Source organism: Phascolarctos cinereus, unplaced genomic scaffold, assembly GCF_003287225.1.
Source record: "Phascolarctos cinereus isolate Bilbo 61053 unplaced genomic scaffold, phaCin_HiC Scaffold_7;HRSCAF=346, whole genome shotgun sequence".
Lineage (NCBI taxonomy): Eukaryota > Metazoa > Chordata > Mammalia > Diprotodontia > Phascolarctidae > Phascolarctos > Phascolarctos cinereus.
The window spans coordinates 178,608,590-178,752,768 of NW_027556180.1; positions in this window are offsets into that span (position 1 = coordinate 178,608,590).

Sequence of the window (144,179 nt, forward strand, 5' to 3'; positions counted from 1 at the left end):
GCAGCTGGGTGGCACAGTGTGTAGAGCACCGGACCTGGAGTCAGGAGGACCTGAGTTCAAATCTGGCCTCAGACCAAACACTTGACACATAACTAGCTGTGTGAACTTGGGCAAGTCACTTAACCTTGATTGCCTCACCAAAAAAGCCCAAAACCAAACCCAAAAAAAAAAAAAGAATGGTTGTTGATTGATAGATTGAATAATTCTTACTGTTCCTCAAATATGACATAAAATTTCCTGTTTCTTTGCTTTGCACAGGCCTGCATATCTGTATGATTGCATATCTGCATATTTGTATATCTGTGCCTGCAGTAAGCTTCCTCCTTGACTCCCTATTTTCCTTCAACATTTAACATATGTGTGACATTGAGGCCACTCCTTACTTCCTTGATGATTCTCTACTGCTAGCACTTTCTCCATTAATTTTTTTGTATATATTTTGTATTGCACATATACACACACCTGTACATATGTATATACATATATGAGTGTGTATATATGTATACACACACATGCTTTTTACCCCATAGGATATAAACTGTTGGACTGGGGCTATTTTATTTGTATCTTTGACTCCATAGTACCTAGCCTTGTGTCTCACACATTGTGAGTGCTTATAAATGTTTGTTGATTTATTGACTGACCAAAAAATATATATACTATTTTTTGAAAGTCAGATTGGGATTAATTTAAAAACCAAGCTTTTATGAAAGAGCTTTTAAAAATATTGATGTATTATACATTATATATAATCATTTTTCATGTTTCCCTTTAACTTAGATCTAATTAGTAAAATTTTTAAAAAATCACTGAATCTCAGAATTGGAAGGAACCTCAGAGGTAATTTACAATTCAACACCAGTGGCACTCCATAAGGCTTAACAATATATTATCCTTTCGCGCGCACACACACACACACACACACACACACACACACACACACACTCACACAGAACCTTTAGGTAGCTAGGAGGAAATAGTTTACAACCTACTAGAGCTCTTCAAAATAGAACAAAGTACTCAAAAGAGTGGTTCAAGATATAGTCACCTAAGAACTGCTAAGAGTAGGGAATATAGCCCAATACACTAAGATCAATATATTTTGGAGGGCTTTCCTGGTCTCCTCAGCTACTAATGACTTTCCCTCTGAGAATACTTTCTATGTATTCTGTGTATGGTATATTTTGTTATGTACCTAGTTTTTCAATCTTTGTCTCCCTCCTTATTATATGAATTCCTTGGGGGCAGGGACTGTTGTTTTTTTATATCACTAGCAAAGGGTCTAGCATATAGGAAAGGGTCTGGCATGTAGTAAAGCACCTAATAGATCCTTGAGTGACAGGCTGATATTTATAGGATTTGGGGCTTAGAAGCAGAAGAGGAATAATGAGCAAAGAAATGGACAGACAAAACTTATAATTCTGGAAAGGGGAAGCCAGGAAATGATCGGATGGGTAGAAGTAACAAGTTGATCATTGAACAATCACTCACCCCCAAAATAGACTCACTCTAGATAATGTCTTGAAAAACTGAGCGATCTGAAGGGGCAGCTAGGTGGCGCAGTGCAGCCCCAGCCCTGAAATCAGGGGGACTTGAATTTAAATGTGACCTCAAACCAAACACTTGACACTTACTAGCTGTGTGACCCTGGGCAAGTCACTTAACCCCAACTGCCTAAAAATAAAAAATTTTAAAAAAGAAAGCAGTGATTACAAAGAGTTGGCATGACTTCATCAAGAAAAGGTCACACCAGATTAACCTCATTTCCATTTTCAGGGGCAGCTAGGTGGTGCAGTGGATAGAGCACCAGCCCTGGATTCAGGAGGACCTGAGTTCAAATCTGGCCTCAGACACATAACACTTGCTGGCTGTGTGACCCTGGGCAAGTCACTTAACTCCCGTTGCCCAAACAAAAAACAAAAACAAACAAAACAGACAAAAAACAAAAAACTGAGAGATCTGTAGATGTTGAGCACTAGAGAAAAATGATAGCTCACTGTTTCCCTTTAGATACGTTGCCCTGAATCCACCTCAACCTGTATTCTTGAGTTGCCAGATAATATGTACTAATGCGAGAAATTTTAGGAGTAGGTCATAATCAAAGATATGATGATAGGTAATCTTATATGATGGCTTATAAAGTTGCAGTCAGGATTCTGAAAAACTGGGCTTTTTTTTCTTTAGGTTGTGGGTCTGGACTTGAGATTGTATAGGTAGAGGGAACTTCCTCCATGACTATCGATCGGCAACTTTTCTGTAATTTATGCAGTTACCCAGGGTATTGAGAAATTAGATAACTTACCTCAGGTCTCATAGATAGTTTGAAATGAGGTCATTGTGAAGTCTGACTTTTTAACAAATATACCAAATACACAAATTTTAACAAATTTTAACAAATATACCAAATATATTAACACATATACATTGCTTTCCTGAAAGAAAGAGAGAATTTGAGAATGATAGTGTCAAAGCTGTAAAAATTAATATTTTTCTCATTGGAGCAATTAGGATCTCAACCAGAGAGTTGATAAGGATGTTGATTGGATTCTGCTTCTGTCAATTCTTTGGACAAACAGGCCTCTATTCTAGTTAAAAGTTCATTAGCTTTTCACATTATACTTAATCCATATAGGAGACAGGGTCAAGTTCTATTCTAGATTTCACCTAAACAGAGTGAATGAGTAACAACTTCAACAGTAAAAAGACAGTATAGATAAATGAGAAACCTTGGTATAAAATAGAGTGAATAGATGCTGAATAAATTAGCAATATAGTAAAAAAAACCAAAAGAGTTTTTCAAAGTCAAATCCTTTGTCGTCTTTAGAGCCAGAAGGTGTTGGCTATTCTCCCCATTCTGCTTAATGCAACATAGCTATTTGCTGTTTAGTGTCCATCAACGACCAGTAAATGAATAGAGTATGCCTGTGCTAGTATGTCTGGTCTCTGTTTAATGATCTAACTGATGGCTGCTGTCTTAATTAGGGTTTGTTTGCATTTCGAAGTGGTATTTATTGACCAAAGCAAGGTGGTAACTTATATTTATGGATTGTTTTTTTCTTTTGCTTCAAAATTTGTTAATATTTTTTAGGCTTGTATTAATTTTTCTTGGTAAAACATTTAAAAAAAACCACAAAAATAGCTTGAGAATAGAAGTACCAATATCGCTACTTTGTTTGGTTGATATTGTGTGGAAAAAAAAGTGATAATGGGTCTCCCACCTTCCATACTAAAAATAAAAGACTTAATGATTTCACCAGATACAGACAATACTCTATTGATAATCATAAACTAGATTAATATAATGATGCAGTGTCTGGATGGAAGGATGAAAGTTTTAGCTCAAGAATAGCTAATGACTAAAGACTTCCATGAAACTATTGGCTTTACGGAACTAGACATTGTTAAGTGTATGGGATTATTATAAATAACCCTATACTAAAGAGCTCTTGACCTGACCTGTAAAACAAATTTACCATGTAATTAAGGCTATGCAATATGGTGGAAAGAACAGTGTCCTGGGCATCAGGATATCTAGGTTCTAATCCTGAATAACTACATATGTAAATTTTTGGAGGAAATAACCTAATTATAGTAGTATAACATAGCAACCAATAAAGGTTAAGAGATTTCAGGTTGTATTAATAAAAGCGATAGATTATCAAGAACAAAAGATGTGATAGTTTCAGTGCACTATGTTGGCAAACTGGAAGTAGTCATAAGGGAGGAAGGAAAAAAATGTGTTAGTTCTGAGTAAAAAAAAACAAAAGAGGGTTTATGGGCTACACAGAAGTATATACATACATACATATGTACATGCATACACATAAATAGAGATATTGGAGCAGAACCAGAACATTGTACACAGTAACAGCAACATCATGTGATGACCAATTTCAATAGACTTAGTTTTGCTCAGGAATACAAGGATCAAAGACAATTCCAAAAGACTCATGATGGTAAATGCTATGCATATCGAGAGAAAGAATTATGGAGTCTGAATGCAGCTCAAATCATACTATTCTCTCTCTCTCTCTCTCTCTCTCTCTCTCTCTCTCTCTCTCTCTCTCTCTGTCTCTCTCTCTCTGTCTCTCTGTCTCTGTCACTGTCTGTCTGTCTGTCTCTCTCTCTCTCTCTGTCTCTGTCTCTCTCTCTCTCTCTGTCTCTCTCTCTCTCTGTCTCTCTCTCTCTCTCTCTCTCTCTCTCTCTCTCTCTCTCTCTCTCCTGCTTCTTCTTTCTCATGGTTTTCCCCTTTGGTTCTAATTCTTCTTTATAACATGACGAATGTGGAACTATGTTTTAAAAATAGAAGAATTGTTGTTGCTTGTCTTTCATTTTTTTTTTAATTAGGCAGTGGGGTTAAGTGACTTGCCCAGGGTCACATAGCTAGTAAGTATCAAGTGTCTGAGGCCAGATTTGAACTCAGGTTCTCCTGACTCCAAGGCCAGTGCTCTATCCACTGCACCACCTAGCTGCCCCTGGTTGTCTTTCATTTTTGAAGATGATCCTTGGTATCATGGGGTGATGTCTTGACTTGTATGTGAATTGCATTTAAGTGAGGCAGAATTGCGCAAAATCATCATCCTTACACTCTTCCAGAGTCATAAATGTCCAGTGGCAAGACAAAAGTCAGGACAATCAGCAGTAGTTCAAGATGCAGTGGATGAGCTTGGCATCTTCAGTGTCTGACCAAATTCTTAGCACTCCACTGTGCCTCCTTCAGCTGCCTTTATGGTTGTTGTTCTGATCACCCCTTTCACAGGGGAAGTCTTCACATGTTTGGGTAGGATATCCCCCTAATTCATTGACAGGTTTGAGGCTTCTTAGTTATCCTCAATCTGGTTTATCCTGTCTGCCAATACTGCTTACAGGAGTGTGGCCACTGCACATGCTACAATTCCTACAAGCCACAGGTGAGAGTTGGGTGGCAGGATACCAAAGGTGGATGAGCAGTCCTGAAAAGCTTGGCAAGCTATCACATCAAAGGTACTAGTCCTTATGGAACATTCCACATACCCCAAATAGATATAGATATAGATAAATAGGTAGATGGATTAGCTTTAGATGTAGATTACAAATGAGGCAAAACCAACTCGATTTTTTAAACTAATTGATATCAAGAAAAATAAGAAATAGTAAAATAGAAATTTTCTTAATTTGTAAAATGAACTGGTTGGAATAAATGGCTTCTGAGGTCACTTCCAGCTCTAGATCTGTGATGCTATGAGTTAGAAATTTAAAAAAAAAAAAGACTACTACCAATTCCCAAGGAGTTTTAAGTGATGTAAATCAGTCACTAAAAAGAGCAAATGAATAGAGAACCTAAAAACCATTCAGCCAGTTAATTCATGATCCCCTTGCCAAGCAGAGAAATATGGCAGCTAAGGGCAGCACCAGTTTATAGCATAAACTCATTTGTAAAATATTATGGAGGAAGAGTGTGGAAGATTATGAGCAGTATCACCTCATAAAACAGTAAGAAGCAGTGGAAGGGAAAAAACAAATTTATAGAAAGCTTGGCAAAAGACCCAGCTAAGCCAGATCATCCCAAAGGGATTTAATGATGAAAATGGAAGGAGTCCAAAGAACAGTCAAAAAGTGGAAAAGATCTGTCAAGATATTTGTAACAAATTCTTTTCTCTCTATCAGTCACAGTGCAGCCACTACATTTGAACTCCAACATCACAGTTTTCAGTGTGCTGTATGAAGAAGAAATAATACTAAATAAAAGAAAGATGGGAAGAACAATTGGACTAGACTAAGGATACGCAGAAGAGGTCCATGCTCGAGGTATGGCACAGTTTTAATGGTGTTGAGGGCTTGCTTCTCCAAGAATTTGTGAGAGGGTAAGGATATATGTATATCTATATGCAAGCTATCCAGGTACACACAGCAATATAGTAGAATAGGAACTATTGCTGCTGTCTCCCGAGTCCCTACCTTTTGTATCATGCTACTTTTCTCCTGCAATGTTTGCCATCTATTAATGTTCAATGATGAGATGTCAACATTTTTTATTTATTTGTCTGTGATGCTGCCTTTCATTTTGGAAACAAGACATTTTAAATTATAACATCCCCGAAGAAAAGGATTGTATCTTATTCATCCTTGCACCCCTCACAGTACCTAATACAGGGACTTGACCCTATTAAACACTTAATACATGTTTATTGAATTGATTTCTATTATAAGTGCCTCAAAGGCATGGAGTTCATTTTTCAGATTGATGAACATGATATGCTACCCGGCCCCAGGTATACACATGTGTGTATGTGCATGCACACACACACAGAGGGACTAGTTTGATTATCATAAAAAAGGAGCAGCATATGTGAATCACAACATATTAGACCTGGGCAGGTTTTTCTGGAGATAATTTAGTCTAGCCTCTCACTTATTTTCAAAATGAGGAAACTAAAGTCCATACAGGTCAAGTGACTAAGAGCTCAGTTCTCTTAATTCTCCTTCTTCTACACCATACTGCTTCTTGTGTATCTTATTTTCACAATTAATGAATGGTAATGCAATTATATACACAATACAAGTGGAAGAGCTGAATGTAATAAAGAAGGAGCATCTGGAGTTTTACCTGGTTGGCTTCACTTCATTCCTTGAGGGTGTGCATGCTCTCTTTGCTGGTGAGAAGACATACATATACACTTCTCAATTGCTGATTAGAATTCTAATTCCTTAAAGAAACTAACCAGATATTCCCTTTTCCTTCCTTTCCTTTCCTTTTTTAATTTTATTCCTTTCCCTTTTCCTACTTTCCTTTTTTTCTTCTTTCCCTTTCCTTTTCCCTTAAGATCTTTCTAGAAAACAATAGTATTATTCATTTTAAGTTGCATTTATTTTTTCACTGGATTTAGCAAACAGTAAAAATTTCTAGAAATAAAATGATGGCAAATTATGCTAACAAAGCAAATTATGCAAAATTATGTTGATGAATGGTGTCAACTACAGCTTTCCCCACCCCTATCTTTACCTCTAGTGGGGTGGCCAAAACTTAACTCCCATAATCATTTGAAATTACTTTACTGCCAAAATTCTGAATTTTGGAATTTCTCTCACCTAGTAAAATAATTGCTTCATTCCTCCCTCCCTCTCTCCCACCCTCTTTTCCTTTACTTCTTTCTTTCCTTCCCTCCTTCCTTCTTTCACACAGGCACCCCTGCTAGGTGGTGCTATGACAGTGTCTCCCATGTCTCACAATTCCAAACTTCTTCAGAGAGACCTTGATAGTGTCCTTATATCACTTCTTCTGACCTTCATTGTGAGACATGTGAATTCTACATATTTGCTTTTAAAAATAGAATAGATATTTTTTGCTTTGTAAAATCATTTTATTTCTGTATAGTCAAACCCATAACTTTTGTTTTCAATAATTTCTTTTATTTTTTGTGGCCCTTTTGTGGTAGATGGGAGAATCATAAGCTTAGATGTGGTAATTAAATCCATAGGAGCTGATGAGAGCACTAAGTGAAGTAGTATAGAGAGAGAAGAGGGCCCAAGACAGAACAATGTGGGACACCTATGTATTAGAGGGTGTGATCTGGAAAAGGATCCATCAAAAAAGACAGAGAAAAAGCAGTCAGATAGATAGGAGGAGGACCAGGATAGAGTGATGTGTCAAAAACCTAGACAGAAGAGAAAAGAGTAGCACTATATGGTCTTGTGCTCCCCAAAATCTATACTCTTTTCCAACTAGCATCTGAACCTTGGGAGTGAGTCATTAAAGATAAATGAATTTTTTTCTCAAAAGCCTGACTTGTGCTCATGGCATTATGGGAAACTTAGTAATTTCCTATTGTCTTTCTTTATTGTTCATGTCTACTAGATATTTTCTGTGTATTTGCTACTTCCCCACTACTAGATTGTAGATAATTTAAGGTAGAACCTTTTTCTTTTATCTTTGTGTCCCTTACATCTAGCACCTTTTTTTTGTTTGGTATGGGCCTGCAGTTTCATTGATATAGTAACCTGTGGGGGAGAAAACTGTTTGCACCAATGTAGAGCCAGTTGACAGTTTAAGTAACTTGTCCATGGTTACGCAACTGGTTGGTGTCAGAGATAGGATGTGAAATCAGGCCTTACTGTCTCTGTGGCCAGTCCTCTCTTGCTTGACTTTTACCTTGCACATAGTAGGTACTTAATAAATTTTTGTTGAATTGAATTGCTGTGAATCTACAGTGTCTTCCAGTGATAGGTGAGTCTTCTCTGAGAGCATCTCTTTACGTTGCTTCATTTAGTCACATTAATAGATCATTGCTTAACCAGATGAAATACCTGACACATTAATCCTTGCAGTGCAGCAATAGGCTCTTAAAACATTTTTGGCAGACTATTGTTCTTAAAAACTTTACCACCTCTTGTCAAAATAAATCAAACCATGCTAATCTCCACAAGCACTTAAAAAGGAGCAAAATTATGTGGAATCATTTTTATATACCAGATTACTTTGTGTATTATTGCCTTTCTCTTGAATGAGAGGGGGGGAAATGAATCGAATATCAAAAGAGGGAATTACTCCCTTTTATTACAATCATTTTCTCTTCCACAGAGATAATTAAATAGAGCTTAAAAGGCAAGAGTGAAAAGGCAAAGAGAGAAAGAGATTTTAAAGGCCAGAAGTTAATGTTTGCATTGGAGATTCATCAGTTAAAGGAACATTATCAATAAAACTTCAACTTGCATTTTATATTATTATGGCTAGTAAGATGACCTATAAATGATACTAAATGTGCAAAGAGACTTTCGTCAGGCAGGACTGAGTCTTCAACAATGATATTTTTCAATAAATGAAAACTTCTTTTGGTGGCATTGTTATTAACACAATGAGGTTTTTTTTTGTCTTTAAAAAAAATCAGCAGGATTTTTTTATTTTTTCGGAGGTGGACAAGAGGTAGACAAGGTACACCTAGAAATGAGCAAAAAATATTGGAGGTTTGAGGAACCAGATTCATTAAATAAGATTAAAGGGGGAAAAAATTTTTTGAAAAATGCCCATGAGAATATATAGGCATCATAAATATGAGGGTGTGCCCAGACAGGTTTTTGTAATTCTCACCAACAAACAAGTAAGGTGGCTTTTGCACCCAAGATCTTAAATAAAAACACACAAATGTGCAGTGCAAATACACACACACACACACACACACACACACAGAGGAAAAATAAGCAAGGAAATTCTTTCCGATAGCCAGTTTCATGAATACAACTGCTCCCCTGTACTAGAAGCTATTGCCAGCCAAATAAAATATCACTGTTCCACTAGGAAATGAATGGCTAGGCAAACAGAAAGTGCAATGAATCTGAGGCTGATGAATATAAGGACTTCTCCATGAAGTCCCCTGTGTCAAAACTTATTATAGAGGCTTTTTTGTAGTTTAGGACATTCCCAAGACCAGTTGTTCAGTGTTATGTAAATGACAAATGACTAGAAAAAAAATTGGCACAGGTAAGTAAGGCAATTGGTTCATAATGAAAGGCTCCAAATAGGTTTCATTAATATATGAAAAGTAGCTTCTTCTTGGGAAAAATAACATGTTTGTAGCTTCTACTGAATTTGGATATTATTTTATTAAGTAGCATAAATTCTAATAGACAGAGCCTTTAAAAATAACAGCATATTGATTTAAAACATCTTTTTTTTTTTTTTTGCTTCTCCATTGGATTGGATTGAGTTTCATGTCCAGTTACAGATAAATGGCTGAGAACTCTTTGGGCCAGGTGAATCAACATTACATCAAGTTGGTATATTTATCTCTTTCCATTTCTATGGCATGTTACAATTGACTCTGCAAAGTTTGGGCCCCTGGGATATGAATTTAGGAATAGTCTTTTTTCCCACCTCTTTAGCCTCCCAAAGTCTTAATCCATGCATCTTTCAGAGGACTAGGTAAGATAAAGAATAGGTTAGACTTGAAATAAAAACATGTATTACAAAATTGGCAGGAAAATACTATTTTTTGTAACTTCAACAAAATTTACATTGTTTTCCATTCTTCAGTAACAGCTCCAGGAAAGTGAAATTAAAAACATAGACACCCTTCAAGAAGTGTGATATTTAACCACTCCATTTTTTCCCTTCTCTCCATCTGTCCTTCATAAAGCTGCCAGACTGATATTCCTTAAGCACAGGTGACTTCTCTGCTCCAGAAGCTTCAGCGTCTCCCTATTGCCTGTAGAAATAAAATACAAATTCCACTGTTTAGCACTTTAAAACTTCCAACTGACCTTTTCCAGCTGATATCACGTGATTCCTCCTCATGTACTCTACTTGGTCTTCCTTATCTGTATCATTCCGTCTTCCACCAGTGCCTTGGAATCTTGGAATCTCTTCCTCCTTCAAGGCTTAGCTTAGGTGCTACTTCCTACCCCAACTCCATTATAGTTTATAAACCTCAGATTTACTTCTCTCTATTTCTTTCCCCTTAATCGAAATAAGGTTTCATACCCTTACTTACCCAAGCTCTGCCTAAAGGAAATGTCAATTTTGATCTCTGAAACTTTTTTTAGCCAATGATAGGTACTAGGCTAAGCTCTAGTGGGTCCTTGTTTGGGCCCAGATTGCCTCACAATGAATGTAAATACCAATTGTTTCTGTTTTGGCCAGAATCCCTGAGGGTCTTCCCCTCCCAGATTGATTTTTTTTTTCCGACTATGTAAAAGAGGCCATTCTCTGCCAGGTTTCTTACCTAACCTTAATCACTGAATGGGTATTGCCTCAGTCAAACTGAGACCTGTTGAAGACCTTAGCTTAAAAAGGTCCAGGTATCCCACTGCATCCAGGGCTGTCTCAGGTCATCCTGATCTATATTTTGCCATCCTGATCTATATTTTACCCCTGGACTCAGATGGCTCTGGAGGAGAAGGTGACTTTGCACAGCCCTTTCTCACTTAAATCCAATTCATTTTCATGTCATATCATCACCTCCCTGATGTCATGATCCTCTTCAAGAACAAAGGACAAACAACAATAATATTTAACCACACACACAAAAAAAATGAGTTACTTCTATGAGTAAAAGAAGAAATTTCACTAGAAATTTTTGTAGTATAAATGGTGTGTGTTTGTGTATGTGTGTGTATATGTGCGTGTGTGTGTGTGTGTGTATATACAACAGCACTCTTCAAATGACAGACTTGTGCACCTGCAGTGCCAAGATGGTGGAGTGAGGAAGGAACCCTTTGAATTCCCCTAATTCCCTTCCAAACAACTAGAAAAACACCTCAGAATTGGTCCAGGAGCAGGGAAGCAGCTGCCCAGCCCAGCAGGAAAGGTCCATCTCACTGAGGTGGGAGAGGAACAAGGTCCAAGGACGGCAGCAGCAGCCTGCCCTACATGAGGGGGCCTGCAACAAGGCTCCAAGCCTGGGGCAATCCACTACTGAGGTACCTCCTGAAAACCAGCAGATCACTAGGCAAGTGAACAGTCTGTACAGCATGTCAAGGTGCCATCCAGCACCCCTACTTCCAGCACAAGCCACCAGTAAGGCCTTGACCCCATTACTGACCAGTAGTAAAGCCACTGTGCCTGGCCAACAGCAAGATTCTACTCCTGGGGCCTACCAGCAAAGAGACTTTGTTTCCATAGCAGAGCCCCACCCCTCAGCAGATAAGCTGCAAAATTACTCATCCTGGGCCTGCTAAAGAGGAGCCCTGTTTCCATAGCAATGCAGCAGGAAGGCCCCAACCCTGGAGCAGGCCAGCAGCTAAACCCCACACTCAGGGGAGACAAACAGGGAAGCAGGACCCTCAGTTACACAGGGGTGGGGAACCTGAGGCCACATGTGGCCTTCTATGTCCTTGGGTGGGGCCTTTTAACAAAGTCTATGTTTTGCAGAATAAATCCTTTTATTAAGGAGATTTGTTTTGTGAAGTTTGGATTCAATCAATGGGTTCCCTACCCTTGTCCCAGTACAAACCAAAAGGGAAGCCTACCTTCCAGAGAAAGCAAGCAGCTAAGCCCTGAAGCCAAGTGAAAGCCAGCAGTAAGACACAAAGTTCCAGCACAAAACCCTTGGGACAGTGCAGGATCAGAGCCCAACTCTCACATAAAAGCATCAAGTCACAAAAAATGCAGAAATAAATGATAAAAAATACCAAAAAGAACTTGACTATAGAAAGTTACTATGGTGATAGAGGATTAAGGCATAAATGTAGAAGAGGACAACAGTGTAAAAATCGTTATATGTGGGAGCAGCTAGGTGGTACAGTGGATAGAGCACCAGCCCTGAATTCGGGAGGACCTGAGTTCAAATTCAACCTCAGACACACATAACACTTAACTAGCTGTGTGACCCTGGGCAAGTTACTTAACCCCATTGCCCAGTCAAAAAAAAAAAAAAAGAAAAGAAAAGAAAAAGAAAAAAAGAAAAAGAAAAAGAAAGAAAGAAAGGAAAATGATTATATGTGAATTCTCAAAGAAAAATGTAATTTGGTCTCAGGCCCAAAAAGAATTCCTGGAAAAGCTTAACAAGGATTTTAAAAAGTAAATTAGATAAGTAGAAGAAAAATTGGGAAAAGAAATGAGAGTAATGCAAGAGAATCATGAAAAAGAATTAATAGTGTGGGAAAACCTTTATAAAAATTTACCAAGGAAAATAACTCCCGAACAAATAGAATTGGCCAAATGGAAAAGGAAGTACAAAAGGCCACTAAAGAAAATAATTGCTTAAAAGTTAGAATTGAACAAGTGGAAACTAATGAATCCATGAGACATAAAAAATACAATAAAACAAAATCAAAAAAGTAAAAAAAATATCAAATTTATCATTGAAAAACAACTGAACTAGAAAATAGATCCAGGAGAGATAAAAATTATTGAACTACCTAAATCATGTTAAAAATATATGACAAAAAAAAAGTCTGGACAACATCTTTCAAGAAATTACCTTAAAAAACTAATATATTAGAACCAGAGGGCAAAATAGAAATGGAAAGAATCCACTGATCACTGCCTGACATAAATCTTAAAATGAAAACTCTCAGGAATATCATAGCAAAATTCCAGACTTCACAAATCAGGGAAAAATATTGCAAATAGCCAAAAAGAAACAATTCAAATATTGTGGAAGTACAGTCAGGATTACACAGGATTTGGCAGCTTCCACATTAAAGAACTAGAAGACTTGGAATATGATATACCTAAATTAACAGAAAAAGAGAGAAAATACTTAAATGACCCAATCTTGGCAAAAGTAATAGAACAAGCCATTAATGAATTTCCTAAGAAAAAAATCCCCAGGACCAGATGGATTCACAAGTGAATTCTACCAAACATTTAAAGAATAATTAATCTTAATACTATGGAAACTGCTTGGAAAAATAGGTGGAATACTACCAAATTTCTTTTATGACAAAAATATGGTGCTGATACCCAAAACAAGAAGAGCCAAGACAGAGAAAGAAAATTATACACCAATTTCCCTAATGAATATTGATGCAAAAATGTTAAATAAAATACTAGCAAGAAATTGCAGCAATATATTACAAGGATTGTATACTATGACCAGGTGGGCTTTATACCAGGAAGGTAGGGCTGATTCAGTATTAGGAAAACTATTAGCATAATTGACCATATCATTAACAAAACCAATAGAAATCATATCTCAATGAATAAGGAAAAAATCTTTGACAAAATATAGCATGTATTCTTATTAGAAAACACTGGTGAACATATGAATGGGGCAGCTAGGTAACACAGTGGATAGAGCACCGGCCCTGAAGTCAGGAGGACCTAAGTTCAAATCCGGCCTCAGATCAAACACCTGACACTTACTAGGTGTATGACCCTGGGCAAGTCACTTAACCCCAATTGCTTGAAAAGAAAAAAAATAAAATAAAAATAAAGAGAGCACATGAATAAAGGGAGCATTCCTTAAAATGATAAGTATTATCTATCTAAAATCATCAGCATGAATTATCTGTAATGGGGGTAAGCTGGAAGTCTTCCCAATACAATCAGGGGTAAAACAATGATGCCCATTATCACCTCTATTATCAAATATTATACCAGAAATATAGAAAAAAACCATAGGTATAGCAATAAGAGAAGAAAGAGAAATTAAAAGAATTAGAATAGGCAAAGAGGAAACAAACCATCACTCTTTGCAGGTGACATGATGTTATATACTTATAAAATCCTAGAGAATCAACTAAAAAACTACTTGAATTCATTAACAACTTTAGGAAAGTTGCAGGATACAAAATAAACTTATATAAATCACCAGAGTTTCTTTATGTCACCAACAAAGTTCAACAGCAAGAGATAGAAAGAGAAATTCCTTTTAAAATAGCTGTAGACAATATGAAATACTTGAGAGTATACCTGCCAAGAGAAATCCAGGAACCATATGAATACAACCATAAAACACTTTTCACACAAATAAAGTCAGACGTAAACAATTGGAAAGACATTAATTGCTCCTGGGTAGGCTGAGCCAGTATAATAAAAATAACAATTCTACGTAAGTTAACTTATTTATTAAGTGCCATGCAAATCAAACTGTCAAAAAAAATTTTTATAGAGCTAGAAAAAATGACAAAATTCATCTAGAAGAATAAAAGCTCAAGAATACCTAGGAAATTAATTTTAAAAAATGTAAAAGAAGGTGGTCCAACTGTAATAGATCTTAAACAAAAGTGATATGTGCATATGAATTTGCATATGAAACTCCTATTATCCTTTAATGTAGTCACCTTCTGAGGCTATTTGTGTAATCTAATGGCATGTTATTTTGTCAATTAGTCATGTCTAACTGTTCAATGGTCCCATTTGTGTTTTCTTGGCAAATATATGGGAGCAGTTTGCCATTTTCTTCTCCAGCTCAGTTTACAGATAAGAAACTGAAGCAAACAGTGAGTGAGTGTCTGAGACCGGATTTGAAGTCAGGTCCTTCTGACTCCAGGGCTGCCATTCTTTCCACTGTGTCACCTTGCTGCCCATGATATATATATGATAATACACTGCCTCTCAAAACATTTGCAGAATCCTTGGTATCCTATCAGTCAGTCAACAAAAATATTTATTAAGAATTGTTTAAAATTTTTTTATTATTATATTATATCTTAAGAATTTATTTTGAAATTAATTAGCATTATGATTATGTATATATATAAATGTATATACACATGTGTGTGTGTGTGTGTGTGTGTGTGTGTGTGTGTGTGTAAAATCTCAGTAGAAAGGTAATAAGATTAAGGAAAACTGGGAAAGGCTTCTTGTGGTACATGGCATGTTAGCTGAGCCAGGAAATTCAGAAGGTGGGGATGAGAAGAGTGTTCTAGGCATGCAAGACAGTGAACATGTTCAGAGTGGGAAGATGGATTTGAATGTGTTAAGAACAGCAAGAAGCCCACTGTTACTGAATCACAGAGTAGGTGGAGGAGAGGAAGGTGTAAGGAGACTAGAAAGGTGGAAATGAACTACATCATGAAGGCTTTAAAAGTCAAACAGAGGATTTTGTGTATGATTCCCAAAGCAATAGGAAGTCACTAGAGTTTATTGAATGAGGGTGGTGGTGATGTGGTGACACCTGTGTTTGAGGAATTTCAATTTGACAACATAGTAGAAGACAGATTAAAATAGGGAGAGACTTGAGATAGGTAGACCCACTAGCTGGGCATTGCAATAATCCAACTGTTAAGTGTTGAGGGTCTGTATTAGGTTGGTTGCAGTGTCAGATGGGAGAAGCACATGGTATAAAGGTAGAAAGGACAGTCTTTGACACCTTATTGGAAACGAGGGGGTGAGATAGAGTGAGGAGTCAAGGATAACACCTAGGTCATGAGCCTGGGTGACTGGGAGAATGGTGGACCCTTGACAGTAACATGGAAATTAGGAAGAGTGAAGTGTTTTTGAGGAAAGATAATGAATTTAGTTTTGGACATGCTGAATTCAAGATGTCTAGAGGATATCCAGTTTGGGTTGTCAAATAGGCAACCAGAAATGTGAGACGGATGGTTAGTAGATAGGTTAGGTCTGGACAAGTAGATCTGAGGGTCACCTACATAGATTTGATGATTGAATTTGCTTTCTCAAAGGAGAAAGCAAAAAAAGAAGAAGAGCAATGTTTGTGAGTCAAAGAACACCAGTCTCATAAATTGATTTTTTAAATAAAACTTTATCCATATCTTTCATGCTATCATAATAATATTTTTTGGAAACATTCCTTTTTTAATCTCTGACAATAATCCTCTATAGTAACAGAGAAAAACAGTTAAGCAAAGCATTTGATAAGTGTCTATGTATGACAATTCATATGGTGTTCTATCCAACTAGTTTTTTGCTTCTCATCAGAGAGTAGCTAAGGATGTTTCATTAGTTATCGTCTGGTACGATCATTTGGTTTTCAGTTACTCAGAACTTGGCTTCATTTTAGTGATCTTTTAATTTTCATAGTTATAGTCATTGTGTATACTTTTTTAAATACAAATTTATTTATTTTTAGTTTTTAACATTTACTTCCACAAATTTTGAGTTCTAAAATTTCACCCCATCTCATCCTTCCCCCCATCCCAAGATGGCATATATTCTGAATATGCTTTCCCCTAATCTGCCCTCTCTTCTATCTCTCCCCCCCTTCTTTTATTCCCTTCCCCTTCTATTTTCCTATAGGGCAAGATAGATTTCTGTACCCCATTTCCTGTATTTCTTATTTCCCAGTTGCATGTGAAAACATTTTTTTTAAACAAGTGTTTTTTAAAACTTTGGGTTCCAAATTTTCTCCCTTCCTCCCTCCCCACCTACCCTCATTGAAAAGGCAAGCAACTCAATATAAGTTATACATGTGCAGTTATGCAAAACACTTCCATAGTAGATGTGTTGTGAAAAATAACTCTATTTCCCTTAATCCTATCCTGCCCCCCCCTTATTTTATTCTTTCTTTTGAGCCTGTCCCACCTCAGAAGTATTTGCTTCTGATTGTCTGCTTTCCCAATCTGCCCTCCTCTTTATCATCCTCCTCTCTTGTCCCTTCTCCCCATTTTCCTATAGGGTAAGACAGATTTCCATGCCCACTTGAGTGTGTATGTTATTACCTCCTTATGCCAAACCCTATGAAAATAAGATTCACTCATTCCCTCTCACCTTCCCCCATTCCCCCTCCACTGTAAGAGCCTTTTCTTCTCTGTTGATTGTGAGATAATTTACCCCATTCTACTTCTCCCTTTCTTCTTCTCCGAATATAATCCTCTCTCATCCCTTAATCTTATTCTACAGATATGACCCCTTCATCTTCAACTCACCCTGTCCCTTCTACCTACCTACCTATCTATCTACCTATCTATATAAATACATATAATTTTTTTCCCTTCAACTACCCTAATACTGACAAAGGTCTCATGAGTTATAAATATCATCTTTCCATGCAGGAATGTAAACAGTTCAACCTTAATAAGTCTCTTATGATTTCTCTTTCCTGTTTACCTCTTCATGTTCCACTTGAGTCTTGTATTTGAAAGTCAAATTTTCTGTTCAGCTCTGGTCTTTTCATCAAGAATGCTTGAAAGTCCTCTATTTCATTGAATGACTATTTTCCCCCCTGAAGGATTATACTCAATTTTGCTGGGTAGGTGATTCTTCATTGTAATCCTTTCTCCTTTGCCCTCTGGAATATTATATTCCATGCCTTGTGGTCCTTTAATGTAAAGCTGCTAAATTTGTTATCCATTGTGTTTCCACATACTTGAATTGTTTCTTTCTGGCTGCCTGTAATATTTTCTCCTTGACCTGGGAACTCTGGAATTTGGCTACAATATTCCTAGGAGTTTTCCTTTGGGGATCTCTTTCAGGAGGAGATCTGTGGATTCTTTCAATTTCTATTTTGCCCTCTGGTTCACTATATCAGGGCAGTTTTCTTGATAATTTCTTGAAAGATGATGTCTAGGCTCTTTTTTGATCATGGCTTTCAGATAGTCAATAATTTTTAAATTCTTCTCCTGATCTATTTTCCAGGTCAGTTGTTTTTCCAATGAGATATTTCACATTGTTTTCTAATTTTTCATTCTTTTGGATTTGTTTTACAGTGTCTTGATTTCTCATAAAGTCACTAGCTTCCAATTGCTCTATTCTAATTTTTAAGGAAGTATTTTCTTCAGTAATCTTTTGGACTTCCTGTTCCATTTGGCCAGTTTTTCTTTTTAGGGCATTCTTTTCCTCATTGGCTATTTGGATCTCTTTTGTCATTTGGGTTAGGCTATTTTTTAAGGTGTTATTTCCTTCAGTATTTTTTTGGGTCTCCTTTAGCAAGCTGTTGACTTGTTTTTCATGATTTTCTTGCATCACTCTCATTTCTCTTCCCAGTTTTTCCTCTACTTCCCTTATGTGCTTCTCAAAATCCCTTTTGAGCTCTTCCAAGGCCTGGGACTGATTCATATTTTTCTTGGAGGCTTTGGATGTAGGAGCTTTGATTTTGTTGTCTTCTTCTGGTTGTGTGTTTTGATCTTCTTTGTCACCAAAGCAAGATAATATAGTCTCTTTTTGTGCTGTTTGCTCATGTTCCTGGCCAATTACTTGAGTTTTTAAACTCTTTGTTAAGGTAAGAGTTTGATCCCAATGTGGAGAATGTACTGTCCCAAGCTTCAGGGGTTTATGTAGCTGTTTTCAGAGATACTTGCAGGGACCCATATATTTTCAGTTCTTGCAAGGTGGTATGATAAGGGATGAGGTGTTACTCCTTTCCTGGCCTGTGCTGTGTCCTGTTAGTGACCACAAGAACTTCTTTCTGTCCTGGAACTGTGAAGAAGGTTTCCTGTCCACAACCACTACAAGCTCCACCGTGCCAGCACTACTCCTCACCCCAGTAGCCCTGTCCAGAACTGTGACCCAGATCCAAGCACGGGCAAAGGAAGAGATTCCTGCTTCAGCACCAGTAGAGAGATCCCTGCAATCCCCCTCTGATCAGCCACTCAATTCCCCCTCAGTCTGTGGGCCAGAAGTGTGGGAAGCAGTTGCCCCCCAGGGCCATGCTCTTGGGGAATGGAGCTGAGACCCCGTGTTCCTCTCTCAGCACTGTAGACACAGAGTTTTCCCACTGACCTTCTAAGTTGTCTTTGGCATTCCTGGATTGAGGAGTCTGGCCCGCGATTCAGCCCTCTGAGGCCTGCTCCAGGTTAGCTGTGGCCTGCGCACCCATGCCCGACCATGCCACGCTGTGCTCGATCCCAGCCAATTACTTGAGTTTTAGACTCTTTGTTCAGGTAGGGATATGCTTCCAGTGTGGAGAATGTATTGTCCCAAGCTCTAGTGGGTTTTGTGTAGCTGTTTTCAGAGATACTTATAGGGAACTGTAAATTTTCCTTTCTTCCAAGTTGGTACAATCAAGGGTGAGGTGTTTACTCCTTCCCTGGCCTGAACTTTGGTCTATGAGTGACCACAAGCACTCTTTTTTGCCTTGGAACTATGAGGAGGAGCATTCACTCTGTACCACCACCACAAGGTCCACCATGCCAGTGCTCCTCCTTGCCCCAGGGCTGCCACCCAGAACTGCAACCCAGTATGGACAAAGCAAGAGAATCTTGCCTCAGTGCCAGCAAAGAGATCCCTGCAATCCCCTTCTGATCAGCCACTCAATTCCCACTCTGTCTGTGGGCTGAGAACTCAAGGAGTGGCCGCCACCCTAGGGCTATGCTGGTAGTGACCTTCCAAATTGTCTTTGGTGTTTGTGGGTTGAAAAGTTTGGAAACCGCTACAGTTCCCCTTGATTCAGTCCTCTGAGGACTGCTCCCAGGTCACTGAGGCCTGGTCTTTGCCTGCACAGCTTGCATCGCACACAATGAACACAACTTCTCTTCTAGCCTGGTGCAATAGACCTTTCCAATCAACTGTCCAGATTGTCTTGGGTTGGAAATTTGTTTTACTCTGTCTTTTTGTGGGTTCTGCTGCTCTAGAATTTTTTTTAGAGCGATTTTTATATTATTTGGAGGGGTTTGGGGGAGAGCTCAAGCAGGTCACTACTTTTACTCTACCATCTTGGCTCCACCACCTACAAAAATTACCTGAAGGGAACTCCTTAAAAAGCAGAATTGGCCAAATATAATAAAAAACAACCCAAAAAAATTCATTGAAGAAAAGAACTTCTAAAAAAGTAAAATTGGCTAAATGGAAAAGGAAGTATAAAAGCTTAGTGAAGAAAATAATTCCTTAAAAATTAGAATTGGACAAAGGCAAGCTAACAACTTCATGAGACATCAAGAAGTAAAATCAAGAGGACTTTGGAAAATGGCCAAGTAGGTAAGAAAATTCCAAGCTCTCCAGGTTGCCCCCACAAATAACTCAAAATAGCATCTCAAGGTGAACATACGGGGATAAAAATAAACAAGAGTTGGGGCAGAAGAGTAGTCCTCCCAGGACAACCAGAGAAAAAATGGAAGAAAAATCCTAGGACTGAGGTTTTGTCCCAGTGAAGTATGAACATCTCCAGGGTAGTTCTGCTGAATGCAAATAGTGAGCTGTGGAGTTAGCTGGGTTAAGAGGTAGCCTCTGCCCCAGACAGAGGAATTTTCACTCCTGGATAGTGTGAGGAGTTGAGCATCTCAGAAGGGGAAGATGGAGGGAACCAATGCTGATAAGGGATGCCAGGCCCAGCTGTGCTTCTTAGAGGTATTCCTAGGTAAGACCTGCACATGCCTGATGAGTGCAGAACCAGTGGGGCAGGGACATTGCTGGATGTGGACACTTACAGTCGCATGGAACTCTTGGTTTTGGTTCCAGACCAGAAGAGAGAACTGAAGGAGGACCTGAGGCCAGAGGCACTATCTTCCATGCCCCAGGACAAGAAGTGATTACAACAAGTTGCTATATATATATTTTTAAATGAGCAGGCAAAGAGGAAAGAATGCAACCAGAGGAAGTTACTATGGAAATAGAAAAGACCAAGGTTGATCTTCAGAGGAGGATACTGAAGCAAAAGAATAAAGCTTCTGCTAACCCAAAGAGTAGCACCAAATGCTCAAATGGTCACTTGCCCAAAAAAAAATTCATAGAAAAACTTAAAAAAAGACTTTAACAATCAAATGAGAGAGATTGAGGAAAATGAAGAAAAAAAATAAGAACAGTCTAAGAAAAACAAGAAGGGGGTTTACCAATTAGAAAAGGAGATCCAGAATCTTAAGGAAGAAAAAGACTCCTCAAAAATTAGAAATGGGAAGGGCAGCTAGATGTGCAGTGGATAGAGCACCAGTCCAGGATTCAGGAAGACCTGAGTTCAAGTCTGGCCTCAGAAACTTGACATTACTAGCTGTGTGACCATGGGCAAGTCACTTCACCCATTGCCTTGTTTACAAAATCAAAAGAATGAAGGTCAAAAATTAGAAATTTTTAGAAGAAACACTACTCACATCAGATCTGGTTTAAAAAGGGAACAATGTATACATTTAGAAGGGAATAAAAATCTTCTAAATTTATAAAGAAATAAGATGAAGAAATAGAATGGGGGTATATAAGGCTATCTACATTGATGAGAATAAGATAATGAGGGAACAACACATATATTTGGAAAGTTATAAAAGTCTTCTAAATCCATATAGAAACAAGAAGGCAAGGGGAAAGTGTGGGGGGAGAGAATAGCATAGGGATCCTTGGAAGGGGGCTAGGTAGTGGATAGAGGTAAAGTAGTAAAGTAGAGAAACCAGGAGGGATAGAAAATAAGAGATACACACAAACATAAAATAAAGTCTGGGATAGAATTTATTAGGAAAAAACAGGGGTAGTAATCATGATCTCAGACAAAGTTAAAACTAAAACATATTTAATCAAAAGAGAAAAATAGAAAAATTACACTGTCAGCCATATAAATCAACATTGTTTTAAACTAACCATAAGGTTGGAATGTTGCTGTGGTATAAGAAATGATGAGATGGTGAATTTAGAAAAATATGAAAAGGACTTACAAAATTATCCACCTTCAGAGAAACAGAGGACAAACAAGTATAGTATGGTCTTATATAGATGTATATGAAAGTATATGTGTATCTATGTGTATCATTATAGATATCTATGTATATGTATGTGTATGTATGCATGTCTATCTGTATGTACATATGTGCATATATGAATGCATATACATGTATGTATGTGTATATGTATACATATCTTTGTTTATCTATCAGCCTACCTACCTATTTATCCATCTATCCATGCTTAATTGTAGCCTTCTCGGGTGAGGGGGAAAAGGAAGGAGGGAAAAAAGAATAAGATAAAAAGTGCACAGCAAAGAAGAAAATAAAACCTAAAAGGAAGTAAAGAAAAGATGGACAGCTCTGAACACAATGCATAGTATTTATTATATAGACTTTCTGGAGATGGAAATTTATTGCTTTATATTTTGAATCCTCTCCTATGCCCTGCTGTGAACACAGTAAATTTTTTTCTTTGCTTATTTTGTTTTAAGTTTAAAAAAGTAAAAGATAAAAAAAGAAGCAAAATCAAAAGAATGAAAAAAAATATGATATATCTCATTGGAAAAACAACTGACCTGAGAAATAGATCAAGGAGACATGATTTAAGAATTATTGGGCTACCTGAAAACTATGATTTTTTTAATGCTTATACATCATATTTCAAGAAATTATCAAGGAAAACTACCATAACATCCTAGAAGTACAGGGTAAAATAAAAATCAAAGAATCCAGTAATCATTTCTTGAAAGAGATCCTCTAATGAAAACTCCCAGGACTATTATAATCAAATTTCAGTGCTCCCAGGTCAAGGAGAAAATATTGCAAGCAGCCAAAATGAAACAATTCAAATATCATGAACCTGAAGTCAGGATAACTCAAGATTTAGCAGCTGATACTTTAAAGGATCAGGGGCACTTGGAATATAATATTTCAGAAGTTAAAAAATCCAGGATTACAACCAAGAATCACCTACCTAGCAAAACTGAGTATTTTGGGCTAAATAGACATTTAATCAAATAGAGGACTTTCAAGCATTCCTGATGAAAAGACCAGGCCTAAATAGAAAATTTGACTTTAAAATACAAAACTCAAGAGAAATATGAAAAGGGAAATAGCAAAGAGAAATAATAAGGGACTCACTATGGTAAAACTGTTTACATTTCTATGTAGGTAGAATAGATGGCACTTGTAACTCCTAAGAACTTTAGCATTATTAGATTACAGAACAAATGTTACACAGACAGAGGGCATTGGTGTGAATTGTCTATGATGGAATGATATCCAAAAATAAAATGAAGGGATAAGAAAAAGTGATATACAGGGAGAAAGGGGGAAGGAGAGGCAGAATGGAGTAAATTATCTCACATGAAAGTTGTGTAAAAGAAAATTTACAGTGAAGGGGAAAATGGTGGAGGCTTGGGTGATGCTTGAACATTACTCTCATTGGAATTGGCTCAAGGAGGGAATAACACACATGCTCAGTTGGTTTATAGAAATCTGTCTTATCCAACAGGGAAGTAGTAGGTGAAGTGTATGAAAAAAGGAAAGGGCTAATAGAGGGGCAGGACAGATTGAGGAAGGCCATGGTCAAAAGCAAAACCATTTTGAGAAGGGACAGGGTAAAAGGAGAGAGAGAAGGATAAATAGTGGGAAAAAAGGCAGGATGGAGGGAAATACACAGCAGTCATAACTGTCAATGTTAACGAGATTAATTCACTTATGAAGTGGAAGAATATGGCAGAGATTAAAAACCAGAATCCTACAATATGTTGTTTGTAAGAAAAAATAATTGAAACAGTGCATCAGAGAATGAATCATAGAAACAATTAATAATTTCATTAAAGAGAATAACAATGTAGGAACATGTCAAAATTATGGGATGCAGTCAAACAGTCAAAGCAGTAGTTCGGGGAAATTTTATATCTCTAAATGTTCACATCAACAAAATAGAGAAAAAGCAGATCAATGAATTGGGCATGCAACTACAAAAAAAAACCTAGAAAAAGAACAAATTAAAATTCCCTAATTAAACACCAAATTGGAAATCTTGAATAATAAACCAGAGGTTAGTAATATTGAAAGTAAGAAAACTATGAATTAATGACAAAATTAGAAGCTGGTTTTATGAAAAAACCAGTAAAATAGATAAATCATTGGTTAATTTGATTAAAAACAAAAGAAAGAAGAAAACTAAATCACCAGAATCAAAAATAAAAAGTGAATTCACCACAAATGAAGAGGAAACAAGAAAAATTATTAGGAATTATTTTGCCCTATTACACAACAATAAATCTAACAATCAAAGTAAAATGAATATTTACAAAAACATGAATTGCTCAGATTAAAAGAAGATGAAATACAATACTTCAATAACCCTATTTTAGAAAAAGAAATTGAGCAAGCCATCAATGAACTCCCCAAGAAAAAATCACCAGGACCAGATGGATTCAAAAATGAATTCTATCAAACATTTAAAGAACAATTAATTCCAATATTTTATAAGCTGTTTGGCAAAATAGGTAAAGAAGAAATCCTACCAAATTTCTTTTATGACTAAAACATTGTACTGTTACCTAAACCAGGCAAAATAAAAAAGAGCAAAAGAAAGTTATAGACCAATGTCCCTCATGAACATTAATGCAAAAATTTTACATAAAATATTGGTGAGGAAATGATAGCAGTATATCATAAAGAGTGTGTACTATGATCAGGTGGGGTTTATACCAAGAAAGCAGGGCTGGTTATATATTACTTAACCATATCAATAACACAATTGATCATATCAATAAAAAACAACAAAATAATATGATTATCTCAATAGATGCAGCAAAAGCTTTTGACAAAATGCAACATTCACTTAAAGAACACTAAAAAGAATAGCTTTTAAAAATGATATGTAGTACTATATAAACTCATGAACAAGCATTATCTCTGATGACAATAAGCCAGAAGACTTCCCTATAAGATCAGGGGTGAAGCAAGGAGGCCCATTGCCACCACTATTATTCAATATTGTGTTAGAAATACTAACCATAGAAATAAGAGGAGAAAAAGTGCTCAAGGAAATTAAAATACACAACGAAGAAACAAAACTATCACTCTTTTTAGATGGTATGTTGTTGGTACACTTAGAGAATCCTAAGGAATCAATTAAAAAAACTAGTTGAAACAATTATCAATTAATGTTGCAGGATATAAAATAAACCCACATAAATTATCAGCATTTCTATATATTACCAACAAAGTTCAACAGCAAGAGTTTGAAAGAGAAATTCCATTTAAAATAATTGTGGACAATATAATACTTGGGAGTCTACCTTCCAAGAAAAACCCAGCAACTATAGGAAAATAGGGTTAAAAACAAAAGAAAGGAGAAAACTAAATCACCAGAATCAAAAATAAAAAGTGAATTCACCACAAATGTCCCTAATGAACATTAATGCAAAAATTTTACATAAAATATTGGTGAGGAAATGATAGTAGTATATCATAAAGAGTGTGTACTATGATCAGGTGGGGTTTATACCAAGAAAGCAGGGCTGGTTATATATTACTTAACCATATCAATAACGCAATTGATCATATCAATAAAAAACAACAAAATAATATGATTATCTCAATAGATGCAGCAAAAGCTTTTGACAAAATGCAATCATATTTAGGATGTCAATGACTAAATTAACTTATGTTTATAATAGTACAAAAATTCTGTCATTATTGGCACCCTCTGTCCTCTTTTCTGATACAATCATTACAGAAACAGAAGAAATATCCCTCACAAAAGAGTGTAGGATATTTTGTATACTTCTTTGTTATATTGAATTAAGCATTTAATATGTACTTACTCTGTCTGGCATTGTGCCAAGGGCTGGGTATGCAAAGACAGAAAAACAATCCCTGTGCTCAGGGGGCTTGTATTCTACTGAGTAGAAACACCATTTATACAGATGAGTAAATATGAAATATGTACAAAGTAGACACAAAGTAATTTCAGAAGTAGGATGATGAATTGATAACAACTAAGGGAAACTATTGGGAAAGGCCTAATAAATGAGAGGGCACTTCAGCTGATGTTCAAACCAGCCAATGGATTCCAATCCAGGGCACAGAGGACAGCCAGGGCAGTGGCATGGGGATGGGGATGGAATGTTATGTACAAGAAATATTAATTATGTCAGTTTGGCTAGAATGTATAGTGCAGGAAGGGGTGTAATGGAATACAAATGCCAAAGAGAGGAGTTTGTATTTATACTTGAGCCATTAGGGAGCTGCTGAGGAGTGACATAGTCACACCTGTGTTTTAGGAATCTTATAACCATGTGGAAGGTAGAAATGTATGTGTGTGTGTGTGTGTGTGTGTGTGTGTGTGTGTAAGAGAGAAAGAGATACAGAGAGACAGACATAAACAAAAATACAAATAAAGAAACAGAACGAATCAGGGATGTACTGAGTTATCCTGAAAATTATTCTAGCCGTTTCCTAATTGAAGTACGTTTAGCCCTTATGTTGTAGCAAAGGTATCCAAAATTCATGAGAGACTTTGACTGCCATCCTGAGAGAGAAAATGGCAGGTTATATTTTCAGAGTTGAGAAGTGATCAGTTAAGGTTAATGGTTAGAAGTGACTATAGCTGTGGTCTTTCTACCTTCAGTAGCGTGTTGAAATATTCAAGTATCTATTTGAATTGTTTGTTACATTGTTAATAAATTATATAGTCAGTCACATAGATATTTATTTGTCTACTTAAGCTGATACTGAGGGTTTTAAAACTGAAAAAAAGTTTATAGGAAAGGAGGTGTCACTAATTTATTTTTAAAAAACTAGGATGGGAATTTATATTAATTGGTCAAGTAATAAGGGATTGTATACTTCTATTTATTTTAAAGAAATACCAGAATATATTCACTGATTGCCTTCGAACCTAGGATGAAAATTAACATGAACATGTTCTTGTTAGCAGTAGGCAGTAGCAGTTAAAGAGAGCGGTAACCACTTCACTTAAGCTACAAATCATCATAAATGTTAAATGGGAGACTGAGAGGTAGATGTTTGGAGAGGCTGTTGCCAAGTATATTGTACCATACAGCCTTTTTAACACCACCTAAGTTACATGTAGAGATCATTATCCCTAAAACGAAGTATTTGCTTATGTTTTATTTTTGTCTACAGAACATGACTATCTTTTGTGTAAGTTCCATGATTTCTCTGTAAACTTATTAGGTCTGATTTTAAATATCATATTTATTTCTGTGATTTCTTTCTTATTTATACTTTTATTGGATTATCATGTACTGATAATAGGTTGTTAGAATATGTTACTAATATTTGAAAACATTTCCTCTTGTTATGCTGTGAGATTTTCTTTTATTAATTTTGTTGTAAGATTAATAGTGGAACTGATATTTAAATTTGAGATATTCTAATTTTTCTTAGGTCTTTTTGTGTAATATGATGTTTTGACTCTGTTAATAATTTTCATTTTGAATTAAATTTTAAAGTTCTTATTGCCACTTGTACTTTTTGTTACTTGGTAGGAACGTGGTGAATTTTAAATCCTTGAATGTTTGAAACTGTTAATTGAATGTTTTCTCCACATTTAATTTTAAACTTTAATCAATTCTGAAAATCTTTTCTATTTTATGCAAAATAATTTATACTTTATTTAGTGTTATAATTTGTGGGTATACCTTTTCCTTAGTCATTCTACCAAAAAGGAATTAATATAACTATATTTACTATTTGGACTGTTAGTATAAACTTAATAGAATTATTCTCAAAGTGTTTTTTTTGTCTTATATTAAAAATTATGTAGGTTACTTCAACTTAGGCTTCTACTTTATCAGAAATAAGATACTAGATTTGGCATAGGGTATTTCTGTTACATTTATCCCCATCCATTTTTTTGTTATCTTTTTTCCTGAAACATCCTAGGAAAAACTTTAATAGTTTAGAAAATACAATGCTCTGAAGCATCTTGTCTCATATTTTGTTAATAGCTGTTATACCTTGGTTGTTTTAAAGCCTCATCTTTTGTATTGGAAATCTTGCTTGAAGACTTTTTTGAAATGATATAACTCTTTGAACTTCTCAAAATCTCCCTCCCCCAAATAACTAGCTCTTATTTTAAACTATACTTAGTTTTGCTGGGTAGACCATAAAGAGTTTATGGCACATGTTTCTTAATTTTGTAAATGCATTCCATTTGTGGCATCCTCTTTTTAAAAGTTCATTGTAATAAAAAAAAAACCCTTTATTTTGTAAATTTTTCTTAGCTTCTTCTCAAAGCATTAATTAATTTTTGTTATTAAATATGTATCTTTAGAATTTACCTGTGATCATATTAAATCTTGCACTCCTTTCCTGAGGCTAGTCTAGTAATGATTTCTCCCTGTATGATGTGGCAATTTTTTTTTCCATTTCACGAAATGCAGTTTCCAGATTATTTGGTTTTTCTAAATTCTCTGGGATGTCACTGATCCTAAAGTTGCTGCGTTGTGATCTATCCTTCAGGTTTTTGTGTTTTCCAAGAATGACTAATTCATTGCTGTTATTTTTTTTCAATATATTTCTAACTCACCCATATTGTGTGCAATTCATTTTCCACTACAATTATTCTTTGCTTTGTTCTTTGGATTTTTATTTTATTGTATGTAATATATTGATTATTTTTAAAATTTGTTTGTCTTATTCTTTTGTGTTTATTATTTAATTCTCATTTATGTTTTATAATTTAAAAAAATAGAAGGTAATCTATCTCTTAATTTCCTTTTAAATTTTAGAAACCAATCCTCAATTAGGTCAATTTAAAAATTTTTCTCATACATTACAAGATGTAATTTTAAAAAATAAAATAGATAATAAAGAGTTTCTAACATGCTTTAGGCCTTTAATCAAATTTACTCTATTGTTCAGATAAGCCTTTAATTTAAAAAAAATAGCAACAATGGTACCTACTTTCTAAATATTGTCGTTTTTGAGTCCTTACATTGGGCTAAGATATTTTCTTTGACTTGTAGTCAATACACCCATTATATATACTTAAATTCTGTTTGCTTTATTTTTTTTTTCAAGTGGTGTTAAGCAGCAAACTCTTAAGGGGTATATCCATCATATAATCTCAAGATCAGGCCTCCTTTTTCCACTTGCAAACCCTTTTTTGCCTGAGAAATTTTTGTGTAATCCCAGATATATAGGTATATAAAATAGGTATACAAATCAAATATTTACTGAAATCAGAGAAAAAAATTGTTTTAAAACAATTCCTTGGTATACACATAATTTTACCATTTATTAAATATGAAAGCAAATTTGCACACTAATGAGATGGATGTGCTTGTTTATTTTTACATAAAGAATTAAATCTTGGTGGAATATTTGATACTGTAAGATGTAGAGCATCTTCAATGTTTTTCAGAGTTGATTGATATTTTGATTTTATAATTGTCAATGCAGAGAATGCTGCTTTGCATAAATACATAGTACAAAATGGAAGAAGTGCGTTCAGGGCCATTTCTGAAAGTGTTGGAAATTCTATCCTAATCCCAAGACAAAATTCATTTGATGATTTGGTATGTACAGTAAAAACACTGCAATTCATAACATACAATAATCTAGAATCTGAGCTGAGGTTTGTCTGGCAGTGTTCATTGTCATTAGCTGGAGTGACGGCATGCACAGTGCAAAATGTGCATGTTGTGTGTTCAGGACGAAGGCTGCACTGAAGTGGCATGATGCAACACAAGCAAGCACTGTCAGAAACACCTCAGATTCATTACATATTTACTTTTGAATGAAGGTTTGTTTGTTGTGAAATCAGAAACCTTTTAGTATTGCCAAATTTTTCACAACCCCCACATTCAGTTACATGATGAGGTCATGACCCACAGTTTAAGAAGTGAATGAGGGGGCAGCTAGGTGGTGCAGTGGATAGAGCACTGGCCCTGGATTTAGGAAGACCTTAGTTCAAATGTGGCCTCAGACACATAACACTTACTAGCTGTGTGAGCCCAGGCAAGTCACTTAAACCCCATTGCCCAACCAAAAAACAAAAAACAAAACAAAAACAAAAGAAGTGAATAGGAATTGATGACACATTTTGAGGGCTTCCTTCCTTAACTTCTGGAGCACATGCTCTTTTTTTGGGATGTGCAACTAAAGATATAAGGTCTTAGCTATCATAAAAAAAGGCAGGATGTATTTAGATTATGAAGATATCTGTCTATCTATCTATCTGTCTATGTATCTGTCTGTCTGTCTCTCTATCTATCTATATATCTATATCTTACACTGTTTATACTTTATTTGGAAGATTAACATGCTTAGTTTAATATGTTTCTCCCTCTGCTTCCTCCTTAAAATAAATAAAATGGACTTAGACTAAATTACCTACAAGGATTTCTTCAGTTCTAAATTACTTATCCTATGAATAACACATATAGTAAAAGTCTATTCACAGAGGTGATGTTTAATATCCAGAAATTAATTGAGGCAGCTTCCAAATGCTAAAATCCAGTTTTTTTACTGTCTGTCCCTCATGCCTGGAATTTTCTTCCTCTTGGCTTCCTTGAAATCCTAACTAAAATTCTGTCTTCTGCAACAAGCCTTTCTAGAGCCTCCTAAATACAGAAGTCTCACCTCTACAATTATCTCTAATTTTTTTCTATATAGATTTTTTAAACATAGTTGTTTACATGCAGTTTTTCCTATTAAATTGTGAGCTCATTGACAACAGAATTTCTTTTGCCTTTCTTGTATCCCCAGAACTTAGCACAAATCCTGGTACATAGTAGGCACTTAATGAATGTTTATTGACTGATTAGATTTCAGATAAAAGGCATTATGGAATAGTAGAAAGAGTGTGGATTTGATGTCAGAGGGACTGGGTTGAAATACTGACTCTCTTCCTCCTTACCATGTGTGTGACTTTTAGCTAGTCACTTAAATTTTTGGGTTTTAGTTTCCTCATCTGTAAAATGAGAATGGGGCTGGACTAGATAACTTTAAAGGTCTATTTAATTTCTAAATATATGGTCCTTGAATCACTGAAGAGAAATAAGTTCATTCATATTGGGAAGCTTATCTATGAGGAGATGAGATTGGCCAACAGGGATACTAGATTTCAAATCTATAATATACTTCCAACACCAACTTCACAGAGCAATTGTGAAGAAAGTACTTTATAAGCCCTAAAGTACTATATAAACATGATTTTTTAAAAATTATCATTGACAAAATTTTCCTATAAATCCTAATTTTTATGCACCTAGTAGGTGAATCTATGCCTTTATCACTTTTGTTATTCTGCCAGATTTTAGATGTTAAACTTAGAACATGTTTTTTGTATTATCTGAAAAAAATAAACTTAGATTCTAGCTCAGTATTGACTTCTGATTTGTTTTTGTGTTCTATCATTTTCAGATTCACAATACAAATGCATAATTTTCATGGTGCTTATCTGTCTGTTTCTGAAAGAAAAATTCATAACAGGATTAGATGATAAGGAAAAGAGAAAAAGAAGAGAATAAGCATTTATTATAATAAATTTCAACTATGTGCCAGGCACTGTGCTAACACTTTATAAATAATATCTCATTTGAATCTCACAACAACCCTAGGAGGTAGATGCTATCATCATCAGCATTTTTATAGATGAGCAAACTGAGGCAAACAGAGGTTAAGTGACTTGTCCAGGATCACAAAGCTGGTAAATATCCAAGGCCAGATTTGAGCACAGGTTTCTTAACTTCAGCACCCTTACACTACCTAACTGCCTCAAGCTATCTCATTATGCAATATAAAAAGACTCATTTTAACAATGCTAACCTTGCCAAGAAACTCTCTGATCCTTATAAATGCTTTTTGAAAACTCAGAGATGGCATTAATCCTAGTTCTGGTCACCAAACACACTCTCTGAATGTAGATATTAATCTAATGAAAACATTCAGACATTTATTTTATTATTTTGATTTTTTGAAACTTTTTTTTTCTTTAGCCCAGATCACCTTCTCATCCCTCCACCTCCTTCAATGAGAACACAAACATTTATTGTGTTGCCACTCTGCCCCGCTTCCCTCAGCAGCTTTTCATTGCTATTTGATTATTTTTACTGTTAAAACTTCTGCAGATGAATTTTGTAAAACAAACAAAAAATGCCAAAGTAACAAGCCCCATATCTTTGTAAGTCTTTTGAGAGAAAAAAAAATCACTCACAAAGATAAGTGTTTTAAAAAATGGTAAAAATAGAAAATCTTGGAATATTCATTATCCCAAAAAATCTCCATTAGGTTTTTTGTCTAAAACTTAAACAAAAATCAGCTTCTTTTATGATAGAGAAAAAAAAAACCCTTTCTTGGGTGTCAACAGGGCTCTTGCTTTCAAGAATAAATCTATCCATGGCATTAACCAAGAATCCCCAGTGGAGAGGCCATCTATCATTAGGGGAGTGTCCCTAAGTTAGTCAGGAGGAGCATTCACAATTATTAAGACTGAGTTTCCATCATCAGGATGTAACCAGGAGTGAAGTCTATGAGATTTCATATTTAGTCAGGAGGTAACTTGGTGACAATCTCCCTTTAACTGACCATATCCCTTGGCAATTTACTGTGAAAGGAGGAAAGAAGAAACTAAAAGACCTTTTGAGACCTAGAATATAATCTACAGAGATGCTGAATTCTTCCAAATTATTTAGCTTGGTAAGCATTATAATTTCATGAGCGTGTATAGTATCCTTTTCATCCTCCTCCTCCTCCTCATCCTCCTCTTCATCCTCTTCTTCCTCTTCTTCACAAATATTTGTTAAACATCTATAACTAGGTTGTGCTAAAAAAAACCCTGACTTTTGAGGATTTAAAATCTAGGGAAGATGACAATAATGTATATTGATATCTGCTTTGTGTTGGCACGAAAGGCTATTGTATTACAGTGAACTGGCTCTGCTTTGCCAAGGTCAGTGGGATAATTAGGCTGTTCCAACTCTGAAGTCTGTATTTCAGAGAAACATTGCATTCCCCTCTGCATGGAAACAAAAGCAACCATATCTTTGGTTACATGTTCAACAAAAAGTAAAAATTAAAATGTTTCACTAGAAGTTGTCATCATCTAAAGGCATTTATGAAATACCCATTTGCTACATGTTCTAAGGGGTTATACAGGGTGGTGATCAAACAAGGACTGGTGGTTCTTAGAACTATTCCAAGTGACTTACAATTAACAAATTTTAAACAAACATTGACAACCCTGTTTGTCATGACTATTCATAATTTAGGATGTCAGAGCTAAAATCACTTTAGTTAAAAAGAACATTGATTTGGGAGTCAGGACAACTCTTTGCTCTAATGATCTACGAGTCTACGAATAAGAGTGACTGCATTTGAACATTAGAAATCACAGATCCTCTTTAGTAATTTAAGACATTTCCTCTTGTATTTCTTGCAAAAAATGCTCTATTCTACACTTTCAAACTTTGTCAATAAAAATTTGTTTTGAGGAAGTCCAATAACCTAACTGTGAAGTGAACTGATTATTAAAATTGACAAGTTAATCTTCTCTTGTCTATGGCAGCAAGGTTGAAGTGTGGCAAATGCTAAGGTTGCTGTCAAGAACATCTGAGTTCATATATGGCTCCAGATGCTGGCTGTGTGACCCTAGACAGCTCACTTAACTTCTGTTTGTAAATCACATAGTACAGTGCCTGAGCCGTAGTAGGCACTATAGAAATGATATTATTAATAATAATTGTTATTATCCTATGTTTTGGTTTGCCTACTTTCAAAAATATCTTTGCTATTATTCATTTTGTTGTGATGATGCTTTCAAGTAAAGAGGTCTTTTATACAAAAACATATACATATATTTTCCCCCAATTACATGTTAAAACAATTTGAAATATTTTTTTTTTGCTTTCAGTTCCAAATTTTATTTCTCTCTCTCTTCCTCCTCTCCCCAATCCCTGAGACAATAAGCAATCAGATACTGGTTGCACATGTACAATCATGTAAAACATTTCCATATCAGTCATTTTGTACAAGAAGAAGGAGGTCTTATTTTTTAAAAGACTTATACTACACTGCAGAACATAAATCAATTTTCTCCATTTTATATTTGAGACATGAAGAAGAAAGGCAGAAAAAGAGTAGAGGGGGACACAAATCCCAAAGTCATACAAGTTATATATGGCAGATTCCAGATTCAAGTCTAGATCTTCTGACTCATCCTCACATACACTTTCTAGTGTAGAGAAGGGGTTTAATAAGCATAAATGAATGAATAAATGTGCAATTCTTCACATGTCAGATTGACGCTATTGACCCACAATTAGCCAGTTGTTTGTTTTCCACTAATAATTGTGGTAAAAATTTACTTATTGACCCACAATAGTTTCTCTGTGAAAGAATAGTGTGAATTTACTCGAAGGTTTGTTGGGCTTAGTCCAGCCTATGAGTGAACTACAGAAAACTTAATAGTTTATGAAAGGATAGAATTTATGAAATTGGCCTCATTAGCCCCATTGTCTAACTAGCTGTGGAATCATGGGGAAACTTTTCCAAAATGTCTACTTTCTTGGAAAACTATGTTGTAAGGTAACAAACTTAAACTTGAGATTCAAGTAGAAAGAGAAGGGATGACCTCTGTTTTTCTTCTTTAGAATCAAATGCTTTCTTTTTCTGTGTGACTCTTATTTTCTTTTTTTCTCAATTATATGTAAAATTTTTTGCTATTCATTTCATAAAATTTTGAGTTCCAAATTCATTCCCTCCTTCCCCTTTTCCCCTCATCAAGAAGGTAAACAATTTGATATAGATTATAAATGTTAAGTCATGAAAAGCAGATTTCTATGTTTGCAAAGTTGTAAAAGAAAATACATGTGAAAAGAAGAAAATAAAGATACTAAAAAACTCCTTTATTTCTTTCTTTGGAGATGGATAGCATTTTTCATCCTAAATTGCTCAGAATTTTTGAAGATCATTATGTTGCTCAGAATAGCTGTCATTCATAGTTGATCATCATGCAGTATTGCAATTTTAGTATGCAATATGCTCCTGCTTCTGCTCACTTCACTCTGCATTAGTTCAGATAAGCCTTCCCAGGTTTTTCTGAAAACATCCTTCTTGTCATTTCTTATAGGACAAGAGTATTCTGTTAAAATCACATATCATAATTTTGTTCAGCTATTCTCCTTTTCATGGGCATTCCCTGAATTTCCAATTGTTTCTCATCACAAAAAAAGCTGCTATAAATATAAATTTTTTTTGTACAAAAAAGTCCTTTTCTTTTTCTTTGATCTCTCTGGGATACAAACCTAGTAGTGCTATTGCTGAGTCAAAGGGTATGTACAGTGTTATAGCCCTTTGTGCACAGTTGTAAATTGTTCTCCAAAATGATTAGACTAGTTCACAACTCCACCAGTAACACATGAATATATCTATTTTTCCCAAATCCCCTTCAGCATTTGTCACTTTCATTTTCTGTTGTGTTAGCCAATCTGATAAGTATGAAGTGACACATCAGAGTTGTTTTAATTTGCATTTCTCTATTCCATAGTGATTTAGAACATTTTTTTAGGCAATTGGGGTTAAGTGACTTGCCCAGGGTCACACAGGTAGCGAGTGTCAAGTGTTTGGTCTGAGTCTGGATTTGAACTCAGGTCTTCCTGACTTCAAGGCCAGTGCTCTATCCACTGTGCCACTTAGCTGCCCCTTAGAGCATTTTTTCACATGACTATAAAAGATAGCTTTGATTTTTTCATCTTGGAAACTGCTTGTTGACAATTTATAAAAGGGAGAATGACTTGCATTCCTATAAGTTTGACTCAGTTCCCTATGTATTTGAGAAATAATACCTTTACCAGAGAAACATGCTATAAATTCCCCCCCAATTTCCTGCTCTCCGTCTAATATTGACTACATTATTTTTGTTTGTGCAAAACATTTTTAATTTAATGTTATCAAAATTATTCATTTTGCAACCTGTAATGTTCTGTACCTCTTGTTTAATCATAACTTATTTCCTTATTTATAGTTCTGACATCATAAAATTTTCCATGCTCCACTAATTTGCTTATATTATCTTTTATGTTTATCATGCACCCATTTAGACCTTATTATGCCTTGTTTCTGCCAAACTGCTTTTCTGTTTTCCTAGCAGTTTTTGTCAAATAGTGAGTTCTTGTTCCAAAATCTCAGACCATTGGATTTATCAAACTCTACATCACTATGGTCATTTATTACTGTGTATTTTGTACCTAATCTATTTCACTGATCTACCACTCTATTTCTTAGCCAGAACTAGATTGTTTTGATGACTATTGATTTGTAATATAGTTTGAGATCTGGTGCTACTAGGCTACTTTCTTAGCTTTTTTTATTGATTCCCTTGATATCTTGATTTTTTGTTCTTCCAGATGCATTTTGCTATTATTTTTTCTAGCTCTATAAAAATTTTTTGGTAGTTTGATTGGTATGACAATGAATAAGTAAATCAATTTAGGTAGAATTGTCATTTTTATCATATTGGCTCAGCCTACCAATGAACAATTAATATTTTCTAGTTATTTAGATCTGACTTTATTTGTGTGAAAAAGTGTTTTGTTAATTGCATATGGTTGCTGGGTTTGTTTTGGCAAGTAAACTCCCAACTATGTTATTTTATATGGAATTTTTCTTTCTATATCTTGTTGCTAGACTTTGCTCTTAATGTATCAAAATGTTAGTGATTTATGTGGACTTAATTTTATATCCTGCAGCTTTAACTGATAATTATTTCAACTAATTTTAGTTAATTCGTTAGAATTCTCTAAATATCGAATCACACCATCTGCAAAGTGTTATAGTTTTGTTTCCTTATTGCCTGTTCTAAATCCTTCAATCTCTTTTTTTCTCATTTGCTAGAACTAGCATTTCTAGTACAGTATTTAATACTGTTGATGAATAATGGACATCCTTGCTTCCCCCCTGATCTTCTTGGTGAGGTTTCTACCTGGTAAAGATAATGCTTGTTAAGGGTTTTACATATATACTACTTATCACTTTAAGGGAAGCTGCATTTGTTCTTATCCTTTCCAATTTTTTTAAAAATAGGAATAAGTGTTGTGTTTTGTCAAAAAACTTTTGTTGCATCTATTGAGATAATCATATGATTTTTGTTGTTTGTATTGATGTGCTGAAATATGCTGATGGTTTTCCCTGCATTGACTCAGCCCTTCATTCCTGGTATAAATTCCACCTAGTCACAGATTATGATCTTCATGATATATTGGTGTAAATACCTTGCTAGTATTTTATTTTAAGGTGTTTTATTTTCTTCAGTATTTTTGTGCTTTTTTTTACCCAGCTATTGACTCTCTTTTCATAATTTTCTTGCATGACTCTCATTTGTTTCTCCAATTTTTCCTCTACATCTCTCATTTGATTTTTTAAAAAATCTTTTTTGAGTTCTTCCAGGAATTCTTGTTGGGCATATGTCCAATTCACATCTTTTCTTTGAGTCTTTGCTTGTAGTTATTTTGACATTGTTGACTCCCTCTGAGTTTGTTTGTTGATCTTTCCTGTCATTTTAGTAACTTTTTTATGGTTGGGTTATTTTTTTGTTATTTACTCATTTTTCTAGCCTATTTTTCAAATTTTGACTTTATGTTAAAGTTTCACTCTGCCTTGGAGGTGGAGGGGGCACTATTTTAACTTCAGGTTTTTTTGGCTGTTGTTTTCAGAGTTAGGTTTGTGGGGTCTCTATATTTTAGGATTTCCAAGGTGACATGAGCTAAGGAAAGTTGTAGTCACTACTCTCTTGGTCTTCACTTTTGTCTTTACTCAGGAAGGGACATTGTTCCCCTGTAGCCACAAGTGCTGCTGCTCTTCTTAACCCTGAAACTGAGCCTAGGACCCCTGCTTTTCTGCAACCAAAAATGCTAGTGCTCCTTTCTGCCTTTGAAATAAACCAGATCCCCTACTCCCTTGTGAGTGGCCATAAAAACTCTTCTCTGTCCTAGAACTGTGACCAGGACCCCTGTTCCCCCAGGGCTGCTCCTGTTCATCCTGGAACTGTGAAGATGAACTGTGTCAAGACAATGCAACATAATCCTGACAACCAGTGCCAGCACAGGGTCCCCAGTATTTTCTTTCTGATAAGTGTTCCAACCTCCTTACCATCAGTGAGGTGAATCTCCTAAAACTGCTGTTGCTGTTGTTGCACCTGCCTCCAAGTTCTGCTGCTGGCATAACATCAAGGCCTGCACCAGGCTTTACTATAGTGTGCCCATGACCTAAAGTGTCTTGTCGTGGAAAATTGTTTCACTTTGACCTTTTTTATATTTTAAATTTTTTCTTGATCTTTTAAAATATTAAATATTTTATTTTTCCCAATTATATGTAAAAACAATTTTTAACATTCATTTTTAAAACTTTGAGTTCTAAATTTTCTCTCTTCCCCCTCCTCACTCCACATTGAGAAGGCAAACAATTTGATATAGGTTACGAAAAATATATTTTCATAGTAGTCATGTTGTGAAAGAAAACACAAATTTAAAAAAATGCCTCAAGAAAAATGAAGAAAGTAAAAGAAGTATACTTTAGACTCTATTCAGACACCATCAGTTCTTTCTCTGGGGTTGGATAGCATTTTTCATCACACATCCTTCTGAGTTGTCTTGGATCATTGTATTGTTGTGAATAGCTAAGTCATTCACAGCTGATCATTTTACAATATTGCTGTTACAGTACACTTCACTTTGCATCAGCCCATGCAAATCTTTCCAGGTTTTTCTGAGAGCATCCTGCTAATCATTTCCTATAGTATAATAGTATTCCATCATGATCACATACCACAACATGTTCAGCCATTCCACAATTGATGGGTATCACCTCAACTTCTAATTCTTTACTCCCAGAAAAGAACTGTTATAAATATTTTTGTACATATAGGTACTTTTCCTGTTTTTTTTTAAATGGACATAGTAGTGGTTGCTAAGTCAAAGGACATGTGTGATTTTATAGCCCTTTAGACGTAGTTCCAATTTGCTCTATAGAGTGGTTCAATTAGTTCACAACTCCACCAATAGTGTATTAAAGTCTCATTTTTCCCACATCCCCTCCAACATTTGTCATTAACCTTTTCTGTCCTATTAGTCAATCTAGTAGGTGTGAGGTAGTACCTCAGGATTGTTTTAATTTGCATTTCCCCAATCAATAGTGAGTTAGAATTTTTTTTTAGTATAGCTATACATAGCTTTGATTACTTCATCTTAAAACTGATTATATCTTTTGATCATTTATCAATTGGAATGGCTCTTACTTTTGTAGATGTGACTCAGTTATTTATATGTTTGAGAAATGAAGCCTTTATCAGAGAAACTTGTTTCCAAATTTTTTTTCACAATTACTATTGCTGATTGTATTTCCCACCATCCTGTTCCCCCCCATTTATTCTATTCTCAATCACTTTTTACCTTGTCCCTCCTCAAAAGTGTTTTACTTCTGACTACCCCCACCTCAAATCTTCCCTCCCTTTTACCAACCCTCCATTCTCTTATCCCCTTCTCCTTCTACTTTCCTGTAGGATAAAATAGATTTTTATACCCAACTGAGCATGTATGTTATTCACTCTTTGAGACAATTCTGAAGTTCACTCACTGCCCCTTACTCCCCCCTCTTCCCCTCCACTGTAAAAGCCTTTTTTTGCCTCTTTTAAGTGAGATAAATTACCCTGTTCTACCTCTCTTTTTCTCTTTCTCCCAGTATATTTCTCTCTCACCCCTTAATTTATTTTTAGATACCATCCCTTTCATATTCAACTCACATTTGTGCCCTGTTTATATATGTATACTCCTTCTAACTACCATAACAATGAGAAAGGTCTTATGAATTATAAGTATCCTCTTCCCATGTAGGAATGTATTCAGTTTAACCTTTTTAAGTCCCTTATGATTTCCCTGTTCTGTTTATCTTTTTATGCTTCTCTTGTATTTGAAAGTCAAATTTTGTATTCAGCTCTGGTCTTTCCATCAAGAATGCTTGAAAATCCTTTATCTCATTGAATGTCCATTCCCCACCCCCCACCAAAGGATTATTCTCAGTTTTGCTGGGTAGGTGATTCTTAGTTATAATCCTACTTTCTTTGCCCTCCAGATTATCATATTCCAAGCCCTCTGATCTTTTAATGCAGAATCTGCTAAATCTTGTGTTATCCTTAATGTGGCTCCACCACACTTGAATTTTTTTCTTCCTGGCTACTTGCAATATTTTCTCCTTGACCTGGGAACTCTGGAATTTGGCTATAATATTCCTGGCAGTTTTCATTTTGAGATCTCTTTCAGAGGTGATTGGTGGAGTCTTTCAATTTCTATTTTACTCTTTGGTTCTATAATACTTAATAATTTCTTGAAAGATCATGTGTAGGCTCTTTTTTTTTTTTGATCATGGCTTTCATGAAGTTCAATGATTTTTAAATTATCTCTCCTGGATCTATTTTCCAGGTCAGTTGTTTTTCCAATGAGATATTTCACATTGTCTTCTTTCTTTTTTTTTCTTTCTTCTTCTTTCACTTCATTCTTTTGGTTTTATTTTATTGTTTCTTTTTTTTTTCTCATGAATCATTAGTTTCCATTTGCTCCATTCTAATTTTAATGTATTTTTTTTTCAGTGAGCTTTTAAAACTACTTTTCCATTTGGCCCATTTTGCTTTTTAAGGCATCTTATCATTGGCTTTTTGGGCCACTTTTATTGTTTCACTTAGCCTTTACATATATAGATATAGAGATAGAGATATATAGATACAGATACATTCCTTTTTATTAATTAACTTTTAGTTTTCAACATTCACTTCTACAAGATTTTGAGTTCCAAATTTTCTCTCCATATCTCCCTTCCCCCCACCCCAAGATGGTGTGCATTCTGAATACCCCTTCCCCCAATCTGCCCTCTCTTCTATTATTCCCTTTTTCCCCCTTATCCCCTTCCCTTTCTATTTTCCTGTAGAGCAGAATAGATTTCTATACCCCTTTGCTTGTATATATTATTTCCCAGGTGCCTATAAAAAGTATTTTTAACATTTATTTTTAAAACTTTGATTTCTAAATTCTCTCCCTTCCTCCCTTCCCACCCACCCTCATTGAGAAGGCAAGCAATTCAATATAGGTTATACATGTGTAGTCATGCAAAACACTTCCATAATAGTCATGTTGTAAAAGACTAACTATATTTCCCTCTACCCTATCCCACCCCCCATTTTTTTCTACTCTCTCCTTTGACTCTGTCCCTCCTTAAAAGTGTTTGATATCCCCCCACCCTCTGTGGGCCAAGAACTCTGGAAGTAGCTACTGCTGCTGTGGCTGCTGCCCTGTGGGTGGCACTAGAACCATTTCTGGATCATGCTCCTCTTTCAACCAGGTCCAACAGATCTTTCCCACTGACTTTCTAAGTTGTCTTTGGTGTTTGTAGATTGAAAAAGTCTGGAAACAGCCACAGCTGCCAGTGATTCAGTCCCCTGAGTCCTGCTCCTAGCTTGCTGCAGCCCTGTCCTTGCCTGCATGGCCCACACTGAACTGTGCTCATCTCCCAGCCCAGCACAGCAGACCTTTCCTATCAACCATCCACTTTGCCTTGGGCTGGAAATTTGTTTCACCCTGTTTTTTTGTGGGTTCTGCTGCTCCAGAATTTGTTTAGAGTCATTTTTTACAGGTATTTGGAAGGGTCTTGGGGAGAGAGCTCGAGCAAGTCACTGCTTTTACTCCACTATCTTGGCTTTGCCCCGTGCCAGCCTGTTTTTTAAGGTGTTATTCTTTTCAGCATTTTTTTTGTGTGTGTGTCTCTTTTACCAAACTGTTGACTTGTTTTTTCATGATTTTCTTGCATCGCTCTCATTTATCTTCAAAAATTTTTTTCTACCTCTCTTACTTGATTTTCAAAATCCTTTTTGAGCCCTTCCATGGCCTGAGACCAATTCTTATTTTTCATGGTTTCTTTTGTTGTAGGAGCTTTGACTTTATTGTCTTCTTCTGAGTGTGTGTTTTTATCTTCCTTGTCACTGTAGTAATTTTCAATAGTCAGAGGTTGTTTTTTTTTCATTGTTTGCTCATTTTGAGAGCCTATTAGCTAACTTTTAACTGTTTGTTAAAGTAGGGTTCTGCTTCCAGGGTGAAGGGTGCACAAGTTTCAGGGATTTTGTGCAGCTGTTTTCAGAGATAGGGACCTATAAATTTTCAGTTCTTCCATGGGAGTATGATCTAAGGAGAGATGTGTTATTCCTCTCCTCACCTGTGCTCTAGTTTCTGAATGACTACAAGCACTCTTTTTTGCTCTGGAAACTCTGAGGAGGGTTCACTCTTTACTGCTGCCACAAGCTCTGCTATGCTAGTATTCCTCCTTCCCCTGGGACTGCTACCCAGGATTGCAATCCAGATCTGAGGATGGCCATAGCAAAGGGTCCTGCCTCAGTCATAGCAAAAAGACCCTTGTAATCTACTTCTGACCAGTTGTTTGATCTCCTTACCATCTGTGGGCTGAGAGCTCCAGAAGTAACTACTACCACTGTCAGTTCAATCACTTCCATCACCTCTTTCTGGTTTGCTGGGGCTGGGGTTGTGCTGGCATGGCCTGTGCTGGAATCTGTTTCACTCTCACCCAGGTGTGACAGGCCTTTCCTACTGACCTACTAAGTTGTCTTTGGTGTCTCTGGGTTGAGATGTCTGGAAACTGCCACTGCTGCCAGTGATTCCATTGCACCAAGGCATCCTCCTGGTTTGCTGGGTGGCCTGTGCTGGACTGTGCTCTTCTCTCACCTTGGTGCAACAGACCTTTCCTTCTGATCTTCCAAGTTGTCTTGAGCTGGATATTTGTTTCATTCCATCTTTTTGTGGGTGCTGCTACTCTAGAATTCATTTAAAGTCACTTTTAAAGGTATTTGGAGGGGTTTGGGGGAGAGCTTAGGAGAGTACCTGTTTTTATTCCACCATCTTGGCTCCACCTCCTCCATGATAATTTTTTGAAAGATGATGTCTTGGCTCTTTTTTTAATCATAGTTTTCAGGTAGCTCAATAATTGTTAGATGATCTCTCCTACATCTATTTTCCAGGTCAGTTGTTTTGCCAGTGGTATATTTCACATTGTCTTCTAGTTTTTCATTCTTTTGGTTTTGTTTTATTGTTTCTTGATTTCTCGTAAAGCTGTTACCTTCCATTTGCTCCATTCTAATTTTTAAGGAATTATTTTCTTCAATGAGCTTTCATATCTCCTTTTCTGTTTGGTCAATTCCAGTTTTTAAGTAGCATTTTTCTTCAGTGAGCTTTTGGACCTTTTCCATTTGGCCAATTCTGCTTTTTAATGAATGCTTTTCCTTATTGGCTTTTTGTAACTCTTTTATCATTTAGCTTAGCCTGTTTTTTAAGGTGTTATTTTCTTCAGTATTTTGTGTGTGCGTGTGTGTGTGTGTGTGTGTGTGTCTCATTTACTAAGCAGTTGACTCTTTTTTCATGATTTTCATGCATCACTCTTATTTCTCTTCCCAATTTTTCCTCTACCTCTCTTACTTGATTTTCAAAATCATTTTGAGCTATTCCATGGCCTGAGACCAATTCATATTTTTCTTGGAGTCTTTGGATGTAGGAGTTTTGCCTTTGTTATCTTCTTCTGAATGTGTGTTTTCATCTTCCTTGTCACCATAATAACTTTCTATGATCAGAATATTTTCTGTTTGCTCATTTCCCCAGCCTATTTCTTGACATTTAACTCTTTGTTAAATTGAGGCTCTGCTCTTGGGGTGGTAAGCACGCTGTCCCAAACTTCAGGGATTTTGTGTAGCTGTTTTCAGTTCTTCCAAGATGGTATAATCTAAGAAGAGATGTATTTACTACTTTCCTGATCTGTGCTCTGGTCTCTGAGTGACCACAAGCACTCTTTTCTGCACTAGAACTGTGATGAGGATTCCTGCCTCACTGAGACTACAAGCTGGGTTGTGCTAGTACTCTTCCTCACCCTGGGACTGCCACCCAAGACTGCAACCCAGAACTGAGTATGGGCAAAGCAACAGAGTCCTGCCTTAGTATTAGCAAAAAGACCTCTGTAATCTCCTCCAGACCAGTTGTTCAATCCCCTTAATATCTTTGGGCTGAGAGCCCTGGAAGCAGCTACTGCTGCTGCTGCTGATTCAGTGACTCTGAAGGCCTGCTCCTGGTTTTTTTTTAGGGCTGGGTCTATGCTAGTGCAGACTGAGCTGAAATGTGCTCCACTCCTCCCAGGTGCAACAGAGCTTTCCTGCTAACCTACGTTGTCTTTGGCTGGAAAATTCTTTCACGTTGTTCTTTTGTGGGGTCTGCCACTCTAGGTATTGTTTTATGGCATTACTTAAAGGTTTTTGGAGGGGTTTGAGAGAGAGATTAGGTGAATCACAGCATTTTCTCCACAGTCCTGGCTCCATCTCTTCACTTTGACCCTTTTTTTTTTACTCTATGGCTTCAGAATTCAACTTGAGGAAATATTTTCTTGTTGTTTGTAGGGAAATTTAGGAGAGTTCAAGTGTGCTCCTGCCTTTACTCCACTCCCACCAAATCTGAGCAATGTTTTCTAAATAGTTGATCGAACAAGAAAAAATGAAGATAATCCACACATAAAACTTACTTATCTGAAGATAAATTTAATGGTTTGAAATGTTGGGGCACAGTCAGGTGATCCTTAGTTTCACAGCCAGAATCAGGAACATAGCTTCAGAAATACACACCTGGGTACTTTAAACTGTGGGTGTGTTCTTGGAGGTCTGTAGGAGTCTGAAGTTTTTTGCTGGCTCTTGTTGCTATTGGTGTAAGTGTTAACAGCTAGGGCACAGGTCTATTAAGAAAGCAGTAGCCACACAGGTGTTGACTCTTGGTAATCACTTGGTAATCAACTCCCCAGTTAGCATATTAAAAAAAAAAGGTTGCTACTTTTTGATCTTGCTTTGTTCTTTCCAGAATTTGAATTTATGGAGAAACAAATCTATTGCCTCTGTTCCCAAATTGATCCTTTGGGATCTTTGAGCAATATATTTGGTAGAGGGATCAATTAACAAAAAAATAAGAGAAAAAGAAGGTGAAGAGAACATTGGCTCAACAAATTTAAACGAAACAACTGCAACTAGAACACCCCAAAGTACCATTGGGTCTAAATGCAGCATAAATATGTGACTTAAATCTTAATCCTCTCAAGCTATGCCCCACAAGTCCTCCCTTTTCCTCCTCCTCCTCCTCCTCCTCCTCATCTTTCTTCTCTTTTTTCATCCTTATTTCCTTTCTGCTTTGTCTATAAGACCCTTCTATATCTGAAATTTTATGTTTCCATGATTCCTTTTGGCATATCTGCACCCAGAATGACTACAAGGTATTCTATCTTCTCAAGTCAGAATCTTAAATAGGTACAACAAACAGGCTAATATTCAGTCAGAGCTTTTGTTCAATACTTTCATTAGGTTGCCATACATCTATGACATGGAGCCTAAAAAAGGCTTCTGTTCCATCAACTCCACCAAAAGTGAGGGTTACTTTTTCAAACGTACTTCTCCATTGCAATAAGGTCAATTATATTTCTAGGTTGAAAATTCATTCTATTCCATGGTGAGTTAACTTCCAACATTTTCCCTTGTCTGTAATTGATTTTTTTTTTATTTTTAAACCATTGCTCCAAACACTCAAAGGGCTATAATAAAGCACTTTTAATAATTCATTGTATTTACTTGCAGAACACAATGGATTTTAGGGTTTTTTTCTTCTTTCCAGGTCTTTTTTCTCCCTGGTACCTCTAGTCTCTTTAACATCTATCCTTCACCGAATAACCTTCTTCACCAAACTCTGAGCTAATTTTCATGTTAGTATTATTGGTAGATTCATTGAGGATAAAATTTTCATTTGTGTGCATGTATTTTTAGGACTCCCAATTTCTTTGTTATGACTTTTAAATTTATATGCAGATACCCTAAAACCTACCTTAGGATCACATTGTAACCTATTTCTCATGCTATTTTTCTTCAAATCAGTTCCTTTTCTAGGTCTGTTATCTGCTTCTCTGCTTTTATCCATTTGGCTACTTATTTTCTTTTCCATTTTTCAAGGTCTCAAACCTTCCACTTATTTTCTTAAGTTCCTCTTCCTCCTTTTTTTCCTCTTCTTTTTCTCATTCTCCTTTTTTTCTCATTCTTTCTCTATAACATCCCTTCTAACTCTGAAGTTCTGATTCCATGATTCCTTCTATAAGCCAGAGTAATTATAAATTATTTCACCTTATCAACTAATAGAAATAAATCACTTGGGGGAACACTATTCTTTTTTAATTAATCAATTAATTTATGCTTAGATTTAAACATTCACTTTTCTAAGATTTTGAGTTCTAAATTTTCTCTCCTTCCTCCCCTCACCTCCTTCCCAAGATAGCATGCAATCGGATATAGGCTATACACATAAAATCATATTAAACATATTTCCAGATTAGTCATGTTGTAAAAGAAGAATCAGAACAAAAGGGAAAAAAAACCACAAGAACAAACAAAACAAACAAAATTTTAAAAAAAGACTAAATAGTATTCTTTGATTTGCATTCAGACTCCATAGTTCTTTCTCTGGGTATGGATCACATTTTCCAACATGAGTCTTTTGGAGCTATCTTAGATCATTGCATTGCTAAGCAGAGCTAAATCTAATCAAGTCAGTCACTGCATAATGTTGTTACTGTGTACAATGTTTTCCTGGTTCTGCTTACTTTCAGCATCAGTTCATGAAGGTCTTTCCAGGTTTTTCTGAAATCCACCTGCTCACCATTTCTTATGGAACAATAGTATTCCATTACATTCATATACCACAATTTGTTCAGCTATTCCCCAATTGATGTACAATCAATTTCCAATTCTTTGCCATCATAAAAAGAGCTGCTATAAATAATTTTTGTATATGTGGGTGCTGTTACCTCCCCCCCCCTTTGGAATGCACACTTAGTAGTGGTATTGCTGGATCAAAAGGTATGCACAGTTTTATGGCCTTTTGGACATAATTCCAAACTGCTCTCCAGAATGGTTAGATTAGTTCACAACTGGGGAAGCACCATTCTTTCTTGTTTATAACAAAAATTTAAATTTTGTCAACACATTTTGTAAAGAAAAACCACAAAAGAAATAGAGGCAGAAAAACTTTGTTTACCTTCCTATGAAACCAATTGAAATTAAGGATTATAAATATATGTTCCTTAATATAAGGGGAACTTTTAAATGTAAACATTTAACAATATACTAGTATCATATTAATTTATGGATTGCTTGATTCACTTAATTATTCATCAATAATATATTAAATATTCATTATATGCAAACATGGAACTCCAGTTTCTCATCATGGTATTGTAGTGACTTTGGGTTTTAAGACTAGGCTAATGGAGAACAAATTATTGCAGGTTCGACTACACCACATGTATTTTTAAAAGTTTAATTTAAATTTATTTTAGTTTCAATTCCAAATTCTCTCTGTTCATCCACTCCTTCTGCATCCATGAGGAATAGAAGAAATACAAAAGCCCATTATACTTAGCAAATCATTTCTGCATTGGCCATGTTCTGAAGGAAAAAAAAAGCAAGAAAAATAAAGAAAGGAAAAAGCTGTTCATTCTGCACTTAAGTACATAAGTACTCTATCTGGAAATGGATAGCTTGATGTTAACATCATGAAACCTTTGAAGTTGTGGTGAATCATTGTAATGACAGAATGACTAAGTCTTTCATAGTTTATTATCTTAATAATTTTATTGTTACTGCGTATTGCTTTCCTGGTTCTGCTCAATTCACTTTGTATCAGTTCATATAAGTCTTCCCAAGTTTTTACTCTATAATTTGAAAAGAGTTCTTGTAGGGGCAGCTAGGTGGCACAGTGGGTAGAGCACTGACCTTGGAGTCAGGAGGACCTAAGTTCAAATCTGGCCTTTGACACTTACCAGCCATGTGACTCTGGGCAAGTCACTTAAACCCAAAAGCCTCACAAAAAAGAATAGGAAAAGAGTCCTTGTGCCTTCCAAACTTATCCTATAAGCCTAATATTATATTATATACCACATATGCATTCAGCCATTCACTAACTTTTCAATGTTTAGATGATTTCCAGTTCTTTACAACTACAAATGTTCTCTCTCTCCCTCTCTCTCTCTCTTTCTCTCTCTCTCTCTCTCTCTCTCTCTCTCTCTCTCTCTCTCTCTCTCTCTCTCAATAAGCTAGCTTATTTATTCTTTATGATTTGTGACTCCAGGGTACATTACTGATGTCAGGACTGTTAGACCAAAAACTAGAATTATTTTTCAACAACTATTATGTAACTTTGGATTGCATTTGAAAGAATATTCAATTTGCACTTCTACAAACCATATTTAAGAGTAACTACGTCAACACAGCCTTTCTGGCTTGGGTTTTTATCGTTGTTAGCTACTTTTGCAAACTTAATTGGTGTGAAGGGGGTACTTCAAAGTTATTTTATTTTTCATTTCTCTGATTATTATTGAGCTTGAACACTTTCTTTTTCCAAAGATGGTTTACGTGGGGGAGAATGAGAATTCTTGTAGTAGTGTGAATTTTGGACTGCACTGTGGTCAGCCACTTAAAAACAAATTCAGTTCAACTAACATTTACTACCTGGCTACTCCATTGAAGGCATAGGAAATGTTGCATGGTAAATTGATACTATACTTGTCATAAGAGAAACTGTGGGTTCAAATCATAAGATTTGTGACTTTTATTAGCCTTGTGACCCTTGGGCAGTCACTTAACCTTTATGTGTCTCAAACAATTACCTGGGACTTAGCTAGTAACAGAAGGATTGTGTTCTTGAGGACACAGTGTGAGTTCCCAACAGCAATAAAATAATAGATTCTCCTTGTCTTTGAGGATGTGTGGGGTAGGCTGAATAGATGACAGTCTTGCCCTTAGAGAGGTTAAAATCTGTAGAGAAGAATTAGGTAAGATAAAATTTAAATATGATAGTACATGGGAGTTCTAGATCTATATTTTAGTATTGTAAGGAATTCCCAGTGTGGAAAATCTCTATTTTGGTGGACATGAAGAATAGGAATCACATTTATGAATGTAGTCAATGGCAGAACTTATTTTGCTTGACTATGTTTAAATGATATGAGCTCCTTCTCTTCCTATCTTTCATCTTTCTCTTCCTCCCAGTCTCCCCACCTCCCTCCTTCCCTCTCTCTCTGTCTTTCTTTCTTCCTCTCTCTTTCTTTCTCACTCTTTATTCCTTCCTTTTTTGTATGTATATGTTGATGTGTAGATATATCTACATGTTTTTCTCTCTTCAGACAACCCCTTACACAGAAACTTAGGACATGGTTGAGTACTAAGTTTCTAAGTTTCTTACCTGAGATCATGAATTGATTGTGCACCAAGGAGGAGAAGCCAAGGAGTCTTAACTCAAGGCTGGATGTCTATCCATTAAACTATATTGCCTCTGTATTGTATTCATAGGAGAGATCAATGAGTGTGGCATTGAGTGGAGAGATCATTTCTAGCTGGGGTGTGCGGAATTTTGGAAGAGGAGTCAGTGCAGAAGGCAGCATGTAAGCTAGGCCTTGAGTTAAGAGAATTATTTCAATTTGTGGTGTATATATGAGAAGAGATTATTCCAGGTATGGCAGAAATCATATGTAAATTCATGGAAAAAGGGAATATACTTGAATATCTGAAATGTCTAATCTCAACAATCTTACATTTCAGGTAGAACCTGATTCTAACTTCTCTGGAGATCTTGTAAATGTGATTAAACACAGACTAGACAAACATTTTCTAAATTAGCTTACTGTATCTCTGGTTCTTGAATTATAATAGAGTCATAGACATTGGTCCAGTGAGTCTAGGGTATGGACAGGTAGGGGACAGGTTGCAGGATGTTCAGTGATTAACACAGGATGATCTCAGGCCAGTTGCTAAAAAACAGGTGCAGGGAATCCCTGAGGAAACCATTAGAGGTAGCACCAAAGCTTACCTCTCACCTGAGGTGCAAGAATTGAATAACTCCAGAGAGGGACTAGCCCAGCCGTTTGCATTGAAACATCATCCCTTTAGTTCTGGGTTCAGTTTCATGGCAGGGTAGTAGGAGGATGGTAAGGCTTGGGGAGTTTTGCAGTGTTTCTACACAAGTTATATCTGTTGGTGAATGGATAAAGGATTCCAGTCTCTAGGATTCTCAAATGTGGTGAGCTTCAGAAGCACTAAATTCACTAAAATAATAAACAAATAAATCTGTACCTATTTATGTTTGGAACCAAACCTAAAACACATCCCTAGTAAATAGCATGCAAATACTTCTGAAGTCCCTTCCCTAGCAGTGCTGCTACTACTACTGTCCTATAAATGAAACTCTTTGTAACTACTTAGGCTCATTTCTGCTCTCTGGCCCCGGGCATGCATGGATATTTATCTTGGAAAATCTACCATGAAGTATGAACACATACCCATGAAGAATGTAGGACCCTAGTACAGACTTCTGCCTCAGACTTTGAGTGGCCACCATTTCCTTAAACAATATATTATATACTAGGAAGTGTTTGTAGAGACATAATATGATGAAGAATGCATTTGTCATCCTTCGTTTTAGTATATAATTTTGCTCTGTTTAGTTAATAGGGATATGCATAGGAACTGGACCTCTGATTTCATTTACCTAATGACTTCCCAGATGAAGAAACTCCCCCTACCAATGCAGGTTAGTACCTTCTCTTTAACATAGAGTTGTACAGAGTTATTTAGATTACTGACAGCTTATATGGCATATCCAGGGATACAAAGTCAATATATGTCAGAGGAAGGACTTAAAACCAGACTTTCTGCCTCTGAGACCAGCTCTCTATCCATATGCTGCCTATCTGATATTAATCTCCCATTCTCAAAATATATTATCCTTTGGATTTTGCCATTGCCAATATGGACTATTAATAGCTTTTAGCTCTTTGTGTTATTTTTATTTAGAAATGATCAAGCAATCCCTCATATTGTCAGCCTGAACAACCATTGCTTAATAATTTTTCCCAGATCCCTATTCCGCTCTTTCCCTGGGGATCATATGGAAGAAAAAATAGAAATAAAACCTATAATTATTCTTTTCTGTAAAATTCCATATTCATTCTCATCAGTCATTAGTTGGCCACATTATTCTCAACCCCTAAAGGAAAGAAGAAAGGAAGGAAGGAAAGAAAGAAGAAAGAGATGAAGGGAGGAAGGGAGAAAATAACAATTTATTAAATACTTACTATGTGCTAGACACTGTGCTAAGTGCTTTACAAATATTATCTTATTTGATTCTCATAACAACCCTGGGAAGGTGGTGCTATTATTCTCCCCACTTTGAAGTTGAAGAAACTGAGGCAGACAAAGATTAAGTGACTACACAGGTAGTCAAGTGTCTGAGGGTAGATGTGAACTCAGATCTTCCTGAATCCAAGCCCAGCACTCTATCCATTATGCCATCTAGCAGCCTTCTAAAGCTGTAGGAATATTATTGACAAGTGCTAAATCAAGCCAAAGGGTTTTTATCCTCTTTCTGTTCTTTGCTAGTTTTATTACTTCAACAGAAATGTGAGCTCATTGATTTGGCTGCCCTTTTTACTAATGTAGATTATAACTTGTCCTTGTATTCTGATTGTCTCGTCTGCTGTCGAAATAAAGCCTCCATAAAATGTTTACCCTATGTGATGGCTTTTTTTCTCCCTCTAGGTCTCAACATTATGAGGTCACCTTTTCAAGATGGCCAGTACATTTCCTTTTTGATCATCTTTTAATGATATATCCATTCTTCTTTTTCTGGTATACGATTTGTTGTTGGCAACATGCTGCAGTCTATATATACCCACCAAATATCTCTGTACAGAGCTTAAGGTGACTTTCAACATTCATCCCTCAGAGACCATGGAATTCCATAATTCTATCAGCTAATCAAGTAACAAGAAGTATTTTCTAAGTCCTTACTATATACAAGGCTCTATGCTAGGCCCTGAGGATTAAAAAAAAAAAAAAGATATTCCCTGCACTCAAGAAGCCTACATTTTAATGAAGGATATGTGTTACCAGTAAACTGTGTTTAGCATGTTATTTAATCACTTACTATGTGCCAAGCACTGTTCTAAGCACTGGGAGACACAAAGGAAGGTCAAAAACTAAAGCAAATTGTCCCTGCTCTCAAAGAGTTCCTAGTCTAATGGGGGAGAAATGGTTTACAACAGATATAGAGATTATAAATGGTAACCATATAGGGGAAGTCACTAGTAGTCTTTACATGCCAAATGAAGGAGTTTAGAGTTGATCTTAGACAATGGGGTGACAATGGTCTGACAATGGGGCTTACAGGTGGAGGAGCTGATGTGATCAGATCTATGCTTTAGGAAAACTTTGACAGCTGTGTAGAGGATAGATTGCAGTGATAGAGATTTAAATAAGTGAGAGAAAGAAGAATGTTTTAGTAATAGTCTAGGCAAAAATACTTGAAATTATATAATATAATTCTAAGAATATTGAGGCTAAAAGATGGTATTTTCTTAGATGAATGAAGATGGGAGGTTGCTAAAAAATAGTACAATTTCCTAACTAAGATCAATTGGCTTTATAGTATATTCTGAGGCAGCAAGAACATTATTCCATGGGTACTTGGACATCTTATTTTAAAGTGCTTATGATACATGATTTACAAAAAGAAAAGAATGCCATGAAGTTAATTGTGGCTCATACAAAATAGAAATGTTGAAGAAGAAAGAGGTAGAAAATTTTAATGAAGAATTTGATAAGACCATGAAAGTTACATCAACATATAAATTAATTCTTAAGGACTTCAATAAAGAAGTGGGCATGGGGAGAATGGTGGAAACTGTTAGCTCCAAAACACATAGAAATAAACCTAAAGAATACTTGGTAGTAGTGGTGGATCAGGGGAATAGGTTAGGTACACGAGACACAATAGTTGAAGATTATAATAATCTACTCTTTGACAGACCCAAAGACTCCAGCTTCTGGAATAAGAACTCACTATTTAACAAAAACTGCTGGGAAAACTGGAAATTAGTATGGCAGAAACTAGGCATAGACCAACATCTTACACAGTATACCAAGATAAAGTCAAAGTGGGTACACAATTTAGATATAAAGGCTGATACTATAAGCAAAGTGGGAGAGCAAGGAATAGTTTACCTGTCAGGTTTATGGAGAAGGGAGGATTTTATGACCAAACAAGAGATAGAGAACATTATGAAATGCAAAATTGACAATTTTGATTACATTAAATTGAAAAGTTTTCTCACAAACAAAGCCAATGCAACCAAGATTGAAGGGAAGCAGAAAGCTGGGAAACAATTTTTACAGTCAGTGTCTCTGGTAAAGGCCTTATTTCTAAAATATGTAGAGAATGGAGTAGAATTTATAAAAAAAATACAAGTCATTCCCCAATTGGTAAATGTCAAAGGATATGAATAGCTAGTTTGCAGATGAATAAATTAAAGCTCTCTATAGTCATATGAAAAAATGTTCTAAATCACTGTGATTGATTGAAGAAATGCAAATCAAAACAACTCAGGTACCACATCCCACCTATCAGATTAGCTAACATGACAAAAACAGGAAAGTGATCAATGCTGGAGAAGATGGGAGAAAATTAAGACACTAATGCATTGTTGGTGAAGTTGTGAACTGATCCAACCATTTTGGAGAGCAATTTGGAACTATGCCCAAAGGGCTATAAAACTGTGCATACTCTTTAACCCAGTAATACCACTACTAGGTCTGTATCCCAAAGAGACTGTTAAAAAGAAAAAGGGAAAAAAAGGAACAGCACCCACATGTACAAAAATTATTTTTAGCACTTCTTTTTACAGTGACCAAGAATTGGAAATTGAGGGGATACTCTTCAATTGGGGAATGGCTGGACAAGTTGTAGTATATGAATGTAATGGAATACTATTGTGCTATAAGAAACAATGAGCAGGCAGACTTCAGAAAAACCTGGAAAGACTTGTATAGACTAATGCTGAGTGAAGTGAGAAAAACCAGGAGAACATCGTATACAGTAATAACCTTAACATGTGATGACTAACTTTAATATTACTTAACTCTTCTCAGCAAAGCAAAGATATGACAATTGCCAAAGACTCATAATAGAAAATGCTATCCACATCGAGAAAAAGAACTATGAAGTCTGAATGCAGATTAAATTTTACTATTTGCTCTCTTTCTGTTTTGTTTTGTTATGTTTCTTCTTTCTTATAGTTCATCCCATTGGTTTTAATTCTTCTTTATAACATGACTAAGGTGAAAATATGTTTAATATAAATGCATACATAGAGCCTATATGATATTGCACACCATCTTGGGAAGGGGTGGAAAATTTAGAATTCAAAATCTTATGGAAGTGAATGTTGAAAACTATAAACAAATTAATTAAATAAATAAAAAAGACAAGCCAAAAGAAAAATACAGAATTAAAGAAATTTTTTAAGAAATTAGACTAAAAAAAAAAAGGTTAATGATCCTTCTGTTAAAAAAAAAGAAGAAAAAGAATATTTGGTACCATAAACCTAGGTCTGGAAAGGACTTTGGAAGCCATTCACTTTAGCCTCCTCATTTTACAGAAGAGAAAAATGAGTCATGGAGAAGTCAAATGACTTGCTTATGGTCACATAGTTAGTAAGCATTTAGGGCAAGATATAAACTCAAGTATACCTTACCTCAAGTCCAGCACTCTCTGTATTGTGTGACCTAGCTGCCTCAAAATGTTATATATCACAAATATCTGTTATTATGCAAAGGATTTGTGATTTCTTTGGTACAGGGAGCTCCTGTTATAGGGTCTTTTTCAACCTATCCTGACTCTAGCCTGTTTATAAATTATGTGATGAGTTGTCTGAGGCATCAAGAAGTTTGGTGATTTGATGACAGTCATACAGCTCATAAGTGCTAGAGGAAACACTTGAACAGGTCTTTCTGACCCAGCACTCTATCTACTATGCCATGGCATCTCTCCATGTATCTATAGGCATATATAGGCATTGTATAAATTCTGGCACTTTTATTAATATTTGTTACTGAGACATAGCATGGGATTTCAGCATTTCAAAAATTACAGATTTGTGGAGTTTTGGATTAGATTTTTATCAGATTGTTATAGTTGTACAGCATTGTTAGTTTTGTTTCATGTGGAATAAGCAAATTGTCATATTCATTCTTGATGACTGAAGTGGGATTGGAAGCCCATATTAGAAGTTTTGTCCTGAGAAGTGACAGAGTTTTGCCTGATGATTCACTAGTTGTGTCTTAGTGTCACTTTGGAGACAGTGCAAAACAGACCCAAGAAACTTTGGTCTAGTTCATTTCCAAGCTTTCTCTAGTCTTGAGGTCTCTAGATACTTGAATCAATTCCTAGTCCATCATGAGAATTTGTTGCCAGGGAGTGAAGTACAGTGGGGATAAATAACACTTGATAGATAAATTGGGGAACATAGGTTGTAGTCCCAGTTCTGCCTGAGATCTGTGCAAACTCTGGTGCAAACTTAACTTCTCTGGAACTCAATGTCCCACACATAAAATGACACTGTTGGATTAGATGATACCTTAAGTTCCTTTCTGTTATAAAATTATATAACTCGCCACACCTTATGGTCCTGTCTGTAGCCACCTTAAATGAGTATTATTGTTTTCTTTTGTCCAGACCAGAGATTTTATCAGTGTTGAGAACTTTGGCTAAGAAAACACTCCTTCGCCAATGAAGATTTACAACTAAGAAATCTTTATCATATTATCTGGGAGAAGTAGTCACTGTTCTCTGGGAATCCAACCTTTCCATTCAAGCAGAAGTTGGGAACTGCTATTCTTTCTCTCAGCTTTTTTCTTCCTTCCTTCCTTCCTTTATTTTTTCTTTCTTCTTTCTTTTTCTTCTTCCTCTTGTTGTTCTTCTGCTTCTCCATTTTAATTTATTTTTATTATTTTTTTCAAGAAGCTGAGACAATTTACTTTTTGTCCTATGTGGTTTAAATTCTTTTTCTTGAAATATAGCTCTGGAATACAGGCTTTTAAAAAGTCCATTATGCTTTAAATGGAGCTAGTTGACTCCACCTTAAAACCCAAGGAAGTCTAGTTTTCATTGATTTGCCAATAATAGCCCCAATCCAACCTTATGTGGCTCATTCCTGGAGGCTACATGTGGCCTTCTAGGCTCTTGGTGCAGCCTTTTGACTGAATCCAAGTTTTACAGAACAAATCTTTTTATTAAGGGGGTTTGTTCTCTGCAATTTGGATTCACATGAGGACCTAGAGGACCATATGTGGCCTGGAGGCCACAGGTTCCCTATCCTTGGCTTAGAATGAGTATAAATAGCAATTGGTTTTTGTTTCAGCCAGAAAATGGGAGGGCCTTCCACTTCTAGATTGATATCTTTGTGATGGTAAATTGAGCTGTCTTTCTTTTAACTCTTACCCAGCCCTGAGTCATTGAATGAACTTAGATGAACTGAGACCTGGGAAAGACCTTAATTTAGAAAGGCCAGCATTACTTATTGCATCCAGTTGTCTTGACTTCTGTCTTGCCTCTGGATTTCTATTCTACAGGAGACAGTGAGGCTAATGACTTTGGGCAGCTCTGCCCCATTCACTCCCAAGTCAAGACATCCCCTTGTGATGTTATTGGTCCTCTCTGAGAGTGAACAACAACAATAACAACAGCAACTACTACTACTACTACTACTACTACTACTACTACTACTACTACTACTACTACTACTACCACCACCACCACCACTGCTTTAACTTGTATTGTAATGGAGTCACTCGGATGCTAAAAGTTTAAATGACTTTCAATGGTCACAGCCAGTATTAGTCAGAGGCAAGATTGGAACACTGGTCTTTCTGATTCCAAAATGAGCACTCAATTTACTTTTACCAGTTTGTACATGATTCATAAACCTTATTACAAAGCCCTTAGAAGCAGAACCCTAAACATTAAGCATTTCAATTCCTAGATCAAATTTCAGTGTTCCCAGATTAAAGTCCACAATGATTTACAAAGTCAAAAGAATACTTTTATTCATTTTGGAATTAATCATAAATCACTGGTAAACATTAAGTTCTTCAAGTTACTAAGATAAACTAATATTTACATCAGATATTCTGATTTGGAAGGAAAGCATTTTGCATAATCCACATCCATTCTTTTCAGGGACAGCTCTGCATGAAACTCAGATAAATGAACTTCAGAAATGCGAATTCCACAATAGTTCCAAAAAACATTAAAAAGGCATGGGATGTAGGATTTCATCTGGATGAAGAGTAATGCTTTGGCAATCACATTCCTTTCCTTATTCCCTCAATCCTAGCTAGTAGACTATCACAGACAACTTATTTCAGATGACATAAATACCTTAAACTATACTTAAGCATGATACATAAATAAAAGGAAAAAGACCCCAGAATGTATTTTACTCTATATTTTCCAATTCTTCCCAACCCAATTCATTCTTCTAGTGATTTTTGAGCCAAATATTCAAGACTTGGTTGAAACTGAAGATAATGTTAACACTTTGTCAAGCATTTGAATCGCTTCCAGCATATTGTAGTATAATCCGCTGTCCACAAACATCCCCTTCATTATTGCCTAATTACATGCAAATTTCATAAAATGAATGAGTTTTAAGTACTTGTCAATCTGTCATCCTAGGAACCACTGAAACATTTTGACTGCTAGATACATAATCAGCAATAATCACACTATGCAAATTTGATATTTTCTGTACAATTATCTGAAACCATAAATAACTGGACACAAAGACATTTGGCATTCTCTCAGTGAGATTTGACCTACAGGGGCTTTTTTTTCTCTTTCCTCTTCTAGCAAATGTGCTAGTGGATTAAAAAAAGGAAAAAAAAATTCCTGACTGGGTAAATACACCCAGTGGACAAATTATGACAACCTAAATGCAAAGAGATTTTTAATTTATTTTTATCTGGGATGAGTTCCTTCTTTGTAAATAATTTTATTTTCATTTTCTTTTCTTTTTTTTAATTTCCCCTTCTGTCTCTTGAAGGTTCTTCTCTCACACTATGGAAGGGACTAGGGATGGGCAGTCTTCCTTTAATATGCTATTTGTTTCATTCAATATTATTTCCCCTTCTTTCTACATCTTTCATATTTATCACTCTATGATGAGTTTCTAAAAACAATCTCTGTCCTTTCTAACACAGTTTAGGCACTTTAGAAAAAAATTAAATACCTAGCTACCTGGCTATAGACAAATTCAGAAATATGTTAGTAAGGCAATCAGGTCACAGGATCAGAGATTCAGAACTGGAAAGGACCTTAGAAGTCATAAAGCCTAACCTCCTTCTTTTGTACATGATAAATGAGGAAAGTGAGGTCTAGGGAGATTAAATGACTTGCCCAAGATAAAATAGCTAAGCAAGTATGTAAAACAGGATTTGCACTTATATCTTTTCTATTCCAAGTTCAACACTCCATTGACTATACAGAAATTAAATGGATTTTTCTACTTCTATGTACTTTAAAATGAGCATTTATATCCTGGTAGGCTTCAAAGTGGTTTCACTTTGTCTTTTTCCTCATTTTGTTTGCTAGTTCTTAGAACTGGTTCAAAAATGGTGGGTTTTTTATGGATGTTAAAAACAAGTTATTCTATAACAATTATCCTGTAACTACTCCTTTCCCCTACCCTAAATTAAAATATCATGGATATATATAAAGAATGATAAGGAAACCAAACAGTATCTGATTTAAGACACTGAATGTAGGGTGAAATGATAATAAACATGCCAGTCTTAGTTGCAAGATAATTGAGGGGGCTAACACAAAACAAAAACCAGGCATAGGAGCAATGCTAAACTGCAAGAGGCAAAGAGAGTTAAGTGATGAGCTTTTTTGAGGAATGTAGGTTTTGGTAAGGTCTAAGTGACATCAAATCAATCATGGAAATAAGAAGTCACATTTGTATAGCACTGTACTGTTCTAAAGAGCCTTCCTTAGAAACTTTCTGTGAGGTGGGTAATGTAAATATTATTGCTTTGGGATGGCCAAAGACTATTGAACTATAGCCACCAGGTGGGCAAACTGAGTAGAACATCTCACCTCCAAGGTCTATACTGTAGTGAGATGTTGTGGTCAACTCAGTAGGGAAGTAACACAAGGCACACACTTAGGTGCCCTTAGTTTTATTTTTATTCTGCTCTGTGGCCTCATTCAAAGTATAAAGCATTCATGGCATGAGTAGCTGCAGCAACTTGTTCTCTGGGTCTTTGTACACAGATGGAACATGTTTCTTCCACATTATTTTGTTTCCCCATTGCTTCAAGAGCTATACTTTGGGAGCCTTGAGCATAATATTTGGGTGAAAAAGTCAATAAAAAGGGAGAGTGTGGCTTAGGCTATGGATATCCTCATTGGTTATCACCTACAACACAGTACTTACTTGTTGGACAATGGCTTGCATAGAAGGTAATATTGTGTAGAAGGCTCTTATCCAAGGACCAATTCTACATTCTTCAACCTTGGGCCTGAAAGCCTGGAGCTCTTAACTTGGCAAATTTCAGGGATCAGATTTAGGAGTCTGCTCAGTTCAGAATTTAAATGGAAACCATACCTGCTCTGTCCCCTGTCATCACAACAATTCTATAACCTCTCTTCAGTACTAAGTGTTCATGAACTGAATGTAAAGGTCTACTGGCATGTATGAAGGCAAAATTAATGTCATCTTGCTTCACTGAAGAATCTTAGAAAAGCAACAGTAACTTGACATTTCCTAACCTTGGAACAACCAATCATTAGACATTAGGCATTAGGGCTTCAGACCAATCAAGGACCAAATTCATCCTCTGCATGCAAGACTCCACATGTCTGTGAGTCATCAACTACCACCTTGGGAGGAAACAAAGGAGTTGGTTTGGATGCCAGGATAGATGCCTCAACTGATCTCCCCACTGGTTCATCAGTGCCTTCTTCCCGAGAGTTGAAAAGACAATAAATGGATACCTTCTTCTGTCATCACAAATTCTTTGATGGAGGGAGTCTAAGACAATTGAAACTTTCCACATCACGTGACTAACAAAATTATCCTCCTCTTCCTGTTTAACCTGAAATACAGAGTTGCCACTGGATGAGGTTAAAAATAAGTGAACAAAAACAAAATAAAACAAAACAAAAACTTCAGTCAAGTCAAGAAGCATTTATTAAGCATGTACAATATTCCAGGCAGTTAGATGTAGAGTAGATAGATTGCTGGGCTTGGAGTCAGGAAGACATTTCTTCCTGAGGTCAAATCTGACCTCAGACACTTACAAGGTTGTGACCCTGGTGAAGTCACCTAACCCCATTTACCTTAGTTTCCTCATCTGTAAAAATGATCTGGAAAAGGAAGTAGCAAACCATGTCAGTGCCTTTGCCAGGAAAACCCTGAAATGGGTCACAATGAATCAGACACAGATGAAACTATAGAATAACAACAACAATCAGCCACCAAGTCATTTGATTTACTTCCTATAACCTCCCAGTGAACAATAGTTTGAGCATGTATAGCACCTATCAACCTGCCTAGAATATAGTAATCACTTATTAAATCCTTGGTGATCAGTAAGAAATTTAATACCTCTCTCAGTTTTCTCTCTCCCAACCAACATATTCTTCCATGTTAACTTAACAGACATGTTGATCTCCTCTCAAGCTACCTGACCTACAAGTTTATTAAACTGTCTCAGCCTATGGCTACTGACTTAAGCTTGCCACACCTTTGCTCTCATCTTCAGCCACATTCATGTTACATCATTAAGATTCAAAACTTTGAAATTCCAACATAGGATTGTGGCCTCCTATGCTTTCATCTCTCCCCCTGCTACTTCTCTTCTAAATCTATTCTTTGTCATTATCATGATCTTCACTCACTACAACCCTCTTTGCTCTTCCAGCTTATAATGACTGCTCTGGCCTCACTTTTCTCCCTCTATACTCTTAATCCTATTGCTGACCAGTTCAAGCATTGTCTGGAATAGACCCTTAAATCTTTCTCCTTTAATTCCTTTGTCTTATTATCATTCAGACCTTGCGGATACCCAGCCTATATTACTCACATCATTTACCTTGTTTCTTCCTACTCATAAACTGCCAAAAACCAATGGTAGAAGTCAAACAATCAATGCAGGTTTTATCCATTACATATTTGTTATCTAAGCTCATCTGAGCCCTTACTACTGCATGGCAATTCTTCACTGACTCTTTAATACTCTGCAAGGTAGCTATTCCAAACTTTTCTTCTTTTAAACCCTCAAACAATCTTTCCCTTTTTCTCAGCAAGAGATCTTACCTACTATTTTACGGAGACAATTGAGGCCATCTGTGATGAACTCCCTCTTCTTTCCTATTCAAAACCTTGTCCCCTACTCTTTCTCTATTCCTGTTTCTGAAGAAGATAGCGCTCTTCTCTTTACAAATGTCAGCTCTTCTACTCGTGATCTTGATTCCAAACACTCCAACTTTTACTGTAGGATGGTACATTGAAAAAAAAAAAGATAGATCTGGAATTGGAGACTCTGGGTTCAAATACTAACTCTACCAATTACTACTTGTGTGACTTTGGCCAAATCACTTAACCTCCTTTACCCTCAGATTCTTATCTGCAAAATGAGAGGGTTGAACCAGATGACCTCTATGTCATGACCCTCTAAGATGGCATGACCTCTAAGACCTGCTAGCTCTTAATCTATGATTCTGCTGTTCTCTGTGAGCTTCAGTAATTCTCTATGATCACCAAACTATGCCAGGCAGCAGATAGGTGATACAGTGGATGGAGCACTGGGCCTGGAGTCAGGAAGACTTAAATTCAAATCCAGCTTGAGACAGTTACCATCTATGTGTGACCCTGGGAAAATAACTTACTCCTTGTTTGCCTCAATTTCCTCAACTATAAAATGGGGATAATTATTGCATCTCCCTCCTGCTGTTGTTGTGAGAATCAAATGAGATAATATTGTTAAAGCACTTAGTATAGTGCCTGGCACATACCTGGCACTACTGGATAAGGAAAGAAGAAAACAAGCACTTATTAAGAGCAGGGGTGGGGAACCTATAACCTCAAGGACACATGTGGCCCTCTAGGTCCTCAAGTGCAGCCCTTTGACCAAATCCCTCACGGATTTGTCTGTGAAGTTTGGATTCAGTTAAAGGGCCACACTTGAAGACCTAGAGGGCCACATGTGGCCTCAAGGCTGTGGGTTCCCCACCCCTGCTCTTAATAAATGCTTATTTTCTTTCTTTGTGCATTAGTTCATTCTCAGTTTATAGCAAAGTACCTGGCACATAGTGGGTACTTAATAAATTCTTATTGATTCATTGGTTGTTTGCATACACATACATACAGGATTCCACCTGTTATTTGAAACAAAACAAAACAAAAACTTAAACTTTCACTTGGCCCTCTCATCCTATCAAAATATAAATCTATGCCTTTTCTCCATCATAGAACAGCTCCAAGAAAAAAAAAATCCATTTTCATTACCTCCATTTTTTACTTCTGACTCAATTACCTTTAAGGTCACTTTCAATTTTGAATAATCTTAAAGCTTATTTTGTGTTTCCTGAATTTGGGATTCCATTTTCTGACCCCATGCCTTAGGATATCCTGTCTTTCTTGCCGATGCTTCTTATAATACTTAGCTTACTTTCAGGCTCTCCTCAAGTACCATCTCCTATATGAAGCCTATCTTGACTTCTCAATATTCTCCCTGACATCTCCCTATGTTAACTCTTTTCCCCTTCTCAAATTACATTATATTTACTTATCTACATACATGATTGAGTTCCCCATCCCAGAAGAATATAAACTTCTTAAAGGCAGAGACTATTTTTTCTTTTTTTTTTCTTTTTGCATCCCAAGTAGGGCTAAGCAAATTGTGATGTACATAGTAAATACTTAATACATATGTGCTGCATTGAATTGAACTAAATTCAAATGATGTTCAGCATTTAAGAACAACTTCTGCCATCTCTATTGGGTTCTGAATTTTTTTTTGCCCCCTATCCCTTTCCCTGACTTTAGAGGAAAAGTCTTTCATGTATTGATCTGCAAAGCACTTAACATTTTTTAATCCTATGGGCCAAATAAATAGAAGGGTAATTGATCTCATTTACAAAAATAACAAAACAAAACAAAAAATAAACTATGAACTCTAACCTTGAAGTGAAAGAGGATTTGTAAAATATCTTGAATGACATGTATACTTTTTTATTCCCAAGAAAAGCAGTAGAAGGTTAATAGAATCCATCGCTACAACTTTTATTTCAAAGCCAGAACAAGATCTAAAAATGTTATCTCCTTTTCTCATAGATGGAAGGGGTTAATATGCTTGAGTCATTTGTGAGTTTAGCATCTACAAAACTGGCATCGAGGAGGCAACAATGTTACTGGTTTATGCCATATCTAATCCTTGGCAAGGAAGTAGCAGCTTTAGGCGGTAAAACAGAGCTCCCTGGAAATGTAGGTAATGGGTTCAAAACTATCTCCGGAAAGCCCTTTTCTTATCAGTAATCTTAACGGAATTATTTTCTATCATTTTAGTTTCTCAGTATTCAAATATTTGAATTCCATGCGGGCAGGTTGAAATATGCATTTGTAAATTGTTTCAAGACCTGCAATAACAGCAACATCCTCTACCAATAAATGTGCATTTGTTGGATGAAGAAAACGAAATATATTTCATCATAGTCATCTTTGCAAAATATGTAAAAATCCCCATATGGGTACAATGCAGAAGTGAGTGCTCAGAGGTTATGGAACATTGATATTACTTCATGCTCTAGAAGAGTGGCTTTGATGAAGCCTGTATGTGCATTTATTTATTGCAGCTGATGTTCTCGACAAAGTATAATTGCATTTTGCACATTGTAATATTCTACCATATTGCTAGATGATAGAGTACTCAAAATGTTGGGAGTTTTGCTATCTCTGTTCCCAGCAAACAGATTTTGCTTGGCAATGTATTTAATATCTCTTTAACCATGTATACCATTGCCTTTTTAAAAATGGTATTATGCTTTTTTATTCTACCAGTTTACTTTGGAATTTCAGTCATATATTTTTCTAAGAATATCTAAGACTTTCACAACAGGGTACAATTTTTGTTTTCCACAGATGCCTGAGCTCATTAAAAAAAAATGTTCCTATAAGATCACTATGACTAAGGAGGTGGTCCCTTGGAGTATGAATTTGTGGAGTTCTTGTCAATGGCAAGGGCCATAGTGTCGGTGAAAAGGGATTTCACTCATAGGATGTCTGTTGAGAATGTGTTCTAATAGATTCAAACATAAATAACACCCTTGGCACTTTGATAAGAGGGAATCTAGCCAATAAACCAGCCATGACAATTAGCAAGAGCCCAGTTGGGACTTAAGAAAAATTAGAAAAGATGGCCCATTGCCCTGGTACAGCAGGTTTTGGGCCAGCCTCCCTGGCACTGGGTAGTACTAGGCCATGAAAAAATCTAGAGAAGCAGTTAAAGGTATATTATTGATAGCAATCTCTAAAATTGATGACAAACTAATGCTGACACTCCCTTTTGGGCTTCATTTACCAAAAACATGCTCTGCACCTCATCTCATTGCTTAGTGAATATTTAGGTGGCTGCCCTATATATAACTAGCAAGTAAGCTTTCACAAGGAATACATATTCTACCTCCTTATACATTGATGATCATGTGATTATAGCATGCTGATTGTGAGGAGAGAGTGTCACTAAGGTCAGAGGATTTAAGAGCTTTGCTAAATCTTAAAAAGTTGCTATTTTAGCCCATGTTAACATTTATCCCAGATTCCTTAGATGGACCCATTCTGATAAAAGGAGTGATGATTTACTCTCAGAAGAAGTTTCTATTGACATTTATATTGCAGGCTATAGTGTTATGTTTTAGTGTTATGTGTTTTAATATTTTTCCTTAGATCACCACTTATAGCACAATTTTGTTTTCTAAGTCTTTGTTTTCACTACAGGTAGCAGGGATAGTGGAAAGACCACTAATTTTGGAGTCAGGAAGATTTGGGATCAAGTCCTACCTCTGACATAGACAAACTATATAACTAGGAGAAAGACACAAACTCAGTGCCCCTAGGCAATATTGTAATGTAGAGTTCAATATTATGTTATATAGTTCAGTATTATGATACAGATAAGTCATTGAGTTATATTGGTGGAGAACATCCCATACGCTGATGAAGTCACCTTCCTATTCCTCTCCAAAAAAAAAGTGTTTTGACCATTTACATAAAATTTTAATCTCAAAGTAACTTTATTTTGATTCACCAAATTTATCTGGTAATATAGTCAGTTTAAACTCTTAAAAATCTATCCTACTTCTTTCCTTCTATTTATCTTAGTTTTTCTTTAAATATGTCCATTTCATAAAATGTACATTTAGCATGTAAAATGTTATCAGTCCTAATTTCCCTTAAAAACAATGTTCAATAAACCCAAGAACATGTTAGGTAGGGAAGAACTCCTTATTTGCCAGGACTTTGGAGGAAAACTGGAAAATGGTTGGCAGAAATGAGGCTTAAAACCGTTTCTTCTACCACATACCATGATGAGCTGAAAATGGATATTCAACCTAAAAATTACGTTTATAGCACTGAAAAAAAGAACTATCACAAGCAACTTCTGCCACAGATGTGAAAAAAATCTTCCAGAATTCTACAAAAAATAGGAAAAAGATCTACGAGCAAAGCCAGTATGAGAGTAGGCAAAAAAACCCCAACAGTCTCCCCATATGATCATTGAATAGCTAGAAACAGATATAGTCTGCAAAACTCTGTGTCCACCAGCAAAAGGAAAAAGTTCTATAAGAAACAGCCATGGATTTCAGAAATTTCCATAGTGGCCATAAAGAACTTTCAAACAGTGGGGATGTTGGAAGCTTTATGGAAGGAAGTGACTAGAGATGAACTGCAGCACTCAGATGGGGATAGCCCATGCTCCGAAACTCAAAGGTTCCAGGTATTCTATACTGAGCCATCATAAGAGGACTTGAAGATCCAGCACTTTGAACATCTAATATCCAGGTAGGTGTAAAGCAGTGAAGTAGAAACAGAGTCAGTGTAGCAGCCCAAGTTTCTCAGGGCAAGACCGAGTAGGACCAAACAACTCATCTGAAAAACAGCAGGGGTAAGAGCCTGATTCTGGTACAGAATCTCAATTCAGGAACTAACCCTGGAGAGATGAGTAAATCAAAGCAAATAGTGACCAATATAAAGTCATGATAAATCTGAAGACTGCACCAAAGAAGAAGACAGTACTTCCATAACAACTGCAAACAGGACTCCAAGGAAGAAACAAAAAACCATATATATCTTAGAAGAAAATAATAGAAGAAATTTAAAAAATTAAAGCTATGGAGAAAATAATGGAAGAAAATGAATAGCTTAGAAGAAAAAGTGGTAAACTTCTCAAAAATAGATTCTCTGCAAACTAGTACAATCAATCAATAAACATGTATTAAGCACCTTCTATGTCCAAATGCCTCTATGAGACAGTAAGAAATATCAGAATGAAGTCAAAAGATACTAAAAGGAGAAAATGTAAGATCTCACATCAAAAACAACTGCTCTGGAAAATGGATCAAAAAAGAGCTAGTTTTAGAATCATTGTCCTCCCTGAAAACCAAAATTTAAAAATAATGGCTAATGCATTTCAAAAAATCATCCATGAAAATTCCTCAGATCTATTAGAACCATAGGACAAAGGGGAAAAAGAAAAAAAATCCACTGATAATCTCCTGAAAGAAATATCAAAATCAAAATTACCAGAAATGGCAAGGCCAAAATTCAGAGCCCCCACACCAAATAAAAAGTACTGTAATCATTGAGAAAGTAGTTCAAGGAAAAGGGAACAGTCAAGATTACATCAGATCTAGCAACTTCTGCTTAAAATAAAGGGAGTTTGTGGGATACATTATTCCAAAAGGGAAAAAAAGTTTGGCTCACAATCAAGAGTAACTAGTCCTGAAAAGCTAAGTATAATTCTAAAGAGGGAAGGGTAATGGACCTTAAATGGAATAGAGGACTTTCAACTATTCTGATGAAAAGACCACAAATGAGTAGGGACACTGAATTACAAACATGAGTCTCTAGAAACCTAGAAAATCAAATTTATTCATCTTCTAAAAGTGGTCATATGATGTTTTAGTGAGAACATTCTAATAAGGGTAAGAAAAATCATTGTCTCTGAAGAACCTTAATGTCATCAAAAACTATTGAGGGATATCCAATAGACAATCCAAAAGTGGATTGTTTCTCTTTGGAGGATTCCTAAAGGGGAAAGAGAAGGAAAAATAATAAAGCAATACCAGTGTAGAAAGGAGAGAGAGTGGGGTATGGAAATCAAGGTTTATCAGAAGGGTGTGTGTGAAAATAAAAATATGCAAAACTGGAAGAAGAGGTGAGGAAAGTGGATATCAGAAGAAACTGACTTTTGTCTGAAATGTACAATGGAGGGTTTAATTGGCACAGAAATACACACCTAAATAGTTTGATGTCTAGATACACATAATTCAGCAGAGAAACAAGTATGAAGAGGGATAATAATACCAAAGAGAGAGTAAATGTATAAAAAATATGGTTCCTGATTCTGAAGGAAGGATGAAAAGAATAAAAAAAGCAAATTGTTAAAATCTAATGCTGTGTTCATTGATTGGATAATAGTAGAAGAAATTGTAATACATAAATGTAGTGGAATTATATCAGGTTACAATAAATGATGAGATCATTTCAGAGAAACACAGGACATATGAGCAAATGTAGATTGAAGTTAGCACAACCAGCAGAATAATTTTTACCTGGAAAATAGCATTGTAAAGAAAAAGAACTTGGAAAGATTAAAGAACTATGATCAATATTATGACCACCCATGTCTCCAGAAGGTAATTGATGAAGTATATTACTGAGCTCCTGACAGCAAAATGATATATTTAAAGTGCAGAAGTGAAATGCATTACTAATTTTGCTTTATTATACTTATTTGTTAAAAGGATTTTTTCATTTCCTTTGATTTTTAATTTGTTGGAGGCATGGAGAGGAGTGAGGTGATTTGCAATAGATGGCAAAAAAGAGGGCCATTGGAAAAAATGTAAAATATGAAATATAAAATGATAAATATGAATATAAAAATTTAAAAATGGTATTCACAGTTTTATATATAATCCTGTTTTTAAAACTCTGCTCTATATAAGGAAATGTTCTTTTCTGGTAGTTGAGAATAAAACTAACATTTAAAATCAATGCAACTACACTAAAAAAGGAAGCTGTTAATTGGGAAGAAAAATCTTTGCAACAACTATCTTTACTGAGGTTCTAGTATAATATAGGGGAAATAGCACATTTATAGAAGATCAAGAGTCAATTGTCAATGAGTCAGTGGTAGAAATATATTAGAAAACAATGATCAAATTAAAAATCATAAAGTTTTAACCATATAAAACAATGACAAGAAATGTGAATAGTCAATATTGAAGGAGTTGTGGAAAGGCAGGCACACTGTTGAGGAAGTTGTATATTAGTCCAACTATTCTGAAAATGAATCTGGAATTATTCTAACAAAGTGATCCAAGTGTTCATACTGTTTGAACAAGAGATCCCATTACCAGACACATATGTTTAAAAAAAAGCCAGATAAAAAAAGTCCCATATACACCAAAATGTTGATAGCAGTACTTTGTGTATTATCAAAGAAGTGAAAATAATGTTTATGCCCACCCAATGATTAATGGCTAACCAAACTGTGGTACATAAAATAGAGAATGCACACTGTTTACTTTAATACTGTGCCCATTACCAGAAGTTGGGGTGTATCCTCACTAATTTTATGCAAATTATTATCATTAATTACTGTTCTTTGTTTTTAGTCCCCTCAATTGTACTATCATCCAATCTATATTCCCCATCCTATCCACAAGAATAGCAGTAAAGCCTTTGCCAAATTCTTCAGTAACCTCTAGATCTGCTCAACCTATTGCATTCTCCTGATCTCCTGGTCTAATAACCCTATCAAAGCCAAAACCAAAACAAATGACTTCAATCTATCATGACTTATTTTCAAAGATATGCTGGCTCTCTGTGATTCCTGATCTTTTTTTTGTTTTTTAACTAGATGTGTGCAAACATCCCCCCAGTAATACATTCCAGTATATTCTAGATTTTTCCAGGAAATTGAAGTCAAGTTCACAACTTGATAGTTTGTAGACTTGACTCTCTTTCCTGTTTTGAAAATTGGATCAATATTTGCCCTTCTCCAGGCCTACAGAAACCTTTTCCTGTATGCTAAGATTTTTCAAAACTTAACATGAATGAGATGCCAATAATATTTTTCAGTACCCTGGGAGACATTCCATCCTGTTCTAATAACTAAAAATCATCACAGCCAGCAAAGTGGTCTTTTATTATCTCTCTACTCATCTTGGGTTTCAATTCCCTATTAGCCTTGTTTTATTCTGTCTAATTTTATGTATTTTGGTGCAGGCAGATAATTTGGGGGATGGCCATACTTTTGGTTTCTTTATTGATTGGTTCTTTATTGATTGCCATGGACTACTTAATGCTGAAAAAGTTAAAAATGTAGTATTGAGATGCAGATATACTGTGAGGATGAATTTCATCTATTTTATATGAAAGCATTTCTGTACTTTATATTTCACACAGTATCATAAGAGAGAATAATGAATATCTGAAAGGGATCAAAACTTTGGATTCAAATTTTATCTCTAGGTTTTGGATTCAATAACAGAAGTATACCATTCCCCTACATTCCCTTAGGCAATATGCTCCCTTTCTGCGCAATATCAGTTTCTATACTCCCTCTAGTAGTACATTGTAACAAATAACCATAACAGAAGCATTAGCTAGACTGTTACAAAATGTTAAGACATGAAAATATGGCATAAAATGGAGGTAATTTGCTTTAACTTCAAAAAGGGCAAGAACCATATCTTATATTTCCCTTCAAGACTTCCTTTCAAGTTGCAAGAGCACCTAGTACGTATACTTATATGTTTATATACTTAGATACTTTGCAATTGAAATAAAACCTGTACTAATATTAATATTGATCCTACTGATGGTGAATTAGTAGTGTTTGAAGATAATACTGTTACTGCATAAAATGGTACAGGAGCAAAGGTATTTATGGATGAAGTATAACATACTAATTTCATGTCGTCCCTACTGGGTAATGTCAACATCAGGCTTCAACACATCTTTTTGCATCATTTTAGAAATCTAAGGTCACATTGATTTAGTAGTATTATTGATGCATGAACAATTGAAGGATTTTCTGTTCTTTTTTGAGTTGATGCTACTAGATCAGTGTCAGTAGGACGGTGTTTTATATATGTTTTCTAATAGTGCAGATTGGTTTGCATACAATGCACCTTATTGATTAGAGAGAGACCAGTACCGGCCACTGTGAACTGATGGGTTAAGACTTTAGGGCCAAACTATTCCTTACAAGAAAATAAATATCTCACATAAGAATTGAATCCTGGTCTCCTTAGCACCAAGTTCTTGTCAAATGAGTTTACTGACTAATAATTTAAGAGAGGAGTACTAGGTCAAATCACTAATATTCAGAAGAGCTGAATTAGGAAGTCACACTTAAAAGTTGTATAACCTTTCATAAATCACTTGATTTCACTGATCCTCAGTAGTAAGGGGCCTAGGCATTCCAGTGCTGAAGCTATATATACCTAGAGCCACATGTTTTCTTCTGAAAAAGAAAATGACACTTCAGATAAGATTTCTTTTGAAGTGGGTACAGCCATAGGCAAAATTAATAATCCACCTTAAATACATATGTAATTATATTGACAAATATATAAACATGTAGGTAATATATGTATATACTGGTATGTGCTTTTACATACATGTAGTTTAGAATGAGAAAATCTTTTTTCCACCACAAGTATACAAAGTCACAAAACACTGGACGCAAGCTGTGTTTAACTTAGTACAATTGCAAAGTATAATATAAACTCCCTTTACAAATGCTATAAGTAAGGAGATCGACGACATGAGTTTTGAAAGAATTTGTTAACATTTACTCTAGAAGAGCTCCCTGGACCAATTTCTAGTTATTTAAAATATAAAAAATTAAATATTACTGCTTTTTGAGAGAGACATATAGCTTTTTCTTATATTACATGACTAGTAATTGAACTAAAAGAAGAAATGCTGCTTCATAAATTTTTAAAATAAATAACTATACTTTTATTTTGAATCAAAGTCCAGCTTAGCTGAATTTTGCCTTACAAGTTTTTTTTAACTAAAAGCTAAATATCATTGCTCATGAGATTTCTAGAATCTCAAAAGCAATGCCATACACCTTAACATATTTCTAAAGCTGATTTCAAATTTTTTTAATGATGTAGGTCAATATATCAATAAAAATTACACACACTGCATATCAAAATTCCTTTGACTAGTTAATATTTCTTAATCACATAGCCCTAGTTCATGAAAAGAAATCTGTCTTTCTCCCCTTTTGGGGAAGATATATATCGGATGTTATTCACACTGTTGGTGGAGCTCTGAATTGATCTCAATGTCCTGGAAAGCAATTTGGAATTATCCTGCAAAAAAAAATGATTAAATATCCATATCAATTGATTGAAGATCTCGTTACTAGGAAAATACTTAAAAAGTGGTCGAAGACAGAAAAGTCCTAAATAGAAGCACTTTTATAATAACACAGAACTGCAGACAACAAATAATTCTCATCAGTTAGGGTACCTGAATCTGATGGAATATTACTTCCTGTAAGAATCAAGAATATGAAGATTTCAAAGAACTCTGGGAAAATATAAATTGATGCAACATGAAGTTAGCAGAACCAGAAATCCAATATATACACTGATCACAACAATATAGATAGAATGACCACCACCACCACCAACAACAGTAACAACAACAACAACAAGAGAAACTGGAAACTGAATGCTATGTAATTACCATCTGTTCCTTAAAAAGAAATGAGAAAATGTCCTTCTCTTTTGACAGAGTTTGACGATTATGAATTTGGAATATTGTGTCTACTCTCAAACTCAGTTGATGTTTGTTTAGTTTCACTGAATTGTCTTTTTTTCTTCTGGTTTTTTAATCTTTGTCACAAGGAATGGCTCTCTAGGAAGGAGAGGTGAAGGATAATTCTAGGAATGAAGGCACTATAAAAACAAAAGGTATCTATAAAATTAAAAATATGAAAAAAAGCCTGTCACATGATGACAGTTCATATAAAGCTTTCTTGATTTAAAGAGAAAATGTTTTCTCTATCCATGCTTTTTCTGCGAGATACTCTTATTCTCTAAGCTCTGGTTTCAGTAGTCTGTTTTTTGTTATTATTCAGTTGCACTTCACTGTCCATGAAGGGTGTCCGGCTGCTGACAAAGAAATCAGCAGCGTCTGCCCTCCCATACCACCTTCCACAGTTAGTAATTAAAACATGTATTTTTATTTTTCAAAAGGGCTGTCACAAAATTTAGGAGCTAATTAAATCCCATAAGTACATCTTCCAAATGGCCCCCTCTCACAAGTGATCTCAGTATTATTCCTCATTGCTGAACCTGGGGGACTGTTACACTGGCACATTAGCCAGAGACCTGCTGAGTTATCAATCACACAGAGCTCTATTAATTTTATCCCTTCTCTGATGGCTGTTGACATTAAATGACACAAATTTGGTCAGTGTAGTCCCTGAGGTAGTGCATCACCACATCATTTCAAATGCTAATTATATTTTTGACCTTAAAAAAGGCACCCCTACAAAAATCTCTCTGCTGCTTTCCCCCACTGTCTTGTAGAAGCCCACCTTCATAGCCTTTCCTGTCCCCCCTCCATTTTTCTTTCCTTTCTTGTGTAAGCATGCCTGGGTATTTGCCATGGGGTATTCCCACCTTACTTTTGTAAGTAGGAAAGGAGGTGGGGATTTAAGATTTCCCTTTTCAATTTATGATAACTGCTCTAGAGAAGGGTTGATACAGAGTGGTACTGACAATAGCTTTCACCGAGATGAAGGAAATAGATTTTACCATGATGAAGACATTTCAAGGACACTACTAGTATGGAATGGCTTTCTCTCTGGGTCAGTCGGTGTTTCAGATTGCTTAATTATTGCAAATTCAGGCAGGTAGCTGTGATGAACACATGGAAAGTCATTAGGAGGTCTCCTGTTGTTTAACTTGAGAAAGAAAAAGAGCACTGTTAAAATAGTATAATATATATGCAGTTACATGTACATAGGTACATATATGTAAATGTATGTGTGCACACATGCATGCATGCTTTCCTTAGAATACAGCTACTTAGTCATGATTTTTAACATTTAAAATTAATTTTGTGTTATTTAAAATGTTGTGGGATATGATTACTGTTTAATACATCAAATTTGTGTCAAGGTCAATTTAAATCACAATTTCTATTTAAAAACAAATTAAATATTTTTTGTGTACCTGGGATCACTTAAGTGTTTTTTTTTGTTTTAGTGCAGATATTCATATTGCCTACTGTTTTACATTGTGCTAACATTTACCAGATATTGTCACTATAGAATGTCATCATAGAATATTGGTATTTGTTAAAATGATTAATGCTCATGTATACTAATCACAATTTACCTGGAGGAAATATAGAAGTGAAAAGGGAAATTTCTAACAAGATGAAAAATTTGGAAACAAATGAATGGAAGAGAAATTATTTGGCCTAGAGAAGAGCAGGCAGAAGGGTGGCCACTAGTCAGTCCAGTCTTATCTGCTCCAGTGGGCTGATCAAAAAAAATGTAGTAGAAAAAAGTTTTAGTTAGCACCTAACTATATATAGACATCTAAGTTGGTCAAATGCTCATTGATTGATAAATGAAAATATGAGTGCCATAAATGGCCACTTTTAATTAAATAGACATTTTATATTTCTATATTTCAGGCTTTTAAAGATAAGCATATCATAATAGATAGACAGTAAGGAAGACCTGGGTATAAGTTCCCCCTCTGACAAATACTCACTGTGTTTCCTTGACATGTGAGTTATCTTCTTGGTGTCTTAGGCAAGTCTCTGAGATGGGAAGTTGCAAAGTAGTTGAAATCTGTTCTGCATTTTCTCTCTCTCCCTCTCTCTCTTTCTTTTGTTTTTTGTCTTCATCAAGAATGTCTATACTAATGAAATCACAAGTCTTGTCAAAAATACTTTTGATCCAATTACTATTTTATTTTCCCCCAATTACATGTGAAAATAATTTTTAACATTTTTAAAAACTGTGAGTTCCAAATTCTCTTTCTCCCTCCTTCCCCTATCCATTTTGTTTTTCATAGTGCTCTCTATGTTTTGTTTGGTCATAAATTCTTCCATTCATAGATCTGACAGATAAACTATTCCATGCTTCCCTCATTTGCTTACTGTATCACTCTTGATGTTTAAGTAATGTATCCATTTTGACATTACCTTGGTATGTGATGTAAGATTTTGGTCTATATCTAGTTTCTGCCATACTTTACTTTCCACAGTTTTCCCAGAAGTTTTTGTCAAATAGTGGACTCTTTCTTATCTCAGAAGCTGGGTCTTTGGGTTTATCAAACTCTAAGTTACTAAGGTCATTTACTACCATGACATATTCCACTGATTGACTACCGTATTTCTTAGCCAGTACCAGATTGTTTTGATCATTATTGCTTTGTAACACAGTTTGAGATATGGTATGGCTAATCTACCTTCCTTTATATTCCTCCCTGCCACCTCCCCACAAGGATTCCCTTGGTATTCTTAACTGCTCTTCCAGATGAATTTTGTTATTATTTTTTTTCTAGCTCCATAAGGTAATTTTTTTGGTAGTTTGATTGGTACGGGCCTGAATAGGTAAATTAATTTAGGTAGAATTGTCATTTTATTATATTGGCTCAACTTACAAGCAATAGATATTTTCCCAGTTATTTAGCTCTGATTTTATTTTTGTGAAGTGCTTTATAAATGTGTTCATATGGTTCCTGGGTTTGTCTTGGCAGGTAGGATCCCAAGTTTTTAATATTGTCTGCAGTTATTTTAAAAGGAATTTCTCTATACACTGCTGCTGTACTTTGTTGGTAACATAGAGAAATGCTTATGATTTATGTGGGTTTATTTTATATCATGCAACTTTGCTAAGATTGGTAATTATTTCAACTAGTTGTTTTACCTGATTTCTCTAATTCTCTAAGTATACCATCATATCATCTACAAAGAGTGATAGTTTGGTTTCCTATTCTAATTTCTTCAATTTCTTTTTCTTTTCATATCTCCAACAAGTATTTTTCATATTTCATAGTTAGCATTTCTAGTACAATATTAAATAACAGTGGTGATAATAGACATCCTTGCTTCACCCCTAATCTTGTTGGGAAGTTTTCTAGTTTATCCCCATTACAGGTAATGCTTGGTGATTATTTTAGATAGATACTGCTTATCATTTTAAAGGTACCTCCATTTGCTCCTATCTCTCTAAAGTTTTTAATAAAAATGGATGCTGTATTTTGCCAAAAGCTTTTTCTTCATCTATTGAAATAATCATTTGATTTTTGTTGGTTTTATTATTGATATGGTCAGTTATGCTGATAGTTTTCTGAATATTGAACCAACCCTGCATTCCCAGTATAAATCCATTTGGCCATAGGGTATGATTCTTGTGACATACAGCTGTAATCTCCTTGCTAGTATTTTATTTAAAAATGTTGAATCAATATTCATTAGGGAAATTGGTTTTTAGCTTTTTTCCTTCTGTTTTTGCTCTTCATGTTTTAGGTATCAACATCATTTTTGTGCCATAAAAGTAATTTTGCATGACTCTTTAAATACTTATTTTTTCCAAATAGTTTTATAGTATTGGAATTAAATATGCTTTAATTTTTTGGTAAAATTCACTTGTGAATTCATTTTGCCCTGGTAATTTTTTCTTAGGGATTTCACTGATGGCTTATTCAGTTTCTTTTTCTAAGATAGGGTTATTTAAGTATTCTATTTCCTTTTCTGTTAATCTGGGCAATTTATATTTTTGTAAGTATTCATCCTAAAATTCTTTTTGCTAATGAGTCATTTATCAACCTTTCCTTTTTCTGGCCAAAAAAAAAAAACAGTTCCTTTCACCATTCCTACCATTTTTAAATCTTTATTTATAATTCTGAGTCTGTCTCAGCATAAATTCATGTAAATTGTTTTTTAAAACTAGGTTCTATGAAGAAAAATCTAACAATAAAGAACATGATCTTCTATAAAAGTGATAAAAGATTAGGATAAGATATCAAGGAAAGTTACCAAACATTAAGAAAAAAAACCCCAACCTTCAAGAACATCTTTAAAGGTAAAAATTAGCAACTACTTCTTGGGAATAAAATGGAAATTGACTTATCTTAAGGAAACACATTGGACTATTCCATGTCCTATTGTCTCTTCTAGCTCTCAAATATGTTTGTATCTGAATGTACTCAAGTGGTTCCTAGAATCGCATTTAGATAAATTCCAATGAACCTAATGAAAAGTCCTTAATTATCTATAACATTTAATTGCTTATTATTTATTTTGTCATACATACTATTAATTTATATTATACTTAAAGACGAGATTTGTCATTCTTTGATATAACAAAGATTTGATATATCAAAGGATTTCTATCCATAGACTCTGAGAAAATTAAAGTATGCTCTATCCTCAGAAAAGGAATCCTCAGAGGACAGAACCAAGACAGCAGATGAGGGGCAGTCACTCAACAATAATAGCTTAAATCGAATTTTGGATTAGTAGAGACAACAAAAGGTCAGGGCAAGATATTTTTCTGGTGTAAGAAAACTTGAGTTTGGAAGGACAAGTCTGTGGCAGTGGATTGGATGTCTATCATGAGCCCACACACATAGGCAGCTTCAGGACCCCTTAGCTCAGAGACAGTTAGGGGGTTGTACAGCTTGTCAGAAAACAATTACAGGGGACCCTTTGCTGGCACTAGGAAAAGCTAGTGCTGATTGGCAACTCTATCACCTATGTGAAGCTCTAGGTCGCAGTTCTATGGAGAAGAGGAGTGCTGATGGTCAGTCACAAGGTGAGCAGGGATCCTGGTCACAGTACCAAAGCAAAGAGGAGTGTTGATGCTTGTGGCTGCAGGGGTACCAAGGACCCTTCTTGGTTAAACGCCATAATTATATTCAAAGAAGTTAGATAAAAACAATCTTACAAAATGTTGACATCTTTTTTCTTTTATTTAAATACTTGACATAGTTTTACATAGGTGGGTAAAATAATTCCAATCAATCATATTGGTAAATTTATTTCCATTTTCAAGACTATTAACATGCCCAATCTTCTTTTTTAAAAAAAACTATTTTATCTATGATTTATTTATTTTTAATATTATTTTCATTTCAAATTTTGAATTCCAAATTCCTTCCCTCACTCACTGAGAAGGAAAGCAATATGATATCAATTATACATGTGAAATCATATAAAATATATTTTCATATTAATCAGATTTCAAAAAAGCAAGAAAAATAAGTGAGCAAATTATGCTTCAATTTATACATAGAGTCTATCAGTTCTCTCTCTGGAGGTGCATAGTATATTTTCATCCTGAGTCTTTTGGAATTGTCTTGGATTATTGTGTTGGTCAGGGTAGCCAAGTCTTTCATGGTTGATCATCATTACAACACTACTGTTCTTCTGCACAATAATCTCCCAGTTCTTCTCACTTTACTTCTTTCCACTTACAAAGTCTCTACTCTGATTCATGTAATCACTTCATTCCTGGGTTGTGACTGTAGCCTATTGATTGTTCTCTCTGCCTGAAGTCTCTTCCTATTTCAATTCATCCTCCATTCAACTGCCAAAGTGATTTTCCAAAAGCACAGGCCAGACTATGTGATCCCACCACTCCACCAACTATAATGGACCTAAACTACCCCCAGAACCAAATATAGAATCTATTCAAAGCCAAAATATAAATGCTTGGCATGTAAAGTCCTTCAAATGTGGACTCCTTCTACCTTCCAAGTCTTCTCACACTTTGCTTCCTTCCACATTTCACATGACTCAGTAACACTGTCTTCTTGCTATTCCTTGCACACTTCATCTTTTGACCCTTAGAATTTTCACTAGCTATCTCACATTCTTGGAATGTTCTTCCTCCTTACATATGATTCTTAGCTTCCCTGGCTTCCTTCAAGATTTGGCTCAAATCCCACCCTCTCTATGATTTGTATGATGCCTTTCCTAGTTCTGCCATTTGCTTCTGTCTTCCCTCTGAGATTGCCTTCTGTATACACTGCATACATCTTGTAAGCTGTCTCCTCTTTTAGAATGTGAACTCTTTGAGGGCAACAACTGTATTTTTGCTTTTATTTGCATTCCAAGTCTTTAGCTCAGTGTCTGCCACACAGTAGTGCTTTTTGACTATCACTTTAAACATCTGACTTACATTTTCGATTGTTGATTGAGGACATCTGTAATTTCTGATATGATTTTGCTTCTTAGATTCCATTCTATTTATTTCTGTTTTATGGCTTTAATTGGAGAATGTGATGTTGGAGTTTTCTGCAGTAAGAATCAGGTTAGGGTCATAGAATTAGTGCTGGAAGGAGCCTCAGAGGCCATTAATTACAACTTCATTTTTCTTCTTCTCCTTCCCTTTTCTTTCCCTTCTCCTCTACCTTCTTCTTTTCCTCATCCTTCTTCTACCAGTTAGCATTTATACAGGACTTTAAACTTTGCAAAGCACTTTGACAAACATCCCATTTTATCCTCATAAGTGAAAAAACTGAGGTCATTTGCAACCTCATGCTCATGTCACAATCACTAGATGCACTCTGCTACTATCTCCTCCTTCACCCCAATGTAACATAATGAGGCATCTCTTCTCCTTGCTAAAACTTCATGTGCATAGGTGATCACATTTCATCCTCTTTTCCCTAATCATTTTCTCCCTCTATAATCTCCACTCTGTCTTCAATCTTTCCCTATTTAGCAGCTGCTTCCCTATTGCCTACAAAAATGACAATATCTCCTCAAAAAATGCTTACCTGTTCCATCTATTCACCCTAGTTATCATCCCATATTTCTCCTCCCTCTTGCAGCTACATGTCATGAGAAGGACATCACTTCTTTTCTTCTCACTTGCTTCTTAACTCTACATAGGCCTTCTGACCTCATCATTCAAGGGAAATTGTACTCTCCAAGTTATTAACAATCTTTTAATTGCCAAATCTAATAATATTTTTCTCAAGACTCATCAATTATTATAATAACAATATTAATATTATAATAACATTTATATATCAATTTAAAGTTTACAAAACGTTTTACAAATATTATCTTATTTTATCTTTTGAGCTTTTGACTTTTTTGCTTGATACTCTCTGCTCTCTAGTTTTACATGACAGTGTTTTCTCTTGGTTCTCCTATCACTCTGATGGAGCTTTGTCAGTCTCCTTTGTTAGATCTTCATCAACGCCATGTTTGCTAAACGTGGGAGTCCTATAGAGCTCTGTCCTGGACTTTCTTCTCTTTGTTCTCTATTCTATTTCATTTGGTGATCTCATCAGCTCCTATGGTTTTAAATATGTTTTCTGTGCTGATTATTCTCAAATCTATTTATCCAGGCCTGAGGTCTCTGCTGACCTCCAGTCTTACATCTCTAATTGCCAACTGGGCACTTCAAAATAATATCCCATAGACTTCTTAAATTCCACATGTCCAAAACTGAAGTTAATTCCTTCCTTCCTTCCTTCCTTCCTTCCTTCCTTCCTTCCTTCCTTCCTTCCTTCCTTCCTTCCTTCCTTCTCTTTTCTTCTCTTCTTCCTTCTTTTCTTCTGAAAACTTTTAAAAATGCAGTTGTAGTGGGGTAGTTGGATTGAGTTTAAATGATTGCATTTTTGGCAGCATCTAATACAACATAGTCTGGGGTAAGTTGAAAAAAGGCCTTCTTCTCTCCTAAAGGCTGAATCAGTGTATTGGACCTGGCCACATCAATGTCATACAATTTCTTTACTGCCTGCTTGACTTGATGATTTGTTGCTAGTTGGCCTTAACAACAATCCTCTTTTACCTTATGTGATCTCCATCAACCTTAAGCTTTAATCTAGTAAACCTTGCTTTCTTGCTTTTCCTTGAACAAGATACTGAATATCTAAACTTTGGGTATTTTTTACTGGCTGTCCCCCATACCTGGAATGGTCTCCTTCCTGATCTCTATCTCCTGGGTTCCCTGGCTTTCTTCAAATCCCAGCTAAAATCCCACCTTCTTCAGTAAGCTTTTTTCTATCTCCCTTAATTCTAATTCCTTACCTCTGTTGATTAGTTCCAATATATCCTGTGTATAGTTTGTTTGTACCTAGTTGTTGCTTTTTTGCATATTGTCTCTTCTATTAGATCGAGCTCTTTGAGAACAGAGACTGTCTTTTGCCATTCTTTGTATCCCAGGCACTTAGCACAGTACCTGATGTGGAGTAATTACCTAATAAATGTTTATGGACTTTCTGATTGATGATAACTCTGGGAGGTAAGTGCTACTTTTATCCCCCCTTTAGATCAGGAAACTGAGATAGGCAGAGGTTAAGTGACTTGCCAAATGTCATTCAACTAGTATGCGTTTGAGCCAGAATTTGTACTCACTTCTTCCTGACTTCTAGTCCTGTGCTCCATCCTCATCACCACCCAGCAGTAATCTATGTCATTGTAAGTTATGCAAAGTACTTTTACAAATATTATCTCATTTTCATCCCCATAACCCTGGAAAGTACTATTATTTTCCCTATTTTACAGATGAGGAAACTGATACACTGAAATGTTAAATAACTTGCCTAAGATGATATAGCTAGTATATATATATATATATATATATATATATATATATATATATATATATATATATACACACATATATACACACACACATACATACATATATATGTATATACATACATACACATATACATACACACAGATATACGTGCATATACATACACACACATATATACACACACATACACAAACACACACACATGTATATATATATATATATATATATATATATATATATATATATATATATACACACACACACATATGTATGTATGAGGCAGGAGCCAGGTCTTCCTGACTCCAATTTGAGTTCCCTATCCACTACACTATACTCAATGGCATTATTTTTTGTAATTGGCCCAGCACATTTCTGGGTGCTGTGAGAAATATAAAAGCATAAAACAGTACTAACTTCCAGTCTTCTAATCTGACTTAAGGCTTATGGAAATATAGCTTATAGCTTATTGCCCCAAATATTCTAACTTAATGAAAGTTTCTTTTTGTTACACTTTTACATCTAAGGCTGTGCCCTTCAGAATGTTTTTTAAACCCTTAGATATTTTAGCTATATAGTCATTGTCTACTGTAGGTACAAAAGTTACTTAGCATTTGCTGATTCATTGTTATCTGGGGGAGAAAAAAAGGAAATTGATAACTTCAACATGTTCTGTGCTTTTGTATCAACATATCTTTAGCTTTTTAATGACTACCTACTTATATAATATTCAAATAATTTTTCATGAGAATTTGAAGAAGATTAAATTTGAAGAAAAATAAATTTTTTGTAGTAATCGAAGTCCAAAACAAACCATAATATAGCTTCTCTTCTGTATTCAGCCTCAGAAGTCAAGAGGCTGCCATTTTCCAGGGAGTTAGCACACAATGAGATATGGAGCTAAGACATGATGGGCTTCCATGACTTCCAAAATGGGAAAGGAATTGAAGTATTCTTTGAGATACTATGCAATTGCCAGACTATTTTCCAGTATTGTAAAGCCCACTTGCCAAAACAGTTTTAGCAACATCACTGGCAGGCAGAAGATGCTATATCACATGCACATAATAACCCTTGGAAGCTGTGGCAGTCTATCATACATACATCTGTATTCTGGAACTGTTTAAGGAAGCTTATTTCCCATGTGATATATTATAATACCTTCTTTGGAATGTAAATATTATTTTGGCACATTATGCTCAATTCAGGCACAATATCTAACCTTAATTCCTTGGGAAAATGAATACCTCTCAAAAGTCCCTCCTGCCTTTCAGCTATTTCACCAAATCCTCAGTTTTGTGAGTGTATATCATCCACATTCTAAGTGAACCAACTGCCAGAATCTTCCTCTATCTGCTTAAATCAAATAAGTAAGCATTCTAAAATGGGCATCTTAAAGTCATCAGCTTCTATCTTGCTTAAAATTATATAAAAAAAACAGTTCCTTTTGTTTTAAATGATACTTTTCCTCCTACTCATTACATTGTTATTATTGGATCCACCCACCCCCTGCACAGAGGGCTAAGAAATGAAAACAATAGGAACCCTTTAAACTATGTTGGTATTATGAGGGCACATCTATAAATAACGATTTTATTCCTCAAACACCCGGAATCCTTGAAAGTTTACACTAATTACCTGTAGTTTTGTTAATGTTTTAAGCTGCCCTTCATCTCTCCCATCCAGACATACCACTCAGTTCCTTCAACAGTTATAGTCAACAGCTTCTGTTCACACCTGACATCAATTTCCTTTGATGTTCACAGTCTAAATGAGAATGCTACAGCAAGCTGTATTTGTGAAGTACACAGGATGCCTTTAAAATGATGGCAGGTATTTTCCTCATTAAAGCAGCCATAACAGATAGTTAGATATGATGCTGTCCCTCACCTTCCTACTAATTAATGACTATGATTGCAACCCAAATAAGATCAGGCAATTAAATGTGATAACATTTCAGAAGCGAGGAAAATATACAACAATCTTGGAATAGCTTCCTGCCGATAAATAAAGTTGATCTTAGGAAAATTACCATATAAATGTACCATTCTATCAAAAAATCACACAAACTAAAGAATGTAATAATTTTACTTTTAATTGAAACATGAGCTACACATCCCATTAAATTAAAATGTTATGAGCTAGCGCATAGGCAGAAACTGTAAACAAGTTCCATCTCAGTCTGTGCCAGGTTGTTATAGTTAGAGCTGAGGCTCCTCTGAGCATGTCTTAAAAGGGGCATTGGGGAATATGTAATATTTGCCTCAGAAGAAAACAACAATAACAACAACAACAACCAAAAATTTGCAATTTTTTTCTAGGATATCTGAGATTGGATCCAGATTCAAATTGTAGTCAACTGAGAAGTGCAAGAGCAGATATTGATTGTTTAATATGGTACTCAGTATGTATACAGTTAGAAACAGAAACAAAACTTGGCTTCGTATATTGAAGAAAATCACAAAGAATAGCTAAGCCAAACAATAAATTGCATAGATGAATGAACACACACACACACACACACACACACACACACACACACACATCCCCTATCTGTTTTTCATAATTTCTTTGTATTTTCAGTGCTTAACATATGCTTACTCAACAAGGCAACAAGTATTTACTGAGCATTTACTACATGCCAGACATTGTGCTAAGCAATGGAGATATAAAGAAAGTCAAAAAGAGTCCCTTGTCCCTGAAGAGCTCACAATTAAATGGGAGAGACAACATGAAGACAAACAAGCTCTACATGGCATAAATTGGAGATAATTTCAGAGAGAAGGCACTAAGATTAAGGAAAACTGGTAAAAGCTTTTTTGCAGAAGGTAGAATTTTTAGACTTGAAAGAAATCATGGAAGCCAAGAGGCATAGAACAGAGACTATTCTAAGCCAGACATGGGAGGAATCAGTGAAAATGCCAGGGGTTGGGAGATTAAATGTCTTGGGAAAGAAACAGCAAGGAAGCAAGAGTCACTGGTCATAAAGTAGATAGAGGAGAATAAGGTGTAAGAATACTAAAAAGGTAGGAAGGGGCCAGAGGATTTTTATGTTTGATCCTAATAAACACTTGTTCATTGTTAGCTATTAGATAGCAACAAGGTGGGGTTTTTTGTTTGTTTATTTGTTTTGTTTTCCTATAAGAGGCACTGTGATATAATGAACTTTAGTCAAATCTTGCTGCAGATACTTATAGTATTAGCTCTGTATCCCTGGGCACATCACTTAACTTATCCAAGCCTCAATTTCATCATCTGTAAAATGAAAGAGTTGCACTCAATAGTCTCTAACATTTCTTCTAGCACGCAAGCAATGATTTTATAATAATATTTAACATACATACATACGTACATATGTGTATGTATGTATCACTTTAAGGTTGGCAAAGCAATACACACACACACATATGGAGTGTGTGGGGGAGTATGCACACCATCTCATTAGATATTCACAACAACCCTGGAAGGTGGGTGCTTCATATATCTCCATTTTGTAGATAAAGAAGCTGGGGCTTACCCATGTTCACACAGATAGTTTTTGAAGTGAAATTCAAACCCAGGTCATCTTCATTCCAAGTCCAGAACTCTAGCTATTATGCTGGATTTTCTTTAAAACAAATGGAAATAAGTAATATAATTTCTCTTACTTGGTAATTCTTGGAAACATTTTCACTGAATGTAGGCAGGGAGAGCTAGTAGGGATTGATTGCTGTTGTTTGTTATATTTCACAGGCCTCTTTTAATCCTAAGAAAAATCAAGACTAGATGGGCCAAACTTTTCAGATTTCATTCTTTAATACTTTTTAGCATAGGAAAAGGAGTCTATATCTCACAATGTAATTCTTCAGTTTTTTCCCTCTATCTTGTCAATTTCAAGTTAACTTGAAGTAACCTTGACCGTGGCATTTGGGGAAAGAGTGGTTTTGTTTGACATTCTGGCTACATTTGTTATTCTCCAGGTTCTTAAAGGTAATTAACCATGTTACTACTAGCAATATCATATATGTCAAAAATATTTCTTAATATGTAAGTAAATACTAAGTGTACTGCCATATACACAGTATGAAATAAAAAAGTGTGTGTGTGTGTGTGTGTGTGTGTGTGTGTGTATGTGTGTGAGTGTGTGTGTGTGTGTGTTTGCATTCATGCATTGGTTGGGGAAAGAGACACCAGTCAGAAAATAGTTCTGTAAGGAAATAGATTCCACCACCTTCTCAATCTCAAGCTCCAAATATATGACCATATTTGTCTGTTAGTTACAGTAAAGGACAGAAATCAGACTGAGGTCCTGCATTTTAGAGTCCAGGGGAAGATTCTGGTTTTGGGGCTGGGTTGTTAGAACTGTGAAGGAGATAGAAGGCAGGTAGATGAGTAAGAGGTACTCTATTCAAATTCAGACTCCTAAATACGTATAATCTGTGGAACCCATATACATGCCAGCAATGGCTTCTTGATCCTGACCCATACCCTCTCTTCTCCAGGTAATTAGATTCAAATTAGAAAATGTAAATTTAAAAACACAAAATACAGACAAACTTGTTCCAAAGTATACAAATACTACAACAGAATCCCCTACTTTGGATGTCAAATGAAAAGTTAACTTGTGATATGAATCTGTAAAAGAAAGCTCACTTTTGAGATCACGGTTGAATAGATAATTTATAAAGCAGTCAATTTTGACAGGGATCAATGTTAAATCCTGTGTTTAAGTTGAAAACACAAATTGTGCAAATATGCATTGAGGTACACTCAACATGAATATGGTTCAATAAAAGAAGGGAACTTCTAGTTGGCTACAACCTCAAATAGATGGGTGTAGCTAGGTAGATTAATCCAAGTCTTCTAGATTAAGTAGATTAAACACAGGAAGATGAGACTTCCTGATTCTAGGCCCCATACTCTATCTATCTGGCCTGAGACACTGACCCTGGGCATGTCACTTAACCCTGTTTTCTTCAGTTTTCCCATCTGTAAAATGAGCTTGAGAAGGAAATGGTCAACCACCCAGTATCTTTGCCAAGGAAACCCCAAAGGAGGACGTGAAGAGTTGGACGCGACTGAAAAATGACTGAACAACAACAAAAGCAAAGAAGCCAATGAAAATTTCAGATAGATAAACAAAACTAAAGAGCCTACATCTAGGGAAGTAATAGTCACATTGTATTCTGCAGTAGTCTAACCACTTCTAGCATTTTGCCCACATCTGGAGACAATAGTTGAACAAAATTGATCTCAAGTCAATATTGCCTTAGAATTCCTCTCCCTGCTTCAAGTGTCTTCGAACATAATTCCATCATTTCCTTAGCTGCTACTTATATTTCCAAAATATAGATCTGAACATTTCAACCACTCTGTGACCCTCCCCCACCACATATATGTAATAAATTCTAGTGACTCCTTATTAGCTTTAGGATCAAACATAAAATCCTGTTTAACATTTAAGGCCCTTTACTCCCTGGACCCTCCATACCTTTTCAGTCATCTTGTGCTTTACTCCCCATACACACACTCTTCAATCCAGCTATACCAGCTTATTTGTTGTTCCTCACATAAAACATTCCATCTGATAGCACATTTGCATTGGCTAGCTGCCATACCTAGAATGATTTCCTTCTTTACCTTCAACTCTTACTTCTTTGGCTTCCTTCAAAACTCAGCTCAGAATCTACCTTCTGCATGAGGTTTTCCTTGGTCCATCTTTCCATATCACCCTCATCCAGTCTATTCCTTTTAAATTTACCTTCCATTTACACCATATGTATTGTCTATGCACATAGTTATGTGCATATTGAGCTCCCCATTAGTATATGATCTCCTTGAGAGTAAGGATCATGTTTTTGTTTGTTTGTTTGTTTTTGCCTTTCTTGATGTCCGCAACTTTAGCACAGTGCCTCCCACACAGTAAGCAATTAATAAATGCTTCTTGAAATGACTGATTTATTGTTGTAAGATGTCCAAAGGAGAGTGGTTAGGATTATGATGAGTTTGAAAGCTAAATCATATAAGCATCATTTGAGAGCTGGCAGCATTTAAACTTCCATTCCATCTTAAATACAGCTAGTTTCCTCAAATGGTGCTCATATGGCTTAGCTTTCAAACTATATTTAATGTGAGACAAGATACCTATCTTCAAATACACAGAGGTCTGTCATGTGCCAGATGGATTCCAGGGGTGGGGAACCTATGGCCTTGAGGTCTCATGTGGCCTTCTAGGTCCTTGGGTGAAGCCTTTTTGACGGAGTCCAAACTTTATAGAAGAAATCCTTTTGTTAAGGGGATTTGTTCTGTGAAGTTTGGATTCAAAGGGCCGCACTTGAGGACTTAGAGGGCCACAGGTTCTCCACCCCTAGATTAGATTTAGTCTTTATTGATCCAAAAGGCAGAGTCAATTCCAGTGAGTAGGCATTACAGTTCCCCAATAGGAAGAAGAAATCTTAAACTAGTAGAGTTGTCCAATAACCCCATAACTGCCCCTTGACATTAAACTTCCTATTGCTGGAGGTATGAAAACAGAGCCTAGATGGTGTCATTGATGCTATGTAAAGAATTTCTATATATATTTAGTGACTTCTAAGTTTTTCACTAGATCTTAGTTTGAATCCATTATTCCACAACTATAAATATTTGTTTGGCATTTGATTCTAGTTGAGGGAGCTAAAATATATATTGCTGTCCTAAGACTTAATTTCCACATCCTTCTACCAGTGGCTTCCCTGCCAAAAGGTATTCAGACAATGCCTCCTCATTTAATTCTGCATTTTTCACAGGGTGACATATAATTTAATTCTGTCCCTTTCCATCATCCGAGGATTATACTCTTTACGTGGAATAATTTCAAAGGATAATTCTCAATCTTTGTCCTTCAATTTTTAAATTTTTTTATAATCTGGAAAATACAGATGCTAGGGTATAGTAGGTTAGTCTTCATACACATACATATGAAATAGTTGGAAAATCTACTTTTTAAAGAGAATTTAGAGATAGAAGGAATCTCTATGATTATCTAGTCCACTCCTGATTTTACAAATGGAGAAACCAAGTTCATAAAGTTGGTCAGTAGCAGAATTAGGATTCTAGACAAAGTCCTCTAACTCCATACTCATTTTTTTTCCATCACACCATGCTGTCTCTCTGGGTAGCATAATTCTGTAATAGATAATATTAATTCTGCAACATATAATTGTTAACACAACACCATGAAGCAAAGATAAAATGGCTAGTTTCTTTACTTCAATTTTTAGTATAGTGCCCATAAAAAGTTTTCCAAACTTGTATTTATTTCTTCTTAAGTTTTTCGTGCTTCTCCCTTTAAATGACTATGTTTTCCCATTGCTAAAGCATTACACTTAACAAATTACCATGCATATACTATAATAATTGCAAATCTATATAAAGGCAAGCCTGGTAAAAAGTCATAACTGTTAAAAAGTTATTCTATAAAATGCTGTGAGATTATTTAGGCTAGTAAAAGAAAAAAAAAGCTAACAAAGATTGTGAACAACTCCAGAAGGTTCTAATCAAAGTAGGAGACTAGGCAACATAATGACAGATGGAATTTAATGTAGATAAGAAAAAGGTAATGCATCTGGGGAGAAATCATTTAAACTTTTCATACACATTGGTAAGCTCAGAATTAGTTCAAGTTCTCAGGAAAAACTGAGGAGTAATTATGGATGGAAGTATTCATTGAAGACATCTGCTCGATCTTTAGCAGCAGTTAAAGCTAATAGGCTGATGGTTATATTAATAAGGGAAAGGAAAATAGTATGGAAAATATTATGACTTTATGCTATATCAACTAATGCTATAATTTTACTTTGAAATTGCATTAGGTTTTGGATACCTAGAATTTTAAAAGAGCACGCTTTAAAAAAAAAAGCAAAAATAATGAACAATGATTGAAAGCAACAAGAAAGGCATGTAGATTATTCCCTATGCAGAGGAGAGTGGGGTTACTTATTATGTCCTTATTTAGACCAGTTACTTTTGAATCCTCCTTACAGAGATTGCAAATTCTCACAAAGATCATTCCCAGAAATTAATTTATCAAATCCTCACTTTTTGTCAAATGATGGTATCTTTATTTTAATAACTATCTTTCTTTCTCAGTTGTGGAATTCACTTCACAGAAACACAAATTTTCAGAGTTAGGAGGGATCTCAGTGGATAGTTTCTCCTACTATACCTGGAAAGAACCCCTTCATGACATACTCAGTAAGTAGTCCCACTTAATCCTAGTGCCTTCTCCCCAATTTACTTTGTACAAACCATATTGTTTTTCATGTTGTCTCTACCATTAGACTGTGAGTTCTGTAAGAACAGACACTAACATTACGCTTCTTTGCATTTCCAGTACTTACTACAGTGCCTGGCACATAGCCTGGCTAGTCACTCAGCCAGGCTAACTGGAGTCCAGGAGAGGGGAACTCCCTATTTTGAGTTTATCACTCTATTTGGAAATAAAGAACTATTTAATAAAATCTCCCACTTCCAACACTGTATGATTATATGCAGTATACTATACGTAAATATACATATATGTGTGTATGTATGTATGTGGATACATACATACATACATATATATGTATACATACGGTATGTCACATCCCAATTTTGAAAAATTTGAGCAACATTCCCACTATGACTTTCTTCTTCATTTGTTTTTCCTCCAAACTTACTTGTGGGAGGACACCTTTCTTTGAAAAATATAATACCTCTTCCCACTCTTACTTTTGTCAAAACAGGAGAAAAAAGCAGTTTAGCAAAAACAAACAAACAAAAACAACCAATACGGACTGTATCTGATAGTAGATGTAATGGATCTACAGGGATAGTTCTCTGCTTTTATAATAAAAGTAGGAATGTGCATTTCTCACTCTTCTATGGGGTCAAAGTTAGTCATTTTATTTACGTGGTGTTCAATTTTATCATATCATTTTTCTTTCTATTTACATTTTGGAAAGTATTACATATATTGTTTTTACTAATTATTCTTACTTTCCTTGGTACCATTTCATATCTATTGCTTCTTCTCTGAATTTTCCAGATTCATCATTTTTAAGGGCCTTATATTTAAGCACATGCCTCAATCATTCACTAAGCATCCATTAACTACCTGTTGTATGCCACTGAGAAAACAAAGATGGAAACCAATAATCTGCCTTCCAGAACCTTGCATTCTAAAGGGCGAAACAAAATAAGAGGATACAAAATCTATCCAAAGTGAATATAAGGTCAATGGGAGCATAGGGAATTAGGGATATCCTTACGCAGTGCTTGAACTGAGCTTTGGAGGAAGTTAGGATTTCATTTGCCATGTTTTCTTTAACCAGGTGTTAACATCTTTTAACTAAAAATTTTAGGTAGGATAGATCCGTATCTGCTTATCTCTCTCTGTCTTTCTGTCTCTGTCTCTCCCTCTTTCCCCCTCAAAATTAAACAAGAAATATACAGGATAAATGGGAAATAATCAATAGAGAAAAGGTATTATCATTAAAGAACAGCAGTCAGACCAGTTATCAAGTGTATTATAAAATTCTTTCTGGTCATAAGTTGCAATAGGTAGCTATTAAAATGCCTGCTAAATGAAATTCAGAGAAGAGAGAAAGAGAGAGAGAGAGAGAGAGGAGAGAGAGAGAGAGAGAGAGAGAGAGAGAGAAAGAGAGAGAGAGAAAGTATATGTATACACATATATTCATATACACATATACATATATAACATACAGAATACATGCACTTATGCATATGTATGTACAAAACTCAATCAGCAATTTAATGAAAAGATTAGTCCCTCTCAAGTGGCACTTCCCTTTCTTATACTAGCTGAACTGATTTTCTTCATGCAAAAGCTTTTCAATTTCAAATAATCAAATTTATCTATTTTATCTTTTGTAACATTTTGCATATCTGGTTTGACTAAAAATGCCCAGGGTTTCTGTGATTTATGTACTTTTTTCTTTAAAATATTTTGATAACTGTATTTTTAAATTAATAGTATTTTTTGTCAATTACATATCAAGACTATTTTAGCATTCATTTTGAGATTTTGATTTTAAGTTCCAAAATTTTCTTTCCCCTTCTCCTATTCCTAAAATGGTAGGCAATTGGATGTAGGTTATGCATGTGCTATCACATAACACTTATTTCCATATTAATCACAGTTGTTAAAGGAGAAACAGATCAAAAGGAAAATAAAACATGAAAAAGAATAAAGTAAGTGAAAAAAAGTATGCTTAAATGTGCATTCAGAATCCATCAGTTCTTCATCTGGATATGGATAGCATTTTCTTTTGTAAGTCTTTTGTATTTGTCTTGGATCGTTGTGTTGCTGAGATCAACATAATTAATCATCACACAATGTTGCTAATACTGTGTACAATGCTTTCCTGGCTCTGCTCATTTCACTTTCCATCAGTTCAAACATGCCTTTCCAGGTTTTTCTGAAGTCCACCTGCTCATCATTTCTTACAGCACAATAGTATTCCATTACATTCATATACTACAACTTGTCCAGCCATTCCCCAATTGATGAGCATCCCCTCAATTTCCAATTCTTGGCCACTGTAAAAAGAGGTGCTTTAAATAATGTTTGTATATGTGGGTGCTGTTCCTTTTTTTCCCTTTTTCTTTTTAACAATCTCTTTGGGATACAGACCTAGTAGTGATATTACTGGGTTAAAGAGTATGCACAGTGTTATAGCCCTTTGGTCATGGTGCCAAAATGCTCTCCAGAATGGTTGGATCAGCTCTTAACTCCATTGGGAATTGGCATCCCAATTTTCCCACATCTCCAACTTTTATCATTTTCTTTTTTTTTTTTGTCATATTAGTTAATCTGATAGGTGTGAGGTTGTACCTCAGTGTTGTTTAAATTTGCAATTTTCAAGTTACAAGAGATTTAGAGCATTTCTTAAGCTTAGAGAGAGTTTAATTCCTTCACCTGAAAACTGCCTGTTTGTATCCTTTGACCATTTATCAATTAGGGGGTGGCTTGTACTCTTATAAATTTAACTTAGCTCTCTATATATTTGAGAAATGAGGCCTTTATCAAAGAAATTTGCTATATTGTTTCCCAGATTTCTTGGTTGCTTTAGGGTTTTTTGTGCAATAGCTTTTTAATTTAATATACTCAAAAGTTATCCATTTTACATTTTGTAATGCTCTCTATCTCTTGTTTGTCCATGAACCTGTAACTCATGTAACTTCTCCTTTAAGAATTTGGATACTATTTCAATTGGTGCATATATGTTTAGTATTGATATTACTTCATTGTCTATGGTAACTTTTAGCAAGATGTAGTTTCCTTCCCTATCTCTTTTTTTTTAGTTGTTTGTTTGTTTTTTGGTTTTGCTAGACAATGGGGTTAAGTGCCTTGCCCAGGGTTACACAGCTAGTAAGTGTTATGTGTCTGAGGCCAGATTTGAGCTCAGGTCCTCCTGAATCCAGGGCCGGTGCTCTATCCACTGCACCACCTAGCTGCCCCCCATCTCTTTTAATTAGTTTTATTTTTACTTTTGTTTTGTCTGAGATCAAGATTGCTACCCCCACTTTTTTATATATACTTCAGCTGGAGCATTATTACCTTTATTCTGTGTGTGAATGTGTTTAAACTGCATTTCTTTCAAATAACATATTGTAGGAGCCTGGTTTTTATCCACTCTGTTATTCATTTCTTTTTTTTATGGGAGAGTTCATCCCATTCACATTCATGGTTATGATTAGTAACTGTGTATTTCCCTTCATCTTATTTTTCTTCCTGTTTGTCTTCTCTCTCCTTTCACCCTTTCCCTCCTCACTAGTGTTTTGCTTCTGTCAGCTACCTCCCCTGGTTTGCTCTGTCTCTGTAAGTCCTTACCCCCTTCCCCTTTACTTACCCTCCTACCCTCCTACTCTCCTGTTGGGTAAGATCGATTTCTATATTCAACTGATTGTGTATATTATTCCCTCTTTGAGCCAATATTGATGAGAGGAAGGTTCAAGGAATGTCCATCACCCACTCATCCATCTTCCCCTCCATTGTAATGTCTTTCATGCCTCTTCATGTGAAATAATTTATCCTATTTTACATCTCCTTTCCTTCTGCACCCATTGTACTTCTCTTTCTCATCCCTTAATTGCTTTTATGTCATTCCCCTCAAATTCACATAGTACTCATACCCACTTGCCTATGCATTTTTTTCTAGCTGTACTGTAAATGATACAATTTTTAAGAATTACAGGTATCATCTTCTCATACAGTTCAGCTCTATTGAATTCCTTACATTTTTTAGGCTTCTTTTGGGCCTTGATATTGGAGATCTTTTTTTGTTTGTTTGTTTGTTTTCTTCCATTCTGATCTTCTCAGGAAAGCTTGAAATCTTTCTATTTCATTGAATAGCCATTTTTTTTTCTCTTGGAATGTTATGCTTAATTGTGCTGGGCAAGTGATTTTTGCCTTCCAGAATATCGTGTCCTATGAACTCTGATCCCTTTAATGTTGCAGCTGCCAAATTCTGTGTGATACTTATCGTGTCTCCTTGATTTGTTTCTTTCTGGCCACTTGTAGTATTTTTAACTTGATCTGATCATTATAACATTTGTGTATTATGTTCCTCGAGGTTTTTATTTTGGGACCTCTTTCCTGAGTTGATGAGTGAATTCTTTCAATGCCTATTTTGCCCTCTGGTTCCAGGTCATCATGGAAGTTTCCCTTGATCATTTCTTGAAAGATGCTGTCCAGACCCTCCTTTTGATTATGGCTTTCAGGTGGTCCAATTATTCTGACATTTTCTCTTCTGCATCTATTTTCTGGGTCAATTGTTTTTCCCATGATGTATTTTACATTTTCTTCTATTTTTTCATTCTTTTGAATTTGTTTGGTGGATTCTTGGTATCTTATAGTGTCATTAGCTTGTATTTGCCCAATTCTAACTTTTAAGGAGTTGCTTTCCTCAATTAGCTTTTCTACTTTCTTTTCCATTTGATCAATTGTACTTTTTAGGAGGTGTTTTCTTCAGTGTATTTTTGAATCTCCTTTTCCATTTGGCCAATTTTAATTTTTAAGCAGTTGTTTTCTTTTCCCAGGCTGTTCACTCTTTTTTGAAAATTCTCCTGCATTACTCTCATTTCTTTTCCCATATTTTCTTCCACCTCTCTAATATGATTTTTAAGCTCCCTTTTGAGATCTTCCATGAGTTCTTTCTAGGCTTGAGACAACTTCCCATTTTTTTGGGGGGTTTTGCCCATCGGTGTTTTGACATTGTTGTTCTCTTCTGAGTTTGCCTCTTGATGTTTTCTGTCACCATAATAACTTTCTATGGTCAGATTCTTTTGTTGTTGTTGTTTGCTTTTTTTTTTTTAATTTGAGCTCTGCTCTCAGGTGGAAGGGGCACTGTCTCAGTCTTCTTGTGCCAGAGGTTGCAGGTCCTGGCTGCTTACTGGCGCTGCACCGATGTTGCCCTGAGATCCACAGGGGACCTGTGTGTTTGATGCCGTGCTGATGGCGGGGGGTGCTTCTGAAAGCTGTAGGAGTCTGGCAGCTTACTTCATCTGAGCTGGGGTCCTAGTGGTGGTATCAGGTGTGTGCTGAGACCAGTGGGATGTTTCTGCATTTCTTTGGGGGGGGGTCCTTGCCTTCTGGAGCCAGTTTGCCCATGGCTATGCTGAAGCACATGTTGGTCTGTCTGCTGTAGGATGCCTGTTTACCTGGGGCTGTACTGAAGCATATGGAGGTCTGGCCTCTGGAGTATGCTTGTTTGCTCAGGGCTACCCTGAAACAAGTGGTGGTTCTCAGAGCTGGAGTATGTCTCTTCCATTCCCTGGCTATGCTGAGGTATGTGGGAGGTCCTGGTGTTGGTGTTTGCTTAACATACCACACTGTGGTTCAGAATCTCCTGCTAGTTTGCTGAGGTGGGGCTTGCTGCTGATTTGCTGGGATGCTTCCAGTGCTAGACTGTGCTTGTTTTTTTTTTTTTTACCTGAGTGAGACAGACCTTTCTACCAGATCTTCCAAGTTTCTTGGGCTAAAAGATTGTTTCCCCCTGTCTTATTGCTGTTTCTACTGTTCTAGGATTAGGGGGGTTGGTATTTTACAATCATCTGGAGGTGAGTATAGGACAGCTACATCAATTTACTGTTTACTATGCCATCTTAGCTCCTAGAAATCCTCTCTTTTTAAAAAATTTTTATTAATTTATTTTGATTTATCAACAATCGCTTCTGTATGCTTTTGAGTTGAAAACTTTTCTCCCCCTTCCTCCCCCCCAGCCTCCACAAGATGGTGCACAATCTCATATAGGCTTTACATTTACATTCCTATTAAACATATTTTCACATTAATGAAGTTGTAAGTACAAATTAAAACCAATAGGAACCATCAGAAAGATGAAATAAAACTCAACAGAAGGTAAAAATAAGTGATAGCAATTCAACTTCCATAGTTCTTTCTTTGGATGTGGACAGCATTTTCCATCCCAAGGCCTCTGGAGATGTCTTAGATCCTTGTAATCCTCAGAAGAGTTCAGTTTAACAACCTTAGTCATTGCGTAACGTGGCTGTTATTGTGTGCAATGTCCTCTTGGTTCTGCTCACTTCACTCAGCATCAGACCATATAAGTCTTTCCAGGTTTTTCTGAAGTCAGCCTGTTCATCATTTCTTATAGCACAATAGTATTCCATTACATTCATATACCAAACTTGCTCGGCATTCCCCAATTCATGGGCATCCTCTCAATTTCCAATTCTTTGCCACCACAGAAAGAGCCGCTATATATATATATTTGTACATATGGGTCCTTTTCCCATTTGTTTGATCCCTTTGGGATATAGCCCTAGAAGTGCTATTACTGGATCAAAGGGTATGCACATTTTTGTAGCCCTTTGGGCATAGTTCCAAATTGTTCTCCAAAATGGTTGGATCATTTCACAACTCCACCAACAATGTATTAGTGTTCCAATTTTCCCACATCTTCTCCAACATTTATCATTTTCCTCTTTTGTCATGTTGGCCAATCTGATAGGTGTCATGTGGTACCTCAGAGTTGTTTTGATTTGCATTTCTCTAATCAATAACGATTTAGACCATTATATGACTATAGATGGCTTAATTTTTTCATCTGAGAACTGTCTGTTCATATCATTTGACCATTTATCAATTGGGGAATGGCTTGGGTTCTTATAAATTTGTCTTAATTCTCTGTATATTTTAGAAATGAGGCCTTTATCAGAGAGACTGGTTGTAAAAATTCTTTCCCAATTTTCTACTTTCCTTCTAATCTTAGTTGCATTGGCTTTGTTTGTGCAAAAACTTTTCAATTTAATGTAATCAAAATTATCCATTTTGCTTTTCATAATGTTCTCTATCTCCTGTTTGGTCATGAATTCTTCTGTTCTCCATAGATCTGATAGGTAAACTATTCCTTGTTCTCCCAGTTTACTTATGGTATCAGCCTTTATATCTAAGTCATGAACCCATTTTGAATTTATTTTGGTATATGGTGTGAGACTTGGGTCTATGCTTAGTTTCTGCCATACTCTTTTCCAGTTTTCCCAGCAGTTTTTTTTTCAAAGAGTGGGTTCTTATCTCAGAAGCTGGGGTCTTTGGGTTTATCAAATAATAGATTACTATAGTTATTGACTACTGTGTGTTGCATATTTAACTTATTCCACTAATCCACCTCCCTATTTCTTAGCCAGTACCAAGCAGTTTTGATGATTGCTGCTTTATAATACAATTTAAGATCTGGAATTGTTACGCCACCTTCACCTGCATTTCTTTGCATTAGTTCCTTTGATATTCTGGACCTTTTGTTTTTCCAAATGAATTTTGTTATTATTTTTTCTAACTGTATGAAATAATTTTTTGGTAGTTTGATTGGTATGGCACTGAATAAGTAAATTAACTTAAGTAGGATTGTCATTTTTATTATATTAGCTCGGCCTACCCATGAGCAACTTCTGTTTTTCCAATTATTTAGATCTGATTTTATTTGTGTGAAAAGTGTTTTGTAATTGTGTTCATAGAATTCCTGGGTTTCTTTTGGGAGGCTGATGCCTAAATATTTTGTAATATCTACAGTAAGTTTAAATGGGATTTCCCTTTCTTTGTCTGGCTGTTGGGCTTTGTTGGTAATATATAGAAATGCTGATGATTATGCTGAGTGAAGTGAGCAGAACCCAGAGGACTTTGTATACAATAGCAGCCACATTATGCAATGACTACGAATGTTAAACTGAACCCTTCTCAGCATTACAAGGATCTAAGACATCTCCAGAGGCCTCGGGATGGAAAATGCTGTCCACATCCAAAGAAAGAACTATGGAAGTCGAATCGCTCGCACTTAATTTGACCTTAAATTGAATTTTGTTTCATCTTTTTGATGGTTCCTCCTATTGGTTTTAATTTTTACTTACAACTTCACTAATGTGAAAATATGTTTAATGGGTATGTAAATGTAAAGCCTATGTCAGATTGTGCGCCATCTTGCGGTGGGGGGGAGAAAAAGGGAGAAAAATTTTCAACTCTAAATTCTGGTCCTCCAGACTTTTTGTTAATTACATAATAAATAATGAAGAGGGGGGAAAAAAAAGAAAAAGAAATGCTGATGATTTATGTGGGTTTATTTTATAGCCTGCAACTTTGCTAAAGTTGTTTATTATCTCAAGGAGTTTTTTACTTGATTCTCTAGGATTCTTTAAGTATATCATCATGTCATCTGCAAAGAGTGATAGCTTTGTTTCTTCTTTGCCTATTCTAATGCCTTCAATTTCTTTTTCTTCTCTTATTGCTAAAGCTAACATTTCCAGTACAGTATTGAATAACAGTGGTGATAATGGACATCCTTGTTTCACCCCGATCTTATTGGAAATGCTTCTAGCCTGTCCCCATTACATATAATGCTTGCTGAAGATTTTAGAGAGATGCTATTCATCATTTTAAGGAAGATTCCATTTATACCTATGCTTTCTAGTGTTTTTAATAGGAACGGTTGTTGTATTTTATCAAAAGCTTTTTCTGCATCTATTGAGATGATCATGTGGTTTCTGTTGGTTTTGATGTTGATATGCTCAATTATGCTGATAGTTTTCCTAATATTGAACCAGCCCTGAATTCCTGGTATAAATCCTACCTGGTCATAGTGTATTATTCTTGTGATAAGTTGCTGCAATCTATTGCTAGTATTTTGTTTAAAATTTTTGCATCTATATTCATTAGAGAAATTGGTCTATAATTTTCTTTCTCTATTTTGACTCTTCCTGGTTTAGGTATCAACACCATATTTGTATCATAAAAAGAATTTGGTAAGACTCCTTCTTCACCTATTTTCCCAAATAGTCTATATAGTATTGGAATTAATTGTTCTTTAAATGTTTGATAGAATTCGCATGTAAATCCATCTGGCCCTGGAGATTTTTTCCTAGGGAGTTCATCAATGGCTTGTTCAATTTCTTTTTCTGAGATGGGGTTATTTAAGTATTTTACTTCCTCTTGTTAATCTGGGCAATTTATATTTTTGTAAATATGTATCCATTTCACTAAGATTGTCAAATTTGTTGGCATATAGTTGGGCAAAATAATTCCTAATTATTGTTTTAATTTCCTCTTCCTTGGTGGTAGCTTCACCCTTTTCATTCTTGATACTAGTAATTTGGTTTTCTTCTTTCTTTTTTTTTTTCCAAAGGTTTATCTATTTTATTGGTTTTTTATAAAACCAGCTCTTAGTTTTATTTATTAGTTCAATAGTTTTCTTAATTTCAATTTTTAATTTTTCCTTTGGTTTTCAATATTTCTAATTTGGTGTTTAGTTGAGGATTTTTAATTTGTTCTTTTTCTAGTTTTTTTAGTTGTATGCCCAATTCATTAATCTCCTCTTTTTCTATTTTATTTATGTAAGCATTTAGAGATATAAAACTTCCCCTAAGAACTGCTTTCCTGCATCCCATAGGTTTTGGTATGTTGTCTCATTATTGTCATTCTCTTGAATGAAATTATTGATTGTTTCTATGATTTGTTGTTTGACCCAATCATTTTTTAGGATTAGATTATTTAGTTTCCAATTATTTTTTAGTCTATCTTTCCATGGCCCTTTATTACATATAATTTTTATTGTCATGATCTGAAAAGGATGCATTTAATATTTCTGCCTTTCTGCATTGGATTGTGAGGTTTTTATGCCCTAGTACATGGTCAATTTTTGTGTATGTGCCATGTACTGCGAGAAAAAAGTATATTCCTTTCTATCCCCATTCAGTTTTCTCCAGAGGTCTATCATACCTAACTTTTCTAATGTTCTATTCACCTCCTTAACTTCTTTCTTGTTTATTTTGTGGTTAGATTTCTAGTGCGAGAGGGGAGGTTCAGGTCCCCCACTAGTATAGTTTTGCTGTCTATTTCTTCCTGTAACTCCCTGAACTTCTCCTCTAAGAATTTGGATGCTATACCATTTGGTGCATATATGTTTAGTAATGATATTACTTCATTGTCTATGGTGCCTTTTAGCAGGATGTAGTTTCCTTCCTTATCTCTTTTGATTAGATCTATTTTTGCTTTTGCTTTGTCTGAGATCAGGATTGCTACCCCTGCTTTTTTTACTTCAGCTGACGCATAATATATTCTGCTCCAGCCTTTTACCTTTACCCTGTATGTGTCACTCTTTTTCAAATGTGTTTCCTGTAAACAACATATTGTAGGATTATGGTTTTTAATCCATTCTGCAATCCATTTCCATTTTATGGGAGAGTTCATCCCATTCACATTCACAGTTATGATTACTATCTGTGTCTTTTTCTCCATCCTTTCCCCCTCCTATTTATGCTTTTCTTTCTCCTTTTTCCTTTCCCCCTTCACGAGTGTTTTGCTTTTGACCACTGCCTCCTTCAGTCCCTCCCTTTTATTATCCCTTTCCCTTTTCTTCCCCTTTACTCTTACTGCTTCTTCCCTCCCTTCTTCCCCCCTCTTTCCCCCCTCCCTTTTCTTTCCCCTTTTCCCTCCTACTGCCTATAGGGCAAGTTAGATTTCTATACCTAACTGATTATATTATGCCCTTCTTGAGCCAAATCTGATGAGAGTAAGGTTCAAACAATGCTCCCCCCTCCCTTCTTTCCCTCTGCTGTAATAGGATTTTGTGTCTTTTCCTGTAATGTAATTTACCCTTGTCTGCCTCCTCCTTTCTCAGTACATTTTCTAAGATCAGATTGATCCACTTATTTGGATCCATTTAACCCACTTGATTAGATTTTTTTTTATCATTACATCAAAGTCAACTAATATCCACCCATTTATGTATACTCCTTTAACAAGGTGTAATAACAATACAGTTCTCAAGGGTTGCAAGTCTCATATTCCCTTGTAGGGGTTTAAACAGCCCCCCCCTTATTAACAACATATTGTATCTTTCTGTCCCATTTACCTTTTTAAGTCCTTCTTGAGTCCTGTACTTGAAGATCAAATTTTTTGTTGAGCTCTGGTCTTTTTATCAGGAAAGTTTGGAAGTCTCCTATTTCGTTGAATATCCATCTCCTCCCTTGAAAAATGATGCTCATTTTTGCTGGGTAATTGATCCTTGGCTGCATTCCAAGCTCATTTGCCTTACGGCAAGGTCCTGTGTAATCCTGACTGTGGTTCCATGAAATTTAAATTGTTTGTTTCTGGCTGCTTGCAGCACCTTCTATTTCATCTGGTAATTTTGGAATTTTGCTATTATATTCTTGGCGTTGTCAATTTGGGATCTCTTTCAGGTGGTGATGGTGGATTCTTTCTATGGTTATTTTCCCTTCTGGTTCTAGGACTTCAGGGCAGTTTTCCTTTATGATTTCCTGAAAGATACTGTCCAGGCTCTTTTTTTCATCATGATTTTCAGGTAGTCCAATAATTTTTAAATTGTCTCTCCTGAATCGATTTTCCAGGTCGGTTGTTTTACTGATGAGGTATTTTATGTTTTCATCTATTTTTTCATTTTTTTGTTTCTGTTTGACTGATTCTTGCTCTCTCATAGAGACATTAGTTTCCATTTGTCCAATTCTAGTTTTTAACAGATTGTTTTCTTCTGTTAGTTTTTGTACTTCCTTCTTCAACTGGCCAATTGTGTTTTTTAGGGACTTGTTTTCTTCAGTGTACTCTTCTGTTAGTTTTTCTTCCTTCTTCAATTGGCCAATTGTGTTTTTTAGGGACTTGTTTTCTTCAGTGTATTTTTTTTCCAATTGGCCAATTGTATTTTTGAAGGACTCTTCTACCTCTCTCATTTGACTATTAAAATCCTTCTTGAGCTCTTCTAAGAAGGCTTTTTGGGCTTCAGACCAGTTCATATTCCCTTTTGTTGTTGCAGATGTGGGTTTGTTGACAATGTTGTCCTCTTCAGAATTTCTGTCTTGATCTTCACTCTTCTCATAATATGAATCTATGGCATGTTTCTTTTTACTCATGGTGTTTCTTTATTCCCTGGCCTTTAAAGAGATTGAGCTCTCCTGCTGGGGAACAGAGGGTACTGACCCAAGCTTCTTGTGTTGGGAGCCTAGGTCTTGGTCACTGGCTTTGTGTGCTAGGGTAATTGGAGGATGTAGGTTTCTGGCAGCTTACCTTGTGTTGGGCTGGAATCAGCAAGGCTGGAACTTTCAGGCAATTCTAGGTTGCCTGCTTTCCCTTTCCTTTAGCTTTCTTCAGCTCCTTTTAGATGGGTGCTGCAGGGTGTTTATCTGCCTGGGGTCCCCTGCAGTATTGTCTCCCTTGTTTCTGCTAATGCACTGGGAGAGTCCTTTGAGGTAAAGTGTTAAGGCTCCTGGTGGTTTTCTGAGCTGGTTTCCACCAGTTCCCCCTGCCCTCACTGAGGCACTTGGAGGTCCAGGTGTTGGTGTTTGCCTGTTCTACCACCTGGGCTTCAGGATTTCTTCACAATTGGAGACTTCAGGGCTCTGACAGCTCACCTGGTATTGGGCTGGAACCAGCAAGGCCAGGGCTTTAGGAAGACTTTAGGTTGTTTTCTTCACCTCCTTTCAGATGAATGTCACAGGGTACTTATCTTCCTGGGGCCCCTTGTAGTTCTGCCTCCATTATTTTTGCTGAGGCACTGGGAGACCCTTTTGCTGGGCTGCTGCACTGCTGCTCCCCATCTTTCTTCTAGTTCTGCTGTACCAAGGTTTTTTTCTGGGGTGATATTTTCTGGGTTTTCAGAGGTTGATAGGGAAGAGTGAGAGGGACTATCTTTTCACTCCACCATCTTGGCTCCTGGAAGTGGAAATCCAGAAGTCCTCTCTTAATAACCGTATTTTAACATAATTTATTTCCTTTTTAATTCTATGTATTTTATTTTATTTATTTAAAATCACTATTCTGAGAAGTTTTCCATAAGCTTCAACAAAGGGTCTATTACATATAAAGATTAAGAACTGTTGCTGTAGTCATAATTGTAAAAGTATCTAATCTAATTTTTTGTTATGGTGTGATCTTTGTTATTGAAGTTACATGTCCCCCCTTGAATTCATCAGCATACATAGTGAAATACGTCAGTTTAAATTTAATTTCTGAGGGGCAGCTAGGTGGCACGGTGGATAGAGCACTGGCCCTGGATTCAGGAGGACCTGAATTCAAATACAGCCTCAGACACATAACACTTACTAGCTGTGTGACCCTGGGCAAGTTGCCTAGCCAAAAAATCAATCAATCAATCAATCAATCAATCAATAAAATAAATACATTTAATTTCTGACAAACTAGTTTCAAGTTTTCCTAGCAATTCACACCAAATAAAAAGTTATTCTGGCAAAGCTTTTTAATAAACAGTCCTCTAGAATAAAGAGCTAAAAAGCAAAAAACAACCAAAAAAACCCAAAACAAAACCAAATTGTGTATAAAATAAATACATTTTTATTGCCTCCCATATTTGTTTTTTTCATATTTAAATGATATACGGGATGGCTTAGCAATAGACTTTATGTCTATAACTTTTAGGACCAGACTAGAAATGTTGAGGGAGCTTGTGACTACTAGGTTCTGATTGTTAACCTGTGGGCTCCAAATGCCTGTCTATTGAGGTCTGCATCAATTGGAGGAACTATCTCACCAGTGAAATTTGCAATCACTCAAGTTTTGAAGTTGAACATCATAGAATTTTTCAGTTGGAAGAATTATTTCTAGGCTAATTCTAAATCTCACATTTTATAAATGAGGAAATGAAGACATGGATAATTTAACACTAAAATCTTAGTAATTTGAACTCAGAACCCAGGTCTTCTGGCTTTCACCCCAGGTACATTTTCACTATAGCAAGCTTCCTCCCTGTAAAGCTGAGTCTTATTTTTTAGGCATTAAACACATGGTTGCTTTTTAATTCCTACTTGAATCCTTTAATTTTCTACGATCTTGTCAGTGTGGGTGCTCCCTCCATCTGTATAGATTGAAATCATCTGTAATTTAGGAGATGGCTTTCAAAAGTTGCTATGCCTAAAAAAATGCATTATTCTTCTGCCAATGCAGTGATAAGCCTCCCTCTACTTAGGCTGGTCTACACAAGACATATATACAATAGAAATTGCAAAAACATTCAGACCTTTTTCTATGTGGTACAACTAGGTTCTATTGCCCAGAGAACCCAAGGCTACCTCCATGTCACACTGAGGCATTGGGGTAGTGCTTATCAATCAATATTGTTGTCTTATCTCAAATAAATTATGACATGTCCCAAAAATGTTAGGGCAGTTTTAATTATTTAATCACTTAAAACTGCCCTAAAACTTTTGGGAAACTCTACACTTTGCTTTTAGGTATATTGGGTCAGACTAATTTAAATTGGTATTTTAATTTTTGTTACATTCCCATTACTAAAAATTCAGTGTACTTCCAACATATATATGAAACAGTATGTAAAAGGCACTGCACACTAGAGATAGGGATTAGATTGTTATTCCACTGATAAATAGAATTCTGGGTAAAACTCCCTCCATCTATGCAAGGCAATATCAAGTTGCCCAGAGGTTAGATGATTTGCCCAGGTTCACATAACCAATATGTGTCAGAAGTGGTACTTGAACCCAGATCTTCTTGGAATAAATCTCAAGCCATTATATCATGATGCCTTTCATATAAAGATTGAAAAAACCATAGCCCTGCCCTCAAAGAATTTAGGGTATAATAAAGAATATACAAAATTGAGTCAAATAAGTGTAATACGTGCTAGACCTTGACAAAATTAAAACTGAGATCCAAATGATGTCCTATATGAAAATTTGAGGTGAGAGTAATTACTTTAAATTTCATGGTTGAAGTAGAATGTAAGCTAAATCTTAAGGGAAGAGAAAGATTTTAAGAATTAACATGCATTTTAAAAATAGCTACTGTATGCCAGATATGGTCTTAGTGCTAGAGATACATAAAGAAAACCATAACAGAGCCAGCCCTCATGGAGGTTAAGCAATTAACCACCATCTATGCAGATTGTTACAACATAAGATCTTAGATAACTCATTGGATTCCCAAGAAGTTAATTAACTTGCACAGAACACAGAGTTAATATGTGGATGATACAGGACTTTAACCCAGATCTTTCTAACTTGAAGGACAGATGTCTAGCCTCTGTGGCCAATTATGAAGGTCCTTAAATGCTAAACTCAGGATTTTGTATTTTATCCTTATGAAACAAGGAACATATCAGAAATAAGAATTTTGAACAGGAAAGTGATGTGGTTAGACATAGGCATTGAAACAATTAATTTGGCAGTTGATTGGATGGATTGGATAGATTGGAATAAGAAATGGTGGTGAGACACTTGTTAGGAGTTAATTACCAAAATCCAACTTAATAGGGAGGCAGTAGTAGGACTTTGAGTGGACAGGAAAGGAACAGATAAGAAAGATACAATAGATGGAGAATCAAAAAACCTTTTCAACTTAGGATATAAAGAGTGAAGGAAAACTTTAGCAAAGAATCAAATTATCCTCAACTATTTTTGGCATGAAAAAATGATGTGAAAGTCAACAAATGCAAATGTTGATGCATTGAACCTGTGAGAAATAGGGGTTAGGTTCCCATGACCACCAAAAACTGTAATCTTTTACTAGAGATGGCTGAAAATGCACTTTTCTGCATGCAATTCTTTATAACAAAACATTAATTTTGATGACATGCACTTTTCCTAACACAGTAACCGTGAAACAACCTGCAAAATGCTGTACACAAAATAAAATTACTAACATGAAAACCATTTTTTCCCCTCCCTAGTACTTTTCTCCTTTTTTAGGATATAATGAATCATTAATTAGTCAATATCAAACTCATGTCTGATGGCATCTGCAGACATTTGGGCTCAAAGTTTATCTAACATCTTTATTTTCTCACTAAGATGCATCACTGACTTTACACACTTGGGCTTAGAGCCCAAAGGACTTTGCAGTATGCTTTGGGGGCATAATTGTAACACACAAAACTCAAGTTTTAAAGGCAAATGATAAAAATATACAACAAATGCATAGGGAGCTCTTTACAATGGCAGGGTGAAAAAGACCAGTGAAGTGCCTAATAGGAAGCAGCTGCTTTACAAACTTGTGTGCATCTTGCATCTACTTTTTTTTTTCTCTACTGTGCATACAAGTTTATGAGATGCACAAGTCTTCAGCAGTAAGTGACCATTACTGTTGCTGTTTCCAACTCCATTCCTCCCAAAGATTCTCTGCCGTATTTGGTAGTCTGAGCCTACTCTGGCATTATAGTCACCCAGAATTATAAGCATATAAACACTCAAACTCTACTACAGAGAGCACAACTGCAATGAGCTGGCCATGTTGTTTGAATGACAAATGTATACTTGCAAAAATACTATTTTATGGAGAACTCACACAGGGCAAGCACTACATAGTAGTCAGAAAAAGCAATACAAGATACTCTCAATGTCTCTCTTAAGAATTTTGGAGTTACTGCCCAGCATGGCATGTCCTCATCAGTGAAGGTGTTTTGCTCAAAGAGCAAAGCAGAACTGAAGTAGCTCAAAAGAAACATGAGATACACAAATTTAGAGAAACCACTCCCAAATGTTCATGTGAATTATTTGTACCTGACCTGTGGTAGACCATTCCAAGCCCATATTGGTCTGATCAACCACAGTCAGACATACTACTTGACTCTAACATAGTGGTGTCATTTTGGTCCTCTTTGAGAATGAAAGACAGCAACCAACCAACCAATGATGTATAGCCACAAATGTGCATGGTTGCTGATACAAAAGTGAAAAACAGATTACTAATAAAATCATGCAAATGCCTGAAGTCATGAAAGTTAAATACGGGAATGATGAAGATTGACTGTGCTGATGTTTAAGTCTGGGTGACTTGTAGCATTGTAAAAAGGCTATCTGAGAGAAACATGTTTTGGCAGGAAGCTATGAGCTCAGTTCTTGGTCTATGTAATACAAAACACTGATGATATATCCAGGGCTGATATCTGATAGGAGATGTTAAGCTCAGTTCAAGGGAGAAATTGGGCAAGAGCTAGAGACCAGAGAGTCACCTGAATAGATATGACAACCAAAACATGGATTTGGGTGAAATTAGTCACTAAGATAGTAAAATGAGGGGGGGAAATGAGATAAAGTCAGAATATTGGTGTAAAGAAAGCAGGAGGGGGGGGGAAAGAAAAGATGGACCTGAGGAGTAGTGAAAAAGAGGATGGAAACTCAAAGAAAAAAATCAAGAGAGAGTGGCAGCATAGACATCAAGGAGCAAAGAATTTCCCAAAGGATACCTCATCAATTATGTCAAAGTCCTTAGAACAGAAAGAGAATATGACTGAGATAACTAATAACATCGTAAAGGACAATTCAGCAGAGTGGTGGGTATAGAAATAGAGTGTAGGAGTGAAGTAAGTGATGAGCAAGACTAGGCAGCCAGTGTTGTCTGCTCTTTTTCTAGTAGTTTAGAAATAAAAGATAGAACAGTACAGGGTGGTAGCTTGAGGGAGTTACAGGAGCAAGAGGAGGGTTTTTTTAAAAAAATTTTATTTTGCTTCTTTTCCTTCTGTCCTTTACAATAGTAGATACCTGAATACATTTATAGGAAGCAGGGAAGGAGCTGGCATGTGGCATATGGAAGAGTGAAAATGAAAAAAAAAGATAGAAAATGATCTATGGAATCTATGTACATTGCAAATCAAAATGAAGCATTATTTTAAAAAATATTTAATAGTATTTTATTTTTTCTAACTACATGTAAAGATAGTTTTCAACATTCATTTTCATAAGATTTTAAGTTCCCAATTTTTCTCCCTTCCTCACTTCCCTCCCCTTTCCCCAAGAGAGCAAGAAATATGACATAGGTTATACATATACTATCATGTTAAACATATTTCCACATCAGTCATGTTGTGAAAGAAGGGTACAAAAGGGAAAGACCATGAGAAAGAAAAAACAAAAAAAGAGAAAATAGTATGCATCTATCTGCATTCAGACTTCATAGTTCTTTCTCTGGGTGTAGTTAGCATTTTCTATCACAAGTCTTTTGGAATTCTCTTGGATATTTCATTGCTGAGAAGAGCTAAGTCTATCATAGTTGATCATCACACATTGTTGCTATTCTGTGTACAGTTTTCTTCTGGTTCTGTTCACTTCATTCAGAATCAGTTCTTGTAAGTCTTTCCAGATTTTTCTGAAATCCTGTTCATTATTTCTTATAGAATAACAGTATTCCATTACATTCATATATCACAACTTGTTCAGCCATTATCCCTTTGATGGGCATCCATTCAATTCCAAATTCTTTGCCACTACCAAAGAGCTGCAATAAAAATATATTTGTACATATGGGTCCTTTTCCCTTTTTTATGATCTCTCTGGGGTACAGAACCAGTAGTAGTATTTCTGGATCAAAGGGCATACACAGTTTGGTTGCTTTTTGGGCATAATTCCAAATCGATCTCCAGAATAATTGGATCAGTTGACAACTCCACCAACAATGCATTAGTGTTCCAATTTTCTCACATCTCCATCACTTATCACTTTCCTTTTCTGTCATTTTTGCTAATGTGATTGGTGTAAGGTATTACCTCAGAGTTGTTATTTGGTTTGTTTTTTTACCCCTTTTTTTGGCTAGGCAATTGGGTTAAGAGACTTGCCCAGGGTCACACAGCTAGTAAGTATCAATTGTCTGAGATCAGATTTGAACTCAGGTCCTCCTGAATCCCAGGCTGGAGGTGTATCCACTGTGCCACCTAGCTGCCCCCCAGAGTTGTTTTAATTTGCACTTCTCTAATCAACAGTGATTTAGAACATTTTTTCATATGGGTATTGATAGCTTTAATTTCTTCATCTGAAAACTGCGTATTCATGAGATGAAACATTCTTACTGAATACAATGAACAGTATTCACAGGGAATTCCAATTCTTTCTCATTAAAATCAATATTTTGCCCATAACTTTTGCTTTTCATCAAATTAGCTCCCTAAGATGAAGTAAAGTGGTGGATGATCAGTTATCTGAACCACTGGATTTGCTAAGGGAAAGGGCATAAGCTATCAAAACTATGTAAAAATTATTGTAAGAATCAAAATTATGTAAGAATGTGACCAATTACCTATATCATAAAAGCCTCTAATAGAAACAAAAAAAATATAGCTTCCTGAGCCTTTTTTTCTACCAAAGGAAGTGGATTGCCTTTCTCTTAATTCTAGAACAGATCATGTTAAATTGTTTGAAGCTGATTTGAAAAAGGAAGTTGCAATACGTAAGAGATTTTTCTCCCTCCAGGCAGTTCATTGTGATGAAGGGCCTGTGAGGTCAGTCATTATATATTAATTCATATCTTTATCTGTTTGCTCTGAGGCACCTCTGACACCTTTCACATCCATTATCAAAACTAAGATAATGGATGTGAAGGTGCCTTTTAAACTGTAAAACAATCTACAAATGGAAGGTATCATTATTGTTGTTGTTTCATTATTTTTCATTATGATTGTTATCCTTTTAATTGTAAAGACTGTTTTTTACCTCATTTCTTAAATTGAAATTTGTCTTAATGACCATCTCTGAAATTTCTTTCATACTGAAGGAAAAGAACTAATGTTTTAAAGGACCCAGAGTTCATGCCTTTTCAGAGAATTCTCCCATTCTCTGATTATTATGAATTACAAAGTTTCATGGATGGAGAACATTATTTTAGTCTGTGGTGGAGTGTTTTACTCTTCTTGTTATGTAAGATAAAAGAGAAGGAATGAGATCAGCTCCTATACAGCTGCTAGACATATCCTCTTTATTGAAAAATGTATTAAAAATTTCCCCTCTTCAATAGATGAGCTATGATTTAAAAGACACAGCTGCTAGTCAAGCAATAGACATGGCACCTGGGCTCCAACTGGGCATAGGTGTAAAGAATTTGTAGAATAGGATCAGACCAAAAAGCAAAGAGGTGGGGGTAGAAATCCTCTTACCCTTAAAGTCTATGTCATCATCAAAGACTAGAGAAATTCTAATTCCCAAGATATTGCACTAGGAAATTCAAAGCCATTTTGGGATGAGACATGCTCCATTATTTGGAGCTATTTTTCAAAGTTAAAAAGAAACATCTATAAAAATTAAGGTAAGAGGCTAGAGAGTAGATTTTTAAATCATGCAAATGAAAATGATCCATTTTATCAATTCAGTGAAACACATACAGAGGGCTACATAACTGATCATTAACATGGACAGGGCAGACCTCAGCCTAATCAAATGTCCACTAATACTAAGAATATCTGTTGTTTTCATAGATTGCTAGTTAAAAAGAGAATACATGAAAAGGTGGTCACATAAGATAGAGGTGGCTCCATTTCTCATCATGAATGGAATTCCACTTTCCCTAACGTTTTCTTCCTATTCTCTTTCCTCAGAGCTCAGTTTAAAAAAGCAGCAGTTGTATTCTCTCTCTCTCTCTCTTCTCTCTCTCTCTCTCCTCTCTCTCTCTCTCTCTCTCTCTCTCTCTCTCTTTCTCTCTCTCTCTCTCTCTCCATATATATGTATACATAGATACATACATATATGCATGTATGTATGTGTACATACATGCATATATATATATATGAAATTTAAAACTTACAGGTCAATCAATCACATATTTTGTCAAGGAAAAAAAAATATGTCAGCTTAAGGATAACTTGCAGCTGTATAGGGTATGCAGCTTCATCAATCATTCCATTTATAGATTGTGCTTGTGGTACCCAAAAGCCAAGGAGATATGATATTACACTGAGGTCAAGGTTGTTGATAGGAAATATAATAATTTAGCAATCTGAAATGTGCTTTCCAGTTATTACCTGTGCTGCTATTAGATCTTCTAAAATATGCTAACCCTTGGTGTTGCTTGAAAGGTTGGATTCCAGTATAGTTTCTTTGCTTCCACAAGCAACTTTAAAGTCTGAGAGCTAGTATTAGCTGAACTCATGTTAGCATTCTCGTCCTCAACAGTAAATGTCCCTTTAAGACAGTACTCATCTGTTTTATTTCATATGCACACCCACTTAATCCTTTAGCTCTGGGGACTGGAAAATGAAAAGGCAGATTTAGACAACTGACAAGTACATTTACATCTTTCTATATTATTCATATTTTACAAATATAAAGTACATTCAATTTGGACTCTAAGTTGTTTCCCATCTAAAGGGTATAAATCCTGGCTCAGGGGCTCGATAATTCAACACAGAACAATAAAGGCAAATAAAATATGACAAGCAGGGTAGTGTTTGGACATTGAACTGCAATTTACAACCAGGTTTTCAGAAGATTTTGAAGGTCAGGAAAGGGAAATTAGTTGATGATATGAGATGCCATTACAAGAAGTATTTGGGTGGAGACAAAGAGGTGTAAGTTTGTAAAGAGGAAAAGAAAGTAGCTGGAAAGCATATTTTAGAGGATTAAAAGGGAAGTAGTGGGGAGGGGGATAAAATAGGTACAGGATGTCAAAAATGGAATAACTTGGAAGTTAAAAGGTGAAGTACAATATAGACTCAAGGATTATGATTCCAGCAGTAAGTTGACAAAAAAAAGTTTTAATGTCCATAATATTATAAATAGAGAGCCAAAAGTAACATCAAAGCCATCTAGTCAAAATTCTTCATTTTAATGATGGGGAAACTGACACCAAATTACTTGTCAAAGGTCATAAGTATTAGCGGAAGAACCTGAATGAATGAATGAATGAATAAAGAGCCTTTAATGCCATTTTCAGTGTTTCTGCTGCCTGCCACCCTTCTCCCCACTGTATCACAGTTCTAAGAAATAGAATGATTCATTTTGTCTTTGTATCAATAGTGCCTAATACAGTGCCAGATAGGTGCTCAATAAATGTTAATCTGTTTTTAAAGTGCTAAATTGGTATAAAAGTATAGCCAGTAAAACATAACAACTAAGAAATTACAAAGGAGAAGCTATGTAAAAGATAACATTAAAGGACCGTATGCTTGAAAAGGAAGATGAGCAGTTCATAGTTCAAGAGTATGAGATAATTGATAGGCTCCATTGGTACCCTCAAAGTGTCAAATGAAAAAAAAAAGGCCTCCAATATATTGGGTAGACTACCTGTGTGGAACTTAAGGGAAGAGGCATGTAGGATGAAGAGTCATGGACACCTTATATAGGAGTAACATTTGGTGTAAGGAAGAAATTAGATTTCCATATGGATTTTCTTTCCCTTAATCTTAAAGGAGAGCAGCCTGACCCTATCTTCAGTCAGTTAGAAGGAACTAGGGTAGAGGTAGTGTTTAAGGGAAGTCATTCCCAAAGGGCAAACTCTTTAGGAATACACACACACACACACACACACGTACATGTGTATTATGTATGTATATATGTATTCACATATATACACATAATATGCAATTAAACAGTAAGGATGTATTCATGCTTACTAAAGAGTAAATACTCTTTAGCCACTAGGATGACAAAAAGCCAAGGATTATGAGATACTTGCTGTATTGTCAAACTATTTCTTGGAGGTGGGGAGTGGAAAGTTTTCCTATGAGATGAAATTTTACTTGGAGAATTGTGCATAATACACTTAACATTAAAAGACTTATTGAGATAATAAGCCTTAAACAACAATGTGGATAATAATCAACCAAATCAAAATCACTCAGGCATATAATTAGGACATTTGTATTACATTGCTTCAAGCAGGGTATACTTTTCTATGCTAGATGTATGAAAGGAACAATTAATGATATAACCAATACTTTGATTCATAGAACCCTACTGAGTCAGACAGATGGCCTTTCTAGGCCAGGCTTCTGACTCTGCTAGTAGCACGAAAAGACATTTTGTGGCAGAATGTGGTAGGTGTCCTAATCTTAGAAGTTAGGAATGAATTCCAAAATTTCTACCAAGTTATTTAAATAACCCATTTGGCTACATTTAAAGCATTTCTAACCTGCTACTCTTTACATTGTGGTAGCCACAAATACTGCTGGACTGTCTCTTCTTTTCCCAGCCTCTGTTTCTAGGCCTCTCCCCTTAATCTAGCTGAGATCCTTCTGAATTTTCTAACAATGCCAACACCATAAAATATTTCCATTTCACAGGCTTATTGTGTGCCTTTTTGTCACAGTCATTGAATAGGGCTGGAAAAGAGTAGAGATCAATTGTATCACTCAGTGTAGCTTTTTTTTTTTGCATACTCATCTAAATGCAAATAGAGACTTCACCTCAAGAACATAGTGAATATTGACTTTTCTTGGATTTTATGTAGCCATCTTTTCCTACAACTCCAGACCTATTTTCTCAGGGATCAGGTAAGGAGCTCACTTGGCACAGTCAGATATGGACCTCTCTGCTGAATTTGGAACACAAGTCTTCATTGCTTCCCATCTGAGGTAGTATGTGCCTAGAGCCTAGAATACTAAAACATCACAGTTAGAAAGAAATACAAACATCAGTAGTGACATACACATCACTAATGTTCCTGGTCACCTTTCTTGGAGGACCAGTCGCACAAACGCATATAGATAAAAGAGAAAAAAAATATCTTTCCATCTCCCATCGCCACAGTTAGGATGGACTATTCCCTGGAAACACTTGGGTTCTTTTTTTCTAAAACTTTTCTCCCATAGTTCTTCCTATAAGAAATCATTTTGTCACTAGTTTGAAGAGCACTGACACTTGTAAAAGTACTTGCTCTCTTTAAGGCCTGTTTTCCTTGGTGCATGGAAGACAGCATGATGGAGTGGAAAGACAATTGGTTCTGAGATCATACATCTGTGTATAAATTCTAGCTTTTTACTTAATACCTGTATGGCCAAGTCACCTAACCTCTCTGAGGCTCAGCTTCTTCGTCTGTAATCTGAAGGGGTGAAACTCTAGCTTCTGAGGTCTATTTTCTGCTATAAATCTATGAACCTAAGATCTTGTCATCCCATGATTTTTGATCTCCTATTTTTATTACTCCTCCATTTTCTTTGTAATATTTTATATTATTTCATTTTATATTTTATATTGTTCTATTTTCTTTGTTACATTAGTAACTGCTAGAGCAGTAGTTGTCAGAGAGCCACACAGCACTCAGCAAGACTGTTCCATTGTTTGGAGTGAGATATACAATGGAACCACCTAACGGTAAATCAACTTTTTCATACATGACTCTAATGAAAACATGTCTGTGATCACAGGTGATCAGTGCTCACCTTGGAAGACCTATTGAAGCTAAAGACAATAATGTTGGATTCCAACTACACTTCATAGTTTGCAAAGAGCAAATACCCCCCTCCAAAAAAAAATGAACTTGTGTTTACTTCTTTTTAATTTTTTTCTTTTTGTATTTGCAAATTGAAGAAATATGACTTTTTGATGTTGACTTTTTATCAATAATCATTGTGTGAAATAATGTAATTCATTTTGCATTGTTCATATAATTTCACCATGTAGATAATACTAGCCTGTGAAACCTTTTTGAATTAACTTTTGGTCTTCTAATGAGCAAAATTTCCTCATTTCTCCTCTGTCAGATCGGCCAGAGATTCTGAGTCTGGTATAGTATGATTATGTCTTTCATCATAGCTATGAGCATTCTTTTAAACCTACTATACTTACCATAAGAAATCACGTACATAAGTATATGTGCACAAACATATGTGCACACATGTGTATGTCAGAGACAGGATTTGAACTCGGGTTGTGATGTTGGTTCTCTCTCCACTACATTATGCTACTTTTCTTGTGTCATCTGAAAAAATTATCTGGGGGCAGCTAGGTGGCACAGTGGATAGAGCACCAGCCCTGGAGTCAGGAAGACCTGAGTTCAAATCTGGCCTCAGACACATAACACTCACTAGCTGTGTGACTCTGGACAAGTCACTTAACCCCCTTTGCCTAGCCAAAAAAAAAAAAATGATCTGGAGAAGGAAAAAAACAAACCACTCCAATATCTTTGCCAAGAAAACCCTAAATAGGGGCCTGAAGAGTCAGACAGGACTGAAATGACTGAACAACAAAATAGAAGTAGTAGTGGTAGTAGTAGTAGTAGTAGTAGTAGTAGTAGTAGTAGTAGTAGTAGTAGTAGTAACGAGAACAAGTAACATTTATGTCATGCCTACTATCTTTCAGGCACTATGCTAAGTACTTTGCAATTATTATCTCATTTGATCCTTACAACAAGATAGATGCTGTCATGATTCCCATTTTACATTGCTATTATTCACATTTTAAAGAAACTGAGGCCGATAGAGGTTAAGTGACTTGCCCAAGGTAACATAGCTAGTAAGCATCTGAGACTGGATTTAAACTTAGGTCTTCTTGACTTTAGGCCAAGATTTCTATCCATTGTGTCACATAGCTGCCACTATAAGTAGCCTTATGGGCAAGTACTCCCCAAACTGATGAAAACATAGAACTGCCAGCACTTCTTAAACTGACCCGTGGGGTCATGACCCACAGTTTAAGAAGTGCTGAAAGGTTCACTTGTGGAAAAATTTTAAGAAGCCCTGGTCTAGACTATACACATATACTAATGTATAGCTATAATATACAATGTACAGATAAAGACATTCTTCATATTCTCTTCTTTCCTCTCAATCTTGTCTTACCTCTTGACCATCTGGCTTTCCTACCTTATTACTCAACTGAAACTACTTTTTCCAGATTTACCAATGATCTCTTAATCATCAAATCCAACGGCCTTTTCTGAATCCTCATTTTCCTTGATTTCTTTGCAGCTTCTGACACTGCCAATCACCTTGTTCTCCTTAATACTTATTTCTCTATAGGCATTCTTCTCCCCTAGTTATCTTTCCATACTCATCTTTACCCTCTGCCTCCTTTGCAAGATCTTTGTTCAGGTCATGTCTGCTAACTGGGAGTGTCCCACAAGGCTCTGTCCTGGGCTTTCTTCTCTTCTTCCTCTATACTATTTCACTTCATGATCCATCACCTCCCATTAGCACTCTATGCTAATACTTCTCAGATCAACTTTTCTGCTGATCTCCAGTCTCATATTTCCAACTACTTGAGAAGTTTCCAATTTCTCAACATCAATGTTCCATAGACATCTCAATTTCAACATGTCCCAAGTAGAAGTCATTATCTTTCAAAAAAAAAAAGTCTTCCCTCTTCCTAAAATCCCTATTTATGTTGAAGGTACCATCATTCTCCCACTCACCCAACTTCACAACCTAGATGTCATCCTTGAATCCTCACTCTCTCATCCACTATAACCAAACTCTTTGTAAGACTTGTAAATTTTACCTTTGTAATATCTATCATCTATATCTATATCTATATCTATATCTATATCTATATCTATCTATGTCTATATCTGTATCTGTGTCTATATCTGTATCTATGTCTATATCTATATCTATATCTATATCTATATCTATATCTATATCTATATCTATATCTATATCTATATCTATATCTATATCTATATCTATATCTATATCTATATCTATATCTATATCTATATCTATATCTATATCTATATCTACATCTATATCTATATCTACATCTATATCTGTATCTATATCTATATCTGTATCTATGTCTATATCTGTATCTGTGTCTATATCTGTATCTATGTCTATATCTATATCTATATCTATACCTATATCTATATCTATATCTATATCTATATCTATATCTATATCTATATCTATATCCATATCCATATCTATATCATCTATATCTGTCTATATCTATATCTATATCTATATCTATATCTATATCTATATCTATATCTATATCTATATCTATATCTATATCTATATCTATATCTATATCTATATCTATATCTATATCTATATCTGTATCTATGTCTATATCTGTATCTATGTCTATATCTATATCTATATCTATGTATATGCATATATATATGTATATGTATATTCCTTTCTCTTCTATGAAACTGCCACCATTCTAGTGTAGACCTTCATTACATCATTTTTGGACTATTGCAATATCCTTCTAATTACTCTCCTTTCTATCAGTCTCTCTCCACTGCAGTCCATCCTGAAATCAGCTGATAAGGTGTTTCCTAAAGTATATATCTAGCCATTTCTCTTCCCTCCCACCCCTGCCACTCGATAAACCTATCGCCTCCAGGATAAACTTGTCAGGCTTTTAAACCCATTCATAACTAATCACACCCCTACTCTTCCAGTCTTATTTCACCTTCATGTACTCTCCCTCCATCTTTCAACTCCTAAAGTCTGACTTTTCCCCATGTCTGGAATTCTCTCCCTACTCATCTCTGCCTTCAGCCTTCCCTGGTTTCCTTCAAGTGTTAGTTAAAATACCATCTTCTTCAAGAAGCCTTTCAGGGCAGCTAGGTGGTGCAGTGATAGAGCACTGGCCCTGAAGTCAGGAGGACCCGAGTTTAAATCCAGCCTCAGACCAAACTTAGTAGCTGTGTGACTCTGGGCAAGTCACTTAACTCCAATTGCCTAAAAAAAAAAAAAGAAGAAAGAAAGAAATTGCAAGAAGCCTTTCCCAATTTTACTTAATTGTAGTGCCTTCCTTCTGTTTATTATCTCAATTTATTCTGTATATAGCTGCATATTGTCTCCCCAAGTAGACTATGAGTTTCTTGAAAGCAGAGACTTTATTTTGCCTTTCTGTATCTATCCAGAACTTAGCACAGGGCCTGGAACTTCCCTACTGGAATCAAGGACACTATTCCATTTTTTTATAGGATAAGAGCCCTAGAGATAGAAAACTCCTTAGAGGTCATGTTATCTAATAACATCATTTTATTGCTGAGGAATCTTAAACCAAGACATTAAGCAACTAATGATAAATAGTAGAGAACCCAAGTCAGGACCTCTGATGTCTAGGCTAGTTCATTTTCCTCTGTACCACCCCAGACTGCCCATCCAACCAAGAGCCAGAATCAGCTGAAATTTTATTTGTCCTTTTAAAGTCAACTACTGTGCTGGGGAATTAAGGAATATATTACAAACTGGAGGAAGTTGTCAATGAAACTATCACATTTGGGTAAGAAGAAGAATGCCTGAATCTCTGGGGTTCCTCACGAAACATTAGGTAGTCTGTTTGAAGAGAATGAAACAGTCCATTATAATGGAGATAACAGGGTTAAACCAGTACAATTTCAACAACTATTCTATAGGTAAAGGTACAAACCTCTAGATTTTGTATTAAAATAAAGTTTCTAGATTGCTAGGGTCTTATTAAGTAAAATTAGAACCTTACATGCACTATATATTCAACTTATTCAAACTTACAGAACAATACAATAAGGGCATATAATTATATGTTGTATAATAAATAAAATTAAGGACACAATAAACTGCCCTGTTTCTCTAGAAATCAATCTTTCAAGAGAACAGATGTGCTAGACAGCAAGAGATCAGAACATTTATTGCTCTTCGCCAACAGTTTTTTTTTTCATTTTATAGGTCAAAAAACAATTAGGTATAATCACATAAAGCCCTGATAAATCAGTTTGAGTTTACTCTATCATGTTTTGGGCAGCAAAAGAAAGTCTGAAAAAGTCCATATGGCATACAGCTGGGTATAACTCTCAGTAAATCAAATACGTGCTGGCAAAGAAAGAGGGGCATTGAATATATTCAGCTAGAACTCCTCATTTCTAGACCTATTATGGTTCATGCTCCATTCTCTGATCAGCCAAGGAGAGAGATCTAGTAAAAAGAACAAAATTAAATTTTCAGACACATAGAAGAAATAGCATAATTTAGGAGTGGTTTATCATCTTTATTGCTTAAATAGATTGGGGAAACAAAAAAATGACTCCTAAGGGCAACTGATCCAAATTAGATAAGTATTATTACAAAATCAGAACAATTTTCTCTATTTAAATATGAGTATTTTAGGTATATCTATAAAAGAAATGTTTTTGTGAATTATTATCATCACCATAATCACTATCATCATCATCATCACCATTATTGTCATTGTCATCATCATCATCATCATCATCATTATTGTCACATCATCTTCTTTGTCATCATCATTCCCTTTGTAATTAACAATACTCCTCCTCAAAATTCCTCCTACTCTGCTCCTATATTGTGGTGTGGAGGTGTTCTTTTGTAAAGGCTAATTTTATTCGTCTCACAAATCCTAGACATATTTTACCATCCTTAGCACCTATGAATTGACCCCTTCCTTGACACAAAGGAAAACAAGCAAAAATATCGGACATAGTGATATCTTACAATGTATGCAGTTCTCTTATTTAGTGGTCTCCTTCCTCTCTACAATCAGGGAATAGCTAATAATGTTTCATTGCCTATTTTCTAGCACCATCATTGTTTATATCTATATCTATACATGTACACACACACACACACACACACACACTCACACACACATCCTTAAGAGTTCAAGTTCCTTATAATGATCTCTTTTGTTTAGTTTTATAGCCATTGTATATAGGTATCCCAAAAGTCTTAGTGAAGTTTTGAACTACTAAAGTATGTATATTGCTCATTTGGTTATGCTTATTTCATTTCGTATCTCTTCATATAAATCTTCCCATATTCCTCTGAATTCCTCATATTCATTCTTTTGGTACAAAATAATATTCCATTGAATTTATATACCAAGGTTTTTCTACTCCTCAGTTAATGGGCATCCATTTTGTTCTAGTTCTTTGTTACCTCAGGAGAGCTGTTGTGGATATTGTGGTGTATATTAATACTCTGTTTATGTCCAACTATGGAGTTTTGAAGTGCATGCTCTTGGAGGCTCTACCATTTTAAAAGCCTTTAACACAGTTCCAATGACCGATATTGTTTGCTAAGTACAGAGGTGTTCATCATTTGGAGATTGGCTAAAAAGTGGTGGATTTTGAAGCTATGGAAACTCACAAAAGCAACAAAGAAATATAGAAATAGCCAAATGTCTTCTCACTCTTGAATGAACCGTTCTGCTTTTGAAGCGATAATAGCAGAGTGGTAGAACAGCAAAAAGAATCACACAATCATTCAATCAATAAAAACTAATTAAATGCCTACTATGTATACCAGAGGTGCCAAACATGTGGCCTGTGGTTGCATGAGGCTCACTTTGAGTATGGCCCAAATGAGATTAAAATAAAATATAAAAAAGATAAAATATAAAATATAATTAAAATAATATAAAAGATATTTAACAAAATACAAAAGATAATGTTAATTTGTGGTTTTCTAAATGAATATACAAATTACAGGGATCTATTTCTGTTTAATTTCACTGATGTTCATATCTTTTACATGATCAAGAAACATTGATTTAGCAGCTGTTACTTTTAAGGTATGATTTTTCTGATAATTAACGAATTGACACAATCCAAAAGAGCCGACAAGTTACGTGAATAGGCTTAAAAATCAATGATTATGTGCCTTGTTTCTCTTCAATTCTAATGAGGAGTAGAGTATGGTGGGAAAAAGTGTGACATTTTGATCTATTATTGTGTAACTTTATACAAGTCATTTAAACCTTTCTGGCCTTTGTTTTCCTCATCTATAAAATGGAAAGATGAGAAGTACATTACTCTTGAGGTTCCTTCCAGATCTTATCTTCTTTACATTTCAGTGAAATGAATCATATCAATATCAACATTGTTGCTGTAGTGCTCACAATGAGCATAAAGAAACACCATGAAGATAATTAACAATGGGTCATATTTATATAGCATCATTCCAGATACAAATTGCTTTATTTGCGTGATTTTACTTCATCCGCACAACAATTCAGTGAGATGGGTACTATCATTACCCTCATTTTTACAAATGTTGAAACTATGTCTCAGAGAGGTTAATAGACGTGTAGATAATGAATACCTGTGTCAGGATTTGGATCTGTATTATCCTGACTCCTTTTCAACTATCTTTCCACTATACTATGCTGCTTCTTCATCACTAGGACTCATATATCAACATACGTGGGAAAGCAAGTAGGTTATTTTCCACAGCAAACCACATTTTCCTAATCCCTTCCCTCTGTTTATTATTTTTTATTTATCCTAATATTGCCTGTTTGTTGATTGTCTCCCCCACTAAATTGTGAGCTTTTTGATAGTAGGAACTGTCTTTTGCCTCATCCATAGTGCTTAGCATAATGCTTAGCACAGAGTAAGCACTGAATAACTGTTTACTGATTAATTGATTAATATCAAGACTATTTAAAAGAAAATCTGAACAGAAACCTATGGTAGCAAGTACCAAAATGAATATCAAATAAAAAGAATCAATGCAATTTAGAAAAATTAGTATGCAATTGAAATAAATCTACTTTAAACTATTTAAACAAGCTGTTGAATCTGAACATTTGGAATTTAATTTTTTCATTTAGTATTTTTATTTTTCCCCAGTTACTTTTGTAAAAACAAATTTTAACATTCATTTTAAAACTTTGGGTTCTAAATTCTCTTCCTTCTCTCCTCCCTGCTCTCTACTCCCATTGAGAAAGCAGCAATTCAATACAGGTTATACATGTATAGTCATGCAAAACATTTCCGTATTAGTCATGTTGTAAAAGAAAACATAGACCAAACCAGAAAAAAAAAACTCAAGAAAAATGAAGAAAGTTTAAAAAGTATGCTTCAATCTGTTATTGAAACACCATTAGTTCTTTCTCTGGGTATGGATAGCATTTTTCATCCTAAGTCCTTCAGAGTTGTCTTAGATCATTGTATTGCAAGATTTGCTAAGTCAGTCACAACTAATCATCTTACAATATTGCTGTTATTGTGTACACAGTATTTTTCACTTTAAATTAATTCATGTAAGTCTTTCCAGGTTTTTCGGAGAGCATCCTGCTCATAATTTCTTATAGTGAAATAGTATTCCCTTCATAATCACATACCACAATTTGCTCAGCCAGAAGGATTTTGGGAACAGCTCAGGTGAATTACTACCTTTTCTCCGCCATCTTGGCTTGAACTTGAACCTGAACATTTGGAAATGAATAAAAGAACAGATATTAACATCGACTATTACTATTTCTTAAGGAAGTTTAATTAATGAAAAATCAATTGTCATATTGAGGAGATCAAAGGAGCCTAGTAATCTAGAAACTTCCTCAGCCAACAAATACTCCATCTCCTTGGTAATCAGAGGGATATGTCAGCCAATAGAAATACTGGTTTAGGATATAAACTCATATGTTTCTAATATATCAGAAATAGGATATTTGAAGATTATGAGGAGTTGCCTCATAAAAAAGTAAGGCACAGTGGAAGGGGAAAACATATTATCGTCTTATGTGAATATTCTCCATGTAGTCCTATAAATTTTGCCCAGGGGATCAATATAATATACTTTGTGCCTTTTCTAAATACCTAGACACTGTGATACAGTGAATCTGTACTTGATATGTGTGCTGTTAATCATATTTCTTAGAGGTTGCTCCAAGACTGACCCACTTTCTTTTCCATCTATCTGTCTGATGATACCCCTTGATGACATTACCCTTGTACAATTTCTCATTGGTAATATGTCATAACCTATTCATAATCACCTTGTGCCCCTCTAATATTTTTGGGTGACTTTTGATTTTCATTATTTTGAGCCATAATTCCATGAAAGAAGAATTTAAAATTCTTTTCAGAATAAAAGTAGCCCCAAAAAACTCTTCATCCTTGCCATGTTTTCCTAATTTCCCCAATTTGGTAATTATATTGCAAATGATTCTTTAGGTTCTTAGAGGAACAGGATTTTGTAAGTCAAACGAATAATAATTAAATCATTTGGAAGAAATAGTATACCTACAACTTAAAAGTGTCATAATACAAAATGCAAAAATCAATAAATAGCAAAAATTATTCATTTTTGTGACTATTTTTCTCTTTTTCAGACTTAGAAGCACACTCAATTTACCTTGAACTTTCATAGACTTTCTGGTGGATCCTTGAAATATTTTCACAGTACATCATAATACATAAAAATCAGCTTTTCATTTTACACTGAACCCTTGCTAGAAGAGATTTTTGTTTAACACTAGATCTTTTAAGATGAGAATATGATATTGAAAATACGAATGTTCTTCAGAAACAGAAATGCTTTGCATCAATGTGGTACACAATAGCTTGCTATGTTATATTCTACACAAACAGTAATAAACACATGCATAATATTTCATGGGTTTTTAAGCTCTTTCATGTGTTGTCTCATTATAATCTTGCAACAATCCTATGAGAATACTCATTTAACAGATGAGGAAACTGAGTTTCAGTGGTTCGCTCAAACTCACATTTCCTTCTGAGAATGGGAACTAGAATTCAGAATTCTTGATTTCTAACCCAGCAATTCATCCATTTACATCATGTTATCTAAATGGCTATTTCTCTAATGGTACATTTCTCTAACAAAACACAGTTTAGAAAGGAACATTTGATAATGCACAAAGTTTATATTCTTTCTTATAAATAATTTGTTCTCCATCCTGATATGTAAACAAGCAGCCATAGGCACTGGATTTGTGATATCACTCAAATAGTGAGCCCCCGTGTGAGAAATCTCCACTTCTCAATGCAGACTGGCATCTTATCTTAGCCTTAAAGAGTTACCTAGAAAATTTAGAATTTACGTAATTTCCCAGGATTGCATAGTTAGTATGTATCAGAGACAGGTCTTGCGACAAGGTTTTCGTTGCTCTGAGATAAATTTTCTAATTACTACACAATATTGCTTCTCAAATACAAATTTGGGATAATTAATCAAAATTCAACTTGATTGTACACATATTTTTTAAGTAATATATATTAGTAACTGGATGCTGAGAACACAAACCCACTCCAACCATAATTAATCAAAATTCAACTTGACTGTACACATATTTTTTAAGTAATATATATTAGTAACTGGATGCTAAGGACACAAACCCACTCCAACCCTACAAAACAGTTCCTGTCTTCATTGAGCTTTCGCTCTCTTTTTACAAAGCTTTTTTCAATTAAAAACAATTCTTTTTTATTTTTTCCACATCATCTCTCCTCAGTTAAGGAAAAAGAAAAAAGAGAAAAGAAAAGAAGATGTAAAAGAAGAAAAAGGAAAGCCACATGTCAAATGCATACTGTCATGAGAAAAATTACTACATTAATTATCGTCTAAAATTTTTTTGGCTCATCCAACATCTTGAGTCCCCTACCTTTGTTAGGGATTGGATAACATGGCTTATCATCAGGCTTTTGGAATCATTGCTTTCAGTGAATTGATTGTAGTTCTTTAGCCTGTCAAAGTAATTAATTTTTATACTATTGTTATTGCACAGATTCTTCTTCTAAATCTGCAAATTTCACTTTTCATCTATTCAGTGCAAGTCTTCCTAGGTTTCCTTTAAATCACGATTTCACCATGTCTTAAGGAATAATACAGACAAAAGAATTTGTTCATTCACCCCTCAGTTGATGGGCATGATCTTAGTTCTTAGTCACTACAAGAAGAGTTGCTATAAGGATTTTGTATCTATGAGATATTTTTCCAGTTCTTTTCTCTGTTTGGGGATGTGAGCCTATAGTAATATAGCTGGGTCAATAGCAGACACATTTTAAATTTTTTTACATTTTGGACATAGTTTTTAGTTGATTTGCCCAAGGCTGGATTTAATTCAGAGCTCCACCAAGAGGACAATAACATATCTATTTTCCCTCAAATTTCTCTAGCATTTTCCTTTTTAATTTTTGAGGGTTTTGCTTTTGGGATGTTCAATTTTATTAATCTAATTGGCAAGATGTGGAACCTCAGAGTTTATTTATTTATTTGTTTGTTTTGGTTAGGCAATTGGGGTTAAGTGACTTCCTCAGGGTCACACAGCTAGTAAGTGTTAAGTGTCTGAGGCCAGATTTGAACTCAGCTCCTCCTGACTCCAAGGCCAGAGCTTTATCCACTGTGCCACCTAGCTGTCCCAAGAACTTTGCAATTATTTTCTTTCTTTCTTTCTTTCTTTCTTTCTTTCTTTCTTTCTTTCTTTCTTTCTTTCTTTCTTTCTTTCTTTCTTTCTTTCTTTCTTCCTTCCTTCCTTCCTTTCTCTCTCTCTCTCTCTCTCTCTCTCTCTCTCTCTCTCTCTCTCTCTCTCTCTTTCTTTCTTTCTTTCTTTCTTTCTTTCTTTTTTGAGGCAGTGGGGGTTAAGTGATTTGCCTGGGGTCACGCAGCTAGCTGGTAAGTGTCTGAGGCCAGATTTGAACTCCAGTCCTCCTGACTCCAGGGCCAGTGCTCTTTCTACTGAACCACCTAGTTGCCCTTACAGAGTTTATTTAACTGCATGCCCTGGCTTACTAGTGATTTGAAAAATTTTTTCTTTGACTGTTGATTATTTAGATTTCTTCATTTGAAAACTGTGTATACATGCCAATAGACCATTTATCTATCAAAAAATGACTCTCATTCTTATCAATTTGATTAAGTACAAAAAGTTGCTGCCAAGATTTTTTTTTCCTAGTTAACCCTCATTTCCCTTCTAAATAACTGAATTGGTTTTATTTTTACAAAACCTTGTTTCTTTTGTATAATCAAGGCTATCCATTTTATATTCTGTGATCCTCTCAACATTGCATTTGATTGTGATCTGTGCATAGATCTTCCTTGCTCCTTTAAATTGTTGGTTAAATGACCTTTGATATCTAGATCATACATCAATTTTGGAGTTTATCTTGGTGTGCAGTTTGAGGTGGTGATTTGAACCCAATTTCCACCAGACTGTTTTCTAGTTTTTCTTTTATTTTTCTCAGATAATAAGTTAATCCTTACCCTAGTAGTTGGAGTATTTTGGCTTTTCAAATATCAGATTACTAGGTTTCATTTGTTTCCCTGAGGTTTTACTTCTTAGCTAGAAATTTGGCAAGAATAATTTAAAAAAATAAAACAAAACAAAACAACAACAGCGAGTATTGTAAGTATTGTGGGAAGATAGTGCATTGTCAATGAAACAATGATTAGGTATGATCATTTTTGGGGGGAAATTGAAATTATACAAATAAAGAAACTAAAAGGTCTTTATCCTGTGACTGAGAAATTTAAGACACAGTTATCTACAGAGGCATGTACCATTGTATCCCTATAGATGTTTTCTCTACATATCTGTATTTATATTTCTCTATACAGGTAGGTATATGTGTGTGAAATATCTATCTATCTATCTATCTATCTATCTATCTATCTATCTATCCATCTATCTATTTATCTATATATTGTAAACAAACTCTTATCAGATAAGTTTGATACAAATGTTTTACCTTCTTATGATTAATTGTATTTTCATAAAAGCTTTTCACTTTTATGTAATGAAAGTTATATAGTTTGTCTTTTCTAATTGCTTTTATCATTTGCTTGGTTAAGAATGCATCTCCCACACATAGCTGTAAAATTTGTCAGTTCTGTTTTTCTATTTTTTAAAATGACATGAGTTTTAATATATAATCTTATATCTTTTTAAACTCTCTTGTGGAATATGGTGCCAAGTATTGTTTTAAGTCTAATTTCTCCCAGAATTCTGTCCAGTCCTTACAGTAGTTTTTAATTAAATAGGGACATCTTTCCTGAGTCATTTATGCTTTCCAGTTTGTTAAACTGGGTTACTGAATTCCATGGTTTCTGATTGTCCTTTGTCTACTCTGTTCCATTGTTCTATATCTTCTTCTTCTTCTTCTTCTTCTTCTTCTTCTTCTTCTTCTTCTTCTTCTTCGTTTGATAATGCAGGTTTATCAGGATTTGATAACCACAGATTAAGGGCTGAGAGTGAAATTCCCACTTCATCCCTACTTTTTTGATATTCTAGATATTTTGTCTCCACAAATGAATTTTGTTATTATTTTACTAAGTTCTATAATGTGTCCCTTTAATAGTTGATATAATTAACACCACAAATTTGCATTGATAATACTATCATTTTTATTATATTGGCAAACTCTAGCCACAAGCATTTAATATTTCACCTATTATTATGTTCTTTATTTCTTTAAGTAGCAATTTGTAATGGAATTTAAATAAGTATTTTCTATATTTTGGTATATTGACTCCCAAATATTTTATGCAATTTGTAGTTTGGAAAAAGATTCCCCTTTCTATTATTTCAACTTCAATTGTGTTGTTACATAGAAATACTGGCTTATTTTGTAGTTTATAAATATGCTAAAAGTTATTAATTGTTTCAACTAGTATCTTTACTCATTCCCTAAGATTTTCAAGTAAGCTTAGTAATAAATGGGTATAAAAATGAGGATATAATCATTTCTCCTTTGCCAACATCTATATTTTATTTTTTCTTTGTCTAATGGCCATTGCTAGTATTTTCAGAGCTGTATCAAATAAATAATGGCGGGGAGATTGTGCACCCTTGCTTTCCTCTTGTATTATTGGGAAAAATAGTAGTGTATCTCCATTGCACATAATGTTTACCTTTGGTTTTAGAAGGATACCTTTTATGTCATAAAAAGGTCCCTCTCTGCCTACACTTTGTGGGGATTTTAACATAAAAGTATGTTATATATTGTCAACAAGATTTTTCTGCATTTATTGAGATAATTACATGGTTTTTCATGTTTTCAATTTTAATATAATTGTTGTGTTTATTATTTTCCTAATGTTGAGCCATTCTTATATTTCTGATCCAACTTGATTTTTTAATGAATCACTGTAGTTTGGCAGAGTATTATTTTAAATTTCAATAAATATTCATTAATGATACTGATTTATAGTTATCCTGTGCTTTATCTTTTACTGCTTTAGGAATTAACCCAATGCTTTTCGAAGAAGAAGAAGAAGAAGAAGAAGAAGAAGAAGAAGAAGAAGAAGAAGAAGAAGAAGAGAAGAAGAAGAAGAAGAAGAAGAAGTCTCCTAAAGAGCTTCATTACCCATTTAGAGAATGCTTTTTGTGGAATTGGTATTAAATGTTTCTTTAAGAGTTTGATAGAATTTTCTTGTTAATGCATCAGGGCAAGGAATTTTCATTTGGTGGTTCTTTTACAGCTAGTTCTAATTCCTATTATGATATTGGATTATTAAGGGTCCCTACAAGTTGAAGTTCTGCATATTTAGATACTCTTATATTTCTTTAATGTCTTCAGTTTTGGTAGTACATTGTAGATAAAGTGTTCTGATGATGCTTTTTATTTCTTCTGGTTTTAGTGTGACTAGACCTTGTTCTTTTTCTATTTTGTTGATCTAATTTGATCTAATTTTAAAATCAAGATAGCTGAAGATTTTCAATTTTATTAATCTTTTCAAAGAACCACCTTTTAGTTTTTTTATTTCCTCCTTTTTTTTGTTTTTAGATTACCTAATTTTCCTCTAACTTTTAACAGTTCCTTCTGCGCTTATTTTAGTTCTGCTTTTTTTTATTTCTAATTTTTAAAACATATGAATTTTTAATTGTTTCTTTTTTCTTTTTTGTTTTAGAAATGTACTTTGTTTTTGGATTTTTTTTTTCTAGAAGATTGCTTTAGTAGTGTCCCAGAATTTTTTCAAATGTTGTTTCATATTTATAATTTTCTTTCACACAACTATTAGCTGTTTTTATAATTGGCTCTTTGACTGACATGCTACTTAGGATTTCAGAGCTGGGTATTGGTGTCTATGGGCTTTTTTTTTTGTGCTTACTGAACTGATACATATTGTTATTTGTTTACATTTATTTTATGATATTCAATGAATATGTTCATTCTTTCTGCCTTTTTATATTTGTTTCCAATATTTCTGGGTCCTCCTATACGATCAGCTGTTGTAAAAGTTCCATATGACACTCGTGCTAAGAAATATGCATATTCTTCAGCAGTCCCATTCAAAAGATACTGCAGATCTTTAAGTTCACTTTTATCCAGCAATGTGTTCAATTTTATATATTTCCTTTTTTTGTCTTCCTGTTATATTTGTTCAAAATTGAGAGAAGGCCTTTAATGTCTTTTACTATTCTTTTACTACTGACTATTCTTTGAATTCAGGTTGTTGATTTTTTTTCCTTTGTGAATTTAGATGCTAAAGTATTTGCAAAATATATATTGAACTGTGATGCTGGTTTATTGTTTATGTTCCTTTTAGCAAAATTCAATTTCTTCATTAATCGCTTTTTTTGATTCACTTGATTCATAGTAAATTTTGTTTTAGTCCCTCATTTTTATTCTGTGTATGTCTGCTTTGTGGTTCTGTTTTTTGTAAGCAATAGAATGTGGGGTTTTGTTTTCTTATTCAATATGGTACTCTCATTTTGCTGGAATAATTATTACACTTTAATTTAAGGTTGCAAGAGTTCAGTTTATATCTTACTCCATTTTATTTTGTTTTCTGAAATATTATTTTTTTTCTCTACTTCTATAAAGACACTATTTTACTTCTAGTTATTTCTAGTTATTCTTCTTTGAGGCAACCCTAACTTCTCAGACTTTTTTTCTTCTCATCTTAAACCCCTAACCCTCTCCTGTATATGACACTTTTCCCTAGTTCTGGAGTTTTACTTAACTTGTTAATTATTTTTTTCCTTTTATCTTATAATCTACCTTCATCTGCCATACCCTCACATGTGTTCTATTTGGGATTATTATTCTACCTACTAGTAATTAATTTTATTTAATATTTATTTAAATCTCAACTAAGTTTCTAAAGTAGTCAAACAACATATTTAATATTTACTTATTAATTACTAAATTTATAATATCTTCTCATCCATCAATCATTTAGCTTTGGGATAAAAAATTTATTAAATATTATTTCCCTTTTTTCCCATAAGCTTTTGCTCATCTTTCTATTGAATTCCACTAATCATAAAGGCTCAAATAAACCTCAGAGTATCTGACTAAATAATTTATTAACAGTGTAACAAACAAGGAAATATAGAAATAAATATTTATTTATGATGTAGCACCTGTGATAAGGAGACTAGCTAAAGTCATCTTTAACCTTCACTACATATTCTGATATGGTGTGGGCCTTGATGTTACAGTAGTATTTTGCATAAGATGCTGGACTACTTTTTGCCAAGCTGCTTTCCAATCTAAGAACTTTTTTGGTAAAATACAGAGTCTTTCTTCTAGGAATTTATCTTGGTTTTATAAAATATTCAAGCACAGTTTTCAATCATTTCTGCTTCTTTCTTTTTTTTTCTACTACTCACTTTTTAAAAACTAGTACCAAATCATTTTGATGATTATTGCTTCATAATACAGTTTCAGGTCTGATACTATGTCCCTTTAATTTCTTCTCCATTCCTTGATTTCTCCAGGGATTATAGAACTGTTTTCTCCAAACATATTGTGATTAAATCTATTAACTTTACCCTTTGTAGTTTCATGGATATAGAACTAACATTATAAATTAATTTAGGTTGTATTGCCATTTTTTTATGTTGACATAGCCCAACCAGGACTGCTGGATATCTCTACAATTATTTGTCTTTTTTTTAAAGAGAAGTTTGTGTTTGCCTTTACGTTCTGTATAACTTTGGTATAGGATCATAGATTCAGAGCTGGAAGGGACCTTGGAGGTCATTTATTCTAAGCCATAATTGTATAGATGGGTAACCTGAGGCCAGGTTGTGTTGTTTGTCAAAAGTCATACAGGTAGTAAGTGGCAGGGCCGGGATTTGAACCCATATCTGCTGATGCCAAATCTAGCATTCTCTCTATTAACCCTCTAGTTGATATACTTATTCCAATATTGTGTGCATTCTGCAGTTATTTTGAATGGGTTTTTTTTTTGGTTTCCTGCTGATTTTGTCATCCCTGTGTTGAAATACTGATGATACTGTGATTTTTTTTTGTACACTGGTTTTAATTATTTCAGTTAGTTGTTTTAATTATTCTTTGGGGTTTTCTAAGTAAACTAACACATTATCTGCAAAAAAGGACTTATTTCTCTCCTCTTTGCTGATATTTATATCATTAATTTCACTGTCTTGTTTTATTGCTAGAGTTAGATTTATGAGACTCTGTCAAATTCTATGAAAATGCTCTACAAGAACTGAGGTAATATGAGAAGGAAGCAGTCAGGCTTTTGCTAACTATATTCCACAGAAGAAGAGCATGACTGACTGATGATGCAGATTTTTTTTTGTTGACTATAGAAGAAAAAAAGGGGGGAAAAAGCTGCATAGAAGACTGCTTTAAAGCTCTGTTCCAACATGATGCATGTCAAAATTGTATAATATTCTTTGAAAAAAACTCTAAATAGTTATGACTGTTCTGAGCAATTCTTGATTATCAAAGTCAAAATATGCTTAGCAAAAAAAGTGTTTGCCATAGTCATAGAGTATGCCCACTGCTGAGTTTAAACAGAAGAGGTTTCTCCTATACTGCGTAGTGTTAGCTATATGCTTATGTTTGCTGTTAATATTATACTGATTGCATTAAGCTCTGAAAGACAGTAGTCCCTCCCAAAAGGCTTGCCTATCTACTTAAAAGAGTTTCACTTAATAATACATATATGAAAAATTAAGTTCATGAAAAATTTCTCTTGTACTAGTGGACCCATTTGTACATGCATCTGCTAGAGAAACTGCTGATGGATAATAAGCTTGGCCTCATCTTGAATATGAATAGAGAACAAGTTTTGGGGAAACTTCATAGACTTCCAATCATACTAAGCTCATTAAAACTAAAATGAAAATTTTAAGCAAAAGTGCTTAAATGTCATGTGGATATGAATCATGAGACATCACTATCCCCAAAGAATCAAAAGTGAGGGTTATGCAATGGGCAGTGGAGAGAAAGAAAGGGCACATAAATAGGCTACTGCATACTACATGATGACTTGTACTCAGCAAATGGCACAAAAGGGATCAGCTAGGAAGGAAATGTATGATTAAAAGAGTAGGGGAGCCAGTCATGTAGCAATAAGAAGACATAACAAGTGAATAGCCTGAATGTTTTACTTAAATAATGTTAAAAGACCTAGAAAATGGTCCCTAGTACGTTTGGCAGACTCTCAATGGAGTATGGCAAATGTGGGAGGATACAGATGAGAATCACATAGCATGAAACTGCAAGGATGGGTTTTGATTTGAATTACAGGGTAGAACCATACCAATGATACCATTGATTCATGATTCATTGAAAGTATGAAGTATAAGTCTTTACGGTCATTGTTTGAAATTGTTATAATAATCAGGAGTGAGTATAATGGCTCTGTAGTACAAGGACATGGCAGCTATGGTCAGTAGTTGTATGGAGGACACCAGTCCTACTGAGATCACTAAAAGTCTACCTAAGGGTGACATATAAAATTAGGAAACATCTCAACTTGTGAGCTGGTGTTATTTCTGGGAGTTATGTTCTGGTGACTAAACATTAGCATGAAGAAGAAATAATAACAACAATGATGATGATGATGATGATGATAATAGTTTAGTGAGATTTCCTTATGACACAATAGTTCGTCTTTATGTAATTGGATTACCTGAGGAGACTTCACAGTGTGACATAACTATATTTGTATTTCCTGGCATTATATATGTCAGTGGGGAAAGTCTTACGGATTGGATTATGCTATAAGCTGACTAAGTGCATAGGAACACAGATCTAAAACTGAAGGGAACCTTTAACGTAATATAGTCTAACCCTTTCATTTTATAGTTGAGATTAAATGATTTGCCCAAAGGTCACAAGGGTACTAAGTGGCAGAACCAGAATTCGAACCCATTTCTTTTAGCTGTAAATTCAGCATTCTTTCTTAGGCACCACACTGCCTCCTTACATAGCACTAATTAGTTCTCTTCATGACATCTGTATTTCTTGAACTTTATTTTTCTGCCAGGGCAAACATAATCTGGAGCCAAAATGAATCTCTGAGACCATGTTGTACAATTTCTCTCATTTTATTGTTCATGCAACTTAGACCCAGGGATCACAAAGGAATAAAGTTTTGACTCCAGAGAGAGTGTTTTCCCCCTACTTCAGCAGAGACTAAAGCAAAACACTGAGCAGTAATAACTCCTTTGATAAGGTTAGAATATATGTATCCTTGATAAAGTCTTTTGAGCCCTTCCCTCTCCTTTGGGTATCTCTTGGGGTCAAGGTTGCAGAAATCTAATAATCAGTGGTCACAGTACATTGACAGGAATATTCTCTCAGTCAGTGTCAGTCTGTGATCTGTGATAGAACATATTTTAAGTTTAGAGGTTCCATTGACTTCACATTCATTTGAGAAGATTTATCATTTGTAAGAACTCCAGAGTCATTGAAAACCTTGAGTCCCTTAAAAAATTAATAAAACTGACATTTGTGCATTTGAAAATCATAAGAAACTTAGCAATCATTATTTTCATGTCTTTCTGGCAATGGTTAATATTCACTAGTTCTTTTCAGATATAATCATGCTGCAAAACACAGTAAAGCAACACCAGAACAATTTATAACTTTGTTCTCACACTTCTATTCTTCCAATGACTATGCTTCACTAATAGGTTTCCTGATTTTTTTTTTCCTGCACATCTATTGACTATTGAGCCCTTTCTTCTTCCAGTTATCCTGGCCAAGTATCTTGGCTCTTTTATCCTTTTTGTGTGTTTTCCTGCTGAACTGTTAAGTGTCTCTACCTCATTTAGCCCTTCTAATTACCACAGTTATACAGCATCTGCCAGTTCATGACTCTATCTCTGTGCTCACTTAGCCAGCCTCTTAATCTCTCTCTCCAGTTGCAGTTTTGATGATTCACTGGCATGTGACCTAAATTCAAAATATTCTTTATATTGGGGACTTACCATTGAAAGAATTGGACAGATTAGAAAGAAAGTAAAAAGATGGGAAACAATTTTTACACTAAGTGTATCTGATAAAGCCCTCATTGCTCAAATATATAGAGAACTGAATCAAATTTGTAAGAGTACAAGTCATTCCTCAACTGACAAATGGTCAAAGGATATGAAAAGGCAGTTTTCAGATGAAGAAGTTAAGGCTCCCTCTCATCACATGAAAAAAAAATTCTCTAAATTACTATTGATTAGAGAAATGCAAATTAAATAATTCTGAGGTACCGCCTCATACCTGTCAGATTGGCTAATATGACAGAAAATGAAAATGATACATGTTGGAGAAATATGGTAAAATTGGGACACTAATGCATTGTTGGTGGAATTATAAACTGATCCAACCATTCTGGAGAGCAATTTGGAACTATTCCCAAAGAGCTATAAAATTGCATAGCCTTTGATCCAGTAATACCCCTACTAGATATGATTCCCAAAGAGATCATAAAAAAGGGGAAAGGATATGCATGTACAAAAAATATTTATATCAGCTCTTTCTATGGTGTCAAAGAATTGGAAATTGAGGGAATGCCCATCAATATGTATGTATACATACATACATGCATACATACATACACACACACCACACACACACATATATATATATATCTCCAACAAATTGTGGCATATGAATGTAATGCAATACTATTGTACTATAAGAAATGATGAACAGGGGCAGCTAGGTGGCGCAGTGGATAGAGCACCAGCCCTGGAGTCAGGAGGACCTGAGTTCAAATGCGGCCTCAGACACATAACACTCACTAGCTGTGGGATTCTGGGAAAGTCACTTAACCTCAATTGCCTCACCTCCCAAAAAAAATATAAGAAAAGAAAAGATGAGCAGATGGATTTCAGAAAAACCTGGAAAAACTTCTACAAACTGATGCTGAGTGAAGTGAGCAGAACCAGAAACATTGTGATAATCAGCTATTATTGACTTAACTTTTCTCAGCAATACAATGATCCAAGACAGTTGCAAAAGACTCATGATGGAAAATGCTGTCCACATCAAGAGAAAGAACTATGGGGTCTGAATGCAGATAGAAACATACTGTTTTCACTTTTCTTGTTGTGGCTTTCCCCCTTTGTTCTGTTTTTTCTTTCACTACATGAGTAATGTGGAAATATGTTTACATGATTGCACATGTATAACTTATATCAGATTGCTTACTGTCTTACAGAGGGAGAAAAAAATTGGAATTCAAAATCTTATAAAAATTAATGTTGAAAACTATCTTTACATGTAATTGGAAAAGATAAAATATTATTCACTAAAAAAAACAAGTTGGGCAGTGCCTAAAATCACAGATTTCTGCAGTGCAAGGGATCCTCAAATCAACCACTAAAACATACATAAATAGAAAAATATTAATTTATGGTCAAAATCCAAAGCACTTTGAGATTCTACTCATAGATAAATAAAAAGTGATGATATTTACATTTTACATACACACACCTCACTTATACAAGCAAGAGCATAAATGCATATATATTTACAGATTAGGACATGTAGTTTCTAGGCTCCTTTTCATAATATTAAATATATACAGTTATATATTTTCAGAGTGCTTTGACAGAACTCAGGAAGAAGTATATTTTATAAGTGTAGGAACTAATTATTGTGATCATTAGATCAAATATTTTCATTCCATATTCAAAATATTTTGATAGATATTTTTATCTGCCTGTAAGGACATATTTCATGGGGGGGGTTATTTCTAGATTGGGTGCTAACACTGACACTAATCAGAGGAATGAAGATGAAAATAAATTAAAAAGGGGAGGAATCGATCTATTTTATGAGATGAGTATTACACTCTTCCACAATGCCATTGTAAGGTGTTTATACAGGAAACTCTGACTGCAAAAGTAGAGACTTGAGTAGATTCTACTCTTTTCACCTTGTGATGCTCAAGTTTGTGCCCTGCAAATTCTGCCTGTTCCTACAGAAAGTTCTTATTCCACCCTGTCTTAACAGGGGAACAATCTCTATGAACCCCTCCCAATGTCTCCAATTTCTGTCACAGTCATACAGTGTCGAGAAACGTGATGACTACTGGAATGTGTCAAGAACTAAATAAAGAATAGGAACTGAATAAAGCACCTGGACACAGAAAACTATACATCATCTCCTTTGCTTCCTTTTTGAAAGTTGGCATATACAGCATATTTTTAGCAGGAAAGGAACGGGATGATTTTGCTTAATGCTCTACAGCTGCTCATTAAGCAGATCAGAGGGAGATAAGAAAGATGGTGGTATTGGTTTAAATTGCAGATTAGGTACCAGTCTCATGTACCATTCGATGACCTTGGGTGACCTTGAATGAGTTACCCTTTATGTTTCCAGTTTTTCAGTCATTAGAGTTTAGCCAATACAGCCCATTTACCTCTCAAGTTCCAGGTAAAACTGTTGGTGCTTTGAGATCCTTGAAACAATTGAAACAATCCTTTAAAATTGACTTATGGTGAACCTTCTGAAAGCAGGCAGCATGAGGTAGTAGAAAAAATATTGGCATTAGATTCTAAAGATCTGGGTTCAAATTCCGACTTTTCTGCCTTGTTCTACATTTTCTTGTGTGTGGGGAAGGGGGATGTGTGGGGGGGATTACTTAACCTTAGTGGGTCTCAGTTTTCTCATTTATAAAATGAGGTTATTAGAATACATTATCTTTGAAGTCACTTCTAATTTTGAATCACATGCTCTCCCACCTCCTCATGTTCACAAACACAATAATTAACACATAACTCTAAATGTAATTATTTCTTTGTAGATAGATATAAATATAAACTTAAAATAAGGTAGTTAAATACAAGGTGAGGGGCTAGCAAGCAGGGAGAGGGGCATGGAAATGTTTCTTGAAGTACGTTAGAAATTCTTTGAGGCTATGTGAAGTGGGAGTATATTCCAGGCATAAGAGATGGCCCACTCAAAGGCACAGAGATGTGTGAGTGGCAAAGAGAGTTCTAGCCTGAGTGGACTGTTGAATGTAGGAAAAGGGATATTGTAATAATAATGAGATGTGAAAAGGAGATTGAGGCTAGGTTGTAAAAGGCTTTACAAGCCAAACAGAGGAATTTATGTTAAGTTCTAGAGGCAGTAGGAAGCCGCCGGAGTTTATTGTGCAAGGGAGCAACATAGTAAGTTCTGTAATTAAGGAAAATATCTTTGGCAGCTGTGTGAAGTATAGACACATATGGGGAAAGACACTTAATAAGGCAGGGAGAACAAAAGCAAGGACATTAGAATTATGCAGGAGAGAAGTGATCTGAACTAAAGTGATGGCCATGTGAGTAAAATGGTTCAACATGATGGATGTTGGGGAGGTAGGAAAAGCAAAATTTGGCAACTGATTGGATAGGTGGAGTGAGAGAGAATGAAGAGGTGAGAATTATACTAAGGTTGTAAAAGGAGGGGAAACAGGGAGGGTTGTTAGAGGAGAGAATTTGGAGATTTCCTTTTTTGAATACTGAATTTGAAGTGATTCTGAAATTTTCAGTTTGGTATGTCCCATCTAAAATTGGGGACTGGAGCTCAGGAGAGCTCAGGAGAAAAATTCAGGTTCCACATACAGATCTGTGATCACAGAAGTGGTATACTTGTGGAAAACTGTGAGATTCAGGATTCAATCATATCTGTGTATGGCTAAGATAGTGGGTCATAGGATTTGAGAAGGCTGAGGAATTGAGAAGTCCTTCATGAATGCTGACATCTAGAATAAGGGCAGGAATTGGGAGAAAGGGAGGGATAGTAAGTGAGGTACCACAACTCCTAAAGAATGGAGGAAGAATGACTAAGGACTGGTAGCCACTTAGCTCTAGACAAGGTAAAGATTTGAGCTTAGGGAAACTTCTCAACAAGAACAGCTATCTAAAAATGGAAGGGGCTATTGCCATAAGTTGAGGGTCCCTTCTTAATGATTATCTTTAATTGTCAGTGAATGACAACTTGTAGGGGGAGGATAATGAGGAAGGGATTCTTATTTAGGTAGGGGTTAGACTAGATGACTTCTAAGGTCTCTTTCAACACCAAGAATCTATTAAGTCCCACACTCACCTCTGTCTTGAGAGAATGAAATTCCAACACCTCCTGTGGTCTTTAAAACTTTTTTAAAAACAGAAGAGTCATATTATCATTAATTAACTAAAATTTGAGAGCCAGGGGATTTATCCAAATGTGGCTATTAATTACTATCTAGTACCTTTGAGTATTTCAGTCTAAGTAAAGATTCCTTAATACTCATCAATTTTAAAATACATGCAAAATTTAATATTTATGTGCAACTAAAATTCAATGTCTAATATATCAATTCACTTATTTCTTATCAGATATGACACTAAAGTTGATTACAAAATGGATGATGATGAAAAGTGATGACGAATACTTTATTTTTGCCCATATAACTTAAACGAATAAATTATATGGGCTAATTTAACGTTAGTCTCTTCAGATATCTTTGATGTTCGAACTGGGTAAGTGTTTTTATAAGGCTATTTAATAATAACCACAATAGATTCATAATTTGGTGCTATTTCAGCCAAAGCACTTACATCAGGCACCAGAGTCACAGGTGCTAACGTAGTCTATTTTTCCTTTTGATAAGGTGGTTGCTGATTGTATAATGCTTAACCTTCGTTTTGAGTTAAGTTATCATTAATGGTATAATATTGGTAATGCTGACTTGAAAGAAAACAGGAACTAATACTGACTTTGCAATGAAGACTAGACCTACCTCCACCTCAGGCAATGTATTCAAGTTAGCAAAAACAGGACACAGCTAATGTCCAGTCTATCGAAATGTACTTTGTCAAGGATTTTGTTGTGATTGATCACCCCAGGAGTCGTGAAGAACGCAGACAAGCTAAACATACTGACTACTCTGCCTACTGAGAACAGGAGATTGGAATAAAGTGCTGGTGTTAACTGTCCATTTAAAGAAATAAGTTGCCAATTGCCAGCATTTACAATTAAATAGAGACATCTATTGCCAATGTCAGAAACACAATCAGTTCATACCAACATTCAAGGCTGGAGCTCTAGGTGCATTTCTGTGAAAATATAGGCCTCATGGCATATATTATGATTACTATTCTTGACAGAGGAATAAAACTTTTCCCTAAATGAATTATTTTCATCAAGGTTCTTAAATAAATTTCCTTCCCTCTTCCGTGCAAAAATCCCCACACTTACCTAGCTAAAACTTAAACTTTGTTAAGGATTGAAGATTTGGCTTCTCACACTCTGAGAAAATACAAGGAAAGGAAATAAGGAATTCATAAGGTGTCCAGAAATACATAATTAATTGGTGAAAATGGTGACCTGATATATTTTCATAGTTCATAAACAAGTTAAAGTTCTAATACATTTTATCTATAACCTAAATTCAGGCTGGTTTATAATGCTAAGGAGGCTGAAGCCTAGGCCAACACAAATAGGGACATATGTGATCAGCTACATATACCAAGAGTAAATCACAGTTTTAAAAAATTTATATTTTTGGTGTTAGAACCTTTCCCCACCCTTTGGGGAAAAAAAAGTTATCTGTCAAAGTTATTCTTCTTAGAACATTGTGGAGTTTTCACTAAAATGCTGATGTTTATCTTATCAGGGTAAATTAATTATGTTTCACTGCAGAAGTCAGACATTATCACCATTTTTCTGCAATACTATTACACAGGATAAATGTCAACTTCTTAATGAAAATGTGGCTTTAGCTAAATGAAAAGGCAGAAGATCACACGTGGAGGTAATATAGCATAGATGCTTCAGAATAGAAAGGCCTGCCTTTGAATCCCACCTCCAACATCATGGACAGGCTGCATATTTACCATAAGTTACAGTTTCCTAACCTGTAAAATGGGAACAACAATATGAACTGTATCTATTTCACAAGGGTATTTGGAAAAGCAAATGAGAAAATGCCTGCTCAATTGCTTTGCAAAACTAAAAGTGCTATATAAATTTTAACTATTGCTTAGAATTCTCTTCTTACTCTCCTCCACCAATTTTGCCCTTGGCAATATATTTAGTCTCATTGCTTCCAGGAGACATTCCTAGATTAAACAGAAGCCAGCCCTATTAACATGTATTCCTAAGCAACAGTGTACTAGTTAACATTTAAGAACTGGTTTTTCTAGAAAAAAATATATATGTGTCACATTAGTAACAATTTCTCCATCACTTTATTAAGTGTAGTCTCTAGACAATCAACAAAACAATAAAGCCCTGATTTGTAATATTTGCTAATTTTTGAGGTGCAAATAGTGATAATTTAACAATTGGCTCTCATAAGCTGGCTCCAGCATACCCCTAGATATCCAATATACAAAAATTTGTATAACAACATGCATATAAATATAGCTGGAGAAGCGGATTGGTATAGTGAATGGAGAACTGACCTTAAGCCTCAGGTTAAGACTTGGGTTAAATCTCATAACTAGCAGATAGCAGTTGTGCAACCATGACCAAGTCATTTAAGCCCATGGCGTTCTTAGGTTGATTTTTGAGTTTCTGTTGAAGATGGAAAGCAAGATGTCCTATTCCCTATGCTAGCTGTTTGAGGCCGGATGTTGACAGGGTGATTGGAGAAAGAAAAAAAAAAATCATTCCAACAATGGTCCACAGTTTGATCCCGGGTCAGCACAGCTGCAACACAGAGAACAACATCTTCTATCAGAGGGGCAAACTGGAGTCTGAAAGATTATACTCCATGGCAGAAGGATTTGCTTTCTGCTGTTTCTGAGCAAAAAACTGGTGCCACCTTCTGGGAACTTCAAGCAATTGCTAGATGAGCCCTAACTGTGAGAACTGATTGCCTCCTGCTGGGAGCTGAAGGGAACTTCAGGGTGAACCATGGCAGAGAACAAACCTTAGCCCTGAGGAGCAGAAGGAAGTCACAATTGCTGGGTGCGGGGAAGAGGTTCCTGGGAGCTTCAGATCTTTTGGAAAAGATTGTCCCTTGAAAAATATCTTTGTGTTCCAGGAAATCTTTTTTTTTTAGTACATTATAATAAATCTTTCCCTCTTTAATTTGTGATTTATGCTTTTACAAATGCACAGTTCGTCCCAGTATATTGAGAATATTACCTGAACATATAGTCCTTGGTTTCCTGAAAGCCAAGGAAGTGGGAAAACTTCCCAAAATATATCAAAGTTCTTTGTGTCATGATGCAGTCTCTGATGCAAGGTTAATATGTATTTATTTTTAATATACTTATGACCATAAATATTCATAATTTTATGTTTTGGTCATTATCATTCTATTCCATGCCAACTTCTCCCTGTATTGCTGCCTCCTTGAGGACTTCCTCACCATATTCCAAGGCATTTTTAAGGTCTAATTTAATGACATTTATTCTGTATAAGCAAAAATATGTCTCTAATGTCTGGGTGGCTAGGTAGCTTAGTGGACATTGTCTAGGACCTGGATTCAGGAAAAGATGAGTTTGAATCCTGCCTCAGTTAATAGCTTTCTCTATGACCTCAGGAAAATCATTTAACCTCTCTGAACTTCATCTGGAAAAAAGTGGGGATAATAATAGCACAGGCCTCATAGGTTAGTAGAATGATCAGATGAAATATTATGTAAATTACTCTGCCAACCTTAAAATGTGATATAAATGTCTGTTGTTATTATTAATTATTATTATTATTCCATGCTTCTATCAGTGTTAACCTAATTGCAATTTCACTGTCATGGTGGACATTGCTCTGCTCTTGCTGTTTGTGTCAGGGTAGGGCTGGATAGGAGGGGGCCAGATCAGCAGTACAGTTAGGTAAGAAGGTTCCTCAGGTCCCATAGGTCAGGCAATTAAAAGGCTCAGCACCAGAGAAGTAAGTTAATTCAGAAAAAGGTCAGGAAGGTCAAGTCCATAGTTGCAGGAGTTGGAAAGAGTGGCATTAATGAGCCAGAGTTGCCCAGATGAGCTCTATTCCCAGAGCAGAGGCTATGTGCTCTCTGTCCTGTTTAAGACTAGTTTATACTCCCTGCTAGGTATGGATGGCCCTGGACTACTAAATATTAACTGTAGCCAAAGGGAAGTCAGAAAATTGCAAGTGAAAGGATTTATGGGGTGCTAGGAACAGCAAGAAGCTCTCTCACTTCTCACATTCTGGATTTGGATTTCACCACTCTGTTTTTATAGCAAATGTCTAAAGTAATGTGAGATTTCCCTTTCCTTCAAGGTCACTTTATCCTTGGTGCCATGTACCTACTGTTCTCCCTTGTTGTCAGGTTTATTGACCTGCCAATGTTTTCAGATTCTGTGTTTTCTGATCCCTAAGCAGTTGTTAACATTTTCTCCCTCTAAACTCTCTCTGGATGCAGGGCATTCCTTTACTCTGACCGTTTATTCCTAGACTTAGCTTGGCTCTCCAATCCTTGACTTCTCCACCTATTTCTGTGACCCACTCCCATCCACGGTCTCTATGTTAGCACCCTTCGACAAAGAAAGCTGAATTAAGAGTTTCTAGCAAGGTGATAATTCTTTGCTAGTTTGTATGAAAATTGAAAGCTCCATCTGGGAAGGGACTATAATTCGGCTAAACTTGGGATTTTCCATTCCAGTTCCAAATCTGTGGTTCTCTGTTCTCTAGTTACAAGCAGGTTGCCTGTGCACACAGCAAGTTCTTAACTCAGACAAAAAAAAAATGTGAAAAAAATCCAGTAGAATAAATAAATAGTGGCAGCTAGGTGGCACAACAGATATAGCACTGGGCCTGGAAGACCTGAGTTCAAATCCAGCCTCAGACACTTACTATCTATGTGACCCTGGGCAAGTCACTTAACACTATTTGCCTCAGTTTTCTTATCTGCAAATAGAGGTGGAGAAGGAAATGGCTAACCCCTCCAGTATCTTTGCCAGGAAAACCCTGTGTGAGGACAGGAAGAGGACACAACTGAAAACAACTCAACAATAACATCAAGAATTTCAGTTGGCCTTTGGTATTTGATTTTAGTCTAGGAAATCATAGGATTTTGAGATAGAAGGACCAAACTAATTTTACAGAAGGTAAGAGAGGTCTAATGTCTTGCCTGTATCACATATTACATAGCCCATAATAGGTGGTAAAGCCAGAATTTGAGCTCCAGACTTTTGAATCCAAGTGTAGTTTCCCTTCCACTAAATTAAGAGGCTTCACTTAAGTTAGCACATAAAAGCACTCCTGACTTTTTTTTGCCACTTTGAGCTTACAAAGCGCTTTTGTTCAATCCTCACAAAACCTCTACGAGGTAGGCATACTTATTCTCATTTTATAGATTCAATTCAACTGAAACAAAACAAAACAAAACTATTACTTGCCTAATATACCTAAGGCATTGCAGTAGGTCATGGACAAATTAGTTCTTACCTTCAAAGGAGTTGCAATCTAATAATATATAGACAAAACATGTATACCAACAAGCAGATAGAGTATTACAAAAGTGAAAGAGAGATCCAAAGTGAAGGCAATGTTTTGAGAACAAAAGATTGTTTCAGCTGTACTAAGGAGAGACCTGATTTAAAATCTGAAAGAGGAGAAGATTTCAATAGGCAGAAATGTGAAGGGAGTGCATTTCAGACATGGAAGATGGCTTGAAAGAATAAATGCACAGAAGTAGAAGATACAAGGAATAAAATCAGGGAATTGCCAGTAGTTTAGTTTGGCTAGAATCTGAAGTGTATGTATGAGTGTGTGTGTGTGTGTGTGTGCACATGAAAGGGAAGTGGGAAAGGAACTAGAGTGTACTGAACTAACTCTGGCAAAGTATGCTAGAGGCAGATCATGAAAGTCCATAAATGCCTGGCTAAGAATTTTTGTATTACCTTTTTTTGAAGAGACAATTGGGGTTAAGTGACTTGCCCAGAATCACTCAGCCAATATGTAGTTGAGGCCAAATTTGAACTCAGGTCCTCCTGACTCCATGGCTAGTGCTGCATCCACTGCACCACCTAGATGTCCCAAATTTATATATTATATTAAAGTGAATGCTGAGATGCTGAAGGCTTTTCAGTAGTAAATGGATGGTCTGACTTATGAATAAAGGAACTTATTTTGGTAGCTTTGTGAAAGGCAGATTGCAATGGGAAGAAAACATATCAGAGAAACCAGTAAGCAGCCCATGCATTAATCCAGGAATGGAGTTTGTAGAAGTAGAAAAAAAAATTGATAATTTAGAAGATGGTTGAGAATATGGAGGGCACAAAAGAGAAGAAAGTCAAAGAAGATCCCAAGATTTATATCATGGATGATTTGAAAGGACAGAAAGAGTATCCATAAAAATTGGAAGGAAGAACAAGTTTTAGTGTGACATTGATGAATTGTCTGGATGTTTAATTTTAATATGTTAAAGGGACAATCAGGTAAAACTGTTTAGCAGGCATTTGGAGATATGAGAATAGAGTCCAGGAAGAAATCAGGGCTGGATTTTTAGGTTAGGAAGTCATTCCCATAGTGATTTGAAATTCATTTGGAAAGAGAAACTAATTGAAATTTAGAAAGTAGATGTGATTGACATTCAAAGAATGTAGAGAGAAAAGTAAAGGGCACTGTGGACAAAACTTTGGTAGGATCACATGTAGAAAGAGAAAAAGTATTCACTAAAGAGCTAACATGGGTTTATCAAGAATTGGTCATGCGAAATTAACCTTATTTCCTTTATGGACAGAATTATTGAACTAGCAAATCAAGGGAATGTCATGGCCACAGTTTTTGAACAAGACATTGACAAAGGCTCATATGATCTGATTGTGAACTACTATGATTAGTCTGAACTACTAAATATTAACTGGACTAGATTTGCAGATGTAGATTTTTACTACTTTAGTTAGATGAAACAATCTAATAAGTAGTGATTTAAGGACTAGTGACTACTTGGAGAAGGGTATCTAATGAAGTATTTTAACTATTTATTCTTGACCCTATTCTGTTTTATGATTTTTATCACTTATTTCAATAAAATAATATATGTTGTGTTTAGCAAATTAGTGGATATTTTGAAGATGGAAGGTACTTAATGAGTTGTTTAATAATTGCATATTGAATAAATAAAGGATAGATGTATTAATGAATGGTATTGTAGGATAGCTAACATATTGGATTATAGATTAAGGATCCATGAGGTCTTGACTGGCTAGAGTGATGGGCTAAATACAATAAAATGGAATGCAATGATTTATGTTTGTGTTCATAAAATCTTTGAATAATATATTTTGTACGAATATAGAAAGGAGGATTGAGCTCTATATCAATTCATGTGAAAGTGATGTCTTTGTGGGATAGAGGTGATCTTGATTTCTCAAAAGCTTTTCTGGTAGAGTGAAAGCTTTGGAAATGCTACCAATATGGAAAATCTTCAGATATGGTACC